This window comes from Megalobrama amblycephala, linkage group LG18, assembly GCF_018812025.1.
Source record: "Megalobrama amblycephala isolate DHTTF-2021 linkage group LG18, ASM1881202v1, whole genome shotgun sequence".
NCBI lineage: Eukaryota > Metazoa > Chordata > Actinopteri > Cypriniformes > Xenocyprididae > Megalobrama > Megalobrama amblycephala.
This window is the reverse complement of record NC_063061.1, coordinates 25,836,072-25,980,250: the sequence shown is the minus strand read 5'-3', so window position 1 is coordinate 25,980,250 and position 144,179 is coordinate 25,836,072. Positions and strand designations below refer to the sequence as shown.

The 144,179-nt window shown below is 37.3% G+C and overlaps 6 protein-coding genes and 2 long non-coding RNA genes across 12 annotated transcripts in view; 3 read left to right on the top strand and 5 right to left on the bottom strand.

Moving 5' to 3' along the window:
* srsf1b (serine and arginine rich splicing factor 1b) overlaps positions 1-1,975 on the bottom strand; it is an 11,759-nt gene extending 9,784 nt beyond the window's left edge. For both annotated transcript variants that reach the window (XR_007181434.1, XM_048167345.1), the window contains exons 1-2: positions 1,537-1,975; positions 929-1,107 (exon numbers count right to left, since the gene is read on the bottom strand). Coding sequence is in view for 1 of the 2 variants with exons in the window: in XM_048167345.1 (XP_048023302.1) it covers positions 929-1,107; positions 1,537-1,727 (370 nt within the window). In the remaining variant the exon portion in view is untranslated. The remainder of the gene's footprint in view (positions 1-928; positions 1,108-1,536) is intronic.
* A 772-nt stretch (positions 1,976-2,747) lies between these two features.
* pigs (phosphatidylinositol glycan anchor biosynthesis, class S) lies at positions 2,748-9,287 on the bottom strand. Its single transcript, XM_048167344.1, has 12 exons — positions 8,988-9,287; positions 8,580-8,719; positions 8,384-8,495; positions 8,180-8,269; positions 7,327-7,418; positions 7,004-7,241; positions 6,776-6,918; positions 5,905-6,019; positions 5,663-5,808; positions 4,143-4,243; positions 3,814-4,024; positions 2,748-3,688 (listed from the first exon to the last, which is right to left on the bottom strand). The coding sequence occupies exons 1-12, from the start codon at positions 9,004-9,006 to the stop codon at positions 3,410-3,412; spliced, it is 1,686 nt and encodes a 561-aa protein (XP_048023301.1). The 5' UTR covers positions 9,007-9,287; the 3' UTR covers positions 2,748-3,409.
* Positions 9,288-10,715: 1,428 nt separating this feature from the next.
* Positions 10,716-15,110, bottom strand: LOC125253395. Of its 4 annotated transcripts, none has more exons than XR_007181437.1 (7): positions 14,828-15,110; positions 14,278-14,354; positions 13,882-13,962; positions 13,473-13,548; positions 13,047-13,127; positions 12,482-12,805; positions 10,716-12,061 (listed from the first exon to the last, which is right to left on the bottom strand). It is a non-coding gene; the product is annotated as an uncharacterized LOC125253395 (long non-coding RNA). The 4 variants fall into 4 exon arrangements; XR_007181435.1 differs by having other exon boundaries at positions 12,482-12,757; positions 14,828-15,104; XR_007181438.1 differs by lacking the exon at positions 14,278-14,354 and having other exon boundaries at positions 12,482-12,757; positions 14,828-15,104.
* Positions 15,111-17,572: 2,462 nt separating this feature from the next.
* On the bottom strand, positions 17,573-29,165 carry aldocb (aldolase C, fructose-bisphosphate, b). Its single transcript, XM_048165437.1, has 9 exons — positions 29,020-29,165; positions 23,063-23,196; positions 22,668-22,879; positions 21,730-21,784; positions 21,482-21,642; positions 20,139-20,222; positions 19,850-20,024; positions 19,437-19,636; positions 17,573-18,557 (listed from the first exon to the last, which is right to left on the bottom strand). The coding sequence occupies exons 2-9, from the start codon at positions 23,172-23,174 to the stop codon at positions 18,465-18,467; spliced, it is 1,092 nt and encodes a 363-aa protein (XP_048021394.1). The 5' UTR covers positions 23,175-23,196; positions 29,020-29,165; the 3' UTR covers positions 17,573-18,464.
* Positions 29,166-29,593: 428 nt separating this feature from the next.
* On the bottom strand, positions 29,594-46,560 carry rskrb (ribosomal protein S6 kinase related b). The gene is made up of 12 exons (XM_048165436.1): positions 46,140-46,560; positions 44,713-44,991; positions 44,506-44,589; positions 40,726-40,794; positions 40,360-40,429; positions 34,893-35,000; positions 33,684-33,724; positions 33,552-33,579; positions 33,070-33,159; positions 32,820-32,908; positions 32,568-32,678; positions 29,594-30,968 (listed from the first exon to the last, which is right to left on the bottom strand). The coding sequence occupies exons 1-12, from the start codon at positions 46,167-46,169 to the stop codon at positions 30,630-30,632; spliced, it is 1,338 nt and encodes a 445-aa protein (XP_048021393.1). The 5' UTR covers positions 46,170-46,560; the 3' UTR covers positions 29,594-30,629.
* Positions 46,561-49,265: 2,705 nt separating this feature from the next.
* mrm3b (mitochondrial rRNA methyltransferase 3b) lies at positions 49,266-53,111 on the top strand. The gene is made up of 4 exons (XM_048167231.1): positions 49,266-49,717; positions 50,398-50,642; positions 50,761-50,928; positions 52,427-53,111. Exons 1-4 carry the CDS (start codon positions 49,296-49,298, stop codon positions 52,963-52,965), a joined length of 1,374 nt encoding a protein of 457 aa, XP_048023188.1. The 5' UTR covers positions 49,266-49,295; the 3' UTR covers positions 52,966-53,111.
* Positions 53,112-63,543: 10,432 nt separating this feature from the next.
* On the top strand, positions 63,544-140,588 carry LOC125252292 (membrane-associated phosphatidylinositol transfer protein 3-like). The gene is made up of 10 exons (XM_048165478.1): positions 63,544-64,053; positions 94,706-94,801; positions 115,139-115,243; positions 123,716-123,786; positions 123,868-124,088; positions 128,013-128,202; positions 131,038-131,160; positions 135,275-135,462; positions 140,100-140,242; positions 140,401-140,588. Exons 1-10 carry the CDS (start codon positions 64,035-64,037, stop codon positions 140,586-140,588), a joined length of 1,344 nt encoding a protein of 447 aa, XP_048021435.1. The 5' UTR covers positions 63,544-64,034.
* On the top strand, positions 77,513-80,991 carry LOC125253139. The gene is made up of 4 exons (XR_007181369.1): positions 77,513-78,034; positions 78,215-78,908; positions 79,273-79,315; positions 79,439-80,991. It is a non-coding gene; the product is annotated as an uncharacterized LOC125253139 (long non-coding RNA).
* Positions 140,589-144,179: the final 3,591 nt, after the last annotated feature.

Genomic DNA, 144,179 nt, shown 5'->3' with positions numbered 1-144,179 from the left:
CCTTTAAAGGTTTTCAAAGATTTTTTTAAAATGCATGTTTGCTGAATGCCCACAGTATATGAAAAAGCATTTGTTTTTCACTTATTACACAGAACTGTTAAACTAAGACAGTAAACTAATGAAGATGGGGAATGGGAGTTCACGTAAATCTGAATGCAGTAACAATGCTTACTCATTTTAACCCAGCTTCCAAATAAATATGTACTTGTTTTGTAATTAATTAATTTGCTAATTCAACCAAATTAATCAAGAGTTATATTTTGTAGAAAGAGAATTTGTTTTAAAGAGAATCAGTTTGAACTTTATTCTCTATTAATTATTATTAATCTGGGCTGTCATAATAAAAGTCTGTCACTTAATAGGCAAACAGAAAGAAAAAAAAGGATCTTGGCAATATTTCAATTGAACACTAGCACTGTTTTCTGAACTGTACCAGAGTCAGCTTTTAAAAGGTGGTCTGGAACAGTTCATGTGAACTCCTGTACGATTTGCTGCTGTTATGAACATAATCATACTAAACCGTGGAAGTAAACCACTATCAATGACTTGAAATATGATTTTGTAAACCTGTGTGTTCTCTCATTCAACTTTCCTAACAAGTGGGACTGACGCACTGCAAGCAAAGAGAATTTATATCTAATTTTTGTTCTTTATAACATTTGCAAGTGCCATTATGTGTTGTTGAAGCTTTGGAAACAAAATATGTAGTTTAAAAACACAAGTATAAAAGTTATGCGAGCATATTGCCACCTTTTCCTTCATCATTACCTACTAACAAGGGTAAAACTGCCACTGACATACCATGGTTTGAAAAAAAAAAAATACAATGTGAAGTCCAGAGAGTGCGAACAATTAAACTCAAATTCGGACCAAGTGTGAAAGCACCCTATGTTGCATGACAAAGATGTGATACTGCCCATTCCCTCACCTGACACTATGACCCTGTACTCCGAACGCCTGGATGGAGGGCCATATCTGCCTCTGGGAGCTCCAACACCACCACCTCCACCTCTCCCACCTCCCCTGCCACTTCTTGGGAACTCCACTCGAAGACGATAGCCGTCATAGTCATAGCCATCTCGTCCATATACAGCGTCCTCTGCATCTCTACAGACATAAAAAATAATCAGTGACCAGAAAAGTTATAATCCTCATGGTTCACACGCAAAAAGATCGTCTGAGCCTGCACAGAAATACTTGCAGGATCAAAACATGTTGGCAAAGTTGAAAATGGTATTTCAAGCAAAATTCTGACCATTTATATTAAAATACACTGCATACTTGAGAGTTTTGCATACTTCTAGAATTCTAGTTTTGCTGATATAGATGTTACTTAAACTTATCTACTTCCGTGTTATGACCTGACTGACAAGTTCGCGCGCTTTATTTAGTTTTTAAGTACTTAATTTAGAAGTCCAGTATTTGCATATAAATACGTATTTAAACCATTAAATGTGTTATAGATAGCACCGTCCTGTAAAGGTGTTGACAAATTCATAGACGTAGATTCAGGCCAAGCTGGGTTTCCGTGTTTACCTTGGGTCCTCGAACTCCACGAAAGCAAACGGTGGACCTCCTCTTCTGTTTTTAAGGTCGATATCCCGAATGGCTCCGTATTTATAAAACACATCCTCTACGTCCTTGGTGCGAATATCGGGGGGTAAATTACCCACGTAAATCCGACAGTCGTTGTTCCCTGCAGGCCCTCGAATTACACCGCCAGACATTTTTAGGCAGAAGTTACGCTAACGACGTTGATAATTTGTCCGTTAGGTGATATAAAAGAGATCCGTCAGCGCTGCTGAATCTATATGCGTTCTCTAACTAAGGCTACAAATTAGCTTCAAAACAATTATTTTTCAAATTAAAAAAAACAATAAGATCCCTCACAATATGGCGCCGTCCTTTCCTCCCTCAGCACACGCTCGCGACTGCGCTGATGGGCGACGCCGCGCGGAAGGATACGCGCTTGGCAGTACTGCGGCAGCTTTAAGAAATAGTGCAGATTATTTTCACAATTTCAATTCAAGATTAATTCACAATTTGTATACCAGTATCAATGTTATCCGAGTTTATAAACCTGTCTTTTAGATGCCACAGACCCCCAAATGGGATTGTCCTTAAGCGAGGGACCCTAATCCTAAAATTTAAAAGGCAGATATATATATTTTCATATAAAAAGACCCAATTTAGCCTCATTTAAATTGTGTACTTAATTATATAGTAACAATTTAACGGAAAATATTTAGTTTCTATTAAGTTTATTTTTTTTTTCTACTCACTATAGTATTGTCCTGTTCGATCAATTATTTTAATGTAATTTTCATTAATTTATTCTTTTAAAAGTTAATTATGTATTTAGTTTGAAGGGGGTGGATTTACAATCACACTTTTTTGTATTATACAATGAATTGGAAATCATAGTTTTCTTAAAACCAGTGTATATATTCTGGTATTTGTTACAGGCGATGTCTGTATTTGGAATCTGAGAGGTGACTGAGGGTTTGACCCATATCAAGAATGCAGTAACAATGCTTACTCATTTAGCCCAGCTTCCAGAAAATAAATACGTACTTGTTTTGTAATTAATTAATTTGCTAGTTCAACCAAATTAATCAAGAGTTATATTTTGTAGAAAGATAATTTGTTTTTAAAGAGAATCCGTTTGAACTTTATTCTGCTCTTCTTATTAACACACCCATCAACTCAATCATTCTTACTCTGAACAATTCTTATATGTCATTAAATAAAAGCATAAACAAATATAATTTATTTTTGTTATGACCATTGCCCCAAAGAAGATGAACCCCTTGAAAAACAAACCAGAATATGCCAAATAAACCCTCACAAACTGAGATCATGACCCAGTGTTACAATGTTAAAACAAGATATGGATTGCGAACACATAATGTGCATAGAAACATAAAAACAAATTCCACTCAGACAGCAACAATCACGTCATCCATTCATTGTTCAGTACAGCTACCTTTGTAAATTTAAGCAGAAATGAACATATAATCCAGATTTCATTTTTTTTTTTTCAGTTGATGACTGCTAGACAGTTGGTCTAATAAATAAGAATTAAATATGAAAAGTTCCATCGCAAAAACCTCTAAGTGCCATCTGAAATTTTCTTCTAAAATGATCATTTTTAATCAACCTCCTATGTTTATGTTCAGTTATTTCACTTTAATGGCAATGAAAAGGACTTACTAATTGTCATTAAAGTGAAATTACTGGAACTAAAATAAAAACGGAAATTTCAGATGGCACTTGGCGGTTTTTGCATCTGAAGTCTTCATATACACCACACACACACACACAATCTTTTAATGACTCAGTGTGTTTTTAAACATGCTACACAAGTGCAGCCGTTAATATATGTATATATCAAACAAGCCATGGTTTCTCAGTCACTTTTGGCTTGTTTATCTGCTCGCCTTTGCTTAGCTTCACTCACAATTTTCAGTAGTGAGAGTACAATAGGTACACACATGGGTAGAAAAAGAGGAATGTAAATGGCGAATTTCTGATCGTCTGGAAAATAGAGAAGATGCAAAAGAGAGGGGTCAAAAAAGGCCCTCTCTGAAGCCAAAATTGCCTCTCTGCTGTACTGGAGCGCAAAAGCCAAGTTCCCAGCCTCTAACTCAGCGACAGCAGACTGGAGCGACGACACGGCACTGGAAACCTGTGCAGAAATAACAGCAAAATTGTATATTTTACAATTCATACTGTACAGGACAAAACTTTACAGCGAATGGCAAAACAAATGATTTCACTATGTGAAGAACTATGAACATCTGGACCTCCCACCTGCTGTGCAATGTTGTCATTGATGACGATGTTTCCAATCTGGTCGAGGAGCTGAGCCAGCGAAGTGATGGTGGTGCTGGCAGTGGCGATGTTCTCCACACTGCGGCTCCACAGGAGTCGGTCCAGCTCCCAATCAGCCAGTCCAGCGCTGCCTGGACTCTGAAGCACAAAGCCTGTGGGAGGACGAGAATGCTGCACTCCCAGCATGAGCCTGAAAACACGGCAAGGGACAAAGAGAAAATGATAAAGAAGGTGAAATGAAATAGTTTCACCTGGCAAACCGGGCATTTTAACTTCAATTTGTGAAAGTCAAATGGTCAAGTACTAACCGTAACTGTGCTAAGAACACACCCATCACTTTAGCCATATTAATGGTAATATCGACAGGACGTTCAGCTTCAGGTCCGTACATTTCATTTACATTGTATACCTGGGGACGGAGATGACAGATAGCAGATCAACCCTGAAATATAGGCCTGGTTTGCAAAATCCAGCACAATTGCAACAATGCAAAAAGAACACAATGTTTAAAGTCACCATGAAATCAAAATTGACTATTTGTTTTTTTAATGAAATATTGCAGTGTTTATTATAAGATTTATCTGTACAAATCTTTTTTTTCAAAATCATGTGCTCTAATAATCTTTAATCAAAATAGCTTCCCCTCCCTTTTGCAATAACGTCTCTTCTCTGTTGATGTGTTTATTGGCATGAGGGCAGGCAACCTGTCTCTCACATCGAAATCGACCAATAGCACAACCATCCAATCAATTCTCCATGGACAAAATAAAGTCCCGCTCTAAATTTTTCTTGTTCGAGAAGCCGTTTCACTCGTATATTCACCCATTCACTTGTCACATTAGGGAAGAAAAGACTATTGCAACTTACGTTTCATGCAACTTTAAATGGTTTGTGAAATGGAAAATCAAAATGTCTTTGATATTTACACATATAAGAGGTTTCTCTACAGTTAAAACATACTACAAGCTTCATACCTCAAAGACTTCCCATTTTTTGTTTTCTACACTGTAAAAAAAGAGTGCAATTTTAACTAAAAAATATTGAAAAAAAAAAAAAAAACTTAATAGGTTAACAGTAAGTTCCTGTACTTTATACAGAGAAAAACTGTAAAAGCTCTAACCAAACATTTTATGTAATTTTACAGTAAAATTGTTAATTTTTTCAGTTTTTAGAAAAAAAAAACCCACAAAAAAACAAACAAACAAATCAATGTATAATTTAGTCAAAAACTATAAACTGACATTCCCAGAATTCCCTGGGTGACACTCCAAATTTGAAAGTATTTTCTTTAAATAATCATGTACATGTAACATAAAACCCTAATGTACATGAGAGTTACATCTTCTGCTGTTTAATGAATGTTTATTGGATTATTTAAGTGTTGTGGGTTTTTACTCTGTACCCTTCTGAAATTTGAAATGGCCTAATTCACGACATTACAATTTTCCTCTACACGGCGCTTAATATGCCTATGTAAACCAAGGAGACATGCTCTAAACAACTAAAGTCTTTTCATCAATCACGAGAGTGATACTGCTGTGAATTGGGAATCAATGTGGTTGCATTGGTTCATTTTAATCTGACTCTATACAGCTCTATTACAACAACAACGGGCTATCACAAGAATAAAGACACATGTCTCACATGTACCCTTGAAATACAGTGTTTGTGACAGTTTTGTTGACAGTAAAGTTGTGTTGACAGTTTTTTTAAACAAATATTTGAACTATTTTGATGCAAAAAAATAGCTAACTTCATAAGCTAACCTCCAGAAACATAAATATATAAAAATGCATTTCATGGCCCCTTGAATACATCTGGACAGTACCATGATGCCACCCCAACGAGGGCTGTGGAAGGCGTTAGAGGGGACCTTCCGTTTGCTATGGTCTCTAATGAAGAGAGGAGAGTGGTGGGCATCTGGCACATACAGCAGGAAGTTCAAGACAGGGTTAGAGGAAGCAGCATTGGAACCTGCGTGAAAAAAAACAAACAATTTGTGTAAATGTAAACAAGCATAAAAACTGTTCAGTAAAAAACATTTCTCATTAGTTAAAGGTCAAATCTCACCTAGTCTGGCCTCAACGGGGTTGATAACATGTGACAGACTGTCTGCATTGAGTGTATAGGCTGACACACTGTTGTCAAAACGAGGGTTCACACCCAGAACCGCATAATACAGAATCTGAAAAGAATAAACATAGCAGCTGAGAGTTTGTGCAAGGCAGTATTTCACAAATTACAATAAATGATTGAGATAATATACAAGGTATATATCATGACAATTATTTTTGCTGGAAATTTTTTTATGTATTATATAACCACAGGTAACAGCTTTTTTTATTAAATGCAATCCATTTTTTTTAATTATTTTGTTCTTTTTATTTTATTGCATTTCATTTTCTTTACCTTATTTTTCTACTATTATAATTATAAATCTGTTATTTATTTCATATTGTTGAAAGAAGTCTCTTCCGCTCACCAAGGCTGCATTTATTTGATCAAAAAAAAACATTCTGAAATATTATTACAATTTCAAATACTGGTAACGGTTTTCCATTTAATTTTAAAATGTAATTTATTCCTGTGATGGTAAAGCTGAACTTTCAGCATCATGACTCCAGTCTTCAGTGTCACATGATCCTTCAGAAATCATTCTAATATGATTTCTGACTCTAAATGATGACTGGATGAGTCTTGAGGCTGTTGTAAACATCCTCTGCTCTATATATTTTGCATTACTCCATGTTTATTCATTGTTCTCATGCATAAAAAACACAAGGCAGCTCTAATAGCTGCACAAATAAATCCGTTGTAATATAAACAGTACAGCAAATTCTCTATGGGTTGGAGGGTACACTGTCCCTAACCCTAACAGTCATATCACCCAGTTCCATTTGTTAGGGTCCAACCAAACTACAATCTACTTGCTCTTAGGTACCTGAGAGTCCACTGAAAAGTTGGCTACAGGGGCAAGTTTGTCCAATAAAGGCTGAATGTAGCTATGAAGGGCACCCTCAATATCCCAGTGAAGACTGTGCGACTTTGGGTCTGGGTTGAGCAGACTGAATGTGATCTCGTAACCTAAGAGAAGGCGAAATGAGATTACAAAGCTTTAAATGAGTAAATGCTATTGAAAATGAGAGCCAAAATGAGAGTGAATACTCACCTGGACTGGATTTGATGGCCCTCATGCTGTCTGCCATACTCTCCTTAGTCACTTTAGTCATGCGGACACGGTCGCTCAGAGCAGCTACAATATCCTGGTGACTGAAGGACATGGTGCTCACTATCTGCTCCACTTGCAGGTCCAGATTTGACAGGACTTCCTTCAGACTCCACGAACTTTTAAAAGGAGCAGTACGTAGCAACGCAGTGCGCCGTTGCCCCACGTACACTTTCACATCCTGAAAGTAAAAGGCCAGAATGAGCTTTGAAGGTGATTCAATTTAGGTATTCTGTGAATAAACATGTAAATGCTCTGAATCTTACCTTTGGTAATAGGGTGGAGGACTCAGGAATCACATACACAACCACAGATCCACAAGAACTCTCAGTGAGCATGTGTAGGGATAGATCTGCCTCTATGAAGGGAGAAGTAAATGGGATAGAAATTTAAGTGATTGTACCAATAGACAAACAAAACAATCAGATCACAAGTAAACGAGGGAGACACATCCTTGTTTACAGCTGGTGTTTTAATCCGTCTCTTTTGTCCACTTTCAACAACTTCTGTCTTGATTTCTTCGATCTATGTGTGGGTAAATGTATGTTTTTTTTTTTCAGATCTTTCAATCTAATGGACAAAATAAGCTTGCGCAATTTAAAAGACTGGAGATGATGGAAAAACACGGAGAGCAGCAGCTTTCCTTTCTGTTCTGACATCTGCATGATCATGCCGAATACGGTGAGTGTGTGTTAGAAATCAGGAATGGTGAGAGAACCTTGTGCTTGGTATGTTTTCAGCCGACAAAGTTGCTGAAACAAAATAAGGGCTCCAACATTTAAAAAAAAAAAAAAAAAAAAAAAATCTATAAAATGTCAATATATCCTAATAAACTACATAATTAAATCAAATAACTGATTTAAAATCCCCCACCCCCTGCGTTACTTCCAGTTCTCTCTCTAACTGTACTGTCTGAATAAAGGCGACAATGCCAAAAATAAATCTTACAATACTAATAATTATAATAATAATAAAGTGCATGCTTTTTTACCTTTATCATTAATATTAAACACTGTAAATTTTCAAAAACAATCTGTCCAAAATGCTGAAGAACCTCCATAAAAAAGTATTTATTTGTATACCCCAGAGAAATTACTAGAAACAATAAATCCACTCAACCTGCAGCAGTGGGCTGATTCAAGGCGTCTTCCTCCATTATAGTGGCAGTGCGATATCTGGTTTCATATTTGTACCGCAAACCTGTTTTAGCTGGAGATGAGCAGGTAAAAAATGTGTTTTGGATATCAGAATCTCAGTTCTATTCAGTTTTATTGCTTGTTTTATGATGAAGCTTTCAAACGGTTTCAGAAATAGGTCACTTGCCATCAATTTGATGCTCCTTTTCATTGACATGACTGAGTGGAACCTTTTTCTGCTGTTCTGGGGTCAGTGTTCCCCGAGAGAAGACCACCTCGATATCAACACTTAGCTGGAGCTGTCAAACACAAGATAATGTTTAATTTCTGAAATTATAGTCACAAAAACATGATTATGACTTGAAGGATGCAGTGCCTGTTACCTGGAGGGTGTCGAGTTCGCTGATCTCAGAGTAAGGCAGCCAGGCGCGGTAGGTCTGTGTGGTCTTCCACCATAGTGGGATGCCCACAACAATGACCACTGCAGCGATGGCAAGAGCAGCATATCGCCCTCGCTGCTTTTCTGGTATAAACAAAAGAAAATATTAGGGAATGATACTAAATAGGGACTACATATTCAAACTGTGTTAAAAACAGGCATGCCATATACATTTGCAAAAACATAGTGTGACCCAACACCGACATTTCAACATTAACCAGAGCTTAACATAACTAAGCAACCGAGACGCTAACATTTGGCTTTAGTGTCATTTACTCGTAAATGCAAACTCGTGAGAAAAATACGTGAAGCAAAATGAGGAAGTCGTTTTGAATTAATGCACAAGACTCACCAAGCTGCAGGGCTGCCATTGCTGTGTGAAATGACTACCGCAAGACCCGCGATTGGTCGATTCTATCCGGAAGGCATAGAGGCCTCCAATCAGAGTTAAAGGGGGCGGGTTTACTTTCACTCGCTTGCCTTCCCTTAAAAAGCATATTTATTTCTTCCGGTCTGCTTCCTATGGAAGGGGTGTTACTCGCAATAAACTGAATTCATTAAATGTACTCAGTTAGCTTAAAGGTGCAATATGTAATATTTTTGCAGTAAAATATCCAAAAACCACTAGGCCAGTGTTATATATTTTGTTCACTTCAGTACTTACAATATCCCAAATGTTTCCAACTACTTGTAAATCGTGAGAAAATTGCAATTTTATCCATGGCTCCGGGACGTGTGAGGAGTCGCCTGTCAATTGCGTCAAACCCACGTTACCCTCGGTTTCCGGTTTTATTTTGTAGAAACCATGGAAACACCAAAGACGCTTTAATATATAACACGTTTTAATAGACAAGGGAACAACTGTTTTGATATATTTATAGACAGAAAATGATGTTGTTATATAGCTCAACACGTTTAATCTTATTGTTTAAATCAATTTTCTTGATTTTTTTTCGAGTAACGTTACCATGCTTTACCATGCCTCAGAGAATAACACTATTTTGTCAAATAGCTAACATAACATAATCAGATGCAGCTTTATTTTTATTAACAGTAATACATAATTTTCTCCATCATACAATACATTTTAAAATTAATTGCATGTCATTTATCAACACAAGCCATCCAGCATTTAATATGATATTCTAAAATCGATCTATCTTACTGCAGTGTGCAACACTGTCTCACAGCAGCCGCCGACCCAGATAGCAAACTGACTCCGCAACGGATCCGCCCCGGCGGTATCACAAGCTCCGGAACGGATCCGCAAAACGGGTCCGGAACGGAGTCCACTTGCACAGCGCAGCGGATCCGGAACAGATAAGGATTGCGGATCCAGTTCAGATCCGGAAGAGACCCGCCCCGTGTCCGCCGATAAAGTAGTTCATCCGCCGCGGATCCGATCTGGACCCGTTTATGAAGCAGCTGATCCGCCGCGGATCCAATACGGACCCGTTTATGAAGCAGCTGATCCGCCGCGGATCCGATCTGGACCCGTTTATGTGGTTCATTTGGTCTGGATACCTTTCAGATCACTCTCGAAATAGTATTCTGGCCAAAACTGGCTACACAGAAATATTTAAAATCTAATGGACCAACATCAGACAGACTGGATTGCTCTATAAAAGCTTGAATATTTAATGTTTACCTTTATTATTATTAATAAAACATGATGAAATCATTCAAAACTTTAGCCAGTTACAATAAAACTATAAAAATAGTTTGTAAAATATATTTACAGTATGTAATTACTATTACTATTTTTATAGTTTTATTATTTATGTACATTAATAGGTATTGAATAGAATTACAGAAAATGAAATGCAACCATAAATTGTACCAAAAACATTTTTTATTTAATGAAAAATAACACTTAAGAGTAAATATTCAAGCAACATTTTTGTTATTAATGTTGTAAACAGTTGTACTGCTTCATTTTTTTAGAAAAAAATAGATTTTTTTTAAGATTCTTTGAATAGAAATAAAAACAATTAAAACATTTATTTAAAAATAAACTTGAACCTTTATTTTATTGTAACTGTTGCGATTTTAAATGAACACTTCAAAACACTGAAGTTAACATTGGCTACGTTTACATGCACCCAAATAATCCATTTGTAATCGGATTGACGGCTCAATCGGATTGAAAAACGTTCATGTAAACACCTTAATCGATCTGAATGAAATTTCGATCGGATTGGAAGGGGTGGTTTATTCCTTTTCTAATCCGATCAAACAGCAAAAAATAACCATGTAAACATTGAATCCGACTACTTTCTCAATAGTATTCAGAAGCCTCTGGGGCACAACAGTGCAATGCTGACACGCATTTAAAGTTAACGTTCACGTCTTTAGTTGTAAAGATGTATGTCAACAGGCAGTGGCGTATGTATCACTTCGTCACAATATTGGAAATCTTCCGTTTTAAGACAAGACGGGGAGCCAGTGGATATCACACAAGAAGCAACGTCCAAACTTTGCGCAAGAGTTATGCTGATGAAAAAGTCTCAAACTCGGTCAGTATTCACCACAAAAAGTAAAAAGTGACGGAGCTGTCTGAGGCTGCTTTAACAAAGCATATTCTCAGAGACGAATTTCAACATAAAATGCTGATAACGGTAGCCTATGTAACTGTCTAAATTTATTCCATTATTTCACTTGTGGCCGTACATATAGGCTAGTGAAACAAATGAGAATAATAGTATTTCGTGTTAAACAGGTGGTTTGTTTTTTAAAGTCAGTGCTTGAAGTAAAGCTGCGCTTAATTTTCATTGACATTCTTAATAACTTTAATTATAGGCCTATAATTCATTGTATCAGACCTAAAAAAAGTTTAAATCATTTTCAAAGATAGCTAATAGCCTAATCTTATAAGTTATATTATCCTCAGAGCACGTCAGTTATGCGGCGATGCGCTATGAAATTGTGGGGCAAATTTATTATAATATTAATTTAATAATAAAAGAAAGAAGCCTAACCTAATAGTAATAATAATAGACTAGAAGTATGTAACAGGCCTACATTAATTGGAAATACCAAATCCTCTTAATATTACCAAGATTTGCTGCATTTGACAATATCTCTGACTCTGTTGACGCAACCTGGGTTACCGCAAGTGTGATTGATATGACATCAAAGTTTTAATCGGAATGTATATAAAACAAATATAAATGGATATTTGAATGAGATTACAATGTTTATAGTACATGTAAACAGATCTGCAATCAGATTCAATTAATTCAGATTGACGAAAATCGGTGCATGTAAACGTAGCCAATGATACTCTGAAACTCTACTGTTGGGCGCTCACAGTGGGACGGTTCCTGGAGCTTCCCCTATCAGCTGCCAGGCTGAACCATCGTATTGTGTGTATTGTAATGTCTTCATCAGTGGCGGTACGTGATACATGGTTCTTTCTCACAGCACCTGTAATACACAAGCAGATTTTCATTTAAAAAATTAATTCACATTGAAGCTACCAGTTTTTTTTTTTTTTTTTTTTTTAAAAGGATACACATAACCACTGCTTTAAAAACAAAAGTGTACTATCTGACATTTATAGGTACACTATGTAACTTTTGGTGCTCTACCGGTTAATAAACAGAACTACATGCATCTTGCGGAAGAACATTATAGCCGGAGCTACTCTCTGTTTATGTCTATGACGAGTCACACAGATACTGTGCTACTCCACAGTGCTGCCGACCAGAACCAGTCTGAAATAGTCCCAGTATGAACTCACTCGTTACATACATTTTGAACAACAACAAAAAAAGTTATGTGTTGGCAAAAAAAATAAATGTACTTAAATTTTTTAGCCAGGCAAAACTTATTACATTTACTTACACAGGAGGAACTTCTTGGACTCCATCTGGTTGAATGCGGGAAAGGATGTTCCTTGTGACACATTTTGTGTCATGGCGCCCAACAGTTGCACGGGATAAAATAGAAAATGTAACAAAAATCTTGTCAATTTCTTATAGTTGAAGGGTTAGTTCACCCAAAAATGAAAATAATGTCATTTATTACTTACCCTCATGTCGTTCTACACCCGTAATGCCTTCGTTCATCTTCAGAACACAAATTAAGATATTTTGATTGAATCTCATGGATCGGTGAGGCCTACATAGGGAGCAATGACATTTCCTCTCTATGACATGAAATAATGATCTGAAACAACATTACATGAGGTGGAGAATTGTCAAATGTAAACAAAAATAGACTCAAACTAGTATACTAGAACTAAAGTTTACTGATACAAGTGGGTTTTTAAACTTTAACCCATCAATTATAGGTATGAATTTTTTCAAATGGCACAATTATTACATGTTAAAAGCTGTAGTTGTGCACCATTATCAGTATTTGACAAAATAGCTGCCTAAATCAAGTTTAAAACAGTTTTTAATCTTACTTTCCTCAGACGTTTGGTAAAGATGAAATACAAAGAAGAATACTCCAAAAACACACTGGCGGCACTTGAATGAGCTGTAAGCTGCAACAGAACACACACACACACACACACACACACACACACACACACACACACACACACACACAGTAACTTATTAATTATGAATTAATATATGAAATAGTGATCTGAAACAACATTACATGAGGTGGAGAATTGTCAAATGTAAACAAAAATAGACTCAAACTAGTATACTACAACTAAAGTTTACTGATACAAGTGGGTTTTTAAACTTTAACCCATCAATTATAGGTATAAATCTTTTAAAACGGCACATTTATTACATGTTAAAAGCTGTAGTTGTGGACCATTATCAGTATTTGACAAAAGAACTAGCTAAATCAAGTTTAAAACAGTTTTTAATCTTACTTTCCTCAGATGAAAGATGAAATAGAAAGAAGAAATACTCCAAAAACACACTGGCGGCACTTGAATGAGCTGTAAGCTGCAACAGAACACACACACACACACACACACACACACACACACACACACACAGTAACTTATTAATTATGAATTAATATATGAAATAATGATCTGAAACAACATTACATGAGGTGGAGAATTGTCAAATGTAAACAAAAATAGACTCAAACTAGTATACTAGAACTAAATTTTACTGATACAAGTGGGTTTTTAAACTTTAACCCATCAATTATAGGTATGAATTTTTTCAAATGGCACAATTATTACATGTTAAAAGCTGTAGTTGTGCACCATTATCAGTATTTGACAAAATAGCTGCCTAAATCAAGTTTAAAACAGTTTTTAATCTTACTTTCCTCAGACGTTTGGTAAAGATGAAATACAAAGAAGAATACTCCAAAAACACACTGGCAGCACTTGAATGAGCTGTAAGCTGCAACAGAACACACACACACACACACACACACAGTAACTTATTAATTATGAATTAATATATTAAATAATGATCTGAAACAACATTACATGAGGTGGAGAATTGTCAAATGTAAACAAAAATAGACTCAAACTAGTATACTACAACTAAATTTTACTGATACAAGTGGGTTTTTAAACTTTAACCCATCAATTATAGGTATGAATTTTTTCAAATGGCACATTTATTACATGTTAAAAGCTGTAGTTGTGCACCATTATCAGTATTTTACAAAAGAACTAGCTAAATCAAGTTTAAAACAGTTTTTAATCTTACTTTCCTCAGATGAAAGATGAAATAGAAAGAATAAGTTACTCCAAAAACACACTGGCGGCACTTGAATGAGCTGTAAGCTGCAACAGAACACACACACACACACACGGCAATTTATTAATCATGAATTAATAGGATATGAAATAATTATCTGAAACAACTTTACATATATTCTCCACCTCATGTAAACAAAAAAATAGACTCAAACAACTAGAAGTTCAGTGAAAAGAACAGGTAACGTTAGGCCTAACATTAGCTTATCTCGCTTGCTATTTTACTGGAAAGGAGTGAAAATTTGCGATTAGGATTGGACTTAAACCCGGACAGCTTATTAAATCACCCCACCTCCCAGAAATATAAAGAAATTCTGTCCAAATAGCGTTTTACTCAAAAGGTTATTAGCCAAATTATTTTTTTACTCAAATCTAAGTAACGCTAATGACACTAAGAGCTAACTTGGCCACAGTCATTTTTAAAAACATCAAACAAAGCAATGAACGGTAATGTTACTGGATACAGCTGAACAAATAAAGCATATTTTAACTTTTCTTACCGTGTTTAGTCTTCACCGACCTGCCGGCTCCAGCTTTTCCACGGTGAGGAGAAGGATTCAGTGACGACGACAGTTGAAAAAAGGCGCGTCCGGTCAGTGAATCCGCCCCGCATCTGTAACGAGTCCGCGAGTTGACAGCGCGCTGTGCGGAGGCGGGGCATATCCTGTGCGCGTTGCCGAATTGAATCTGAGCGTACAGCAGAGCTGGCGACTTGAAGGCGGATCCGCCCCGGAGTCTGTTGCTATCTGGGGAGCGAACGCACAGAGTAATGTTATAACATCATTTTCAACACACTCAAATGTATCTAATATGATAAACAGAGCTGCATTACCTCATACTCATGACAGGAAAAGCGGAAGCGGCGCCGGCGACTGTGTCATAATAAAAGTTCCGCTGCTCGTGAGGCGTGTGTTGCGCAATCGTTCCAGCGGCCTCGTTCAGCTCCCACAACACTCGGTCCTGCTCAGCTTCATACTACAGTAACATTAATAATCACATCCACGAACATGATTTCTTCTCGACTCCAATCCCTATTCTTTTGCACAGTCTGTTGAGGTGGATTCCGCTCTAAAACTTGGCGTCATCAAGCTACGCCTTTGTTTTGAATAGGCTTCTAGCGACCTCTAGCGGACAAAATTATTACATATTGTACCTTTAAGGTTTATGATGAATTAAAGGTACAGTAAGCGATTTCTGAGAAGCACTGTTGATATTTGAAATCAACCCAAATAAACACGCTCCTCCCTTCGTTATATATATTCAAGCAAGAGTTGGTTGTTAGTCGCCAGCTGTTCTGTTACATACACTGCCTAGCCAAAAATAAAAATCACTGTTTTTAAAAGGCAAATACTATGGATGGATCATTATTACAGCGATTATTATGTTTCTAGCATGTTATATGTTTGGCAACGGTTGTGTAGCTTTTAATTTCTTAAACAACCATGTATTAAAAAGTAAGTATCATGGCCATATTCCAAGATGACAATGTCAAGATTCATCAGGCTCAAATTGTGAAAGAATTGTTGGGAGGGAGCATGAAGAATCATGTTCACACATGAAATGGCACTGACCTTAACCTCAGTGTAAGTTTTTGGGATGTGCTGGAGGAGACTTTACAGAGTGCTCACCTCTTGCATTGTCAATACAAGATCTTGACCAAAAAATGATGCACCTCTTGATGGAAATAAATGTTGTGATGTTTTTTCCATTAAGAGGTGCATCAATCTTTGATCAAGATCTTGTATTGACAATGCAAGAGGTGAGCACTCTGTAAAGTCTTCTCCAGCACATCCCAAAGACTTTTAATGAAATTAAGGTCTGGTCTCAGAGGTGCCAATTCATGTGTGAAATATGATTCTTCATGCTCTCTGAACCATTCTTTCACAATTTGAACCCTGGTGAATCTTGACATTGTCATCCTAGAATATGGCCATGATGTGTCTTCCTACATGGTTGTTTAAGAAATGAAAAGCTACACACTCCATCTTTAAGGGTTAAAAGATTGTTGCCAAACATAAAACATGCTAGAAATATAATAATCACTGTAATAATGATCCATAAGTATTTGCCTATTAAAATCCAAACAGCGACTTTTTTTTGGCTGGGCAGTGTATCTTGGAAAACAAATGTTACTCACGTATGGAGCAGAAACAACACAACCTCCGTGTCCATTTTCTAGGGTCTCTACAGCGCTGGAAAGCTTCTCTAATATTAACTAAAGAGTCCTAAAGCTCTTGCCTGATCATAACCCTTCTTTTTAAAGTGATATTCCTCTGACATTTTCTCTTTTGTAATGTCTCTCAGCCATCTCTCTTTCTCCAGTCTTTCTTCAAATCTCCCTCTTGTTCATGAGTGGACACACCCACTACTGCTGATTGGCTACAAGTATGCTGTGGTACTCAGTCCAATCCACTTTCAACAGCATTTCTCAGAAATCACTTACTGCACCTTTAAGGCTTTGAAAATGAACAATTCCACAAATTATAAAAACATGAATTTAAAGGCAAAGGATCCATGTATTTATTCATTTATTAAGAATCTCGGGACTAGCATTATATTGTATTGTAGATATAGTAGATGTAAGAATAAATTACTAATGTAGGTGGGGGGAGTGAATGAACAGCGCTCTCTTCCACTCTGATTACCCAACTGAGGTGCCCTTGAGCAAGGCACCAAACCCCCAATCACTCCCTGAGTGCCGCAGCAAAAATGTCTGCCCACTGCTCCGGGTGTGTAAATGTGTGTTCACTACTGTGTGTGTGCACTTGGATGGGTGAAATGCAGAGCAAAAATTCCAAGTATGGGACACCATACTTGGCTACACATCATTTCCATTCACTTGATTAATTTAAAACGGCTACTTTTCATGCTAGATGAATTTTCTGTTATACATTTTATATAATATTTTAATCAAACACATTTACTAGGTCTCACAACACAAAAACATTGGATTTATGCCTCTAATGCTTAAAAACAATTATGGAACTCCAGAATACACCATATTCATGTAATGTTCCTCCATTAAAGCAATTAAACAGATGTTTTACCCACCATTTATTATGAAAACTACTTTCTATAAAATTATGTAACTCTCTCTATATGAGAATTACCCATCTACTTCGAACTAAACAAGCTTAATTCTGCGAATTGCTGGAGGTATGGTGAGTAAAGCTGTAAAATGGAATGAATGTGTAAATGTAAGCTATGGTGTATGAAATACCTGCATAATAATGACAAACAGGATCTAGGGTTTTGCAGTATTTTTATTTTAGATTTTACTACCTGACACAGAAAGTGCTTAGAGAACAACATCAAATCACAATATCACATTTTGTCAACAGAGCAGTGAGTGTTCCCCTCCCCAGAAGCTCCAGTTTGGTCCGCTCCGCCGTTTACAACCAATAGGTTATTATTCATGTAGCACTGTCACAAATTTGGGGAGGAGAGGGAGAGCATGATACACTCAAGCACACAACACAACAGAGCACAATTTTAAAATAACCGTTCTTGTTTTCAAACCAATATTGTTAGGATTTTATTAACTTTCTTGAAAAGTCACACAGCCCAGACAACGCATTAATATTATATGTGAACACAACACAAAATAATATTCCTCAGAGTCTGGAGTTAATCATGTTAACTAGCAATTATATATTACACGGTTTCATTTCCTATAGGATAAGCTGCCCCTGCTGGGATACAATGATCTGAACTCCAGTACTCACATCATCCATACATCATTATGAGGACCGATGAGGCCATACTGCACTGAAAGGAATGTGACAAGTCAACTCGAGTGGCTGGTGCCTGAATTGGAATGACTTAAATTGGAATAATAAAAACAAACAGCTGACATACATGTACATCCATTTGCTAACGGGCCACAAAAAAATACTGTTTCCTTTTTTAGCATGAAACCATGCCTAGAACTCTTCAAAAATAAAAATAAATCTCCTGCGTACCATTCTGTTTCTAAAGTTTAATACATTTTAAATAGATACATTATAAGACATTGCAATGACAACCCCAAAGTACAGAAGACAGCGACAGGCCTGTGATTGGTTGGTGACAGGAAGTGTAGCAGCTGTGCACTATACTATAGGCTGGCGGAAGCTGGAACGTTGGGGTGCAGGATGTTCAGTAGGCATGATTGGCCACAAAAAGGGACTGTCCTGCTGCTCCACCAGTTCCACTGGAGACGTACTTGCCCTGAGCAGCCAATCCATTAGCCTGAGGAAAGTTCACAAAAGTCAGTTTATGCTGCCTGAATCAGCAATTTATATAGAAATCAGCAAATAATATATAGAAATAATGTTTTAAAAAGTGGGTGGTACAGGAGTATATGTGTGTTCGGGGGGGGTGGGGGGCATAATTCCTTTGCCTTTAAATTAACATTTTTATAAATTGTGGAATTGTTCATTTTCTAAGCCTTAATTATTCATCAACCATGATTGCAAACAATATGGCTGAGATTCATGTTTGAATTTATTACAGTTCGCCAGCAAATTGCACACGCGGTGAAGGAACGTAGACTGGAAGCATGACACTTTAACTCGAGCTGAATTTCACAATGGACTACCGCTAAACTTCGAAAATACATATTTGTTGACGTGGTTAGATCATCAAATGTTTTGCGTTCCCCTGAGAAACTTTGCATTAGCTTGCATAGAACGCGAAAGTTTTGCGAGAGAACACGAAAGCATTGAAATATTTTTCCTCCCATCTCATATTTTGTTTCCTTCTGCAGAGATTAATCTCTTTAAATATCAAAAAACATCTTAATTAAATAGAAATATTCATATTATTTTATAGAATTGAGAATAAAATTTCAGAATTCATAAAATGCTTTGCATTTAGGAAAAATCAAAATTTGCATAAAAGTGTGACCATATTTACTAAAGCAAAATCCAGTTATTTCAATAGGAATCCACGCAATCAGGAATTTTGTATGCGAGTGAAATATTTCCCCACAGATTCAAGTTGGTCATGCACATTTGCCACAATGACCAACAGAAAACTGCTACTGACAATAGACAATGGATCTTATTTGCCTGTGAAATTTTGCTAATGTAACCGCACATTAATGAGGAAATTATTTGAATAACTGACCTCAGCACGCTGGATGAACGCCTCTGTGGCGGCCTTCTCATTGTCCTTGACTCCGCGCCAGGCGTTCAGGGCAGAGGCCTGCAGGGCACGTCCATAAGAGAAGGTGAGGGCCCAGGGTTTTGTCAGAGGGCAGTTGTTGATGGCATTCAGGTTGACGGATGCCTCCTCCTCACTCTGACCTCCAGAGAGGAAAGTCACACCTGCCAGAGGAATTTCAAAACGGATTATGCAAATTTTCAGAAATGGGACTGTGATCTCGTCACATACGGTTTACTTATCACACTTTTTTAAAACCGATGTTTCGAGAAATAACTACATTATTGCGCTCTTCACATTCTTAAATAACCAGCCACCTCATTCTTTAGGCCTCAAACCAGTGAATCAAACAGCTGACAGTTTCTCTATAGACTCACCTGTTACTGCAGGGGGAACGGTACGGCGCAAAGCTGTCACTGTTGCCATGGCAATTTCCTGACTGTTATATTTGGTGGGGCAGGCATGACCAGCTGTCACCATGTTGGGTTTCAGAAGAGTTCCCTCCAGATAGACATGATGGTCAGACAGGGCCTTGTAGCAGGCAGCAAGGACCTGGAGATACATGGGAAACAAGAAAAGTTAAGTAATTGTAGCCATACGACATGTATTAACCCATTAATACAAGTCTAGTTTGAATGATATAATTTGATATCACTTTTTCTGTACCTTCTCTGTAACATACTGGCAGCGCTTCAAGTCGTGGTCACCATCAGGTAAAATCTCTGGCTCCACAATGGGCACAATACCATTCTGAAAAAAAAAAAAAAAAAAAAAACCCTTTACACTCCATTGAATATCTCCCATGTCCATTCATTAAATTCAACAAAATATTAAATATACATCAAGAATTTTGTGACTTGTATTTCTTGCCTTCAGTGTTATTTGAGTTTTATTTATATATTATAGTATTTATTAAATGTTTTTATTTATTAACTTATTTTTATATTTTCAGTTTTATATTTTCATTTTAATTTTAGTTTAACTTTTAGTAATAATATAAGTTTTTGGTTTTTCGGATTTCTCTATTTAGCTTTAATTTATTTTTATTTCAGTTTTAGTCATTATTGTACTTCAGCTTATTTTGTTTCAGTTAATTACCAAGGAAACATTTTTTAGTTTAGGTTTATTTTTATATAAAAACATATATATTTTAATGTTTAGCTATATTTCAATTAACAATTCAGATAATATATTTTGAACTAAGCCTGTAAAAATTATTTTAATGAAATCTGAGAGCTTTCTGTCCCTCCACTGACAGTCTACACAACTACCACTTTGACACTTGAAAAAGTTCATAAAGAGATCGCAAAACTAATCCATATGAATTGAGCAGTTTAGCACAAATTTTCTGAAGAGTCATGACCGCTTTGTATGATGAACGGATTGAATTTAGGCTTTTATTCACAAACATTCATCAATACACACATCAGTTATGGTTAAAGGGTTAGTTCATTATTGTTGAATAAATTTGTTATTTTGTTAAAAAGTATTGTCTTCACTTCATAACATTCAGGTTGAACCACTATAGTCACATGAACTGTTTTAAATATGTCTTTAGTAGCTTTCTGGGCAGCTGATAGTGTTGATTATCTTGCTGCCAATGTATGCCTCACTGAGCCATCGGATTTCAACTAAAATATCTTAATTTGCGAGCTTCTGTTTATGTGAATAAAAGCCTAAATTCAAACTTTTCATCATATAAAGTGATTGTGTCTCTTCAGAAAATTTGGACTAAACCACTTAATCCATATGAACTTTGACACATCAAAGTGGTGGTTGCGTAGACTGTCAGTGAAACAAAGAAACCTCTCCGATTTCATTAAAAATACCTTCATTTGTGTTCCGAAGATGAACGAACGTCTTACAGGTTTGGAACGACATGAGTGAGAAAATGTTGACAGAATTTAAATTTTTGGGTGCACTAACCCTTTAATAGTTATAAGTTTAGTTAACAATAACAACACTGCTTTAAGATCAACACAAAGCTGGCCAAGACTTAAGGAGCTCACCTGCTGGCAGATGCTGGCATAGCGAGCCAGGACGTTAGCGTTCTCCATGATTGCCAACTCTGAGGGAGTGGTCTCACTGATCTTCAGCACGCAACGCCACTTGGCAAAGTCCGCTCCGTCTTTCTTATACTGAGCACAGCGTTCTGACAGGCCATCAAGCCCTTAACAGACAAACAGGTATCCCATTAACAAAACATCATAACTGCCACCCTTTTTAACAAATATAATAGCAGTGACTGTAAGCTTACCCTGTGTTGTGGTCTCTCCATTTGTTCCTGCCAGAGGGACGACACCTTTGTCAACCTGAAAAAGAGGACAACCTGCTTTAGGATCAAATTGTCATGGCAGCATTGCTAATAATCAAATCCTAAATTTATTTTCTAATAACTATTAAAACGTCAGAACTATGCTTTATTCACCAATAGACTATACACACAAAGCAATGATACAAGTATAATTTGGAAGAATATTTCAAATGCATTTCACAGAAACCTTTCAAACACCTAAAAATGTCTTTGCAAATTAAAGCACTTGGTTGTGGCAAACATAAATGACTTCCATTGACGATAATCTTCCCCTCATACGCGTGTATCATTATATAAAGTTTAATAGAACAGAATTTATTTTAAATGAAATCAAAAGGAAAATAAAATTCCTAACATTTTAAATGTTACTAACCCTTTCAGGCACAAGTTTACAATACTCTAGCTAGGCCCCCAGCGTGAGTTAAGGTGAACATTATGTTAGAATGCATCATCATAGTAGCGCTGTATGACAGATCTATCACTTATTTCATTTTTCCTTTTTTATTCTAAATATTCAAACTTGTTAACTATATCAACTATATCATCTGATATTGCGATTGTCAAATATGTGTAAGTGCGTGCGTTTTGTTGTTTAAACATATAATGATCATGTTATTTGATCTATAATGCTCGATGGGTGCTGCGATTGTATTTACATCACGTAAATTCATCCAGTATTTTTTTTGCTAGTACTTGTGTATCTAAATGTCTGAAACCTAAAATAAACATTATGTGGTTGAAATCACTGAATAGTTGTGATATATGAGTGTGTCCATCTCTGGCTCAGCACCAGCCAAAGCAAGAAAGCACTTCTGAATTTAGCAGCTGATCATGTGACGCACTGAACATTCTAAATCACACTGGTGTGATCGTTCTTGTACCTTGATTCCCACAACGATGCCCCTGTCCTTGATCATTTTGGCAAAGCATGTGCCATCATCAGCGTTCTGGTAGAGGGTCTCGTGGAAGAAGATAACACCACCAATGCACTTGTCAATGCGCTCGTCAGCAGAGAAAAGGATCTGACGATAAAGACGGCGGTTCTCCTCTGTGTTCTCGACGCCGATTGGGTTCAGGCGCTTTGCCATACTACCTGTAGAGATGTAAACGTATATTGTGTTAGAGGGACTGGCAGAAAGCAGATGTAGGCGTTTCAGTCACTGTTTGCAGCAGGTTTCATTTTCCAAAGAATGACAATGTCAAATGTCAACATGACAGGGGAGTAAATGATCATACTGAATGTGTTATATTCATCTACGGTGCAAACCTCACTGACCTGTGGACTCATCTGCAGCAAGGATGCCCTTCCCAGGAGCTACGATACGCTGAGCAATGTCCTGCAGCTCCTTCTTCTGCTCAGTTGTGAGTGCGGGGTACTGGTGCGTCATGATGTCTGCGGCTCAAAGTGACCTGCAACAGAGGAGACACGACTGTCATTTCATCCATGCCACCAGCAACTTCACAACTTCTGTTGTGCTTGGAGTCAATTCTTTTATTTGTGATAACACAATAAAACTTGCCAAATTGTGTGGACATAATTTTTGGCCAGGAACAAGAATACAAGATATAAGAATACAAGAATTCATGAATTTATGAACACGCAAAAGCAAGAGTCAACCAACAAAATATTAGTAACTGTTGTAGTCAATATATGCAAATATTTCCTCTCATATTTAATCAAACTTGTAGGGTTATTAAAAACAAATATCAGTTAAAACAGTAATATTGTGAAATATTATTGTGATTTAAAATTTAGTTAATAGTTAATATTAATAAATTTAATTTTTAGTTAATAGTTAAAGTTAATAATTTTATAATAATTTATTCCTGTGATGCAAAGCTGAGTTTCCAGCATCATTACTCCAGTCTTCAATGTCACATGATCCTTCAGAAATCAATCTAATATGCTGATTTGCTGCTCAAGAAACATTTATTATAGATGTTCAAAACAGTTGTGCTGCTTAATTTATTATTTTTTTTGGAACTGTGATACATTAAGGGTTTTTAATGAATAGAAGGTTCAAAAGAACAGCATTTATTTGCAATGGAATTATTTTGTAACATTATACATGTTAGTATGCATGGTTATATGTAGCTATAGACAGAGTCAGACCATGATTCGAATGTGAAACAGGCTGGCAGTGCCTGGCAGCTTAGAAACAGTCTTTTTACCCAAAGAGTCACACAAGGAACAACAATCCGTCTCCTGGAAACACCTAACTGCTGGCTATGAATAAACAAAACTGTGTCCCAGCATTCATGATATTTAAAAGGGTTTGGTTAATATTCCTAGCCACTCTCCCACACAGCTCTTCAGATAGGCTGAATTGCATAATGCAGGCTAAAGCCAGCAGAGTGTTTTCTACTGCTGTTATGCAATCACACTGCTCTAATCTCTGCTGTCAATCCCCATTAGACATGCCCCGCTGTCTGCGACAGTGTCTATCTGTTACTACACATTTTTAGAGAGCTGGATTGACACAGCATTTCATTTAAAGGGCACTGTTTATTTCCTTTGTGGAAAAGAAGTGCACTTTAGCATAATTTTTTAAAAGAATACTTATTACAGAAAAATTATATTTTAAAACAATATACTTAAGTGTGGCTTGAATGTTTTCGGACACTCAAATATATGAAATAAAAAAAAATTGCATACTGTATTAGTTTAAAATTTATATTAAGTGAAAATGGTTGAACTTAGAGTGCTTTTTTGACCCACTTAAGAACATCTTTATATTTAATTTCATAATTGCTTCCATTGTCATTGAAAGTGTACTACATTCAGACAGAGGGTCAAAATGAGGGTTGAAAATAATTGTTTTTGTGCAAAAAAAAAAAAATTAACATTATAAGTGAAGGAACATTAAAATAATAATATAAAAAAATGACCCGTTTAAAGCATGACAAACGATTATTAAAACAAAGGATTATAATGGACTATACAATGCATGTTAAGAAATGGTGATAAGTGGACTTGTTAAATTAATATACTATCTACAAGTACAGTTTTTAAAAATATACTTATGATTCAATGTACACTACATGCACAGATTCAATAAAATTATGTGCCCTTCTTTTTCACAAGGGTTCTTTTCTTACTCTCAGCCACTCAGACAGATTTTACCATATTTATGACTCATATTTCATATTGACTGTGCAGTTTATTGCTTGTCTAAATGTCTTTATGTCTGTATAGATTTCCTGGTTGAGTGCTCCCCCATCTCTGTGCTGAATGGAACGAGCCAAAACCGGCACAAACTGGCTGGTCTGTGTAGATATAAATCACAGTTGGATGCGCTGTGGCCCTAAACACACCAGTACATGCACAAATCCCATGGAAACTGAGAAACCTTACACATATTATCCTTAATTGAGAGGTTACTGAAATGAATGAATGTGGGTTTTAATGAGAGACTAAAATCAGTTATTGGTTTCAAGACGGTTGTTGTTCCTCTACATCTAGCATCTCAGCTACTGCTGTATTATACTACTGTGCTAGCAGATGATTTCTCACAGTATTACTGAAATGACAGCGAAATCACATGTCCCTGAAGCTGTGAATTAATCCATCAAATTGGTTTTGTTGAACATTGGAAGTTTCCACTGGAAAACACAGCCTACGGCTGCCGTTCACCTCATTCATCACACAATGTCAAATCTTTTGAGTTTTGCGAGGGATGTGTTATGACTCGCTTTTGCCATTCCACTTCTTCACTCTGTAAAATGGGAGTCTTTACCGACTAGCTTTAGTTTGAGCAATGCTAATGCTAAAGGCCAGACTGTCATTGACATTGTGTTGTGAGAAAAGGGCAAACAGAGGTCATTTTGATGTATGACCAGTCAGTGACCCATGATGAAGAGGTGTCCACTGGTCCTAATTTAAAGTGACCTTCATTTGCCCTTTGCTTGCAACACTATTGCTGTCACATAAAGCATGGGATAATCTTTGTGTACTAAACCTTATGGTTCCAAGTCACAAACTATACTTCAATAGAAGTCAATATTTCAATTATATTTTTAAATATCAATTAAATTTTATATATTAATTCGTTTTTTTATTTATTGTTATATTTAAAATGATCAGAGTCCTACATAAACTAATGTGAACAAGATAGAGTTAGATCTATATTAAATCTTTTACTGTTTTTAAATCTTCTCCTAAAAACTAACTTTTTCAAGGGTAGCTTTTATGCAATTACTTTGTAATTGTTATTCTATATTGTATTTTTATATGTATTCTTATTGTTTTTATTATTTTTGTAAAGTGCTTTGAGATAAAAGTGCTATAGAATTTATTATTATTATTATTATATGATTTTAAGACTGCTTACTAATGTCACAGTTTATTATGTGAAATATTTTGCAGATGACCTCCATTTAAACAACAGCTTCTACAGAAATCCACATTAGCTTGCCATCATAAGGGTTTCTAATGCAAGTGAATATATTTGATGAGTCACAATGACACTGTTTATTAGACACTGTGCTTCTAAATCATTTAGTTAAGAGTATTCATTTTTAACTGTTTTTAAACAAATCACAAAGTGGATCAAATTACCATCTACAAGGCACCAATCTGCTATAATGCTTGAGTATACAAGCTAAGAATAGCAGGATGGAGGAGATAACCGGTCTATAATCAGTAATGGCTGTAAAGAACAGCCCCTTTCGACTGTTGCTGACCCCTTTTACCAGTGCACATACAAAGCTAAACATTTCTGGTGCTTCAGATCTAACTAGAATTTTTTTTTTTTTTTTTCAAACAAATGTTTATAGGGACTGTGGGTGGCCTTGCAGAAGATGCTTCTCAAAGAAATGCTCGAGCATAAGTGACAGCTGATCGTTTCAGTCTATATCCCTTTGACAAGATCAGTTTCTCTGCACTGCATCATGCGCAACAGTGACCACTCATTTTTCGAGACAGGGATATCTGCAGGCCGGAGTAACGGGCGTGCCAAAAGGTGAAATGCTACAACAGAAACTAACCCCTAACTCTACCCCACAACAGAAAGCCTTTGCGACCAACTGAAAAGACCTTTCGTCATGCCCATTGCTCCAAGCTGCAGATACCCACACTTGCATTTTTCAGCTACCTTGGTTCTGGAAGTATCTTTTCTATTAGTTTTCTCAATTGAGGTTTAAATGAAACAAACCAGCTAACTCTGAGATGAATCATGACATTACAAACTTTGAACTAAAGCAAAAAAAAAAAAAAAAAAATTTATATGCATGTTTGGCGGAAGAAAATCTATTGACAATATGTATAAAAACTATATATTTTAAAGTCAGCATGAAATGGAAGTTGCAGTAGTTTTTTCTTCACTATTGTGATGTAAACTAATTTTGGGAAAAAAAAAAAAAAAAAAAAGGGCAGGACTTGATTTTGTCCATGTGGAATTGATTGAGTATGAGGTCTCTGCGGAACAAAAGTGGGCGTTTCTGTATTTGTGGGTGTTTTCATATCATGCAATGAAAATTATCCCCTTCACCCGACCCCACACCTAAACCCTACCTCCACTCTGATGTGGGCAAATCGGGTAACGCCCTCAAAATCGCCCCTCTGTTTATGGCCTCGCCCATCAATCATTAATGTCCTGCAGAGACCTGTACTCGAATTTATTGGTTGGTTTTGGTTTCTATTGGCCAAACTCATGTGAGTGACAGGTTGTCTTGCCCTTGTGCGAGGAAGATATTTTGATGAAACAATACGAGGGCACATGAATTTAAATTAAAATGATGTGCAAGAAAAAAAATTATAATACCACAATATTCCATTAAAAAATAGGAATTCTCAATTCTGATTTTGTGACTTGTTACAAATAGCAGTTTGAAAGTGTCTGCAGAGTTCTTTTGCAACTATTTCCGTTTCCATGGTAGCACTGACTTCTCTGACTGGTAGATCTCACTTCAGGATTATGGGTAGTGTAGTTCTTTACATTAATTTGACTACCCAAGTATTTGTTATAAAACAAAAAAAACAAAAAAAAAACACTGATGTCAAAACCACTTTCTTAATGGAGAAAATAAATTATATGATGTGCTTGTGTCAACTGGCCTAGAAACATATCACATGCACGAGGTACTTCAAACTTATCTTAAAAGATGAATTATGTATGGAGAAATTCAATAGTCATGCAAAAGAAATTACATAAAAAGGGAGTCAAAGGCCACCGTTTAGAGAACCGTAGCTTAGTCTTCATCATCAGCTTAATTTGTTTAACCTTGAGCCACATGTACCTGATGTGTCCTCTGAGAGGAGAGACACCATCTTCAGCACGTATACACGACACGCGACAGGATGAGAATACAGATCGCGTGATTCATCACAAAACTTCTGCACCATGACGCAACGCGATGCGAGCGTTCTACTTGCGTCGGAAGCAGCGTAGATAGGATGTTAAAGCGACCGAGGGGAACATTTTGAGTGAAAGATATCTTTGACAGAATCTAAATTAGATGTACATTAATAGCGCTTTCGAGATCATGGGATGTTGTGAGGATGCGTGTTAAATCTGAAGGACACTAGGAAACGCAATTTTCATCACGTTAGCTCATCTCCGCTAGGCTAAGCTACACTGATGTAGGAAATGCCTACGTGCAGATCTGCCACACTCCCTTCAGAAGACATCAGCCGCATCCGTGATGCTGTATAAACCTACACACGAATATGATGCTTTTATTTGCGTATTATGTGAAATAAGAACTGTTAAAATGGATTCGGTTTCTCAATTAGCTCCACTACTAAATATACGGAAGAGAGATGATGATGGTGTCATCACTCGTGCTCAGGGTGACTTTGAATGTCAGGAATGTCGACATGACGATGTTTGTCTCTTTATATAGTTGCTTTTTGAATCAAAAATGATCATTTCACACCAAAATTAATGAGACGGGTTTTATATGTTGGACGTATCTGCTATAAACACTGCTTAACGAATTGGTCATTGTACCATGATGGAGAAGGCCTTTGATAACTAAATGAGAACCACCTGCCGGATGATACGCATTTACTTCTGAAATCAAAGCAAATAAACGCTGCACTTTTTAAAAAATAGCTCATTTAAACACACATATGACGTATACGTTTTAAATACAATTTAGAAAGAATGAACAAAATTATATTCAACAACAAAAATCTGATATACAAAACGAATAACGTTAAACGTCATTTAAGAAAGTTACAATGTCATTAAATTATATGTATATTTTTAAATAAAGAATTTAATCACTTACCTGCTTAGGAGAGTGATGCAAAAGATACCTTGCTGTCGGCAACCTCTAGTTTCAATGCCGCAACGCAACGTGACCGCTTAGAAAAAGCAACCCACATAGAGGCGTGGCATTGGTCAAGACCTTATTTTAATAATAGTTAATATTCATGACCCTTTAAAGTGACCTCGCACGTCACCATTAGCGTCAACATCACATCGGTTTACCTCTTTGCTTGAGGTGTGTTGTACGAGCACGTAGGCTTTTAAAAAAACAAATGAAAAATGTCATAGAATAACTCGCTATCAATGTAAAAAGAAAGAAAGAAAATGAGAATATTTGCATACAACAATTTTTTTCTTACAGAAAATTTGTCCAGTAATTATATATGCAATATCCACTGTAGATATTAGATACAAACCAATAAATCACTGGCATGGATTTTTTTTTTTACAAAGATCTTATGGTAGCTCAATAATAGCAGTAGCAGACACTGCAGGACTGTGTCCCCCAATGAGCGGAGCTTCAAAAATGACCACATACACCATCAATTACAATATTGCATGGAAAAAAAAAACAAAAACATTTTACTACATTATTTCCCTTTTTCTTTGCTTAGTATTTAATAAAGGATCACTGGTGTCAGGCATTCTGGGCGTAAAACAAGAACTGTCATCTCAGGAACACAAGGTTATTCATGCATACATGGGCATTGATCTAACCAGGCCCACAGCAGTGGTTAAAATAACAATAGGAACAATAAAGCCAATGCGAAAATTAGTATAACACATAACCAAAGTTCCTTTCCCATTCAGTCCCAAGTGCATTATGCAAATAAAATGAACAGTGCTAAACATATTATTTCATATAAAAGTATAGATGGCCACTTTTGGGGTTTTACTATTTTCCCATGAACAATGATTTTTCACAAGGCTTAGGTTTAATAGTTAGGAAATGAGTGATGATTTGGTCCTTTAAGCATTAAAGCATATCCCTGAGGGTTTGCATAGCTTTCAAAACATCAGAAGAAGTGAATTTATGGTATGTTTGTTGAAAGAAAATGCAGTGCTGGCTTATTAATAAGGACAAAATAGTCAAATAATGTCAAAGGATATGAGGAACTATGAACCACATTTCACTAAATGTCTCAACAAAAGGTAAGGAATTCAATGTAAGAGCTAGAGTGTTTCAATAAAAATGAAATACACTTAACCATAATCCTTCATGGAAGAACAACCAACTATTAAGGTTTTCACCTTCCCCCACATGCTTCTATGGGTGTGTTCACACTTGTAGTTCGGTTCTCTAGGTTCTTTTGGTCAGAAACCCAAAAAAAAGAAAATGTCCTAGTTTGCTTAGCGCTCACACTGTCATTTTTAATGCTAAACCTAAAGATACAAAAAAAAAAAAGCTTTAATGATGTGTATTTTGTGATGAAACTTACCAAACATCCATAACAATGCAGTGTGCTGGGCTAAATGCACTTGTTGTATGTACATATATATGATGGTATTTTTAACGCACTAACAGAGTAATCGCACCAGAGGTCGTTTTAATTTAACCAAACCTGTCAAGAGTGAACACACCCTAAAGTGTGTGATTTTTGAACCTCCAGACAAAACTGGCTTAAAAAGTTAAACAAACACTTCTCTTTGTGAAGCATCGTCCTGAGGTACATGGCTTTGCATGAGCGCTTCGACCCGCTCCATGTTAGCCAGAGTTGGGGAGAGGTCTGGAACTGTGGGTGCGCATGGTGAGGTTAAGAGAAAGTCGCAGTCAAAGTTTGAGAAGGGCTCCAGGGTCAGGCCTCGACGGGCTTTGGCAAGGCGGTCAGGCCGGTTCTTCAGCTCCAGGATCAGCTCCATGGGGGTCTTTTGGAGGAGATGGGAATCAAATGACGTGCCGTGGAAAAAGGTTTGACGCTTGAAGCGTTCCAGTGTCCGGAGGCGACGTGCTGGAGTCTTACAAAGAAGCTAAGGAGAGTAAAATGGGTTCAGATGATATTTTTGATGAAATCCGAGAGCTCTCTGACTCCTCCATAGACAGCAATTTAATTTTACCACTTTCAAGGCCCAGAAAGGTAAAAAAGACATTGTTAAAATAGTCCACATGACTACAGAGGTTCAACCTTAATGTTATGAAGCAACAAGAATATTTTTGAGCGCAAAAACAAAAAAATTACAACTTTATTCAAGGTGCCCTAGAATCAAAAATTGAATTTACCTTGGCATAGTTGAATAACAAGAGTTCAGTACATGGAAAAGACATACATTGAGCTTCAAACTCCATTGCTTCCTCCTTCTTATGTAAATCTCATTTGTTTAAAAGACCTCTGAAGAACAGGCGAATCTCAACATAACACCGACTGTTATGTAACAGTCGGGATCATTAATATGTACGCCCCCAATATTTGCATATGCCAGCCCATGTTCAAGGCATTAGACAAGGGCAGCCAGTATTAACATCTGGATCTGTGCACAGCTGAATCATGATTACATGATATTTTTAGTGATATTTGTAAATTGTCTTTCTAATCGTTTCGTTAGCATGTTGCTAATGTACTGTTAAATGTGGTTAGAGTTACCATCGTTTCTTACTGTATTCACTGAGACAAGAGAGCCGTCGCTATTTTCATTTTTAAAATGAAGCGAGCGCACGATTTAAAGGGGCCGCGCGCTGAATCAGTGCATAGTTAATGATGCCCCAAAATAGGCAGTTAAAAAAATTAAGTAAACAAATCTATGGGGTATTTTGAGCTGAAACTTCACAGACACATTCAGGAGACACCTTAGACTTATATTACATCTTGTAAAAACTGGTTCTAGGGCACCTTTCAACAAATTTGTATCTTCCCTGTCAGTCTCCTATGCTGTTTATGTTGTATAGATAGTGCAGAGCTTCTGTGTTCTACGTCAAAACGCGACTCAGTATTGACCGACGCTGTTTATGTGAGCAACACGATGCATGCGTGTGATGCTGAGGCAGGAGCTGGCCAATACTGAGCCGGTGTTGTGACGTAGAACACAGAAGCACAAGAAGTATTCTCATTGCTTCATAAAATTAAGGTTGAACCACTGCAGTCACGTGTAAAATTTACTCCAATTTATTCTAACTTTTCAGAACTTTTTAAATGTCTCAAACTGTGTTCAGAATCGCAATAATAAAAAAAAAATATCACAGCTTTTAGTATGAACTCTCATCAAATTCTCTGAATTAAATGACCAAAATGATCTAAAGCTCTCCATTTTATATGGATGGTTGACTCAAAAAGGAAATGTCTATCATCATTTACTCAACCTCATGTTGTTCCAAATCTGTATGATCTTGTGCGGAACATAAAAGAAGATAATTTGAGAAATGTCTCTGTGTTTTTGGTCTGTACAATGGAAGTCAATTGGCTTTAATGTTATTTGTTGCTGCAGAAGAAAAAAGTCATACAGGTCTGGAACGAGACAGAATATTCAGAATATTATGAGTGAAGTATCCTTTTATTTTTTAAACTATTTTTGATCTAATTTGTGTCTTTGAACATTTTGCTGGATAAAGCACCCCATCAGGTGTCCAGGTCTCACCTCTGTAAGCAGAAGAGCAAATGGAGGAGAGAAATTTCTTGGCATCTCATAAGGGAAGCTGCGTACCTTCCTTAGCATGCTACAGTGATCCGGTTCTGGAGATACAGGAAACTGAGACAAGCATGGAGGGGGAGGGGGAGTTTAGAATGACTTGGCAGAAAAGACACATCAGACACACGCAAACGTATCATTACCCCCACAATGAGCAGAAAAACACAAGATGTTTGTGCAAATATATGTGCTTTACCACACCTTTCCAGTGGCCAGTGCAAAGAGAAGGATGCCGAGAGACCACCAATCAGCAGTGTGGTTGTAGGGCCCACCGCTAAGGACTTCAGGAGCTGAAGAGACATTCCACACATAGCTAGACATAAACATCTTTTCATTTGCTCAGCCGTAAATATAATTTAATGACTCATTTAGCATTTTCAAGTGACTATTTATGTATATTATTCCACATATAATTCAAAGTAATTCTTTGTTTTCATTTCTTTAGATTTACCCATGTATTGAATTGTTCCACAAATAGTGAATGCCCTCCCTCCACGCTCAAGCCGCCGGGACAAACCGAAGTCAGCCAGTCGTAGGTGGCCTGTAATAAGTAATAAGACCTCACATTTACATAATAACACTAGAAGTTTATTATTGATAATTTCATTTAAGATTATTTTTGTAGAATTACAATTATTATTACGATCATATTTTTAGTATCACATATTATATATGTTTGTTCTTTGATGTCATATTTAACTTTAGCATTTTAACAAACAAATATTGAAATAATTGAAATATTACAATAGAAATGTTGTGAACTGGATTATTTGTTAATATTGTATTGCTATCACAATGTCATATTTGTGTAAATACTCTAGGCCTATTTGGAAGCCTGAAGCCTGGATGTTCTGGAACATTCATTGTTTACATGAAAAAAGCTGACACACACTGCCCTCCACTGGAGGGACTAAAGAACACCGACTGCCTTACCCTGATCTGTTAGAAGGACATTTTCCATCTGTTAAAAATATAACAGTGAATGTTTTTAAGACATTTTTGGGGTTCAGACATTTTAGGGATCATATTTATTATCATTTTATAATTACATAAAACATTGTATACCTTCACATCACGGTGGATGATTGCACAGTCATGAAGGAACCCTATAAAATGGAGATACAACAATTATTGTGATAAGCATTTATTATTACTGTACTAAATTGATATAATATGCAGGTGTTCTGCAGGTTTTATGGAGGTAAATGTAAGGCATTTTAAAGATCTTTTCAAGACCAAGTAAAGAAATTTTGAGGAATAAATTGAAGATTTGGATGTTCTCCAAATGTAATTGCCTAGGGAGAAACAGATATCCGTTACTTACTAACTGATTTTACAAATAAAAGTTGAATCGCTTTTCTTCCAACCACTAGAATATGGAAATATCTTTTACTGTACCTTCTGATCACACTGCACAAAAGTGATGTTCTTCCTCTGTATTTTTGTATAGTTTTCCAGTACAAATGTCTCAAGATCATTAAATCTTGAGACATTTGTACTGTTAAATCATGATGCATTTTTGCATAGAGATGCAAAATGATACAAAATATATATATAAGTCTTGTTTTCTGTGAAACTGATCAAAATGAAGCAAGTTTATGATTAAAACAAGAACAATTATCTGCCAATGGTCTCAGAAAAATCAACTTCACTTATAGGAAAGTTTTGTTACCTCATTGAAATATTTTTCTTGTTTTAATCATAAATTTACGTAATTTTGTTACATTTTTCATTACTTCATTTTACATTTGCATCTCTAGTAAATGTATCAAAGATGTTTCGATATCTGTATTAGAGAACAGGACAAAAATACTGAGGAAGATATATATTTTTATATATAAGATAACTAGTAACTAACCTGTATGAATTTCTCTCTCTTGCTGAACACAAAAGAAGATATTTTGAAGAATGTGGGTAAACAAACAGTTGACGGGCCCCAGAAAAAACACTGTCAATAAAAGTCAATGGTTTGGTTACCCACATTCTTCAAAATATCTTTTTTTGTGTTCAGCAGGAGAAAGAAATTCATAACAGTAAAGACATTTATAATGTTACAAAAGATTTCTATTTCAAATACATGTGGTTTCAAAGAATCCTGAACAAAAACGTATCACCATTTCCACACATATATTAAGGAACCAGCACAACTGCTTTCAACATTGATAAAAATAAATGTTTCTTGAGCACCAAATCAGCATATTAGAATAATTTCTAAAAGATCATGTTACACTAAGCAGCCTAGATGAGCGTAAGAGATACATCCTCAGTGCTTACCTAAGGCAGAACCCAATTCAGCAGCAAACACTTTTACTACATCCTCTCCGAACTGTCCAATCATCACCCAGTATGTGTACAAGTCTCCCGTGCTGCAGTAATCACACACTAGAGAGGGAATAAACAGAATCAAATCATATAAACAGTGCCCGAATGTACAAATCCCAAATAGAGATAAACGTAAACACAAACATCCAACAAATCCATGGAAATGGCAAGTGAACGCAGAGAAAACATCTGTCACTTTGGGAGATGACCAGATTCATAATACATCAGTCTGTTTCTAACAGTTATGCCCTCATCCAGACCACTGGTAAAACATCATGGTTTAGATGAAGAACAGAACATTCTGGCCTGGATTCACAGACAGGGCTTAGATTAAGTCAGGATTAGGCCTTAGTTAAATGAAGACATTTAAGTAGCTTTTATAAACGTGTCTTAGGAAAAAAAAAACATTACTGGTGTTTACTTGAGACAAAACAATGGCACTGACATTGATGATTTGTCAGCACAAGCTGCTTTCAGTTAAGACAGCTCAAACATGCATTTTAGTCTAGGACTAGGCTTAAACCTTGTCTGTGAAACCAGCATCTGTGTCAGGATCTTAAACTTAAAGATCCCGGTAACATAAACAAATCCCAATAGTGATCTAGACTTAATAAAGTGTCAATAAAAAAAGAAGCAAAACAGTGCAGGCTGTAAATGAAGGAATCAGGTGGTAATCAAGTGGTGGTAAGGAAGTGACACGTTCATCATAGCTTTAGCTAGGAGAAAGCATTAAAGGGGTGAACTGAACATCAAAGTAGAAGAAGGAAATTCACTTTCACAAATGCAGTCAGGATCACTGGGTAATCAAACACTGGGGAAACAGGACTTGAGGTTTGGATTGAGGTATTCTAAAACATAGGAGTGTGACTTATGCTGCCTTCACATGCTATCGGAATTACCGTAAATACGAGTTTCCAAGTTAAAAATTGGACATGAATGCCCCCTCAAGTCTATTTACTACGGAGCCCCTAAAGGGACATGGTGGTGGGAAAAAAATTGGGAAGGGAGGAAATTTGACGTGCTGGTGGAAAAAAAAAATTGGGATGGGAGTATTTTTCATAATATAAAATAAGCAAAAGGGTTTTGGGTTTTGCGCTTTTCAGACGGTCCCTTCCAACTTGTCTCTCCGCTGCCTGCTCATAGAGACCAATTTATATATTATAAAGCACATTTGAGGAAACTTGGGTTGTTGTAGCTCGTTGTCTAGGTTACTATGATTGGAAGTAGCTGCATTTGTGTTTTAACAATGTTAAGCTCACGAGTTGTTGATCCGGGAAGCTCGAATCTGTGAATATATTGCCAACTTTACTGAACTCCTTGACTTAAGCACTGCATTTCTTTATATTCGAGTCCAACAAGTTCAAACTCTAAGAGCTGCGCATTATTTGTGTGCATTATTAACGTATGGAACTAACTGAAACACTACTGCCAGCCAGCGGGACATTAAAGAGGAAGTGTTTGTCCGAGCTCACAGCAAGGGAACGCAAATATCTTTGCGAGGGAACGCAAAGTTTCTGAGAGGAAACGCAAAGTTTCTCGGGGGAACGCAAAAGTTTTGCGAGGGAACGCAAAAGATTCGAAAAAAAAATTTCCTCCCATCCCAAATTTTTTTTCCACCAGCACATCAAATTTCCTCCCTTCCCAATTTTTTTCCCACCACCACGTCCCTTTAGGGGCTCCGTAATTTACCAATAGGAAGCTTGGGGATAATTTTGATACCAAAGTTCCCGACCATTAAAGGGGCTCTATGTAGGAATGACACCCAGTGGTCGAAATAGGTACTGCAGTCAAAATTCAAAATGTTGTTTGCTCCGCCCCCCCTACAAAGACGCGGGTGGCCAGCTTGAGGACGCGCAACACTAAACATGGTGGAGGGAAGAACGAATGCTGCTGAGACTGGTATTCTTTATTAGATTTTCCCACAACAGCTACATTACCTCGTCTTGTCATTAAAGTAGTGTATATTTACATATATGAATAACCATTTGAAGCAAATTGTATGTTTTATACACAGCGAAAATAGGCTGTATTTGACAGAAATTCCAGAATCATCAGGAAGCTGACCAGTGAATGTTTATATGGTTGCCAATGAATGGGAAGCTACATTTTCTTCAAAATTAAATATCTTTAATACATCCCAGTTAAGGGCGATAATATGTTTCATTTTCCGGCAACTGCTCCTCCTAAATGGATAGAAATAGAAAATAAATTTGTAAAATCTAAGATTATCTTTATTCAGCCAATACAAAAAATTAAGTGCAATATCATTTAATCCAATAGTATTGAACATGATAAATGTCTGGGGGAAAGTACAAATTTATTTAAAGGAAAAAGAGTCTCTATCTGTATTTAGCCCAATATGGGGGAATGATCATTCTATACCTGGTCAAAAGGATTTAGGCTTTCGACTTTGGGCTGAGAACGGTGTGTGGAAAGTTAAAGACCTATACAAAGATGGTGTTCTTATGTAATTTGCTGATATTACTGGCAATTTCAAAAACATTAAATCAAAAAAACATTATTATAAATATTTGCAAATTAGGAATTTCATACGTACTGCCAGGGGACAAGGACTTGATGAACCAGAACTAACTAATCTGGAGAAATGTATATCTAAATCAAGCCAAGGTGGAGGACACATATCTCTTTTATACAATATGCTATTATTAGGTTCTCAGGAGTCATCTGCATCCAGATTAACCATGTGGGAACAAGACCTTGGATTGAAGATAGATAAGGAAAAATGGGAGCAAAAATGTGTAAAGGCCCAAACACAGACCGTTAACAACAGACTAAAACTGTTACAGTATACAATTGGCTTATGCGTACTTATATAACTCTGGTAAAATTAAATAAAATTTATAATAACATACCAGATACTTGTTTTAAATGTAACAGTGAAAAAGGCACATTAATTCATATGGGAATGTGATAGAATTAAAGAGTTTTGGAAAGAAATTAATGATATGGCATATAGTCTCAGTGAGATAACCACTGCATCCTGGATTTTTTATTCTTGGTATTCATCCAGCTTATTGGAATATTAAGAAGGATACTCAAGTATTGATAGACATGTGTATACTATATGCCAAAAAGCTCATCACCATTTACAGGAAAAAGACAGAAAGGCCTACTATAATCCAATGGTTAAGAGAAATATGTTCATGCATTGCAATGGAAAAGATAACCTATATTATTAAGGGTAAAGAAAAGAAAAATTTAAGAGGGTCTGGGGTCCCTTTTTATTATTTATTGAACACAGGGATATTAACGATATAATGGAGGAGGAACAAAATGCTGAATAATTAGGTATTATATTCATATGAAAATATACTTTAATGGGCAACTACATTAATTATTGCTTATATTTGTGGTTATTATATGCAATGTATTGTTAACTCTGACTCCCAAATATATATATATATATATATATATATATATATATATATATATATATATATATATATATATATATATATATATATATATATATATATAAAATTTTCCTATTCCTTCAAACAACAAAACAATTGAACATGACAAGCTTGTAATCATGATTTCAGAAGTGGGAAGTTGGAAAATTCTGATAGCATGTAAAGGCAGAATTAAAACATTCCAACTTCTAGAACAGGTTTTCTCAACTCTGGCCCTCCAGGTCCACTTTCCTGCAGAGTTGAGCTCCAACCTTGATCAAACACACCTGAACAAATTAATCAGGGTTTTCAGAATTACTAGAAAGTTACATGCTGGTGAGGCTGGAGCTAAACTCTGCAGGAAAGTGGATCTCGAGGGCCAGGTTTGAGAACCTCTCTTCTAGAATTCAAGCATTCTGGCCAGGCTTATGGCCTGTCTAAACAAACTTATCTAATTCAGAAATAACAGTCTGACTTTCTTTACAGTCTTTATGTGCTAGCACTATATAAGAACTACTTGGGACTATTTGAACTAGAACTAGTTAGAACAGGTTAAAACTAGTAAGACAGTGGGTCTCCAGAACAGGATTATAAACCTATGGATGATTGTACAGTATATCTAAACATTAGAACCATCATGAAATGGATAGGACCCATATTCTATACAACATGAACTGCATTCACTCTACTAGGTTTGGGTAGTTCTCAGTCTCATACTTTGTAGACAGTGTGCCAGACAAAATCAGAGTAAGAAATGTAATTGAAATGTGAAGTGTGTAGGCTTTATTTTACACATTCTCCTCCAGCTTAGTATGTTGAGACAACTATAGGTCAGCTAAATGTTGAAATAAAGTTGCTCTGGGCGCTTCCAAAACGTTGTGGGGTGCGTTTCCCAAAAGCATTGTTAGCCAACAATGGTTGCAAGTTCCACGTTATCAGCACAGTTCCACAAGTCAGTGCTTGCCGAAACCATAGTTCCAACGAACATTCGCAAACAACATCGCAAAGTTGTGTGGTTGGAACGACAGTTCTTGAGTTGTGTTTAGAAGCACAGTTTCTTGTTTGCATGACATGTGGACTTAATAAATCCTTATCTTGAGCAAAATAAGCAAGCTTACATTCGGTACAATCTTAATCTTGCCAAGAGATTTAAAAAAGAGCCATGTTTGAAGAGTGTGCATGTGCTTATGTGCTCTAGTATGTAAGAATCAATGAGCCTATCATTGAACCTGGAATTAAAGCATAAAAACTGAGAAAAAAATAATTAGTCTTCATATGCCATGTCTGTAATTTATAAAAAAAAAAACTGACATGAATTCAGTCTCAAACAAATTAATTAAAAGAAGTTATTATCCCCACCACCTGCGTGACATCATTAACCAGCGTGGTTGAACGACAATTTTGCAACAATACGGTTTTGGGAAACAGTCGTGACTAGATAGTTGATTTCTTCAATGATGCATCGTACTACAGTTAAACAGCAAATTACGTCGTTATACAGGAAACGCAGCCCAGTTTGGTTTTTGAGCATCCCGACACAGCAACATTTGCTTAACCAATTGCATGAGTTTGGGGCGGAACTACCCGTTTAGCCAAATTATGGCGGGCGGGAGGTGGTGTTTGGGAAACCTGTTTGACAACAAGCATTTTACACGCTTCACCTTTAGTTAATTTAATATTAATAATTATTAGGCACATCAATTCTACAATATAATGCCTGTAAACTTTTTAACACAGACCATTCACTAATGTTCAAAAGATTGAAGTCATTTTTTTGGAAAGAAATTAATACTTTTAATCATCAAATATGTATAATTTCAGATTATATATCCTCTTCACAGCTACTCACAGATTTGAAGTGGAATGATAGTTTGTGGGAGTTCCAGGGAGATTTTCGTGTTTTGGTGGGTACAGGGCCACATGGCACTTTGTGTGAGGGAAGACTGATTTAGTGGTGGGAAAGGCAGGAGGACAGTTGGGGCAGGGGTGTGTTCTGATTCACTCACTAATGTAGATGTGCCGCTGGGTCTGCCAGCAGTCCTGCAGGTCGTGGACAAAAGGGTGGCGGACCTGACGCTGCAAGGCAACAGTTTGACAACAAGAGCACAGGCACAGTGAGTCACAAACCTCTGTGGGTTTTGAACTCGACCTCTTCATGTACCAGGGTGATAAAGAAACCTGCTAATGTTCATCCTAGCTTTCTTTTAGAGAATTTGCATGTGTTCCCTATCTGTTGCTAATAAAACACAAACCACCTCAATCTCCATAGTTCTTATAACATAAACTAGAAGTCAGTGCCTGTAAAAGATGACACAGACCATTAGACCTGATAAAAATGTAGACATCATAGAAAAGTGAGGACTTGGGCTCACCTGGACTATTACTTCCTCCTTAGACTGCTCCAAAACTCCCAAGCGCAAAATCTCAGATTTTGGAATGACCTATATTAGACAAAAAAATAAAAAATTAAATAAAATTAATTCACAATGGTAAATTAACATTACTGTGTTACTATGACAGGCTATTTTTTCTTCCTCATGAAGACGAGGACCAGTTCACATACAAAAGTTCAAAAGTCTGAGTTCAGTACGTTTTTTTAAATACATAAATGTATACTTTTATTCCACAAGGACACATTAAATTGATCAAGACATTTATAATGTTGCAACCGATTTCTATTTCAAATATATGCTGTTCTTTTTAACATTCTTATCATCAAAGAATCCTGAAAAAGTGGATATTGGTTTCCACAAAATATTGAAAAGAAAGTAGTATGCGCACATCCAAAACAACTTAGAGCAGGGGCTTGATCATCAGAAACACTTTAATGTCAAAAAACAAAAATCGGCACACTGCCACTGCTGCTCACAAAATTTATTAAAAAGACAACGTTTCGACCACAAAGAGTCTTCGTCAGGTCAGACAAACAGTAAATAATCAAAAGATGATTTCTTATTTTATCAACATGGTCAATCACACCTGATACAATTCATTAAACTAATAATCAAATCAACACGAGTAACAAATAGAATCAAATACATACAAAAAACTCAAATCACAAAAAAGGTTTCAAATCAAATTCCAAAATTATATTTTAAATATTCCACATAATGGCGGCATACAAGCTATTGATTTTTTTCTATGTGATTATTTTAGTAACAAAAGTCCTAGTATTACGTGTTTAAAGACGTTGACTAAAAACATTTTTATTTGTAAAGATGATTATTTTTTACAAATTAAGGGAATTGCAATGGGTAGTACAATGAATGTGTATTTAATCCTATGGTCATCTCTTTCTTACCCAACATTTTTCTGTGGCGTCGATACATTGATGATATTTTTCTTTTATGGTGTGGCTCGGAGAATTAATTACTTGATTTTCAACAATTTCTAAATCGTAGTAGTGAACATTTTAAATTCACCATTGATTACAATGCTTCTCAGGTTAGCTTTCTTGATTTATTTAAAATAAAAGATGATAATCAATTGGTAACAGATTTGTATAGAAAGCCTACAGATAAAAATACTATTTTACATGGTCAGAGCTTTCATCCTACCAATTTAAAGAAGAGTCTTTCGATTCGTAGGATTTGTATGTATAATGAAATATATGAAATGCAATGTAAAGATTTATGTCAGAGGTTTTATGAGAGAGGTTATGAAAATACTTGGATTAAAGAAGCTGCGGCACGATTTGAAAATACTGATCAGAAAGAGTGCCTTGCTCGAACAGTGTCAAAATCGACCAACAATAGGTTGTCTTGTATTATCCAGTATTCAGCTTTAAGTAATGAGTTTGCAGACATAGTACGTAAACACTGGCATATTTTAAGCTCTGACCCTTTATTGAGTAAGTGTTGTAAAGATCCTCCACGAATTGTCTATAAACGAGCCCCCAATATACAGCAAATGGTGGTGAGAGATGACCAAGGGTCGGAATGATTTAGTAATCCCTTTTCAGTCCCTGAGGGCAGTTATAGGTGTGGACAATGTAATTTTACAACAAAATGTCACACTTTTAGTCATCCTCACTCAGGGAAACAGTTTAAGATTAAGGGAATAATTTCGTGTAACACCAAAAATGTAATCAATATGATCAAATGTCCCTGTGGTTTGGCTTATATAGGTAAAATAAAGCGTTGTTTAAAAACGCGTACAGCCGAAGGAACAGAAGAAATATACGGTTGAAGGACCAAAAAAATCCCATTGCCATGGATTTTGACGCTTTCAAACATAATTTGTCGACTCTTCGCTATTTAGGCATTGAACAAATAAAAGGGTGGTGATATTAATAAAATCTTATTACAGTGGGAAGCTTTTTATATTTACACATTAAATACTCTCTCCAACAGGTTTAAATTTGGAATTTGATTTGAAACCTTTTTTGTGATTTGTGAGATTTTTGTATATATTTGATTCTATTTGTTACTCGTGTTGATTGGGTTATTAGTTTAAAGGTGCCGTAGAATGTCTTTTTAAAAGATGTAATATAAGTCTAAGGTGTCCCCTGAATGTGTCTGTGAAGTTTCAGCTCAAAATACCCCATAGATTTTTTTGTATTCATTTTTTTAATTGCCTATTTTGGGGCATCATTAAATATGCGCCGATTCAGGCTGCTGCCCCTTTAAATCTCGTGCTTCCCTCCCACGGAGCTCGAGCTTGCCTTAACCAGCATAAACAAAGTTCACACAGCTAATATAACCCTCAAAATGGATCTTTACAAAGTGTTCGTCATGCAACATGTCTAATCGCGTAAGTATGGTAATTATTTGGATGTTTACATTTGATTCTGAATGAGTTTGATAGTATGCTCCGTGGCTAAAGCTAACATTACACACTGTTGGAGAGATTTATAAAGAATGAAGATGTGTTTATGAATTATACAGACTGCAAGTGTTTAAAAAATGAAAATAACGACAGTCTTGTTTCCGTGAATATAGTAATAAACGATGGTAACTTTAACCACATTTAACAGTACATTAGCAACATGGTAACAAAACATTTAGAAAGGCAATTTACAAATATCACTAAAAATATCATGATATCATGGATCATGTCAGTTATTATTGCTCCATCTACCATTTTTCGCTATTGTTCTTGCTTGCTTACCTAGTCTGATGATTCAGCTGTGCACAGATCCAGACGTTAATACTGGCTGCCCTTGTGTAATGCCTCGATCATGAGCTGGCATATGCAAATATTGGAGGCGTACAAATTAATGATCCCGACTGTTACGTAACAGTCGGTGTTATGTTGAGATTCGCCTGTTCTTCAGAGGTCTTTGAGAGATTTATATAAGAAGGAGGAAACAATGGTGTTTGAGACTCACTGTATGTCATTTCCATGTACTGAACTCTTGTTATTTAACTATGCCAAGATAAATTCAATTTTTAATTCTAGGGCACCTTTAATGAATTGTATCAGGTGTGATTGATTATGTTGATAAAATGAATTGTATCAGGTGTGATTGACCATGATGATAAAATGATAAGAAATTGTCATCTTTTGATTATTTAATGTTTGTTTGACCTGACGAAGACCTTTGTGGTCGAAACATCTTTTTAATAAATTTTGAGCAGCAGTGGCAGTGTGACGATTTTTGTTTTTTGACTTCCACAAAATATTAAGTAGCAAAAACTGTTTTCAACATTGATAATAATATTAAAAATGTTGATGAAATTTTAGAAATATTTCTTGAGCATCAAATCATCATATTAGAATGATTCTGAAGGATCACGTGACACTGAAGACTGGAGTAATGATCCTGAAAATTCAGCTTTGCCATCAGAAATAAATTACATTTTACATATTAAAATAAATAAAAAGTTTTAAATTGTAATAATATTTTACAATATTACTGTATTTTTTAATCAAATAATGTAGTCTTGATGCAGCATAAGATACTTCTTTCAAAAAGACATTTTAAAAAATGTTATAGACCCCAAAGTTTTTGAACGGTCATTACATTTTAATAAACCAAAAGGCAACTGGAAATAATCTCAAATATAAGATAGTTTTGATTTGTTTAACATTTTTTTTGTGTGTAATTGTCTGTTATATTTATAATTATATTTTTTTTAAATGTGTGATGTAATTATAAAAATGAGTAGGTGTGTGCAAATATTTGATTGGCTTATAGACAAAGTTTTTACCTTAACTGCGTAGGTCTTTTGCTTCGACTTATCCTTAACCTTTAAAATGGGACCAAAAGATCCTTTCGCTATGTAACCCAGGACCTAGAGGTTGGACAATGAGATATAATACTGTGAAAAACATATAAAGAAAAACATTCTTATAAATAAGAAACTGTTAACTAATGAGTGAGCTTATTTTTACCTTTTGCCCTTGACATCTCTCACCTGAAAATGTTCATGTCCTGGGACATTGCGATGAGGGAATTCAGGTAGAAACATGTTGATAAAGCTTGGCAAACTCCATTCCATACGGAGTTTCTCAGGGCCCGGTAATGAGGAGACCAGGTGCTCAGGAATGGATGGCTCTTTGTCACAAATCATTCTATGTGATCCGATTCGTAATGGGTTGATTCTGCAGAGCCCAGCTGGGATAGAAATACCCAAAGCAGAGAGAAATCCCCTCCATCTGGATATTTGTGATTGCTCCTCCGACCCTGTGTACTGCTGTGAATGAATGTCATTAAATAATCATTACATGGTTACTCATATTCCAGCGATGACCTATTTTTTTTAACATGCTCATGGGTGTTTCTGTATCTATGGACACTTTGCAATCCCGGCCTTCATTATAGATCAACGTCTTTTATTTTAAATAATAACCAAAAAAAAAGCACTAGGAGATAAATGTACTAGGAGAAAATAATGGGTTATTTTATGAATATTTCTTGGTTAAAATGAACTGGTTTGCCATGTCCCCACACCAGTCAAATATAGATGAATAAATACGGAAAAAATTCTTACATTTTCAATTAACAAGTGTCAAAATGATTTCAGTGTGTGTGTGTGTGTGTGTGTGTGTGTGTGTGTGTGTGAAAGAATAAAATACCCTTGTGTAAATATCCTCCTCCTTGTGGGACGTTTTATTCTGTCATTATTAAAATGAATTCAAACTCATGCTCATAGGAAAACATTAAACAATACAATTATAATGCAGTCTGTGGCAACAGCAAATAGTCAGTATTACCCCAAAAGACTTCAATTTAAAATGTTTTCATACATACATATATACACACACACACATATATATATATATATATATATATATATATATATATATATATATATATATATATATATATATATATATATATATATACACACATACATACATACATACATATACATATATATATATATATATATATATATATATATATATATATATGTATATATATTGGCTTTGCTTTCAGTCCAAATCCACAGAAATGTGAAATGGCTCATGGAATTATTGTGCTTGCAGAAAACAGTTCAAACATTAACACAATTCACTGGTCATTATTACAGTAGGTAAATAAATGTTTCAAACTGTTCTGCAGCTTCATATAAGACCTTATAGTTGCATAAAAAATAAATATAATACATAAAATACTTTTATATAACATACTTATCAGTATAATGTTTCTTTCCAATTAAAAGTGACTTAAATTGCCCTATTAGCTTTTAAAATAAACATATGCACGGTTTATTACTTTTACAACTGGAGATCAAACATAAAAGTAATACATGCACAGTGAGCAGCCATCCTAAACACATGGTTTCTCCAAAGTAACTTTTTTCACCCCACATACTAAGAAAATAATATAACTACTAACCTTGCTGTTTTTGCTAGCATCGGCACCCATCACATTTGTGGCTCTGCGTGAAACATTAGTTGAATCTTACATAGTGTTCATCCATGTTGTCGCCTGTAGTTTTAGTGACAATGAGTGACAGAGCACTACCTATGTGCGGCTCTAATCGCTCAAGTATGGACAGGACAAACGCTTTTACATTGTGTCTCACACTGAACTATGAAGTCGAACTAATTTTCAATTAAAGCGTTATCGGTCTGACATATATGGCGACAAAAACAAGATAATCTCCGATAGCGTCGACGAATACTGCACATCCTCCCACGTTGCGGTCACCCAATCAGATTTCTTGCTGAGTTGTTAGACCACGCCCACTCGAGCACCCTCTCAAAATAGCATCAGGAGCTGTCCGGGCTGAATTATTGACGCCTAGTTACAACCAATGATGAAACATGACGCTATTAAACATGAAGCACTATAGGATCATGCTTCCAGTTAATTTATAGTTATATGACTGTGTTATTGAATTACCTCATAGGCTACTAGTTGATTTTTTTTTTTTTTTATCTTGTTTCTGGGGAGCCACAGCACTGCATATTTTTATGTCTCTCTTATTTTACAAATTGTCAATACAAATGTTGAAATGTGTTTCCTCGTGCTTGGGGAGTATTATGGACATGGTTATTTTAGTATAATTGAAATTTTATGATTTTATTAATATTTTGAATAAATATATTTTCTAAAATAAATACATTTTATTTCAAGAAAAACAGTTTTTTTTTTTTTTTTTTAGGTTCTAATCTTCTAATCTAACCCTAACTATAATAAACCCCATGGTTCTGAATTATTGTATTTTCATTATTATTGGCAGTTTTTTTATTTAGTGTTTGACTGTGACAGCTGATCTGTTCTGTGCAGCATCAGTGGATTGCATAACACAAGGAATTGGATTATCTCACAGTGTTGTTGGTATGCCTGGACAGTTGGTATGAGTTTATGAAAACATGTTGTCTATGAACCTTCGATATTTTTTAACATTATTTCTAATTCATTGATTAGACTATCTTTTGACTATATATTTTGTCCTAAATATATTGAAGTTATACAAAAAGTAGAGCAGTACACTACAATAAAAAGACAATACAATTTACAAAAAAACAAAACAAAAAAAGTGTACATATATCACATAATATTCTATAAAAGTACAGATCAGTGACCACATAATTTATTTGTTCTAGACTTTGATAAATAATAAACATGCTTCTCAATACATTTTAGCTTTAATTCATCTCTCTGTCTTTGTTTTTCTTGTTCATAAATACGCACACATGCACATATACACATTAAATGTCTTCAGAATAATAGATTATAACAGTAGCTGCACAATTGCCCATAATGCATGAATGATGATGCTGAAAGCAATGGTGAAATCATTCTTCTACAAAGGGCAACCACATGTGGCCCATTTTAGACCTCAGACCAGGTGAGGCTTTTCATAGAGAAAAACAGAGAAAAAATATTAAATAGTTTTCACAGTTTTGCCCTCAATGCCCTGTATATGTTATGTTAATCTAAAATAGTAATTAAGGCCCATATATATATAGCATGTTGTTTTAACTTTGATTTACTCTTGATATTTTATTTCAGTCTTTCTTTAAATGATACCCACTAAAACATGAGTATTTGAATATTTTAGATAAAAATGTTCTATTATAATTTGTGATACAAATAAAGCATTTAATTTATTATTATTTGCATTTTTCACTGCATGGAATTAAAGGGTTAGTTCACCCAAAAATGAAAATTCTGTCATTTATTACTCACTTTCATGCCGTTCCACACCCGTAAGACCTTGGTTAATCTTCGGAACACAAATTAAGATATTTTAGTTGAAATCCGATGGCTCAGTGAGGCCTCCATAGCCAGCAATGACATTTCCTCTCTCAAGATCCATTAATGTACTAAAAACATATTTAAATCAGTTCATGTGAGTACAGTGGTTCAATATCAATATTATAAAGTGACGAGAATATTTTTGGTGCGCCAAAAAAACAAAATAACGACTTATTTAGTGATGGCCGATTTCAAAACACTGCTTCAGGAAGCTTCGGAGCATTATGAATCAGCGTATCGAATCATGATTCGGATCACGTGTGAAACTGCCAGCGGCTGAAATCACGTAACTTTAACGCTCCGAACAGCTGATTTGACACGCTGATTCATTATGCTCCGAAGCTTCCTGAAGCAGTGTTTTGAAATCGGCCATCATGTAAGTCGTTATTTTGTTTTTTTGGCGCACCAAAAATATTCTCGTCGCTTTATAATATTAATATTGAACCACTGAACTCACATGAACTGATTTAAATACGTTTTTAGTACCTTTATGGATCTTGAGAGAGGAAATGTCATTGCTGGCTATGCAGGCCTCACTGAGCCATCGGATTTCAACAAAAATATCTTAATTTGTTCCGAAGGACTTACGGGTGTGGAATGATATGAGGGTGAGTAATAAATGACAGAATTTTAATTTTCAACCCTTAAAGGTTAAGGTTGAAACCTTTAAGTTGAAAATTAAACTAAAATTAAAGTTTTGTAGCAATGTCATGAAGCAAAACATATTAGAAGATATTTCAGAATATTTTATTAAAGGAAATTTTGCCAACTAGTCAAAATTTTATGAATATTAATTAGACCTGGCTAATTCATGGATCATGAATATTAATTAGGTAAATGCTGAAACTGGCTGGCAGTCTTTCTAGGACAAATGCTGACTCATTAATATTAAAGGAAAAGTTCACCCAAAAATGAAAATTCTGTCATAATTTTCTCCCCCTCAAGTTGTTCCAAACCTGTATGAATTTCTTTTTTTCTGCTGAACACAAAAGAAGATATTTTAAAGAATGTTTGTAACCAAGCAGATATCACCCCCACTGACTACCACAGGAAAATAAATACTATGGTAGTCAATGGGGTGTGAGATCTGCTTGGTTACAAACACTCTTCCTAATATCTTCCTTTGTATACAGCAGAACAAAGAAATTTATACAGGTTTGGAAATACTTGAGGGTGAGTAAATGATGACAGAATTTTCATTTTTGGGTGAACTATCCCTTTAAGAGTCCACTCTTCGCCATAGTAGGATTTGCAAAGTCGCATCCCGGAAATTCAGTTGTCAAAATGGCGACGCGCATCACAAGCATGAGATTATTGTGCCCTATATTTCAAACAGCGTTGACATTGCGATGTAATGCCGTAAATATCAAAAGATATGTGCGTAGACGCAGATGCGTATCTGGTTTAATCTCAGTGAATGAGCCGATAGAAAATTCGAAACAAGTCGTCAGTCAAACCAATGAACGTTCATTAAAAGACACCATTTTCAAAATCCCTGAAAAAGCAAGCATTCAACGACCCGACATTGCTACAAATGTCAGCCAAAGTGATATCAGCTCGCATTCAGTTCAGTTCTCACAATTACGTCGGGAAAAGGTAATTAACGTAGACCGCCATGTCTCTGCTCAATCCACCACAGTCTCCCGTTTCGGAGATGTTGATGGTTTGCTGTATGAGAAATCTCAGCCTGGCGACAAATGTTTGACGTGAGTGATGCTCTTTATCAGACTTTACTGATATTTGTTACTAGCAATGCCTGAGAGTACAAAGAAAATCAGTCTAATATTAAGTGCACTCATTATGTTTTTAGCTAATTAAAAGTTTAAGACAGAAAAGAATGGGCAACAATTTTGAGAAATATCATTAGCCTACAATGATATAGGCCTATATTCACATTAAATGAAGACATTTGTCATGCATGAGGATTCTTTATATTACTTGTTTTGTAAATGTTAATTTGTGCAGACATTTTGGATAAATGTTGTTTTTTACTTTTTCTGCAAAATATAATTTAAAGATAACATATTAAATAAATTATTAGTTATTATGAGCATGAAGACAAAAGTATTGACAATTTTGTAAACTTTATCATTCTGAATGGCAAATTCTTTATTCATAAATGTCACTTATGAAAAATGAAAAAAATCTATGGTAAAGTACTTTGAATCTGTATTTGGCATCTTCCTTGTTGTTTAATCACATCTTTGGAGTCACCGATATTGGTGCCTGTTTTATGTTATAATGTTACTAATTTTCGATAATAAAAAAAGACTCTATACTAATACTAGTAGTAACTGTAGTTTTTATGCAACAAATGTGCTGTAAGTGCTATAGTTCCCCAAGTTACTACAAATAATGTTGCATTTAATCTCCATTTCATATGCAGGAAGTTGGTCAACATAGCTCGATCTAAGAAGATTCGTGAGCAGCAAGGTAAAGTTGTTTTGGAGGGAAAGCGTCTCGTATGCAGTGCTCTGGATGCAGGGGCTATAGCACAAACTGTTTATTTCAGTTCTGTGGATGCACTGCGGGAGCTTCCCTCGGATAAACTCAGAAGTACCAGCATTGTGAAACTTAGGATGGAAGATCCTAAAGTCTGGTCTGATCTTGACACCTCACAAGACGTAATTGGTAAGCAGATGTGATTACATTATCAATACAAATGAAATTGTCTTGCTCATACAGCAGCACCTTCATTTAGAGGATGTTTTGCAGAAGCCATGCGTAACATGACATTCTCTAATTGCAGCCATATTCAAACGGCCTGAGGCTTCCCATTTAACATTCTCAGAAGAAAAGTATGGCAAGCCTGTGCCTCTGACATTGATTTGTGACAACGTGAGGGACCCAGGAAACCTCGGTGCAGTGTTACGCTCTGCCGCTGCTGCAGGGTGCCATAGTGTACTGCTAACCAAAGGTACCAGCAAAGCTTTTTCTCTGTCTCAATTTGAATTTGACACTTTTCTCTTCCAAAGAATGAAAGGATTAGACTTGGAGTGATTCCTTTAATGGGCAGTTAACATAAAGTATTCCTTTATATATATTTATTTATGTTTATATAATATAAATCGCTCGCCCAAGAGGAAAAATTAGCTGCTGCTAGATCTCGATCACCGAAAGTCACATTGTATTTGAGGCAAATCTAACTAGTCTAAAGTTTTACAGGAAGGTTTCTTCAAGCGTCTTGGAGACACGGCCACAGTTCTTCTGGATTTAGTTTCATCTGTTTCTTCATGTAATCACAAACCGATTTGATGATGGTATAATCAGTTTTCCGTTTGGAGCACCAGCTGTTGTCAGACTCCTTGTGTATTCAAAAATCTCACTGGATTATTACAATTAATGGCAAAATGAATGTTTGGAAATGTAAACTGATATTTCCTACTGACATACTACAGCAAAAAAAATCTAAATAACTGACGTGCATAAGACATTTGCAAAGTAGTGTATATTGAAAATATATATATATATATACACACACACACAAGCTTTCTATTTCAGATACATAAAAAATTGTACACAACTGTGTTCAGCATTGATAATAATAATAAATGATTCTTGTGCAGCAAATCAGCATATTAGAATGATTGCTGATGGATCATGTGACACTGAAGACTGGAGTAATGATCTTTCAGCTTTGTCATCACAGGAATAAATTAAATTTTAAAATATATTCAAATAGAAAGTTATTTTAAATTGTAACAATATTTCACAATATTACTGTTTTTACTGTATTTAAAAAAAAAAAATCTTACTGATCCCAAACTTTTAACTGTGTGTGTGTGTGTGTATGTATATATATATATATATATATATATATATATATATATATATATATATATATATATATATATATATATATACACACACACTGTTACATACTATATACTGTCAAACCAAAATTTATTCAGACACCTTGAACATTTCATTCATTAATACAGTTTATTCACTATAGTTTAAAAAATGGCATTAAAATATGACAAGATTTCAGAGTTAAGCTGTGTCAGAAAAAAAAATCATCTTAATTATGTCAGATAACACTTAAGCAAAACATGGTCAGGTCAATGTGTCTGAATATTTTTTGTTTCCAAATTTTTATCAATTTTACTGGTAGTCCACTGTATGAAGAATTTTTGGGTATAATATGTCACAGTTTACTTTATTTTGCGATCCTCACTAACACAAATGAACTATTGTGTCCTGCACCCACTAGTAAAAATATATAAAAAATGTCTGAATAATTTTTGGTTTGTTTGTGTGTGTATATATATATATATATATATATATATATATATATATATATATATATATATATATACTTTTTCATATTACATATTATATATTATATTGTATTTTCCAGTGATAACATCAAAATTTGGAACTTGATATTGATTTTTTTTTTTTTTGTAATTCAGGATGTGTGGATGTTTGGGAGCCCAAAGTTCTTAGGGCAGCCATGGGCGCTCATTTCCGTCTCCCCATAATCCCAAGCCTAACATGGAATGAGATTCCAAGTCACCTGCCCAAAACAGCAACCATTCACGTAGCCGACAACTGCAGCACCACCATGACTGAAGATGACCATACTGTAACCCCTCAAAGACTAAAAAAGCCGTCTGATTACGGTTGGGTCAGAGGCCATCAGCACCCAAGGAAGGTGGAATATGAGGATGGGGATTTGTGTGGTTTTGAGGATTATGATAGTTGCAAATCCTTAGAGACTCAGTATTATTACATTGACTGGGTTGCTAGGCACACATGCCTCATAATTGGTGGAGAAACACACGGTCTGAGCCGGGAGGCTTTGCGATTGGCTGAGAGGACTGGAGGACGGAGATTACTGATCCCCATGGTACATGGTGTGGACAGCCTGAACTCTGCCATGGCTGCAAGTATTTTGCTCTTTGAAGGAAGGAAGCAGCTTCTGTCTCTGGCTGAGAAGATAAGAGTTTGACAGAGACCACAGTGTCATGAAATAAAGATGTCGATGCCAATGACGTGCAATTCTTACATAATCGTTATGTAATATGAACGCATCCATTATGCTTTTCTGTGTGTGATATTTAAATATTTGTATGAAAATTAAAGTCTTTATTCTGATTAGGATTTCATTCATTCATTTAAAAAAAGTTTTTTTGAAAGATTTTCTTGATTTATCAGATATGTAAATAAATATAGCATAACTAACAAAAATACTATTAAGAATAAAACAAGTAATATTAAATATAAATATAATGTAATATAATTAACACAAATCCACTTTAATGCTTGTACCACAGGCATTCTTCCTCAGCCAGATATTTAACTGAGCTGCATTCGGCTCAAAATTGTATATATGCTTTATAAAAATTTACCATTTGAACTTTCTCAGAAACTTTCTTTATATTGAGTGCACATTCTGCATTCTCTCAGTGAGAAGTTACACTTTAGCATGCTCTCTGTGTCTTCATGTATTATTTATGCAGACATGCTGCATTTTAATCAGCAGAGTCCGCCTTTCCCTGTGCTTCTCCAAACAGCAGACGCAATTCTCGGCAACCGTTGCATTATTTACGTTCCTGCTAAACTTTGTAATCTCAGGACATCTTATGGAATTGTATCTTACAGTGAAATTTTTTTAGCGAAATATAAACTGTAATTTTACATGACATTTGACAACTGAAATACTTCAGGTTATTAAATTTATAAGACTGTTCTCTATATCTTTATAAAGGTGAGAAATACTGAGGTCTTTCTGAGTACTTGCAGAATAAAGCCACTAGAGGCCGCAAGTGTACTGTATTTTGAGTCGGAATCATGGTGCGTACTTAACTGTGTTCACTATTCTGCATACAAACTTTGATTTGATTTCATGTGATGTGATGTGTCGTGATACATTTTAGTGCTTTTATATAAAGGAAACTATGTGTCTTTGGTCATCAAGCTGGCTCTTTAATGTACATAAAACAAAGCAGACTGAGAGCAATGATTGCCCATTCATGATCAAGTGTCAATGTGCATGTGAGAATATGATGATCAGTGCTGCCTGATGAAGTGGAATGAGGACCCAGCTGTTGATTAGAAGGGAAAGTGGAATTCATTACAAGGTAATTATGTGTCATCTAAGCTGTAATTGTGGCTGATCCATCCATAAATGAGTAAGTAGTACTGTTCTGTCCATTACACATGGTTTTCCACTCTCATTTTCCATAAAGGATGCCAGCTTTGCCAGGACAGAGAAAATATGAACGCATTACATGTGAATGATCTCAATCAACAATGGAAACTAGGCACAGTGATCAATAGAGGAATTGATTACATAATTTAGGCTCAGCTGCACTGCCTGTTTCAGCTCTATTCATAGTACTGTTCTATATGACTACTAAAACTTAAGCTTTACCCAATCTTTTGAGTCACAATACTGCTGAATGCTTATTATAGTTTAATAACTACACCATTCAACACTTTTAAAGGTAGGGTAGGCAAACAGCAGCCACTTTTTACAGTTCCTTCTGAACCAAAACAAGGAGCTTATACTGAGTTCACCCATGTCATAACCATAATTACAAGATGGCAACCAGTGACATTGTATAACCGGAGCTATTCACATCCTCAGACTCGGATTTATGAGTTTCTATGTCAACACTATCAATGCCGAAATGAATCTGCAGCAGTCAGGTGGTACAAGAGCTCTGTAAGTTTTTTACCCTCATTATTATTGTAATGTTATGTGCTTTGAGAGCACTCTCCAAAGCTACACCTTTTTTAAATCACGAATGCACAGCAGATTCTGCAAAGCGTCACAAGAGACCGTTTTAAATTACCTCACATCTCAAAGCACATAACAACTTACAGAGCTCTTGTACTATACCTGACTCATGCTTTCAAAGCTAACCTGCTATTCTCTCTCTGCAATTGCCTAACCTACCTTTAATGTACAAAAAATATATCTAAAAAAATATATACTTGTACAAGCTTCTGCAAAGGAAAAAAAAAATAGTCAAATACAATGTACAAAACAATCAGCAACAAGATTACACATTATCGTTGCTCTGTGAAATTTTGCAGGCGAAATCCAGACGTTTCTGTAGGAATCTGCAGTTTTGCAGGAGAGCAAAAAAGTTCCCCATGTAGATTTCACTAGGTCATTGCTACTTGGTTTGAAAGTACGGCTGTAGGATTAATCGAAATTAATCAAAATGAAATTATCCAGCGATTTGGAAAATGGCTCAGCGATTTTTGGCACGGCTCTGTGATCAGTAGAAAATGCTGCTCCATCTGAAAGCCAGAGGGCGCTCTCGTGCAGAAACTCCAAATATGCCCTGCAAAAGTAAGATAAAACATGTAATTCCAGGAAATCTATGTACATCATTCTATCGCTGTAGTTGAAAAACAGAAGATTGAAACACTTTGAGTAAACATGACTAATAACAATATACTACAATATACTATACTTTACAATATAACAAGTCTATGACAATATATGGTTTATCTGAGTTCTTCAAGCCTTTTCGGGTGTTTTCATGATAAGTATATTTATAGTGCAATGCTGATCGACATAGCCTTTATCACTGTATAGAATACTATGAAATATGTTGTGTGTCTCACAGAAGCATGTTATTTCAAACACTCAACTGATGTTATGAAGTGAGTTTGGAGTAAAAACATACTATTAAAGGCACAGTATGTAGAATTTTTGCTGCTAGACGCCGAGTTTGAGTGATGAATCTTGGGAGATGTCGTCTTTACCTCACAGCTGGTGGAAAAGAATCGGGACAGGACTTGGATATAAATCATGTTCATGGATGAGATTATTAACGTTATGAGCGGGGCCGAGTGATGTTGGAGCTGAATGAGGCCGCTGGAGTGATTGCTAATGGGAGACGATCGTGACACATGGCTCGAGACAGCGGAACTTGTATTATACCACAGTCACAGCTGTCATGTGCCATGGTGGATAAACACTCACGATGAGGAGGAATGCAGAAAGGAAGACTTTAATTAACAATCCAGGAAACAAGGGAAACACCATCAACACAAATGTAAAATACTGACTTATACTACAGACGAGAACTGACCAAGACTGAGGGAGAACACAGGGAATATATACAGGGCAAACGAGGCTAAGTAACAAGACACAGCTGGGACTAATGAAGTCAAATCAGGGTAACCAAGGGAAGAAACTAGTGGCAGGAAAACTAAGGACAAAGGACATGTGACAAAGAATATAAACAGAACCCTGACAGCAGCTTCTTCTGGGCAAGCGTATGAGGTAACGCAGCGCTGTTTTATCATATTAGTTACATATGAGTGTGTTTCTGCCAAGCAAATGCTGTGAGACATTTGTTGCACACAAGCTAAATCGATTATAGAATATATTAATAAATGCTGGATGGCTTGTGCTGATAAATGGCATGCAATTAAATACAAACGTATTGTATGATAGAGAAAATACTGTGTTATACTGTTACTAAAAATAAAGCTGTATCTGATTATTAGCTACTTGACAAAATATTGTTTTTTTCTGAGGCATGGTAAAAGCATGGTACTTGTGGAAAATCAAGAAAACTAGATTTAAACAATAAGACTAACCGTGTTGAGCTATATAACAATAATTCGTTTTCCATCTATAAATGTAACCAAACAGGTGTTCCCTTGTCTAATAAAACGTAATATATTAAAGCATCTTTTGTGTTTCCATGGTTTCTTCAAAATAAAATCGGAAATCGAGGGTAACGTGGGTATGACGTCACTGATAGGTGACGCACAGATAGTCGGTCAATCCATGTCCTGGTTAAAAATAGCTTATTTTAAACATTCTTGGAAACACTTGGGATAATGTATGTACACAAGTCAACAAAATATATAACACTGTTATAGTGGTTTTTGGATATTTTCATCCAAAAATCCTACATATTGTACCTTTAAATGTTGTCTTTTGTTGGACAAGAGGTTCATAAATGCTTCTCATATTTGGAAAGATGTTTGACGTTGCTTTTTCAAATGCGCGTTATAAGCAACTCAAACTCACGGTGCTTTCAGATGGAGCAACATTTACTACTAATCACAGAGCCGTGCTTCACTGAAGCCGTGCAGCCCTATTTGTGTGAGTTGTACATTATTACGTTATTGACAAAAGGCAACTGACCACTTTTAGCCTGCAAAACTTGACTTAAAATTCATTAATGTGACCAAACCTGAACACTGTAAGCCTGTTATATTCATTTTAATACTTAGGTTCTTTTGGTAAACGTGGTGAATCCAGGCATCCAACTTGAACCCATTGCGAAAACTGCTTAGAGATTATAGGGTAATCTTTCAATCTCACAAGAAAATTTACTTAGGGTTACGTATGTAAACCCCAAACCCCAAAACTGCATCAGTTACTGATGCTATGGGGATGTTAATACCCCTACACCATGCTGACCAATACCTGTTTGTGCGCTGTGAAAGTCACCAAGCACAATCTTGTCTGGCTTAAGCACTCAATGGGCCTCTACCCAGAGTAACCTAAATGCATCAGCAACAAATTATGCTTGCTCCCTAGAAAGCTCCTGAAGCCTTTTATGTTTATGAACCAATGACGCTTGCATTAGACCAGTGTGAACAGGGCTACCAGGGGAGACTATAGGCATAGCCTCAGCTAAGTCCATAGCAATACACCTAGCAGCTGAACCAAGCAAGAAAAAAGCCAAGTGAGAGCAGAGTGGATTCAGCTCCCTTTAGCCGAATGCGCTCGCTCTACTCCCAATGGCAAGGCGGATGCCTTCAAAGAGGATGCAGCGCCAGGGGAGAGATAGCTCACAATCAACTCATCAACCTGGGGCATCCTCGCGTATCGCTGCTCACATAGCCCCTCCACATGAGAATAGTTCTACTGCGTGGGAGACACTATTCGAATACAGATTCCTCCATTATCTTAACACCTCAATGTGGAGATCTGGGAGGATTGAAAGGCAGCAGAGGAGGTAGATTAATGGAAACATCCACCTCAACTCTCACTGCACATCTAATTCCTCAGAACTAGACTTACCACATGCTCTCACCCTGGTCAGAAGTGGACGCAGAGCAGGCTTTCTGAGCCAACATGAGAGAAATGGTGTGTAATAATCCCCCATTTTGGATTGGAACACTTTGCAGAGCAAGTTTCCAAATCCAAAAATTGGACTTGAGAGCAATGAAGCTATCAGGAGAAGCCCAAAGAAAAAAATACTCTCATCAGACTCCTCCCCACACTCTGCCTACAATCCCCACTATCGATCCCACCTTGCCACAAGGTGCAGATGCATGACTCTTATCCCTTAAGAGAGATTCAAGCAAGGGTGGAGCTACTCACAGTGAACGCATCACAATGAATACATTCAGCTTCCTCGAGAGCCGAATGCACTCTGTGCAAATGCTTGATTCTCATCCTTCGCGGGAGAATCAAGCAAGAACAGAGCTTCCAACTCCCTTGGGAGCTGAACCCACTCCATTCAGATGCTCGATTCTATTCCTCAAGAGAAAATCAAGCAAGAACAGAGCTCTTATCTCCACACACACATAAACAAAGTGTGTGTGGAAAGAGACTATAGTCTCAATATGACTTCCCCTGGTTAAATAAAGGAATAATAATAAAAAAAGCGGCTTCCTGAAGACAACACAGCTGATGACCACCCTCTTGTATGCTTGGGCGCTCAATGTGATGTCATCGGACTGCCGCTGGCCAATAAGACTGCCGTGTACTCACATGCTACAAACTAATTTAACTAAATGAATTAAATGTATCAGAGGTAGAAACAGTTTTTAACCAGAGGCATTAGAAATACTTGCATGCTACAAACTAATTTGACTAAATGACTTAAACATATCAGAGGTTGAAACAGTTTTTAACCAGAGGCATTAGAAATACTCGCGTGCTACAAACTAATTTAACTAAATTAATTAAACATATCAGAGGCTGAAACAGTTTTTAACCAGAGGCATTAGAAATATGTCAGAATTAAAAATTTTGGTTTTCCTTAAATAAACATGAGGTTTATTGTAATATTCTTCTGTAAAGAGAATATTTGAATGCATGTTATGATTGCCTGAAGACATAGTTTGACTAGCCCACATTAACTAGCACATCAGCTACGCCAACCGACAGCCATTCAACCTCTAAAAATTGAATTTCAATGTAACAGAAAATGTGAGGAGCAGAAATGGACTATTCATATGTGGCCATGGAGAGAAAATACTGGGAGGGAAGCAGCCACACTACCTTCCATCCAGTGCTGATGAGAGTCTATAAATAGCAACAGAGCGATAGAGAAAGAGAGAGAGAGCGGTGAAGCTTTTGATGTCATCTTTGTGGCAATTCTCTCGCAGTGGGCTGCGGTTTAATTGTACCTACATACGTGCTGAACCCTATTCACTTAACAGGCCCCTCAGGGACTTTTTTTCTTCTCCCTTCGGGGCTTGATATTGACAAGGGTTTTATCTCTAATCTCTTTCTCATTCATCTTTCTTAATTACTCACACTTCACCTGCAGTGGTGTTTTGCTGTGTCCCGAAACCTGTTGACAATGGGTCACTCAACTGAGACTTGTTTCCATTTTTTTAGCCCTTGCATCAGTCAGCACATTCTCTTGTGAGGACCACAGGGACTGATTAGAACCATTAAGGGACTTGTTAGGTAAAACAAGTGTGTTAGTCCTAAAAAGAGTTTCTCCTGAAATAGGATTGCAAAAAACTACAGACATTTGACCTGCAGATTTATGTGCTTACCTCATGTACATTTACATTTAATCATCTAGCAGACGCCTAAACCAACTTGCAAATGAGCAAATATAGCACTTGACTGGCACTACGGTGCCATTACCACCTGGTGGCTCTAGGAAAACTATAATAATACATTAATAATCAAGTGCCTGCAAACTAGGCATATATTTTACATATTTACACATGTATATATTTTATATAAATTATAAAAATAAATATGTAGAAATAAGCTACATTTAAAAAATTATAATAAAATGATGAAATGTACAATAAAATAATCTAATAATACAAATACTAATCTATATATAATTGTCTTGTGAAAGAGTTTGTTTTAAATTTGTTTTTAAAATTCAGTTGGTTCTGCTGCTTGGCTGAAGGTTGGAAATTTGTTTCAGCAACCAATACCTTCACTGTTGATTTATGATATTTATCTAAATTGGCACTGATAAGTGGTATATGGAGAAACAAACTGGGTGTGAAAATGAGGATGATTAAATGACACTGCAGGTGTCTGTTTCCAGACTATGGCAATAGAGAGGGGCACAACGCCTCCTGAAACCATGAGATGATTCATGTATTAAACTGCCCACAGTCTTCTAAACAATATTGAACTGATTATGTTAGATCAAATTTGATGAATGTCATGTATTAAATAGGATATATTTTTGTGTATGAGAAATGTATATGCATATGCATCTATATAAAAGTCTGCAACCTTGCGAAAGCAGTACTTTAAGCTCTTCAGTTTTAAAGTACATCAATGTGATATAAATGTTAGAGCTTAAATACTAGGCAACACTTCTTTTACAAATAATTCAGGACTGTGTGAGTGTATGGACATGTACTGTGTTTATGGGTGTCTTTCGGAATGAATATTTTAACATTCTTGTTGCCACAAGGAACAGGATGATCCATTTGATTATGCATATTCTCTGAACCATTAACAAGTGGTTAGTGCATGTTGAGAGAAAGAAAACAACTCCCAGTAACATCCTGAGGCTCACAATACTTACACTAGCCCTGCTTTTAGGAGTGTAAAGAAAAAAGAAGATAGAAATAATAAATAAATATTCATCATTCTTGAGTGTCTTTTCCATTGAGGATTAGGCAACTTGATTGCCTTTCTCAACTTCTCTCTTTTCACGCATAGATGTGAGGGAGGGAGACAAGAATCAGGATTCAATTCGCAATCAGTGGTGAAGTATAGGATTTTTGTGCCACTACAAACAGATAGTCCATCTCGTCCAAGCTTATACCATTGGTTGAGCCAGAAGTATCATACTTGATAGCCTCGACATCATTAACATGACCAATAATTTCCTGAAAATTGTATACTATCTATTTATCACATGGCTTCTGCTCCATGTTGGCTCTTTATAGGAAGTAGAAGGACTTTTATTATCATTTCCAAAATGTCTCATTTCAAATGTAATATATGAACAACTTTTGCTGACTTGATATGTCATATGTTAATTGTAGAATTTGCTATATACATTATCATATACATTTGGTACTGGTACTGAATATCTATCTATCTATCTATCTATCTATCTATATATATATATATATATATATATATATACACACACAACCCGAATTCCGGAAATGTTGGGACGTTTTTAAATTTGAATAAAATAAAAACTAAAAGGCTTTCAAATCACATGAGCCAATATTTTATTCACAATAGAACATGGATAACATAACAAATGTTTAAACAGAGAAATTTTACACTTTTATCCACTAAATTAACTCATTTCAAATTTGATGCCTGCTATAGCTCTCAAAAAAGTTGGCATGGGGGCAACAAATGGCTGAAAAAGTATGAAATTTTGAAACAATTCAGCTGGGAGAACATCTAGCAACTAATTAAGTTAATTGATAATTTATATTATAAAAGGGATGTCTTAGAGAGGCAGAGTCTCTCAGAAGTAAAGATGGGCAGAGGCTCTCCAAACTGTGAAAGAGTGCATAAAAAGATTGTGGAATACTTTAAAAACAATGTTCCTCAACGTCGAATTGCAAAAGCTATGCAAATCTCATCATCTACAGTGCATACTTTATCAAAAGATTCAGAGAAACTGGAGAAATCACTGTCCGTAAGGAACAAGGCCGAAGAACTTTATTGGATGTCCGTGGTCTTCGGGCCCTCAGACGACACTGCATCACTCATCGGCATGATTGTGTCAATGACATTAATAAATGGGCCCATGAATACTTCCAGAAACCACTGTCAGTAAACACAATCCGCTGTGCCATCTGCAGATGTCAACTAAAGCTCTATCATGCTAAAAGGAAGCCATATGTGAATATGGTCCAGAAGCCCTGTCGTGTTCTGTGGGCCACGGCTCATATTTTGTCTGAAGTTTCAATAGACAGTTGGTTTCAAGACAATTGAATTTTCGGACTATTATTTCGTACAGTATTTTCTGGCTTTACAGCAATTCAATAGAGTCAATAGACAATCAGAGAGTGGAAAAGCAGGAGCAGGTCAGATGAATTAATGAGACTGTTGAACGTAAGAACACAATTGAAGGTTGGTCACTCTATGTGATAAAAAATCATTTGTGAAATTTCAGCCTGGCTGACTTACAGAAGCAGATGAAACACCATCATCTGACCCGCTGGCTGTTAAAACTCTTTCAGCCAAACCTCTGCATTCAAATTGGCTGTTGCACAGGAGGGAAGATGGCCCAGATACCCACATTTACCCTGACAGCATGAAAAAATTACCCTCTAGAAATAACCATAACAGCAAAGCACAAAGTTATAATCCTTTCTGCAACCCAGCTGTAAAAAGTTTTTGCTTTTATTGCTCATCGATAATACAATACAAGAAGTCAAGACGGCATGCAAGTATATCTGGACGCAATGTTTCATAAGACTTTCAAGGGACTCGATTCAGTGAAAATAATGTTAGTTTACATGGGATTATAAGATTATAGATTTACAGCAACTCACCAATAGAAACTGCAGCTGTGAGCTCGAAACAGATACTCAGTTAGTACTTTAGCTTTAACCTCTTCATCATTTACTTGACCAGGCAGGTGTAACTGCTGCCTTCTTGACCTTTAATAGAAACCTATTGGAACACAAGCATCAATTATTATTCATATCAACGCTTAGCTGGGGTTCATTTAGATTTGTCCTGCATTGACCAAGGACATGCTGCGTATTTCCCCAAAGCACCAAAACTGACCTGTTTATGTCAGTATTTCAATGGCGAGAGGCATTTGTGGAACTACCGTTGCCATGGAGTTTTTTTCTTGCATTTTCTCTCTTGTTGTGCCACTGCTGTCCAGCTATGTGCTGGAAAATAGTACTAAAAGAGCCACTTAGTTCTTCAGAAACCCAAGAACATGGAAAAATATGAAATGTGTTTGAGCAGCTATATTTAAAATGTCTTATCACGTAAACCTAAAAGGGAAAGTTTTAGTTTTTTTTTCATAGTTCTCTCATCCTATTGTTTCAAACTCATATGACTTTCTTAAAGAAATGTTGTGGCAGGTTTGAAATCAATGATGTCAAATGTTTGTCTTGTATGTCTCATTAATATATATATATATATATATATATATATATATATATATATATATATATATATATATATATATATATATATATATATATGCCTATTTATTACAGATTACGAAAACGTTAGTATTTAACATTTAGATAACTATTGTATGGGTCCCTTCTAAAAATCATGGCATAATTGTATAATAGATTATTTTAACAATTCTGTTCATATGTTCCCAGTTAGTCTAATTGGATTCCATACAGCTGGCATGAGACGCTGGGGGTTTCGTGAGATGATTTTAGGGAACTTATGAAACCTTTAACTGATTCATAATTAACTGCCATGGGCATCCAGGAATCCGGGCGGACTGTGTCCCCTGTGTTAATAATAACATGCACAGTGAACATACACGCACATATACGGCAGATACCTTCCCAGACAGCATCATTCATGATGCTCGTCATAGTGCGAGGCTCGTGTACACTCGTCAGAGATGCGTTCGTGTGACAGGATAGGCTACTTTCCGATTGATGCGTCATAGTAGTTCTCAGCCCTATCACTTTTGGCGCGATTCTGGAGATTTAATTCTGACATCGGAGACTGATTGAAGCGTCCAGTTAAGAACAATGGACTGCACTTTATTGGCATCTATTTGGCGTAGCTGGTAACTCATGTTAGGTTACCTGTACGAGCAGGCAGGTGGTCTCAGAGAATATACGTAGACAGTCGGTTTGAGAAAAGCAATTGACTCAAAACTACCACACACGCTTACAAAGAGGGACAGGATGGCAAGAGAGACGCGAGGTAAGTTCGACTCATTCATTCATCTTCTCGTGAGAATGCCTCCACGACGTAAATAGGAAATTACTGTTGAAATGCATGTCATCTCAGACGGTCATCGACGTGCCAGCATGCGCTCTTTGGCTCACTGACACAGCAGGGCATTTATGAGATCTCTGTGAATAAGAGACAAAATTAAGTGTTCAGTCATTGTAAATATGTTACACGTGTGGTTTATTTGTAAATATGATTTAGGTTATTTCTAATTAAAGCTAAATGTATCCAGGTTATTGGCTCTTTATAATGCAATTTATTAGTTTATATGAATATGCTTTCATCATTGTTTTTGATACGTGCATGTTTCCGGTGTATCTGCTCACGCCCACTGTCTAGCTATCATTTGGAGACATAGGCTACCAAATAAGCTTCTCAAAAGTTTATGAGAATCCATTGAAATGTTCATGTATCATGGGTGTATGTGGTTAAGGTTCTGTCTATTATGAGAGTGAGGAGTGAAATCCCATGTTTTTTTTTTTTTATTTAATCTGAATATATTTTATATCATATCATAAATGGCTTTTTTAAATAACACATAACACATAAATAATACACTGTCAAAAATTAATAATTAAACTGTAAAACGAATATAAAAATGGTACAGTGACCATAGTATATATGGTATGGAAAATTATGTTATATTAACAGGATTATATATCCAGGATTATATATTAAATAGATGTAATATTACTTGTTGTAATAGATGTAATATTAAATAGAGTGGTTTATGGAAATACTTAATGGAAAAAATATGAATTATCACACAATTTATGGTGACAAATTATATTCAACAGCAACAAAAATGTAGTTTTACATTGAGGTATTAAAATCACCTTATAATGTACTGTGATAGAAACAGTAATAGGAGGTTCCTGCTTCACATTTGATAATATTTTATTTAAATATTTTTCTTCTTATTGCATTATTTTTGCATTATCTTTGTGCACGATTATGTGCAACTTTATTCATTATGTGCCCTTTTTTATTGCACCATTTGTATTATTATGGTCATCAGTATATTTTAAGCAAAGCAAATTTTAATAGTCCGATATTAATATTTTTGTCATCTGCCTGTTTTTTGTTTACTGTACATTTATACAATGTGCAAATACTTGGAAATGGACATTTTCAAATTCTTCCGCAAAAAAAGTTTCCCAATAGTGAGGCATGTGTGTGTTTTTAAAGATTAACCTTATGTTACATGGACAATGCTTTTTGATCATTGCATGCTGTTTTCATGTATTTTATACTTTTACCCATCCAATGACATAAATAGAACGCTGTTAACATGGTTACCAGGAAAATGCATTCATTAAATTCTACCATGCACAGTAGATGCCATTAAACCCAAATAGCCTTAATTTCTCAAAGAAAAGTGTGTGGCCCCATATACACCAAATTTTATAATCCATCTAATACACTAATGACAGAAAATGAGGAAATCTTGATTTATTTAGGGACAATTATTGCTTCTGACATTATGAGATCATATAATGTTGTTTGATTTGATTGACCACAGAGTGCAAAAGGAAATTTCAGTCCAGTTTCCATCAGCTAACTATGCGATACTTTGTCTCAAGATGCATGTTTCAAGTACATCAAACAGCACTCACTGTCTCATCTGATGTGTTTCAATAGCCTCAATTAACCTGTGTCTCTGTCTTATTGAGCCTTACTCAGTACATGTCTGATCATACATACAGTAATTACAAATACAAAGGCACCGTTGTGCCCTGTGAGTGATGCTCTTGTTTCTCTGGTTATGGTGGCACTGGCTCAGCTACAGACACTGGATTGGACAGCTGTGCGGTCTGATGTTTTTGTTCTGTTTTGTGGGAGAAGCATTGACAGAAATGTGATACAGCAAAACAAAAGCCACCTTTCTGAAAGCAAAACACCTCCACACAGTTTATGTTCAGGTGTTAAAGCAACTTGTCCATCTTTTTCCCTCACTCTCGCTTTACTATCAACACAGTTAAGCCATATCACTTAATACAGAAAAAAATGGTTTATGCATATTTTAGTTGTAATTGTTGGTAAAATTACATGTAAATGACTCTGAGACAAAGATAATGTGATGTGATTGAAAGATAAATGGAGAAAGAGTCAATGAGGGAAAGTCTGGCATTACAGCGACACTGTAATCTTAGTTCTGAGGATTCTGTCAAAGCCTCAGCAAACTTCGGATATTATCCAGGGCTTCAGAATACAATATGAGGATGGTGTCTTGTATCGTTTGGAAGCTTTGAAGCCAAACAAAGGCTTATCTTGTAATTAATGTTCATTAGAACCAAACATATTATTTTCCATAATTAATGGAGTCCAGATTTAAAGCCCTTGATTCTGCTTTGTACTTCTAGGTCAAATAAGCCGATAATTATTTTACGTTGTTATTATTTTTATGACAACCAACAAGTGTCCAATATTACAAAAAAAAAAAATTACTAATTTTAAATGCTTCAAGTGAATTCAGGGATCACAATATTATAATGTACAGTATGAAAATGCTTTGGGATTATTAAATATTTACTGTTTAAAGAATAACCTTTGAGTGTTAGATGACGGTAATGGTAATCTAACTGAAAAATAAGGGAAATAAGCATGCACAATTTAAAACATCTCTTTGCAGATACTGATATGGTACTGAATATAATGATATTTAGTATAAATATACAACATTTCTGCCAAAATAACTTTGTTACTACAGTAAATTTATGGCATGTTTTGTTATGGTGACATATGGACATAAACTATATCATTTTTGCAGTAAATGTCAAGTTTAATATGATTTGAACCATCCTTAAGCACAGAGTCATTTGAGCTTCCAATATAAGCTCATAACACATTTCACACAGCGCTGTTCAAATTGGACTGGGCCATGCGGTCGAAACCGGCCTGCCCTGCTCTGTACAGCGGGTCCTGCAAGTAAATTAGTCATGCTGTTTTGTCTGCTTCTGGAGTCAATGGCTTTTGTTATTTTCCATGTGCAAAAGAAAATGGCAACACATCATGTAAAATTACAATTTTTTTAGTCGCACAGACTGGGAAAATGGTCGTACAAAAGTAGTCGCAGTCAGGTGATTTCTTTCAGGCTTTTGAATAACAGAAAACATTTCTGTCTGTTAAATTCATAACCATAACCACTCAAATTTCTCAATGAAAACACCATAAAAAGTTAATATGACTGACTCTGTCTTTGTGTGAGAAACAGAGTGAAAATTAATGCTGCGTTCATGCCATGTTGTAATTACCGTGATTTCAAGATGTTCCACTCAAAGCTGTTCACATCCTCGGACTGAGAATTATGCCTTTCTGTGCCAACACTATCAATGCCTAAATGAATCTGCTCCAGTCAGGTGGTACAGTGGTCACAAATTGAAATTACGAGTTCTACGAGGACGTGAAAGCTTTTATGACAATCACGGTATTTACAACATGACGCGAACCTACCTTAAATTTAAAATGAAATTCTCAAATAGCCAGTGCCACATTTTAAAAACACAAGACAGCAAGATTCCACAGCAGTGGAATCAAAAATGTAGTGTCTATTTACACTAAAGGCCCCGATATACTTCAAGCGAAGTTCTTTTTTGTTCTTCGTTTAGGGGTAAAACGAAGTTCGAAATACGTGAGCAGCGATATACTATAATCGAACACCTGATGCCACCCACACTGCTGAGAATGCCGTTTAGATGAATATGTAAATATGTGCTGTGCATTTCTTCTCAATAACAAAATATATATAATAATAACACAAAAATGAGAAAACAGCAAGCATTTTTATAGAAAGCATAGGAAAAGCGTCTGATCATAAAAACATTAGTATGTTAACACGAGCTCTGCAAATATAGCACTTTATTCGTTAGATAAAATCAAGCAGCTTTACAGTATCAAACATGAAAAACAGTGTCAGTGCCTCATTTCATCAGAAGCACAACTTCATTTTGCACTATAAAGCGGCTATCCAGTGTGTTCATGTTTTCACCTGCGGAGATCTTACCTCAACAAATTCAACACGGGAAATGAGCCAGAGAAAAGTTCCATGCGAATGAAGGCGGAGCCTCAGTGCACACCTCCTATTACGTTATCATCGCTGACCAATGGTAGTACGAAGGTGTTTTGCAGGTGGAGCGAACGTTTTCTGAAAGTTCGCTTTGGCAAGCCATTTCGAACTTCCAAAAAGAACACAAACCAAACTTCGTTTTGGCCTGATTTTGTTTGAAATGACGTCACATCAGTTCATTCTTCGATTTCGTTTGATGTATATTGGGGCCTTAAGTGCAAATAGCATCCCTTGTTGGCAAAAGCTATTTACACTAGCTCCGCCCACCAATGTCTGTCTGGGCCAAGTTTTAAGAAAGACGCATAGATTTCAATGTCTTCATTGGTGCAGCAGTAGGGTTACAGGGTTACAGACCCAGCTTTTAATGCGATCAACGCGGCTTCGAATCCGCCTTTTGCCGCGCTCGCATTTATTTTCAACAAAAATGAAAATAATGTTCTAAGAGTCTAAATAAACTGCGAAAGAGTGTTTAACAATATTAAACGTGTTTATTGGGTAGGGTTAGGGGAAGGTGTAGGGAGGGTTTTTATTCTCCCAATAAGGCAGCATCCAGCATTAATAATTTTAATAAATATAATAATTTACACTCTATAATATTATTGCATCCTGTTAATGTACAAAAATACTGAGGTGCAAATAGTATCTGCCAATATAAAGGATAGATAGCATCTAATTACCATTTACTTTTATTGCAAAGAACTGATACTTTTACATGGTGTAAATAGAATCTATTGCTATTTTCACCTTGTGTAAATAGCATATCGCTAAGAAAATGCTGCTATTGTCACTTAGTGTAAATAGAATATATTGCACTATTTGCACTTATTGTAAATAGCCGCTGCCAATAAAAAACCCTAGAGACTAGTTAAGGCCCCTTCATACCAAGAATGATAGCGTTCACGATAGAGTCCAGACCAATGCACGACAACATTCTGTTCATCATAAGTATGCACTTTGATGGATCGTTCATCCTTTCCTCTGCCGTTATCATGGTAGTTGTCGTGTGGACTGTTCTTTTGAATTTATTGTCCTTGGTGTGAATGGGCCTTTAAACATGAGCGCCAAGTTTTTAGTAAACTGTTATTCTGCAAAAGACGCAAGATGTGAACGTCTCAATCACCACAGTTTAGCGCCTTCGTACTTATGGAAAGCAACGTATTGGAATGCAAAAATGCATTTTGCGTGAATGACAAGGAAAAAGTTGATAGATTGATGCTTCCTTGTGAGAGTGTTTTGATATGGTTTCTTGCCTTTCCTCTCTTAAAGCCTTAACTCACAAAATTCTGCACACTGCATGGGCTGTTAAAGGTCTATTTTTTTGTAGGATTACTGTTCTTGGTTCTTAGTGCAAGCCTTAGGGCATCAGTTTATGAGAAGCCCTCAGTGGCAGCTGGTTTCTCAGAGCGCCAGCAGGGCTGAGAGTTACTGATATAGTGATATAGATTTAGTCACCCCTGTCCACTGCAGGTTCCAGACAAGCAGTGCATCCACACTTCTATCTGTCTGATCAGAGACTGATCCATTGTGTCAGTACTGCATGTGGCAGACAGCAGGTAGACATAAAAGCAAGGACACATCTGCTAAAAAAAAAGAAGAAGAAGAAGAAAAAAAAAAAGCTAAAGACAACAGTGGCAGAGAAAAACAGAAAGCTTGAATGCAAGAAAGAAACTGACAGATATATAAGACTGAGAGGTCAAACGCAGCAGAGATAAAATGGATGTCTTCTAAATTCATCATTTCTGGTTCAAGTATTCTGCCAGACTACATCTCACTATTATTACAATATTATTTTATGCCAAATATCTCAATTTTTTGCCAGTTGCTGATGTATTGTAGGTGTATATTGAATGTTTTAATGGTATGTCCTCACATCTGAAATACAAATTTCAGTATGCAGTGTTGTTTCAATGTCAAGCACTGCCCTTGTCCAGCTGTGTAAACAAGTCAATATAGTTAAAAAAATGTGAACAGTAGAGGAGAGTTGTTCTCTGTAGTACAAATTCTGCCATTGGCTCTGTAGGATGCATTTTAATGAGGAGATGTCTAGTAAAATGATCTCAGTTTTAGTGTTTCAGCTCAATATGAGATAAAGTTCCATCTTGCAGCCACCATGTGCTGAAAAATAACTTGTATGTATGTATGAATTAAAGAAAAAAAAAAGGGAAAATACTACTTCAAGTCATAGTTCCATGGTTGACAGGTTTTCAAATAATTTAAAGAGTTCTGTCTTGGTTAGAAGCTGTGAGAGAAATAAAAGTATTGACCATCAAAGGAAAAGTAAAAGGGCTCAACAACGAGCCTTGAGGAACTCCTGTAGTACGAACGGCAAAAGATGCTTGAGAGTCATAATCAAAGCTAAACAAAAAGAAACTTGGCAGGAGTATGGAGTCAGCATACAAACACTCTTGGAATCCAGTGACTGAATGAAAACTGCCTGTAAAGAGGAAACAATACAAGCTTGTGACAACCTAATGAGAGTTGTTGATTGTAAGTTGTGGTAATACAATTATCATATATTTTTAGACCTCTGTAGGCAAGAGGTGTCAAAAGGAAAATAGGTAATAGTAGTATTGGTTACAGATGTGACAGTTTAGTAGTGTAGAAATATTTACAACAGTTAGTTCAAATAAATCAAGCAGTGTTCCAAGAGTGATTTTATACAGTCCAACTTAGATTTTTCACTTTTTTGTATCATTCATTTTTAGTGTTGGAGAAAGTTACTTTTAAAAGTAATGCCTTACAATATTGTGTTACTCCCTAAAACAGTAACTAATTATGTTATATTTTGTAATGAGTTACGTTACTTTTGCATTACTTTTTCTCATTTGGACTGGGCTTGCTAAGCCCCAGGCTGAAGGAAATGCAAATACACATCTTAACAGTAGAGGGCGCAGCTCAAACAAACCTTTCACGTGTGCTGCCATTCTGAATTGCAGAAGAAAAGGATGCAGGAGAAGAAAGTTCAACACTCTACACTTCAACACTTCAGCTATAAAAAAAAAGAAAAGAAAAAAAAGAAACAAACAAATGTGATGTTTAGTCTTTTTTGCTTTTTAGTATGGTCAGCAGCAAATACATTGGTTAATAATAAAGTAAGATTAAAAACAAAGCATAATTGTATTTAAAATATATTTAATTATTAAAATAAATGTAATTATTGAGTTTACATTTCTGTGTTTTATTCATTTTTCAATACTGAATCTGTTTTTGTGCAAGTGAGATGATGCATGCTCACATTTAGTGTAGAACTACAACAACCATCATGTTTACACATTACACATTGCACATTTACACATTCCCTGTGCTTTCAGAGCTTCAGTAAGAAGTATGGGAAATGATTTATGTATTTGCCTGCCTAGTTGCCATAGATTTGCGGACACTGCTAACGCATTGGTAATGATGTTAGTTAACACACAAAAAACGTAGTCTATGCCGTGTCTAACTCTGCACTGTTCGTGAGTGTACGTAAGTAAAAATCGGTCTTTACAACTTTTACTTGTAATGGAGTAGTAATATTTGAACAATAGTATCTGTACTTTCACTCAAGTAAGGAAGTTGTGTACTTTGTCCATCTCAGATTACCCCCAACACTACTCCTTCTGTCTGTTTTTGCTTGTTTTAGACAGACTGTGCTTTAGTGATTGGTATTTTTCAGTGACTATTTCCGCAGGTTACATGGTTACACCAGTAGGTGGCAACAAGTGGCTATGTTTAAGGGTGAGTCATTTGACTCACTGAATTGATTCATTTAAAAATGCATTCAGGAACTAAATGGTCTTCATTAATGAGTCATTGTACCATGTTCTCCAATGATTTGTTTAAAAGCGTTATTTAAAAATCATTCAAAAACAAACTGATGTGTGTTGCAACACTTAAACTAAGGCTTTGTTTGGATCTACTTGTGTTGGTGAAGCAAAAACAGACACAGTAGCAGGAAATGTTGTGTCTAAAATGTAATTTTTTTTAATGAACTGCCGAATTAAAGCAAAATCACAGAAGTCACCTTGTTATTCCGCTAACTTCTTATATACAGTTTGAATTGGGCATAACGCTTCTGTTGTATGGCACATTCTTTTTAATCTGATGCCTTTATTATCAAGTGCTAATGTTGGCACATAATTTAATAAACCTTTATTTTATCACTAAGGCAACCAGCACCTCAACTGGGAAAAAGTAGGAACAAAACAATTACGGTGTCTTTTATTAACACCAGAAAAAAATAAAAATAAAAAATAAAAATTGTTAATTAAAACTGGCAGGATGAGTTGTTGTTTTTTATTTATTTATTTCAACACTCATTTATGTAACATCAACACAGAGAGTAAAAAATGTAGGCCTATAGCATGTTTTACAAAATGTTCTCTCTGTCACTTTGCCTTTTTCTGTCTAGTATTTATTTGTGTGGTTTTGCTCTGTTTTTTCCCCCAGAAGTATTGGACTGGCAGACTGTAGATTGTGCTACATGGTCAAAGGGTATCTGATAATGTTTTCCTCAAGTATCTAAAAGCCCTCTGCTGCAGGAGCTCCTGAGAGTCCTTGAGAAAAGAGATTTAAAAGGGAAAAAAAAGTGAATCAGAGTGGTTAAAGGACTGGAAAGAAAGCGGGACAGCACTAGGGAGGTCAGATAAAGATGAAGGTTCAAATATGGCCATCACAGAACTCAGAGTCAAAGGAAGTGTTACTGTATTGAATGTCTGGCTAGATATTTTGTGAGGTGAAGAGGTCTTGCTCACCGATTACAAGCCTCATTTGAAAAGTAGCAAGATACCCTTGCCAGGTGTGAAACCATCTGCTCATATGAACACAGGTATCCATCTAGAGTGGATCCATTAGTGGGCTTAATGATATGAAAAATGTGACACAAAAATTTAGCTTTCTACAAAATAAACATACCAAATTGTCTTTCTAATGAATTTATGTTTTAAAATTGTTATCTGGTTAATTATGGATTCATTCATGCCCACTGTTTTGATTAATTCTTTCAGAGCTGCCCTAAAGTCCATAACAACAACAATAACACACACACATGCAAAGCACAAAAACTTGTAGCTATAGCAGTGCATTATTTGTATATTTAGGGGTTTTGTAACACAATTTGTTCAGGCATCATATTTTAGCCTACATGCTGAAATTAATTACCACATTTTATATCCTGATAAATCATAGATGACATGTTTGTACTCAAAAAAGCAGTGAGGCATATTTTTAGATGCGTCACATGGAGTTGTATTATAAACCTTTCATATATGATTGATATTCATTAAACACACAAAATTAACCTGTTTTCATAAATGACAGTTAGTAATCACACATAATGTATTCCAATCCAGAAATCTCAAAAACAATGATTTTATTTTACCTGATATACTGTGTAGTTATCAGCTTTGTGGCAACATACTCTGTCATCATTTCTTGTAGCTAAATACAAAATAAGGCATTTTGTGTTTGTTTAGGGATTATTTATGGTCTGTCGAAATCTAATCTCCCTTCTCCCCATGGTTCTCTGAATGGTTGTTTTTGAGAATAGATTTTACACTTGTTGTGACCAATTTTTCACCCTTCTCTCCAACATTATCAACCTTAATTCTGCTTGAGTTGGCATGACAGCTTGTTGATGACATCCATGCTTTCCACTTTCTGTCAGTTTTAAATATGGTCAGATGCAGGGGCATCATGCACCTGTTTTGTTAGAGGGGGCACTGGCGGTTCTGTCTCACTTGGTGCCCTAGGCAAATTAAGACATAACAAATATAAACAGAAACATAACACACATATGCTAAAATGAAAAATGATAATAAAATGGAATTGACAGTATGAGAGAGGACAGGCTTTCAAATCCTAATGTACAATTGTAATAAACCAAAATAACTAAATAACTAAATAAAGTTTAGATTTACAGCCAATGATCACAATAAACTTTATATGGAAAAATTTCCTTTGTGTTTCACGACATAAAACATAGTTATTAATTATCGAAAATACAAGTTGTTATTTGAATACCATTCAAAAGTTTAGGGTCAGTTTTTTTTTTAAAGAAATACATACTTTTATTCAGCACAGACACATTTAATTGACCAAAAGTATTATTATTATTTTACTGTATTTGACCATCTGCATGCTCTGCAGAAAAGAAATCATTTTCTTGTCTTCCCTGTAGAAAAAGTGTATATTTTCCTCAAAACCAGAGAAAAGTGGTAGAGAGTTGGTATGTAAATTATGGATTTGATAATGGTAGGTGTGAATGAATAATTTTCCTATTTGCTTCGAAAGGTTATGTTTGATTGCATAGGCTCAGATGTATTCCAATCAATTTTTGAATTCCATTTGTTTTCAGACAAAGCCGGTGAAATAACTATTGATTCTAAAGATCAATTTAGCAGTCACCGTTTTAACTGGCCATGGAATGTAATCCAAATTAATGTATGGAATGATCATTTAGCAGAGGAAATGCATTCCTAACATTCTCTTTCCTCAGTCTAGTTTTTAAAATTGGCTGTGTTCAAAGGCAGTTTAGTTTTCAGCTCGTGTCTGTGCCAAGGAAGATTTCAAAGCAACTGCAAGTATATCAAAGAACCATTAAATGAATCACAGGTGTGTCCGAGATAATCATTAATTAAAGTACGTAATTGTTTTTGATGTTCTCCAATCCAAACAAAATGAAATTCCCTGATAAATGTAAACACTTAATTGAGAGATCAGTTATCAAAGCTCCATGTTTCCATAAACTATTAATATTCTACCAACGTTGAAAGTTGTTGTGATGTTAAGAGTCGCTGTTCTTTTAGTCGCTCTATTCTGCATGATGCCACTACTGCAACCAATGAATGAAGGACATTATGCAATATAACCATCAATACCTATTAAAGTAAACCTATTCAAAGCCCTGTTTGCACCTCTGTAAAGTCGTCTGTCGGCACACAGCTTTGAAGATGTGTCTTTTATACTCTCTCGGCCAAAAGTCTTTGAGGAACTGCTGTTCTTTACTTTAGAAGCCCAGTCTCTGTTGTACTTTTAGATCCAGTGTATGCAAATACATTATTGCTGCAAGCACCGAAACTCCCAGACTTATTAAAATCCAGGCTTTTGTTTATGTTTGCATCTATTCCTGGGTATATTTCCGAGAAACAATCCAGAAGATGAATAGCTTCATTATAACCCCACAGGGGAAGGCGAATGAGTGTTTGTATATGTGAAGGGGCTTAGAGACATCATACTCTACACCTTTTTTAATAAGACACGAGGAAGAGAGCAGATAAGGTAAAATGAGATAATAATGTTTCAGCAGTAGAAGCTCCTATAAAACTGTGCCACTTGTATACCATGAAAAAATACTAATTAAATCTTTAAATCAAAAAAGATGCAATTAGCTGATTTGATTGGTTGACATTGGTAAGATCATGCAAGTAACTGCTCCTCAAGTTAAAGAGCTCAAAATGTTCACTGATTATGTAAAGTACAGTGATAAAGACTGAATTCAGTACTTGTTGTTGGGTATTGTGTATGATCTCAAAACCCTAAAAATGTTTAATTGTATTAAAAAAAGTATACAATGTACATTACATTGAAAGGACTGAAAGTTTTTTAAACTCAAAGACAAATTGCATTTATAAATTACCAGTACTGCTTCAGGTGTGTAACGACTGAGATAAATCAGACACAAATATATATTATATTTAACAAATATTATTAAAACCCCTCACTGAATGCAACCCTAGGTGTCTGACCAACCCCCAAGGTAATAAAACTTGTTGCCATGGTTTTACGAGCTGAAACTATGCAGGCCTTTGCATAGTTTAGTCGTTGTGAGTCAGGCCCACAGGAAAGACACAGATAGTCCACAAAACAGACTTTTCTGCATTAATTTATTGATTAACTGATCTATAAATGAAAATGCATTCCATTATGTTTTGTGCGCGTCTTTTGTATGGTATTTGTTTTATGCATATTTTATGATAAGAACCAATGGTTAACCTAAACTAACCTATACCAAGTTGGTGCCTCTGGGCTTGTATTTTGAAGATTTAAAGGTGCCATCGAACATTTTTTTACAAGATGTAATATAAGTCTAAGGTGTCCCCTGAATGTGTCTGTGAAGTTTCAGCTCAAAATACCCCATAGATTTTTTTTTTTATTCATTTTTTTAACTGCCTATTTTGGGGCATAATTAGAAATGCGCCGATTCATGTTGCGGCCCCTTCAAATGCTCACGCTCCCCACCCACGGAGCTCGCGCTTGCCTTAAACAGTGCATAAACAAAGTTTACACTGCTAATATAACCCTCAAAATGGATCTTTACAAAGTGTTCGTCATGCATACTGCATGCATGCGTAGGATCATGTGAGTATTGTATTTATTTGGATGGTTACATTTGATTCTGAATGAATTTGAGGCTGTGATCCGTGGCTAACGGCTAATTAATTACCATTGTTTACATTAAGAAACAATGGTAACTTTAACCACATTTAACAGTACATTAGCAACATGTTAACGAAACATTTAGAAAGACAGTTTACAAATATCACTAAAAATATCATGTTATCATGGATCATGTCAGTTATTATCACTCCATCTGCCATTTTTCGCTATTGTTCTTGCTTGCTTACCTAGTCTGTTGATTCAGCTGTGCACATCCAGACGTCCTGCCCTTGTCTAATGCTTTGAACATGAGCTGGCATATGCAAATATTGTGGGCGTACAACCCGACTGTTACGTAACATATTTTGAGATTCGCCTGTTCTTCGGAGGTCTTTTAAACAAATGAGATTTATATAAGAATGACGAAACAATGGAGTTTGAGACTCACTGTATGTCATTTCCATGTAGTGAACTCTTGTTATTTAACTATGTCAATATAAATTCAATTTTTAATTCTAGGGCACCTTTAAATGCTTGTGTATAAGATATGTCGATACCTGTGCAACACCTCAGTATTACAAGAATCTTTAATAGTTTCTTCTTCAACAACTCAGCCAGTTTTAATAATCCTCAAAGACAAGAGCCATAAACTCCCCCACAAAAGAAGTTCCCGCTACAGAAATTCCTCTTTCCTCACTGGTCATGTCCACCCTGGGAAGTGTGACTTCTCCCAGACCTTAAAAGCCATGTGCCTGAGGAGGATCCTGGGCATCACCTAGTAGGACCGTGTCCCAAACACTGAAGTGCTCCCAGATAGCATGTAGTAATCGGCCCGAGCTCGGCTGCCCCATGGCACCTGTGGCTCAGAATCGGCATCGGCGTGTGTTAACCAGGGGTGAGTTTCCCGAAAGCATCGTTGGTAAACCATGGTCGTAAGTCCCATTGAACTCTATTGGTAACGACGGAACTTGCGACCATAGTTCGCTTTGGGAAACGCACCCCAGGCCGATTGTAGCCCGCAGCTTGCTCTGGCACATGTATATTTGTTACGGCTGTAAAGCACTGGGCCGATTCCTGTGCCACATCTTGCAATGACTTGGCTTATGTTCACTCACAGATGGTTACATAAGCAATAATTAAAATTGTCTTAAAATTGACTTCGTTTCCTGGTAGTATCTGATATGAATTAACTAATGCTACACATTGAATGTAGCGAATTTGTCAATAACAACATATCTGCGGTAAAAAAAATAAAAGTGCCATATAAGAAAAAACATTCTCTAATATTTATAATATCAAATCTATTTATAAGTAATGTAGTAATTCATTCTTTTACACGCTTTCATGTATTTTAAACGCGCTTCACTGCGCTGTGATTCATTCATGCTCGCGCGCGGCGGTGGGAGGGGTCTCGTACCTGTGGGAGTGGGTGAATCCGCCATGTTTGTGCGGTTTGGAGCGGACACGAGCAAAACAATGGATTATTTACCAAGAGATATTAAAGTTTGAGGTCATTTCGACAACATTCTGGTAAGCATCAACGCACATTTACATTTGTAGCATGTTTACTTAGCAGACACTTATAAAGGAACTTGCTAAAGTTAACTTCACGTAACTGCCGCGAACGCGGCTTTCTTGCCTTGTCTGAAAACTTTCGGTATGCCACTACAGCTAATAAACGGACGAAATCTTTTTCATCTTCGATCTAAGCATTGATTATGTGGATCTCGAGTGTTTACGCTGCACTAAACTTTGACGAGCAACACTCCGATCTGCAAACAGAGCTGAGGAAGAGGAGGATGATGGCGGTCCTGCATTCACGAGAAAGAGCAGGTTTGTTTGTTTTTAGTTTTCACGCTTATATATTTATATAAATGCAATTGTAATAAGCAAAAGTTGTTTTATTCCATGTTTCTTCAAGAAGGTGAGTGAAGAGGATGTTTATACTGTCATAGATCATTGTTTTCAAATAACCTACATACGCTAGTCACATAAGCTAGTTTCACTGTTTTTTTTGTTATGATGAGAATACTGCAATCCGGTGCATTAGTATGTCTTAGATCATCTTCAGATGCTAAATGCAAGCAGATTTTACATTTACAGATGCTCATGACTGCTAAAACATGGACAACACAAACACAATCATAGCTTTTGTTGCTACTAGTTGCTTCTTCACTCAGCATGTTAAGACGCACAAGAATTAGTGATTATTTCTCATAACATGCCATAAATTGCTTTTAATATTGCTGTGTTTTGTAGTAATCAAGAGTGTTATCATCGCTGAAGAAATGGCAGATTTTAATCCTCAGACACCGAGCAGTGCAAGCCCTGAAGAAATAACACCATAGACATCATCTTCTCTGACTGAACTAGCAAGGAGATGTTGGAGCCAATGAGAAAGCTAGTAAGTTCAAGTAAAGTTTTGCACATTCAGTTAGACCATGTTACTTTTATTAATAGATACTTGTATACTATTTGCTCTTTACAGGTGGAATGTAAACCTGAGTAAACGCCGCTACTTTAATGATTATTACTAAGTTTTCTTATTTGATTTTGTAAGGATAACTTAATGAAGAAAATGTAGGGCAACAATGTTAACGTTACCTACCTTTTTTCCCCAGTCATCGCAGTCCTACATTATATAAGTGTGTTGCTGCTTTTTGTTAAGCACACTGATCTGAGTGATTTTATTCCTACATTCATGTGAATAAACTAGCTGTAGCTTTATCTACGATTAGTAAACCTTTACAATATTTCTTTCTTTGCAGGCTGAACTGGATGCTTACTGAAGAGTGAGCTTCAACACTTAAGGTAACATCAGTTGAGTTGAAATGCAAGTTGTGTGATGTCTCCTCAGATAACTGGACACAGACTTAACTTTCTCTTTTCTGCATCCACTGTTGGTTATACACTTGTGTGTTTTTGGTTTTCTAGGTTTGTGCAAAGTTACACCATACACCAACAGACTCTGCGTGACATTTTAAATGTTTATGATCTTCAGGTGAGTTGAAATTTGTCAACACTTACTACCTCCATCACTGTCTTCACTGTATATACAATAAAGTTGGCTTGCTTGTTTAACATGTTAATTTTTGCTTGATTTTGAAGAGTGTGCATGATGTCAACATGAAACACACCGTAGTCCTCCATGCTCCTCAGTGTACCTATGAGGAGGACCCACAATTCTTCAAGAAATGTAAGTGTTCAATGCATTAACAGAATTGCTAGTATCAGTGAATGTAACGGTCTACTTTTAGTCTACTGAGTGAAACTTACAGTTGGACCCTCTATGCTTATTTCAGGAGGAGTTGGGAGAGCCAGATATCACTGATTCTGTCATTGTGGTCAATGAAACGAAAGCACAAGTCCTTCAAGCACTGCAGTTGTGATAGAAGATGATCTTCAGTTTTATAATAAAAAACTTTTCAAAAAAATCTTCAATTGTACAGCTGGAGGTTTATTTTATGTATTTATTTTTTAGGTGTTATTGTTGTTTGTTTTTTGAGTTAGTATTTTTATGTAATGTCCTGCAGAGGTGCCTGATCCTGTTCCTGGAGATCTACCTGCCTGCAGAGTTCAGCTAAGGTCTTCAGCTAATTATTTTGCTAAGTACAACAGCAAAACCTCTGGCACTACACAAACAGGCAGACCAGCGCTCTGGTACAAAGATGTCTGCAAGCGTGACCTGAAAGCCGGAAGCCTGAATCCTACAGACTTAGAAGCTACCACCGCAAACCGTGTCAGCTGGCGGCCTTGTACGTGTGACTTATGTGTATGTATGTGTTTGTTAGTTTAGTTATGTGTTTGTGATTTAGTTAATAAAACTTGTGCACAATACATATTTGGTTCTGACTCTCTGTCTGCAATAGATTGTCTCTTAAATGATCAGATCTTATTACCAGCTCTAAGCACTTTAAATGCTAAGAAAGAATTATTTCTCTGTGGCAGTGACAAATACCATTCTCTTAGAATTAATTAATAATCAATACTGAGTGTTCACAGGAGGAACTGATTAAAATATTCATAATTAATCATAATTAATAATCATAGTTATGAATAATTATTCATATTTCCCCTTTGAGTTAATTCGTTACAGGTGTCACATTATACTCTTATTTTGATGTTCCATTTTGTTTCCCTTTGTTCCTGTTTCCCTGCTCTGTTTAGTTTTGGTTTCCTTGGCTTCTGATTATGTCACTGTTTGTTATCACTGTTATCTCCTTAGTATTTAAGTTCTGATATTGGTTCTGTTCCTCATCTGGTATTAACTTGTGTTTACTCCTGTGATTCCTGGATAACTGAGTTTCATTTGATTAAAGGACTAGACCTATAGCTAATTTAGCTAATCCCGTCTTCTGCTCATTCTTGCTGAGTACATTACAGAATACTGGACCCTCAAAACGAGTATAGTTAAAGGACTAGTTTACTTTCAAATAAATTTTTCCTGATAATTTACTCACCCCCATGTCATCCAAGATGTTCATGTCTTTCTTTCTTCAGCCGAAAAGAAATTAAGGTTTTTGAGAAAAACATTCCAGGATTATTCTCCTTATAGTGGACTTCAATGGTCTCCAAACGGTTGAAGGTCAAAATTACAGTTTCAGTGCAGCTTCAAACGATACCAGACAAGGAATAAGGGACTTATCTAGTGAAACGATCAGTCATTTTCGAAAAAAATTTAAATGTATATGGTTTATATAAACAAATGATTGCCTTCCAAGTGGTTCCGCCAAAAGCACACTTTCGTATTCTTCCGTATTCTTCCACTTTAGTACACTTTAACATGCCTCTCTGTATTAAAAAATGTATTTAGTTACCACTTGTAGTACACTTGAATCTGTGTGTGAAAAGAAAGTGTATGAAAGATAGGTTCAAGTGTACTACAAGTGGGGTGAGGACATGTCTTCTGGGGGAGTACAGTCACAGTTATGGACTCTTATTTTGATCACTTAAATGTTCTTATCTTTCATAGATTATCTTAAGAGGTACTAAAGAAGACTTTTTTCACTTTTTTTCTCCTGGGTGGTGGAGTACTTGAGGGTGGTTATGGCACAGCAGTTCACCTCTCAGCATCTGAGAGCCAGAGGAGGATCCCGTCAGCGCTGTGTGTGCCACATATTATGAGGCTGAGCCTGCCACCTGGGTCATCCTGGAGTTGAACTGCGTTGCCCAGCTCATCCCAAAGCCAGAAGAGGACCATTGCCTCATAGATCTGTGGACCATGGATCCAATTCCCTCCCTAATATCCCCAACCTCGAGGCGATGCCCTCTCTGTTGGTCTCGTTCGGCTGTCTTGATGCTCTGGTTCTGTCCAGAGACCTTCCTCTTCTGATGTTCCCACCCAACTTCCTGGTCACATCTCTTCCACTGGTTATGTCCAGTCCCCTGGATTTATCAGCTCCACTGGTGTCGTCCTTCTCCTATGGCTCTTCGGCTCCATCTGTGGCTTCCCAACCACCAGCTCGGCATGAGGTTGAGTCCCTGGCTTCACTTCAGACCTCCATGCCCATGTCTCCACCATGTCAGCCCGGCTTTGTGTAGGTACAGTGTTTGTCACTGGGGCAGTTCCCTAAGGTACAAAACTGAAAAGGTACTAATATGTACTTTTAAAGTACTAATATGTCAAATGAGTCAACAGCTCCACCTTGTGCTTCTGGGCTGTGGATGTCTCCCTGGTCAAATAGCCTCTCTGCTCCGCCTGTTTCTCCACACACCCTGGTTCCACCTTCATCAGTCAATCCCCGGGTTCTGCCCGGGCATTCAGCCAAAGTTTCACCCTGGTTCCTCCACCGTGGTGTATCTCCTCCTCATCCCTGTCCATCAACAGGTCCACAGCCTCCTCCACAGCACCCCCCTTCCACACTCAAACTATCAGTTGTGGAGTGAGGACACGCCTTCTGGGTGGGGGAGTACAGTCACAGTTATGGACTCTTATTTTGATGTTTTGTTTTGTTTCCTTTGTTCCTGTTTCCCTGCTCTGTTTAATTTCATTTCACTTCGTTTCTGATTATGTCACTGTTTGTTTCTATGGTTACTTACAATGATCAGCTGTGATCTCCTTAGTATTTAAGTCCTGAGTTTTGTTCTGTTTCTCACCTGGTATTGTCTTTTGTTTATTTATACAAGCTGTTACTCTGCCTTATGCTGTTTACTTCTGTGATTCCTGGATAATTGTGTTTCATTTGATTAAAGGACTATAGCTAATACTTTCTTCTGCTCATCCTTGCCGAGTACAATACATCAAATGGGAGCACAGAAAATGACTCCTCATCAGACGGGATGGAGGCCCCATTGGAAATCCACCACTTTAATGAATGTACCTCAATGAGCCTCTCATTAAGGTCTCATAATCTTTATTAAGCCACATCTAGAGCTAACGGCCTGTAGGAAAGGTGTAATGTTATCCACATCAATATCCTGATAGTCTAATTCCCAAAAGGTTAGATAATCGCTTATGTAATTATCACAAATGCAATTGCTGTGGTAAGAATGTGTCAAGAATATAAATTTAGGCTCTAATAATTATTATACTATTCTAGTGCCACAAACTACAGTTTCAGCACACTCTCATGGCAATTCATAACTATTATGTTTTGCCAAATTAGTGGCAAATTCGTATAAGTTCGTACAGTCTCATTCATACATTATCATATGATCTGCGTATGCCCCACTAAGGTATGGACCTTCATGTTAATTTTTTCTTAAAAATCATACACATTTGTTTAAATCAAATTGTATGAATTCATTTGAAATGGCCAACTTGAAAAAAGTTGACTGCTTCAACAACACTTTTAGGGCTGACTAAAAGAATAACGAAGTTGACTATTTTTCCTCTCTTAGTGGATACTTTCTTACCAAAACTTTGTATAATTACTTTGTAAAAAAACTAAAGCTAAATAAAATTGTTAATGTACTTGTATAGCAACAAAAAGGTTATGGGTTCGATTCCCAGGAAATGCATGAACTTGAAGGCCATGTAAATCATTTTGGCTAAAAGTATCTGTCCAATGCATAAATGTAAATGTGGCAGTAAGTAACCCAATGCATAAAATATGATCAAAAGGTTGGGTTTCAGGATCTCAAAGTTTAGAGAAAATTGTGAGAAAACAGAAAAAAATGTTTAGCGAGCGGCAGTTCTTTGGACGTAAATGGCCAAATTAATGAGAGAGGTCAGAGGACAATGACCAGACTTGTTCAAGCAGACAGGAAGGCGACAGTAACTGACATAAACATGCACCACAATAGTGCTATGAATATGAAAACCTTTAAACATTGAACATGTCAAACCTTGAATTGGATGAGCTACAACAGCAAAAGATCATGCTCGGTTCAACTTCTGTCAGCTAAAAACAGGAAACTGAGGGGACACAGACTTACCAAAATGTTGGAAAATGAATTTCATCATTGAAATGCCTCTTATAAAGTACAGGTAACCTCATGATGGTTCTACAAATATGATCCCCAAATATTATGATTTTCTTGTGAGGGACCCCCTTCCAATAATGGAACCTATGTATTTTCATGAAGACCCTTTTATAATTATAATCTGTTCTTTTATAATTAAAACTGGATCTAGGCAACCAGAACCAGTTATGGTCTAGTATATACTGGCAGCCTTCTGGACCAGTGTGCACTGGAGTCCTGATCTGAAGTGTCATGCAAGATAATTCCCACAAGATGAAAACAGGCATAGCGGAACTGCTTGGATGTGCTTGAGGGGATGTATGGCAGATGCTGTAAGGCTGACGAGGAAATAGTCGCTGTTGTCTTGCTATTATTGTTGTTTTGCCAAGCTTGATAGCAGGACAAGACTGCTGTCGTAATGTGGTCTACAGAGAAGAGATGGTCATCTATGATGACAACAGTGTTTTAATTGGGATGAAGGCAGCTTTTGTGACCTTCAAAGAGTAAGAGAGATTTGGCTAGAATCATTTTGGAAGAAGAAAAGCTTAGTCAGTTACCATTAAACTTCATGTGATAAGTAGACATTATTGCATCAGATACAAAAAAGTACCTGATCCAGACGACGATGTGCTGCTATTCAGCACAATTCAGTAGTTCAGGCAGCATGATGTGATGTGTAGAACATTACAAATGATAAATCATCACAAGACCACTGAAGATGAAATGTTTATTATAAATCCATGTAAATGTTAGCCTTGAAAATGCCTTGTGCTCAGCCAATTGTGTACTTGACTGCAGCAGCAAGCACAAGCACACTTAGTGACGTGTCTGATGAGAAACAGTACTTAACAAAAAGTACTTCCAAACAGGTGCAATATAAGATGCAATTTATCCTTGCTGTGTACAAACTTGATTATCTAGTTTTTGAACATGTATGTAAGCCACACAGTGCACATTCAACACAGAGTCCTTATAGGATTTATTGTGGAAAAGTGTCAGTTGGTGTCAAAATTTTATAAATGGGCGAGTAAAGACATTGCTTGTGTTTTTAATAAGATTATTGATAATTAATACAATATTTTATTTTGTCAGTTTGACAGATCCATGCAATGAATTTCATTATTTGGGTCAAGGTACAAGGACTAGGGCCAGTTCTTTCCTGTCTTATTATTATTATGATTATTAATACAAATTGAATTATTTAATTAAATTATTGTGATGAGCAGGGCGGGCGAGAGCCGTGAAGGAACGGCGCGAGGCCGGTGACGCAAGTGATAACGAGCATCACCTGCGAGGTGCGCCGGCCTTGAGTCTCTCATGGAGGAGCTCCAGGAGCATAAAATAAAGTCCAAGCCTGGTCCTCTCTCGTCCTTTACTGTCGTCGCTCCTCCTTTTATGCTCCCGGAGCTCCTCCGTGAGAGACTCAAGGCTGGCGCGCCTCGCAGGTGATGCTCGTTATCACTTGCGTCACCGGCCTCGCGCCGTTCCCTCACGGCTCTCGCCCGCCCTGCTCGTCACAATTATTTAAACATATTTTTATTTATTTATTTATAACTATTGTTTATAATAATATTAATAGATTGTAGGGGTGTAACGATACACAAAACTGACGGTTCGGTTCTTATCTCGGTTTTGAAGTCACGGTTCGGTTTGGTATGGTTCGGTACAGCAGGGGGAGAAAACTAAGCTTGCTTTTTTTAATAAACAGTAGTTTACTGAACAAATTGTGTCTCTGTCTTTAAATTAATTTAATTATAATTAAAAGTTTCTTTAGGATAAAAAAATATCATATAGAGAGAATAAGCATATGTGAATTAGCCTACCTGACTCTGTGCGTCTCTCACGGCAGCAGTGTTAATATAGTACATATATTTACTGAAAGAGTTTATTTCTTTGATGAACTAACAAGCTGTGGATTTGCCTGAGGTATGTTATGTGACACGGTTTACAAGCTGTTTTACTGATGTCTTTCCGCCGTTGAAACACTTGAGCGATTACACGAGATATAAGTTTTAGTAAATTGTACTTTATTTTTCAACATACCTTCAGATGTTCATTCATGTATATTCTATAATCACTTGTGCTCCGTGCTGCCGCTGAAATGAGGCATCTAAAGGCTGGAATACACTACACGATTTTTGCCCCGATTTTCCCCCCGATTTATAGTCTGAACTTGACGCTAGTTGACAAAAGTCAGAGCCAGTCTGCAGATTTGAGCCGACAGATTCCATGGAAAATCGCGTAGTATATCATGGTCATAGACTCCAATTTTTTAGCTTCAGATTTTGATTCCATCCAGTCGGAGGATATCAAACATGTTTGATATTTTGAGCCGATTTTAGAACACACATCAGTGCACTATATGTGTTGTTGTTATATAAATACAGTACACGATACAGTCATACACTGCCCAAACAATGCAAATCAAGGGTGCAAAGTCAAAAAGATCGAGAAAAAAAATGAGACTACTGTACAAAATCGGGTAATAAGGAAAAACTTACCTCATTCAGCGCACGAATCACAAGCTTGGCGCCTGACGAGTAATCATGGTAATCATGTTGAGACACTAAAATATACCGCTTACAGCCGCTAGATGGAGCCGCGCCCGCGAGATCGCACATGACATTCATGAATGAGAAAATGCAGAATCTGCCGTTTTATATTTGTTTGCGGCAGTTTCGTCACACAGTCGGGTCAATACAGCTCACGTCGCTCCCAAGTTGAAAAATACGGAAATTCTTTTTCATAACGCAATAAAAAAATCACTGAAGAATAAGTGGAGCTCCACCATGATAGAAAAATTGCTTCAGTAAGTACTGTACTGTTAGCTTTGTCTTGAGAGAGTTAGCAAACCACATTCTGTGGCAAATCCGGATTTATTCATTATTAAATATGTTAATATTCATCACTATTATACATTTACGCCAGAAGAATTATTAATTATATTACATTAAATGTACATAGCGACTGATTATGATAATTGATTACATTATAGGTAACAACTTGGATATTCATAAAACTACACAATTTACCTCTAACTCCTGTTGTAATCTGTCCATACTGACTGTGTCTACCCACCCCTGTCTATCTCCAAAAGCATTTGCCTCGCATCTTCCACTACTCATCTCTTGCATTTGTTTCGCCTGTCTGTCATGCGTCTCCTAGCAACCAAGCATGTGTTTCTGTTTGTGTTCCGAACGATTTTAAAGTCTGGTAGTGTATGATGCCCGGCTTTTCTCTGTAACCATTTACAAAGTCGGCAAGTGTATGATGCCTAGTGTTTTAAAAATCTGTTCAGATTTTAAAAATCGTGTAGTGTATTCCAGCCTTAAACAGAGATCTGTCACGCCACATCAAAGAGCGTCAACGGCAATTATTGTTTGAATTTCATAATTCAGTTGACAGAATTTGAAAGATGACACTTTGTTTTGTATTGAAAGTAACAAAATGTGGAGCTTATTGAGATTAATGGTGGTTAGGCTACGATGCTGTATTCGTTGTGTAGATCCAATGAGCCAGGGCTGGGCAGGGTAGCAGGGGGCGGGTGTGTTCGGTACACCATGAGAGTATCACGGTTCGTACCATGGGTGGTGAATCGTGGTTTTTCGGTTTGGTTTAAATATTGTTGCACCCCTAATAGATTGATATTAATTCTGATGGGATATCTCCACTAGATGATGTGTACAAAACAAGAAAGGTAAAAAAAAAATTACAAAAAATGTCAGGAGAGTAGATTAAAGGGGCATGCAGTTGCAAACTTTTTCTCCACGTCAAAAGATATATTATGTTTAATAGAATTCTGTGGTGGAAAAGATGGTGATGGAAATTACATTTTGAACATTATTGGAATAAAATAACTGCTCTTCCTACAGTACATTTTTGCAAAACTCCAAAAATGTACAACTCAGTGCAATTTCCAGCTGAATGTCTAAGACGAGAGAGGATTAAGGGGCATGTAGTTGTGCAGTGCTTGGTGAAGAGTTTGAGTATGTTCTCATCGCACACCATTTCAAATGAGGTCAGCAGTGAAGTTCTTAATGAGACTATAGGTGGTGGGTTGTGTCAGGCCTGAATGAGAATGAGCTGCAGATGGCCACTTTGTTTTCAAAGTGGGTCATGAAATACTCAGTGGTAAGTGTAGATGGTGGAGAAGAATAGAGATGGAATGAAAAGTCATAAAACAGTTTGCACAGATTGAAGATGTTGAAAGTGTTGAATGTGTAATGGAAGCCCAATGTCTTCAATTGTCTGGAAAAAAAAAATCACAGCTCAGGATGTAGCACTTTGGGCAAATTGTTTTTTTTCCCACATGTAGTTTTGTCCTGTCACAATAGAGGATGTCAGAAAGCAAAGGCTGGAAGAAACGTGACAGGATTGCTTTGAGACTACAGGGCAGAGGTCCACATCAAGTGTTGATAAGAGAGTGGAATTCAGAGTGGACGGGTCAATATTTGAAGAGATAGAAAGACTGGATGGAGGAAAGTGAGGCCATTTACTCAGCCTAATATCCTAACCTGCATGACATTATTTTTTCTGCAGAACACAAAAGAATGGGTCTGAATAATGAATTTGAATTAGCCCCAATATGGGCTCTAAATGGGTTTGTCTTTACTGGAGCTAATTTAACATTCTCATTCCCAACTCGTCACATATAGAGGCTTGGTTAGGACCCCTTGACGTCACTTTTTAACAAACAGCGTACCCCTTTAGCAAATGTGCAGGGTACTCTATTGCTTTCAGTTGTTTACCTTATACATCAGAGCAAGATACATTTAATTATTTACATGTATTTATAAAAGTAGAAATTTTATAAATATTTGCACTTTCATAGATAATTTTGAGCACCTAACCCCACCCCTATCCTAAACATATCACTTCCCAACAATATAAAACACATAACAGGCTAAAGCCACGCACACACTTAACGATTGTAAGGCTGATTATGAATGTACATTAATACTTATGACTGATCGCGCTCAAACGCGTCCAGTCAGAGCCAGTTGCGTTCAGTCTGTGATTACAGTCGGTGTTCAAATTCCATGTGTGAGTATATAAATCGGCTCCAGTCGAAGGAAACAATCGGTATGTGTGTTCAGTTCAGTCTTAGAATGTTTCAGCTAATTGTTAGGTGTGTCCCCGGCTTAATTTGAGACTACAGTGGGATCTGATTGGGCGGGACCATTTTTAGCAAAACTAAAACCTTATGTTCCACCTTATGTTATTCAAATAACCCTTTTTAATCGAACCAAACATGCCAAGTGTGAACACACCCTAAAATGAACTCTGGTGGGATTGCCCTGTTAGTGCGGTTCATTTGAATATGACGCTACAGTACCATCCGAACCTTGTGTAGTTCGAATGAAATATGAATGCAACATGGACCAAAGAAATGTAAATGAACTAAAAACAGGACATCATGTCACAAGATGCGACCCCAAAAAGGACAGAATGCTTAAGCATGCCCGATTTTTCTTGTCATTGTCGCGATGTTGCCCATTACAGTTCGGTACAGGCATCAGAACCACATCTCCTCACAGCAGTTTGTGTGAAAGGGAGGGTTTCTTGCCACTGTTTTGACTCCTTTACACATTTTATAAGCTCTTCACGAGTTCTTACAGTAGCTGGTCAAAATGCCATCATATGTAGGCTATGCTACGTAGGCTTTGCTATAAGTAGGCTTTAAGTTTGGTGTTAAAAAAGCCAATGTGAATGCTAAGAGGAACAGGGCTAAATGTTTTTTTTTGTTGTTGTTTTTTAGTCCGAACCAAATGAACCAAGTGGTTCACAGTTAAATTTACAGTATTAAAAAAAACACAAAAAAACCAAACAAAAAAACATATTTCATTAACTGATATAATGTTAAAATACCAACCTACTAATATCTGTTTTGTATCTTTGTAATACACTGACAACCACCAATAACAGGTGGTGATGAGAAAGTCACATGATAAATCAAAGCTCATCACAAGCAGCTTTTTCACAAGCTAAGACAGTAAATACTAATACATAAATGGTGCACAGTGTCATTCACACAAACACAAAACACCATCATGGTAACACACATGACAAGTAATGCAATAAACATTAATTTAACAACATTAGATGTACAACCCGAATTCTGGAAATGTTGGGACGTTTTTTAAATTTGAATAAAATGAAAACTAAAAGACTTTCAAATCACATGAGCCAATATTTTATTCACAATAGAACATAGATAACATAACAAATGTTTAAACTGAGAAATGTAACACTTTTATCCACTAAATGAGCTCATTTCAAATTTGATGCCTGCTACAAGTCAAAAAAGTTGGCACGGGGGAAACAAATTGCTGACAAAGCAAGAAATTTTGAAAAGATTCAGCTGGGAGAACATCTAGCAACTAATTAAGTTAATTGATATCAGGTCTAATATCAATTGATTAGCTATAAAAGATCCATGATTAAGAATCATGATTAGCTATAAAAGATCCCCGTCCGTGATTAAGAAACATGATTAGCTATAAAAGATCCTCGTGGTCTTCGGGCCCTCAGACGATACTGCATCACTCATTGGCATGATTGCGACATTACTAAATATTGGACAAAATTGTTTGGACAAAAACATTTGAAATGTTCTTCAATTTGAATTATGTTCTGTCGATCCTGCCCCCGTCTCTCTGCCCAGTGCTCTCCTGTCTGCTCTCTACTGTCCTCTCCAAATAAAGGCACAAAAGCCCATAAATATAACTTAAAAAATTGTCAGAATAGTCAGTTTTGGCTGAACTATCCCTTTAAGTAATGTGTAGAAAAGTGAGCATGACTTTTTTGTTCATTTTCTTGAATTTGCTGCATTTGAAAAGTAAGAAAGAAGTGAAAGTAAGAGTATTTTAGAGAAAATAGTTAAGAGTTCTTTGCTCAGCACTTAAAATAGTAGACAAAGCCCTGGAACCACAACTGGATTGCATATTAATTTGGGTTTTTACATGTATTCCAGGTCTATTAAAATGTTAGACTGGATGCATTTTTATTCAATTAATTGACCCCATAAAAGCCACATAAAGACCTCACAAGTGTTTCCCCCCCAAATTTTAAGGACTGGATTATTCACTCATCCAAAAGTGCCCTGTATGCCTCATATTTACATTCTTTAAATGTTTTGTTGAAGAGAGAGTGCAAGACAGAGTCTCCTGTCATCTCACAGCACTGCTAATGTCTCAAACAGAGACAACCAGATTGAGTTGTAAAGAGAGAAAATGTGCCGAATCTACAAAGCAGTCAGGAACAATGCAAGTTCTTTGCAGTCTTATCAGTGCTCAGCAAAATCCATCCCTTTCTCGCTATTTGCAACTCTAGCAGCGTAGGCATGCTATTCCTTTTTAATTAGTCACACTTGGCTTTAAAGTGGTTCTCCCTGAGGGAGAGGTTTTGTGCAACTGTGTCAGCTACAAGGGGAAACTTTAGCAGAGGGAATATTTTTTTCAGGCTATGCACCAATGTTTCTGAAGTCTTTATTGCTCCTCTTAATTGACAGGAGACACAATTAAATGACAATTTTTTTTGCCGCTGTGCAAAAGCAGAAGTGGGGCAGCATGGATGGGTTAATCAGAAATAACACTTAAAGGATTAGTTCACTAAAGAATTAAAATGTCCTGATAATTTACTCACCCCCATGTCATACAAGATGTTTGTCTTTTTTTCTTCAGTTGAAAAGAAATTATGGTTTTTGAGTAAAACATTCCAAGATTTTTCTCCATAGTGGACTTCAACAGCATACAATGGGTTGAAGGTCCAAATTGCAGTTTCAATGCAGCTTCAAAGGGCTCTACTCAATCCCAGCCAAGGAAAAAAGGTCTTAACTAGCGAAACGATCGGTCATTTTCTAAATTTTTTTTAAAATTATATAGATTTTAACCACAAATTCTCGTCTTGCACTAGCTCAGCGATGCGCCACACATTACGTAATCACATTGGAAAGGTCACGCGTGACATAGGTGGAAGTACTGAGCAAGTGTTTATAAAGTGAATGAGTCAAATGCCCTTTACAAAATAAAAAGTAAAACAACAATGTCGGACAATTTTGAAGATGGAGGAGAAAATGAGATGGAGTTTTTCGCCCTATCGCGGTACTTCTGCCTAAGACCCCGTCCACACGGAGACGCGTTTTTGTGAAAACGCACAAATTTTGTATCGGATAGGCGTTTCGTCCAGGTGAGACCCCTATTTTTTGAAACCGGGTCCCAGAGTGGATAAATCTGAAAACACCGTCTTTGCGTTTTCGTGTGGACAGCCTATCCGTATATTTTCCGAAATGATGATGTCATCTCCCCACGTGTCAACCCTAGTCAGACGCTGCTAACAGCACAAAACAGCAATCTAGATGCTTGTGTTTGTGCTGCAGAAGCTACTAAGCCAAAATAAAGTGTTATTTCTAAGCTTTAGTTTGTATACAGCGCGCAAGGCATGCACCAAGTCTTGTTCGCTGCTTTAAATGCATCTCTGTGGTATAATTACAGCGCCACATAATGGTCTGGCATGTATACTACATCATTTTGAGTCGTTTCAATGGTTTCGTGTGGATGCAGATATTTTTTGAGACGAGGAAAAAAAAAAGAAGATCGGTTTAGGGTAAGCTCCGGCTTCGTGTGGACATAGCCTAAATCACGTGTGACCTTTCCAACGTGATTAGGTAATGCGTAGTGCATCACATCAGTGCAATATGAGCATTCTAAAAAGTATATATTTATTTATTTATTTTTTTTTTATAAAATGACTTATCGTTTCTCTAGATAAGACCTTCATTCCTCGGCTGGGATCATGTAGAGCTCTTTGAAGCTGCACTGAAACTGCAATTTGGACCTTCAACCCATTGTACCCCACTGAAGTCCACTATATGGAGAAAAATCCTATAATGTTTTCCTCCAAAACCTTAATTTCTTTTCGACTGAACAAAAGAAAGACATAAATATCTTGGATGACATGGGGGTGAGTAAATTATCAGGAAATTTTAATTATGAAGTGAACTAATCCTTTAACTTGAAATCATTAATAACAGTAGGCCTGTATTTAATAATATACTGATATTATTAATGAACGGATGTTCATTTAACTGTCGGGACTTTTGCCCTGGGGACAATAAACTCTTAAAACACACTTTTCAAACTCTCACTAGTTTATTTCATGTGTCCATTAACAATGTCCAACAATGGACACACATGCATCACAGAAGAATTTTGTGATTTTATTTCAGTTAACAATATTTTAAACTCTTTTGTCTTGCTATGCCTAATTTCGTGTATTTAGGATACATTTTATGTATCCTAAATACACAATTAATATTTTCACACATAATTTGACAAAATTACAGCTTGATCGGACATTAAGTATACTCATAAGAAATAAAAGTACTTGTTTCACAATTTGTATTTGAAGAGTTTTCTTCACACATCACATGTATCTCAATGTGCTTCATGGGCACTGTGGTCTCCTTGGTAACCAAATACACTCACTTTATTAGGAGCAAAAGTGTTAATATGACTTGGAAATGATGCCCCTACTGTGGTATAGCTTTAATTTTTTTCCCTTTTTTTTAATGGATAGAAATAATTTTCACACAATATGTGTGTGGTAATTTATGTTCGTTTCTGTATTTGTTTTGATGGTCATAGTTTTAGGCATATTGTTTTAAGCATAATAATGTAAAATTTATATTTTTGTAAAAAAATGTCACATTTTAGATTTGAAAGTGTGGATCTGGGACAAGGAATAAACAATAAAATCCATTCATGAAAGGAAATTTTAAAGAAATTAGTAATGATAAAGGTTTGGTGAAAAGTTTCCAAGACTGTTTTAATGTCACCTTTATATAAAAGAAGAATGTTGAAATCTTTTAGTGAAGCTATAATGATAATCAACCAACATCTAAATAAATTGTCACAGTTTTAGTTTCTGTGTCCGGTCACAGTTATGCTAATGGTGTGTACTACTACCCATTTGGATTGCTACCATTAGTAATAGTATAGTAAGGAATTAGTAATATATATAAATATATAAAATGATAAATATATTAAAACACCCAGATAACACATGGAGGTACCACAGCCATCCTTTTATTAAATTTGAATTACACAGGAATAATACAAGTAAACTGAACAGGCTCCAGGATTTTATGGCACAAGAAATCGCATGTGATGTTCTTGTACCCCAAAGGTACTTGTATTGTACTGTATCTTGTATTCATAGCTGCATCCAAAAACTTGAAAATACTGCCTTCAGAGGATGCATTCCAAGGCTGGAAGGCATCAAGGCACGTCCGAATCCAATGTTAGCTTCACTTCCTGTCTCCTGAGATACCTTTATCTGATCGATTTTTGAAGCATAGATGTATCCTTCACTGCCTTTGATATCCCACAATCCTGTGCTTTCCATTCTGTGACAGTTGAGCTAAAAAAATAAAGATGGCATCTTAAAGTTGCGGTTGGTGGTCAGTTAATGTAAGTTAATGTATGTAAATGTAAGTTTTTGACCAATGTTTTCCATTTCCGATGTAATTTCTAGCGAGAAATTACTGTTGTAGTAATTAAATATTTGCTTAGTTATCACCAAAGCTCGCTCTATTTGCTGTAGATCATTAAACGTTATGCTGCTTCAGAAGTCTGTCCAAAATCAGTTTTGTGGTACCTTTGTGCGCAAGTAATGCCTGCAAAATCATTGCCTGATAAGGCAGCGAGGCAACAATTTGTCTGCTTAAGCTTTCAGACGGAGGCCCTATTTGTCACTTTCTTTGATTTGTGGTAAATGTTGCTCTCTTTTGTTTTCTAGTGCCCTCTCGAAAACATAGCGCCTCCCACTGGAGACTCCAGAACATTGCCCAGGAATCTGTTGAAAGCTCTGACGAGGAGTTTTTTGATGCACGGGGTGAGTTGTTCTTGTTCCTGATTGTTATTTATTAGTGGAAAGTGCTGGTCCTTCTAGGACTTGAATTTTAAAAACTTTTAAATTTTAAAGTGTGTTACACCCCTGTGGTGAAAGTCAAGTTTTTAATGTTGTTTATATGTCTATGTGGTGATTTTAATATGCTTTAAGACAAACCATGTGCAAATTCATCAGTCAACACCATTGCTGAGTATTTTCTCCTTACAACTGCAGTGTACCAAAGACAGTCTTGGACAGTCCCCTAATTCCTACTGTCACAAACAAACAACGTGCGGGTCAGGACTTTTGCCTGCAGCAAATGTTTTCTTTCTCTGTAGGCATTTTAATATGGTGAGCAGAAAAACATCTTTAAAAATAGACAAAAAAATGAGTACATATAGCAATTTAGCAGGTGAATTATGTATATTACGATTTTATGATATGATGAACTATATGCCTTTCTCCACTGACTTTCTATGATGTTCAAAGCGTTAAGGATGCTGCAGCTGTCTGACTCTGAGATGGTGAACAGAAACATAGTTTGGGTAACATTAAGCAACAAATTATTAGCAGTTTGATAACATAGTCAAACCAAAGGCTAATCATATCAATTGCCGTTATGTGTCCGACTTTTGCACTTTTGCACTTTTACTAAGGCATTTTGCACTTGTGACTTGATTATGACTTTCATTTTTTTATTATTATTATTTTTATTTTTATTTTTATTTATTAGAATGGTATATTCTGTTCTAATTCAATTCTGTAAATTAATTTGATTGTTTTTCGGTGCATCGATGTTGCGCTGTAGAGTTAAAGCATGCTTGCACAGGCAACTTAGCTGATTTAGTTTGATTTGCCGTTATGTGAAATGCATACCTATCTGCATTGTGGCCTTTCTGCAGTTATTTGTATATATATATATTTTAGGTTTATTAATCCAAAATGGTTTTATTCATTTTCTTCTATATCTTTGTGTGGTGTTCTGTACATCGTGGCGGTGAATGTTTATCCACATTGCCTTTCATTTCAGTTTAAAAAAGATAAAAAGTCATTGTCAGTTTCACTTGACATGCACTTTGGTGCTTTTTATTAGAAAATTTTTATTAGAAAGTTGTTTCTCTGTGCCGTGTGTGAGAGAAAATTAAAGTTGTTTTAAGGCCTGGGTATAGGCCTTACTTCATTTTCCGTGTCCCACTCCTGCACAGTTGAGCGCCCCAGTCTTTCAAAGTAGCCTATACTCCTTTGGCCTTGAGGGCTGAAAGAGTTTGTGTGCACTATCTAGTGGACTGCTGTTTTTCAAGCATCCCCCCCAAACTGATTCGAATCTAATTCGACTATGTAAATCCGTAGTCGGGGACACCCCTAGTTGACCGAGTGGATCAGGCAGTCCGAACTGGTGTGATTGAGTGGATGCGGGGATAAATTTGCATAATCATAGTTCCGTGTATACTAAATGAAGCAAGGGTGTAGAGTTACATACAAGCTATTTTAAGGCATGAAGAAATTATTTTTACTGGATAAAATGTTTAAATATGCAATTTTAATGATCAAAGATTAAGAGATAAAATTATTGACTACATGGGGACTTTAAGTTGCTGGAGGACACAAGACTCAAATCACCTGTCAAGTCAGTTGAATTACAGGGATTTTCATTCAGACTCAAAGCTTTTGGTGTATTTGAATTATATGTCTGCAAATCATAAATTGTTTGTGAAGTGCAAACAGAATTTGGAGCTTTCAGCAGGGTTTGTTTGATGTGTGCATTGTACACAAAATACCCTTAAAAAGCACACAGCTCAAACAAAACTAGACTGAAGAGACTATCAAGCTATTTTTTTGAAGGCTGTGTGTCTTACAAACATTGAACAGAGGGGATATTTTGGAGGAGCCACTTATCTACAGACTTCAAATGAAAACTGTATACAGACACCATAAGTCAAACATAAATCGAGAAAGAGCCACTCAAATTGCATTTTTAATGCATTAAATTCCATGTCCTTTTTTTATAAGATGGATATGACATCACCATGTGGAAGTACCTGAGGTTTTAGAAACTGAATTTCATTTACAAAGAAATTAGGGACATTTGATTCATAGCCATCTTTCTTTGACTTGACAGCCAGTCGCAACACAGGTTAAAGAAAAGGCTAAAGTAATACATCACAAACTGTTAAAATATGTTCATTATGTCCTCAGTTGTATATTGATGTAATGCTGTACTATTCTGTATTATATATGTGTGTAAGCCACAAGGGGGCACTAAAGCATAAGCTACAGAAGACGCGTTTGCATTATTATGTTTGTCCCAGTTGATTTACGGTAATCACTTACTGAAGGCTGTCTGACCGTGAGACTGATGTGTCGGCAGCTAGAAAAAAAATAAATATGCCAATAACGGCTAAAGATATCTCATCTCCCATCCACTTTTTCCTCCGAATGCAACGTTAGCTGCAACAATAGTGTAGTGCAACTCAACAGGTTATGGGCCCAGGAGTTGTTCGGAGGATAAGTTTGTTGTTTTCCACCATTTAAAAAGTCGCAACGGACCGCGTGCTAACATGGCGGAACAACGGAGGACGTACAGTTTGCCTCGACTGACGTTCGACGGAGATGAGAATAAGTATGAGATTTGGGAGACCAAAATGTTGGGACATTTTCATTTATCAGGGTTAAAGGACACGGTGCTAAAAGAACCGCAGTCGGAAGCTGAGATAGCAGCGGATGTAAAGAAAAATGCTGACGCATATGCTGAATTGATTTTACTGTTAGATGACAAAAGCCTTTCATTAGTTATGAGAGATGCGCCCAACAATGGAAGAAAAGCTCTGGAAATATTGAGAGAGTATTATGCAGGGAGGGGAAAGCCCCGCATAATCAGTTTGTACACCACGTTGACATCGCTTCAAAAGGCAAACGATGAAAGTGTAATGGACTATATCATCAGAGCAGAGACCGCCATCACTGCACTGCGAAACGCAGGTGAAACGTTAGGTGACGGACTGCTAGTGGCTATGGTCTTAAAGGGACTGCCTGAGAGTTTTAAGCCATTTGCAATACATGTGGCGCATACAGATGATAAAATCACGTTTGCGGAGTTCAAGACTAAACTACGTAGTTTTGAAGAAACAGAAAAGATAAAAGCAGCTGAATCGAGCGACAGTGTGATGAAGACTCAAGGGAAGGCCGGACGGCGGCCCGCAAAGATGAGCACACGTGGCTGGATCAAAGATGACACAGAGATAGTGTGCTTCAAGTGCGGTACCAAAGGCCACCGAGCTAGAGGATGTCGACAGAAAGTATGGTGTAGTATCTGCAGAAGCGACACACATAAAGACGCAACGTGTAGGCGTAAGGACAAGGACGTTAAAGACAAAAAGGATGGTGCAAGTAAAGCCTCAGAAGATGTTGAGGACTACGTGTTCAAGATGAGAGATGGAGGGACCGGTGTCCAGTGGCAGCCGACATGCAGCATCCAGGAGAAGGGTCTAATGGTGGACACAGGGGCTACATCTCATATCATCACGGACATAACCATGTTCAAGAGTTTCGACAGCACATTCAGGCCAGAAACGCACAGTGTCGAGCTGGCAGACGGCACTCGGTGCAATGGTATCGCTCAGCGGAGGGGGAATGCTGTGGTTTCTCTCATTGACAACAGAGGACGGCAACGCAAAGCGGTGCTAAAAGACGCATTGTTTGTACCATCGTACCCCCAAAGCATTTTTTCAGTGAAGGCAGCGACCACAAGTGGGGCTACGGTTGTCTTTAAAGAAGATGAAGACACCCTGATAACCAGAGACGGTACCAGATTTAACATGCACGTATATGGAAAGTTGTATTATTTGCATACCGGAGCTGAATCTAATGATAAGTGTAATGCATGTTACGACATACAAACATGGCACGAGATTTTAGGACACTGTAACTATGATGATGTCCTTAAGTTGCAGGGTGTTGTTGAAGGTATGCAGATCAAGGGTAAAATGGGCAGACCCGAACAAGAGTGTGAGGTGTGTATTCAGGGAAAATTTGCCCAAACCAGAAATAGGGACCCTGATACCAGGGCAAAGGCTCCCTTACAGATGGTACACACAGACCTTGCAGGTCCAGTAGCCACAGAGTCGATAGACGGTTACAAATATGTGCAGTCATTCACTGACGATTACTCCAGCGCAGTGTTCGTATATTTCCTAAAGAGGAAAAGTGACACCGTACAAGCTACTGAGAAGTTCCTAGCAGATATATCCCCTTACGGGAAAGTGAGGTGCATAAGATCCGACAACGGAACAGAGTTTACGTGCAGTGATTTTCAGGCGCTGTTGAGGAAAAACAAAATCAGACATGAAACGTCAGCTCCGTATTCCCCACACCAGAACGGAACTGCAGAGAGGAGTTGGCGTACTCTTTTTGAGATGGGTAGGTGCATGATAGTTGAAAGTGCACTACCAAAGCAGCTATGGCACTACGCAATACAAACAGCAGCAATGATACGCAACAGGTGTTTTAACAGGCGTACAGGACATACTCCTTATGAGTTGATGACAGACAAGAAGCCTAATGTGTCAAAAATGCAAAAATTCGGATCTGTATGCTACACGTACAAACAGGACAAGGGAAAATTTGATTCCAGGTGCGACCAGGGTCGCTTTGTAGGTTATGACAAGAACAGCCCGGCGTATTTGGTGTATCATCCTGATACAAACAAGGTACAAAAACACAGGCTAGTGAAGTTTGTGAGCAGAGCAGCTGTGGAAAAACAGACACAGACTGGTGAGCCGGATCTAAGCGATGGCTATGGTAGTGTGAAACCCAAGACTGGTGGGACCACACAGAGTAGGAGTACGGAAAATGCTCCAGAGCCAAGTGTACAGAGTAGAAGTACACATAGTGATAGTCTAGGTGAAGTAACGAGGTCTAGTGACCACAATCAAACACAACAGAGTGTGACAAGTGGTGAACCCGAGAGTAGGAGGTATCCGACTAGAGAAAGAAAAACACCAAGTTACTTAGATGACTATGTAACTGAAGACGGTGGTAGTGATGGGATTAATATCACGGTAGACTATTGCTGCAGAGCGGTGTGTGGCATTCCACAGACTTTTGAGGGAGCAATGAGGTCAACTAACTCAAAAGAATGGGTAAAAGCCATGGATGAGGAAATCCAGTCTCTAAACGAGAACAAAACGTTTACCCCGACGACACTGCCAGTAGGCAAGAAAACAGTGGGGGGTAGATGCGGTTTACTCTATCAAGACTGATGTAGATGGAAAAGATAAATACAAAGCGCGGTTTGTGGCCAAGGGTTACAACCAGAGAATGGGAATAGACTATGGAGAGACATTTTCACCCACGGCAGACTTGACGAGTGTAAGGGTGGTGCTTCAGAAAGCAGCACAGGAAAATTTACTCCTGCATCAAATGGACGTGAAAACAGCGTACTTGCACGCTCCCATAGACTATGAGATCTACATCAACCCACCAGATGGTTACCAAGAGAAAGATGGTATAGTTTACAAGCTAGAGAAATCACTTTACGGCTTGAAACAATCTGGGCGAAATTGGAATAAGGTTTTACATGACTGTCTAACTGAAAATGGATTTACACAAAACCCAGCCGACCACTGTGTTTATGCCAAAGAGTCAAAAGAAGAGAAAGTGATCATAATTACATGGGTCGATGATTTAATTATTGCCGCAAGCAATCTAGAGAGACTGAAAGAAGTGAAAGAAATGCTTGCAGAAAAGTTTAAAATGAAAGATCTGGGCGAACTCAAACATTTTCTGGGTATTGATTTCAATCAGTCAGATGGCTGTGTAAAAATGACACAGGAAAAGTACACTAACAAGATACTACATCGTTTTAATATGCAAGACTGTAGGACCAGAGAAACACCCTGTGAGCAAAAGTTAGTGTATACTGAGAATGCAGTAAAGATGAAAGATGTCAGAATGTACAGAGAAGCTGTGGGAAGTCTTATATACCTGACTACTTGCACCAGACCAGATTTGAGTTTCGTAGTGAGCAGGTTATCACAGTATTTTGCTGAACCTACAGAGGAACAATGGGTCACTGTGAAGCATGTACTTAGGTATCTCAAAGGTACAGCAGAGAAAGGGTTAAGTTTTAGGAGAAATGACTGTGAGAAACTAGGTATACAAGCCTACAGTGATGCTGACTGGGCAGCTGATACCAGTGACAGACGCAGTACTACGGGGTACTGTGTGAGCCTCAGCCAAAACAGCTCTCTAGTCTCGTGGAAGACTAGAAAGCAGCCAACTGTGGCACTATCCACATGCGAAGCGGAATACATGGCACTGGCTTCAGCCATACAAGAGTGTTTATACCTAGAACAGTTACTGGGAGGTATAGATAACTACAAGTACACACAAACTGTAGTACATGAGGACAATCAGGGAACAATTGCTCTCGCCAAAAACCCTGTAAACAGACGGAGATGCAAACACATAGACATAAAGTATCACTTTATCAGGTCTGTTGTGAAAGAAGGAAGAGTGACCTTGATGTATTGTTCTACTGATAACATGATTGCTGATGTAATGACCAAACCAGTAAATAAGTTGAAACTGGATAGGTTTGCAGGTGCTCTTTTTGGAGATTGATATGTGTATGACAGGGGTCCACATTCATTCTACCTTCTGTTTTTTTTGTTTTTTTTGTTTGTTTTGTATACTTTGTATAGCAACCTGAGTACAAGTGGGGGTGTTAAAATATGTTCATTATGTCCTCAGTTGTATATTGATGTAATGCTGTACTATTCTGTATTATATATGTGTGTAAGCCACAAGGGGGCACTAAAGCATAAGCTACAGAAGACGCGTTTGCATTATTATGTTTGTCCCAGTTGATTTACGGTAATCACTTACTGAAGGCTGTCTGACCGTGAGACTGATGTTTCGGCAGCTAGAAAAAAAATAAATATGTCAATAACGGCTAAAGATATCTCATCTCCCGTCCACTTTTTCCTCCGAATGCAACGTTAGCTGCAACAATAGTGTAGTGCAACTCAACACAAACAACACACATGCAGACTGGTGTTTTATGGTCCTCAGGGGCAAACAAATGTGAAACACATTTAAATCAGTTGTACTTATGCAAAAATCTGAGCATGATATTCAGGCTCAGATTTCCATTCGCAAAAATAAGAGTTATTCCCTCAGGTTCTTTAAAACCATTTCACAACGAAATGCTGAAGTAATGCCGGACAACTTATTAATGACTCGCTTGCATATGTTGATGTCATTTGTTGTGTCTGTTGGGTAGCAACCAGCAGGATTATAATTGGTTCAATTCAGTTATTCATGAGGTGCAAATTGCCCAGTGGTATTTTTCAAGCATAGAGCACTCTCAAGTAGCGTTTGTGTGAATTTTTATGGGCAAATGGTTCTTTTGTTAATCCCAATAGTAATATGTCTGGAAGTGCACTAAAGGCACTGCAATATTTTGTTTGCTTCGCTGTCTTATCTTGCATGTGTTAGGCTAGATTGCTGTTGGCGGTAAAGTACCTGTGAGTGATTATGGCTGTAGTCTCTCTACAGAATCAGTTGGGGAGTTCAGAATTGTAGCATATGTAAAATGTTTGTGGATTTGAAGCATTTGGAGCCTTGGATAGCTTTCCACATTCCACATTCATTTTGATTTTAGCAACTTGAAAATTGTGAATGGAAATAATACATGACAAGGTCATGTACAGGGTACCCATTTTAATATTTCATGTGCACGGTATTGTCTTGAGAGCAACAGAATGTAATACATTACATTTTTACATCTGTACAGAGTAGAAGGTTATACATATTTTTTTTCTGCTTTTGATATCACATCCTACAGCATTCCGGTGCTAATTTGGCAGTTGGCCCAAATATTTAATGAACCCATCAGTTAAGGGCTGCATCATACTGTTATCTAGATAGGCTCCTATGGGCACACAGCCCTTGAAGCTGTGCCCATTTATTACTGCAACACTTGTCAGACTGTGCTGCACACTGCCAGCAGGTATTAAGTTAAATAAGGATGATATCGCATGCTAATTAGCTTCCGCTCCCCGGTCAGTAATCAAGTTGCATCTCTGTATGATCATGATTTGGGCCCAATTTGCTGAGAGAACAGTGATTGTAGTGTTTGATAGGAACATTGAAGGATTAGATTACTCACAAAGGAATATATTTACTCACCAACATCATGTCGTTACAAACTGTCTGAAATGACGTAATTTCTTCTGTGGAATATAAAAGAAGATGTTTTGAGGACTGTACTGGTTGACATTTTCCATACTCTTACAATGAATGGGGACTATCAGCTTCAAAACGTATAAAAAAGAATCATAAAAGTGATCCACATGAATTGTACACTACTTTAAAAAGACCTCTGAAGATGATAGCTTTGTGTAAGAAACAGAAGAAAATTTAAGTTTGATTGGTAACCAAATTATTATTTTGAGTTAGATCTTTACGATGAAATGGTTGATCTGCTTCATAAAACCAGTTTGAATGATTTGTTTACAAATTGTAATGATTAATTTCAATGAGCTGGTTCAAACTCACTAACTAAATGATTTGGTTGTGGTTAACCAGTCAGAATCAAATTTTTACAATGAATTGGTCGATTCACTTCACAAAACCTGTTTGAACAAAATGGGCTTGCCCCAATACCCACACTTGTGGGCACACTAAATCAACGTGATCTCTAATACTGCATCAGAGTGGTATTTGAGGCTAAAGGCCAGAACACACCAAGCCGATGCCGACGAACTAGTGGTAACAAAAGCAGACTGTGGGGTTGGCTCACGTCGGCAGCGTCTGTGTCCAAAGTTGTCCTGACACACCAAACCAACGCTAAACAGCCAAAGGCCAAGTAGCACGTCAGTTCTGCGTCTGCGTGAGATGAAATGCCAGCAGGTGGCAGTAGCTGAACAGCTAATCAGAATGATCAGATGGCCCGACGGACCGACGAGCTCCGATTTCGATTCAGCGGCCGAAAAAAAGCAGACGAGGACCAACTTCAGCCGACGGTGCGGAACACACTGAGAAAACTTAATCAGCCGATGAAGAAAAACTGCCCGACGGCCGACCGTCGGCTTGGTGTGTTCATGCCTTAAGAGGTTCCCATCATTCATGTTCAGGAACTCGTGTGCCTGAGATGTTGGAAAAAATTTTACACTTTAAGGTAAATTATTAGATTTTATATATATTTTGTTAGTAAAACAAAGTGTTGCACATTTTATTGATGTAAAGATAAGTATGTGGATTTTTGGATTTGCAACTTTTATCATTTTATCATTTTAGAAACATCACAATTACTAAATAAATTGTCATCTTTTACACAGGACTACTGAACAGACATTTTTAAGTTAATTTTGAAGTGCAAAGTATTGAAAATCAAAGGGCCCTATCATACACCTGGTGCAATGTGGCGCCAGGCGCAACCCAAGTGTTTTTTGCTAGTTTCAGCCTGACGCAGTTATCATTTTCACGTCCTACGCCACGTTGTTTAAATAGCAAATGTGCGAGTGGCTTTTAAAGGGAATGGGAGATGAGACTCTGATTGGTTTATTACACGTTAAGGCCAAAACGAACCCATTACTCGGACATGCCTTAAGTGCACCTGCACCATGTGCTTTAGACCATGCGCTTAGATCTTTAAAATAGGGCCCAAAGTGAGTAAAAAGCATGCAATTTTACACTACTGTGTTGTAGGTGTTTTCTATCATGTAATCACAAGTTCTACATACAGTTGTGGTCTTCATGCCCACTTGAACTCTTGGGCCAAATACAGGAATTCCATCATGTGAGTAGATAAGTGGTCAAATGCAAAGGTCCCTATCCACTTTTGCTAGTTTAATGACAGGAAAAATGGTCGGCGCGTCCGGCGCAAAGGGTTGTCCTATTCTCTTAATAAGTAATCGGTGTGTTTTGGGTGTAACGTGCAATAAACCAATCAGAGTATCATCTCCCATTCCATTTAAAAGCCAATTGCACTCACGCCATGGCGGATTCACTATTTACAAGGTGGAATTTTCAAACAGATCTGCTCGTGCACAAGGTTAAAGTACGCGTAAATGGGCACAAATGCATTTTCTATTTAAACAATGTGGTGGCGCAGGGTGTGAAAATGATAACTGCGTTGGGCTGAAACTAGCAAAAAACACTTTGTCGTGGTCGTGATTGCCACCGCATTGTGCCGGGTGTATGATAGGGCCCAAAGACTGCATGTGTTGTTTTTTTATTGCAAATTGGAATGGTTTAGTTCAATGATCCATTTTGTAGTGATTTTGGACTAGCCTCACTCGAGGGCACCACAAATGTACTGATTTTGGATTAGCCTCACACAAGGGCACCACAAATGTAGTTATTTATGGTCTTAAATATTAATATTAATTTTTTATATTAATATTAATATTGAGTCAGATGATTCCTTCCAATATTCCGGGGCACTAGCAAGGAATCTCACCTTGACAATAAAGAACAATCATGGAAGATTGTTGACTGAATTACAATTATATACATTGGAGGAAGTTTATCATCTGACCAACTTGAAGGGTTTGTGAGATATCGATAACATGTAGAGCCTCTTACTGTATTATCAACACAAGGAAGACACAAGTGTAATAAATGGATTTTATTAACTGAAGGATAGACACGAGTAACTAACAACTACTGAATGGATAAAGTGCAAAAAGATTGATAAATGCAAGTGAATGAGTAGGATGTTACTATGGCAGTTACAAGTTAATCTTATGGAAATATAAACTGTAGTTTCTCTAGAAGAAATAAGGTAAACCTTATTCTGATTTCAACAAATAAACCAAGAGATTATTTGTTATTAACTGATATCAGCTATGCAAAATCTAATGCAAATTAGATAATCATATACTGACAATATACATTAATGCCAAAGTCTCTGGAAAGAGGTGTGGTAAGTGATATTTATGTCTGCCTGGTTGTGCTGAATCCGAGGGTGATGTCTTCCACTTGTTGAGCTGGGCAGCGTTGCAGTGGGAAGAAAGGAGTTGGAATCCGTTTCACAGCCTTGAACACAAAGTACTTGTGAACGTTGAACTCCTGGAGCACAGAGAAGGTCCTTTACCTGGAACACACAGAAGAAGAAGCCTTGAAGTTTCTGATGTCTATGCAGACGATCCTTATTCTCTGGAACACGCAGATGGAAGGATCTTTAGATTCTGAAGTTGGTGCAGTTCCGGGCAGTCTGGAACACGCAGATCTGGAGGATCTCTTATGAGAGGATTTTGAAGTTGATGCAGATGATATTTTGAAGATGGGGGGCTAAGCTTGTCGTCGTTGTCTCAGTTGCAGTTTTCAAAGCATATTTCCCCAAATTCACTTCTTGCAGAACTTTCTTGTTTCTCTCTTTAGAGCTTCAGAGTCTTGAAAGAGCAACTTCACAACTCTGTGGAGTTGGACTTAGCTTAGCACATCTTGGGACCGGAACCTTGAACCAGGACTGGAACAGGAACTGGAGCCTGGAACCAGCAGCAACCTGGAAACTGGGACATTTCTCTGCCTCAGAGAAAAGCCTTTTAATCTGTCCCAAAAAGGAGGGAAATGCAAATTGGCACCTTTCAGATCCAGTGTTTTCATTGGCTGATGCTGTCAGAGGTGGCCACTGGATGGCCCCTCTCTTGCATGAGGTTCATTTGCATAGCTTAATGTTCATATTTAGAACAGTGTCCTTAAGGATTTTCCTATGCATAATTCACTTTCCAAACCAATTTCAGATTAACCTAGGCATTGTGCTGAAAACATAAAGTCCAAACATCACTGGGTTATGTTGAGCTACCTATGCATTCATGTATACCTTAATAGGTAAGTTTGTATATTTTGCATGTACACAAACAAAACTCATTAATATATACAGTTCTGATAATAGAAATGGAGAAGATTTGCTCCATTTTGTCCATTGTGTGTCCATTTTTATATAGAAAATATGTCTTTTGTTGCTTCAAGCCAAAAGGAAAAACCTGTCTGGTGAGTCAGTTCACACCTCATGTCCTAGGACTGAGGAACTGGGGTGAACAATAGGGTCAATGGTGATAGGATTAAGGCCCCGGTATACTTCAAACGAAATCGAAGAACGAACTGATATGACGTCATTTTGAACAAAATCAGGCCAAAACGAAGTTCGTTTTGTGTTCTTTTTGGAAATTCGAAACGGCTTGCCAAAGAGAACTTTCAGGAAAAGTTCGCTCCAGCTGCAAAACACCTTCGTACTACCATTGGTCATTGACGATAACGTAATAGGAGGTGTGCGCTGAGGCTCTGCCTTCACTCGCGTGGGACTCTGACTCATTTCGAGTCTCTGACTCATTTCGTGTGTTTGAGTTCGTCGAGGTAAGATCTCCATGGGTGAAAACATGAACACACTGGATAGCCACTTTATAGTACAAAATGAAGTTGTGCTTGTAAAAAAATGAGGCACTAACACTGTTTTTCATGTTTGATACTGTAAAGCTGCTTGATTTTAAGCAATCTATTGAATAAAGTGCTATATGAAGACGTGACGTGACTGGAGTGCTAATTTGCAGAGCTTGTGCTAACATACCCATTTTGTTATGATCAGACGCTTTTCTGATGCTTTCTGTAATAAATGCTTGCTGTTTTCTCATTTTTGTTGTTTATTTTGTTATTGAGAAGAAAGTGTACAGCACATATTTACATATTCATCTAAACACTGCTCTCAGCAGCGTGGGCGGCGTCAGATGTTCATTTACAGTATATCGCTGGTCACGCATTTCGAACTTCGTTTTACCCCTAAACGAAGAACGAAAAAGAACTTCATTTGAAGTATACCGGGGCTTTTAGTCTGCTCAATGACATGCTAATGTCATCATTCTTCCCTTGCACAAATGGTCAGGGTGATTGTCTTTGCAGGCTTATCTGCTAGCCTATCTATTTCCTTGTTTGCTTCTCTTGAAGGTGTGAGTTTTGGAGTCCTGTACTTTTCACCATGGCAGATGAGGTGATTAGTGATGTAATGGGGGGTGTCTGCCCTCATGTCTGCCTGCTGATCAGTAGAATTTCAAACTCTCTGACTCAATGATTCAGTTGTAGTGGTTAACTGCTCACTGAAGGGGAAGATTATCAAAGACTAATAACTTAAATTTGGTCTGTTCCTCACAAGAAGCAGATGTTAGAAAGCATGGAATATATGTAACTTATTTCTGTTAAGAAACAGAGTCATTTAGCTTTTACATGCCTGAGACTATATTATGACAGAATATTTAGGTGAACTGTTTCTTTAAGAAAAAATCATCTAATGATACTTCACATTATTCATTTTATATTTGTCAAATACATAATTAATGATTTGGCACTCACTGAATGACAAAATCATGCCAAAAGTCATCCTGATATCATTATGTTTTCACATTAGTATGCTGCTTCAGTGTGTGTCTGTCCAGAGGTTTGTTTTGCTTTCTCAGATTCTTGCCAGAGCTTGTCTCATTTCCTTTTCTTGTTTTGCTTTCTGTCTCATCCCTTCATTTGACGTTCTTGCCTGTAGTTTTAAATGTCATTTTTCTCAAAATATTTATTCTTTGAATAAGTTGAAAATGTTCTTGAGCTACCCTTCAAGTTGTCAAGACTAAATCTGTAGAAAAGACTTGACATGATAACAGAGCTTCTCTATTTTATGCTGCAGGTTTGTGATGCTCTTGCAAATATTCTTATGGCCTTTCTGTATAATTTTCTCCTTGTGCCCACAAGTCATCACTTCTTCTTTTTTTCTGTCTATCCATCTGTATCTATCTGTATCTATTTCTTTCCACATCCCTCCCTTGTCCTTTATTAAGATGCAAACACATGCACTGTAAAAAAAAATATCATAGCAATGTGATGCAGGAGATTTTTGACCTCACACGAATACAGTGTTTAGCTTCACACTAAATTCAAGACAACAGTTTAAATTTAACACTGTAGCCAACATGGATTTGTTTGTTCAATGAATGTTAAAAAATATCTTGTCATAGCAACTACAGATTTTCATTTAGCAACTGAGGAATCTTTAATTTTCTTTTTTTTTTTTTTTACCTGTTAAAATGACTGTTTGTTAAAAAAGGGTTTTGGGTCTAGAGAAGATAATAAAAATATTTCATTGCAACAAAATGATATTTAAGCTCTTTTTTCTTTTTCAAGGACACAAAAAGGGGAAAAAATAATCCTGTAACATATCATTTATTCATATTGTTCAGTATGAAACTGGTAGCAACATACAAAGCCTTGTTTCGTAGATATTGCAATGCCTGTTAGTCTAAATGTATGGGTGACTGTACGTTGTTGTCCATAATTGCATGGTTTTGAATAAAACTAATGGCACAAATCATGATGTAGGCTCAATAATTTATTGCATTTTAAACACAGACTTCAGCCATATGCATGTTGTATCTGACTCGAGTAGGCTTGCCTTCTTCGAAATGGCTTTTTCCACACACTCAAGCACACAATCAGCCCCATGGACACAATCACTCACCATCTTCAAACAGTAAGATAGTCACTTCTGGAGGGAAGAGCATTCCCACTGATGCTGTTCGGGTTAAATAGCCTTCTTCCCACAGCCACAGTGCATTACAGCTCAGTCTTTCTTAATTAACTGTACATCAAACATTGAAACGATACATAACATTGGTTCTGGTCCTCGAATTTGATTGGCTGAGCTACTGCTGACAGAGTCCAACAGCATTGGGATGCTCCACTGTTCAGAAATTGCTATTACTTCACTTTACTCTATTCCAGATGTTGTGCTGATGCTTTGGATTCTGTGGTTGTTTTCATTAGCAGAGAAAAAACATGAATCAGTGGCCAAATTTGTCTGAAATGTAAGTTGCTTGATATTAACTGTTCATTTAATATCAAACTTAAAGCTGCTGTCCGCGATTTTTGGCCCTCTAGCAGTTAATAAACAGACCTGCACGCGTCTTGCGGAGGAACCGGAGCCGGAGCTACTTTTCTCTGTGTATGTCTATGGCGAGTCACGCAGTTACTGTGATACTCTGTGGCGAATCCTACCAGTCTGGTCTGAAATAGTCCGAATATAAACACTTATTATAAGTGTACCATAATGATTCAGGATAAGACAAAAACACGGTTTGAAAAATGGATTCATGTTGTATATTGTCATTATATAATTTTTGTAAATTTTAACACAAAAAAAGTTGCGGACTGCAGCTTTAATATCAATTGTGTGTAGTAAATTTTAGTGCTGCAACAACTGATAATCGAAAATAATCAACAATGAATTTGATTATTTATTACTTGCGTCTAGCACCGTGCACTGAAAGCATTCACCAGTCACGTAGCTTTACAGTAGTGTGTAGAATTTTTAGTAGCATTTTTGGGGACAAAACACTTCTGGAAAAAAGCTGAGTACACATAGTGAGCTGGTGTGGGAAGTTATCCTAAATATAAGGAATATAAGGAATGCTTCAAACAAACATTAAGCCCTTCAAACCAAAACATATATTTTAACGCGGCTGGCCCTTTCAGGTGCTTTGACAGATACCTGTGCTGTAAATGCATTTCCTCAGCACATAACTCACATTTTATGGTTGTATCCTTATCTGTAAATGTTTGACAGTCACGCGATTATTCCATTTTGCGTACAAGCCTTGTCCTGAAAGTAAGTATTCTCCACTAAACTTCACAGACTTCAGTGAACAAGTGCTGGCACGTATGTGCACAATAATTCTGACTGAAATATTTGCTAAATACTTCTTTTAAGACATTACATGTAGAGTGTAAGTGTAAAGGCACTATTGTAATGGAGTAGGCCTATAAATGTAATATAACTAAGAGTGTTTGGATGACAACATTGGGCAGAATGTGTGGATTAAAAGTGATGGATTTTTAAATGAAAATGAAAATTTTGTAATAATTGTGGATAATGGAATAATTTGTGGATAACTGATTTTTCATCGATTAATTGATTATCAAAATAATCATTATTTGAATATAAGCATGGTCATATTGCTTCATATTGCAGTTAGTTATCAGTGGGATTTTATTCCATATACTCCACATATTCCCCTTTTTTCAGCGCATTTTGGTGCCTTGGAAGCAAAATCTTATATTCATTCAAACATGAATAATCCTCTAATTGGCTGTTATGAAATTGGCTAATGCTGTAGTCGCAGATGGTAAGAGAACGACCCCATTGCCATTAGCAGCATACTAATGACTGACTGATATTAGCAAAATAAAGTTTGTAGACTTATTTTTTTTCCAGATTATTATAAGAGGCAGAGTTCATCCTCAAAAACTGGCTAATTTACAACCGGAGGAAAACACGGAGAGAGTGATCCATCTTCATTAGTTTCTTATCATCTTATTCCACAGCCTCTTCTTCTTCTCTGCCTGCTCCTCGCTATCTCAGTAGTCTATTTTTGGCTCCATGAGGATTTTTTGCCCTTTTGTCTCTGTGTGTTGTACCAAACCTCTTTTAAATTATTCCCCAAGAGCATTTTTCTTTTACCTCCATGTTAAGGGCACTTCATGAAGACATGACCTAGAAATAGTCCTTATTTAATAAAAGAAGACCCTATTTTGTATAGAGGATGATTTTAAACAAAATTGTGGTCTTTTTTAGACCTATACACTTCTAAAAATGGCTACAGAAAGCAAAATCCTATAGTGAAGTCTGTGTGTGTGAATGGCTGTTGTCAAATGTGAAGCTTAAAGTACTTAACACAAAATAGGGTCGCAAACTCACACATGTGTATATCAATGGCGTGCAGAAATGAAGCCAAGTCCTCACAGTTTTTTAATGTGTGTGTGTGTGTGTGTATATATATATATATACACACACACACAAAATTGATTCAGACACCTTGAACATTTCATTCATTAATACAGTTTATTCACTATAGTTTAAAGAAACAGTAATAAAATATGTCAAGATCTCAGAGTTAAACTATGTCAAAAAAATATCACTTAAGCAAAACATGGTCAGGTCAAGAATTTTCGGGTATAATATGTCACAGTTTACTTTATTTTGCTATCCTCACTAACATAATATAGTGTCCTGCACCCACTAGTAAAATACATATATATATATATATATATATATATATATATATAATTAAAAAAGGGGGAGAGAGAAAGGTAGTAACTATTTATTTGTGAACTGATGTTTAGCTGTTCTTTTTAATCATAAACTTATTTTCAGGTGGTCACACTGGTCAAAGACATGAAGATGTTCCTTTAATTTCATCAATCTGGCTGCTCACTTAAAAAACCCATAGTCATCATGTTTTCAGGCCATTTCAATTTTGATTTTGATGTAAAATAAAGTGGTGAAGTGGCTGAGTTGTATACTTTGTAATTAGTTTTCCCATTAATGCCATAATGTTGTTCATTCAGACTGATTCATGAATGTTAATGAAAACAAGAGGTGGGATTTACTGCACAAACTAATCATATCCAATCATAACCAATCACATCCAATCATAGCACGTTAGAGGCATTGCCTCCTCTCACGTGACTTTCCCCCATTCATTCTCAATTACCCCCTCACCAAAACCACATGCTTTAGGGGGTCGCAATGAAAAAAACGCAATGAGCTCACTTTAGAAAAAACAGTGATTTATACACTTTTTAATGACACATTTTGTAATATTTTTTGTTTTATTTTTGTATTATTTTCTTACAATTTTTTGAGGAGTTACTGCCTTCCTTGCCTCTGGTATAGGTTTACATATACACACAGTATATAAGAGTTTTTTCATATCACATATGTAATGTATGTAACATATCAACATATATAATGTGTGTGTATATATATATATATATATATATATATATATATATATATATATATACTGTATGTACACTATATTGCCAAAAATTTTGGGACGCCTGCCTTTACATGCACATGAACTATAATGACATCCCATACTTAATCCGTAGGGTTTAATATGGAGTTAGCCCACCCTTTGCAGCTATAACAGCCTAAACTCTTCTGGGAAGGCTTTCCACAAAGTTTAGGAGTGTGTTTATGGGAATTTTTGACCATTCTTCTAGAAGCGCATTTGTGAGGTCAGACAGTGATGTTGGCGAGAAGGCCTGGCTCGCAGTCTCCACTCTAATTCATCCCAAAGGTGTTCTATCGGGTTGAGGTTAGTATCCGATGCTTTGCATTGCACTTGGTGATGTAAGGCTTGGATGCAGCTGCTTGGCCATGGAAACCCATTCCATGAAGCTCTCTATGCACTGTTCTTGAGATAATCTGAAGGCCACACAAAGTTTGGAGGTCTGTAGCTATTGACTCTGCAGAAAGTTGACGACTTCTGCGCACTGTGGCCTCAGCATGTGCTGACCCCGCTCTGTGATTTTACGTGGCCTACCACTTTGTGGCTAAGTTGCTGTTGTTCCCAATTGCTTCCACTTTGTTATGATACCACTAACAGTTGACCGTGGAATATTTAATAGTGAGGAAATTTCACTTATTGCTCATATGGCAACCTATCACAGTACCACGCTTGAATTCACTGAGCTCCTGAGAGCGACCCATTCTTTCCAAATGTTTGTAGAAGCAGTCTGCATGCCTAGGTGCTTGATTTTATACACCTGTGACCATGGAAGTGATTGGAACACTTGAATTCAATTATTTGGAGGGGTGTCCCAATACTTTTGGCAATATAGTGTATATACAGGTGCTGGTCATATAATTAGAATATCGTGAAAAAGTTCATTTTTTTATTGTAAATTATTTTAAAAAATGGAACTTTCATTTATACTAGATTCCCTACATGTAAAGTAAAACATTTCAAAAGTTTTTTTTTTTTTTTAATTTGTTTTTTAGAGCGTACAGCTAATGAAAGTCCAAAATCCAGTATCTCAAAATATTAGAATATTTACATTTGAGTTTCATTAAATGACCATCCCTACAGTATAAATTCCGGGTATCTCTTGTTCTTTGAAACCACACTAATGGGAAAGACTGCTGACTTGGCAATGGTCCAGGAGACAATCATTGACACCCTCCACAAAGAGAGTAAGTCACAGATGGTCATTACTGAATGTGGTGGCTGTTTACAGAGTGATGTATCAAAGCATATTAAATGCAAAGTTGACTAGAAGGAAGAAATTGGGTAGGCAAAGGTGCACAAGCAACAGGGATGACCACAAGCTTGAGAATACTGTCAAGTAAAGCCAATTCAAACACTTGGGAGAGCTTTACAATGAGTCAAATGAAGCCGGAGTCAGCGCATCAAGAGTCACCACACTCAGACATCTTCAGGAAAAGGACTACCAAGCCACTTCTGAAACAGAAACAACGTCAGAAGCTTCTTACCTGGGCTAAGGAGAAAAAGAACTGGACAGTGAACAGTGGTCGAAAGTCTTCTTTTCAGATAAAAGTAAATTTTGCATTTCATGTTGAAATCATGTTCCCAGAGTCTAAAGGAAGACTGGAGAGGCACAGAATCCAAGCTGCTTGAAGTCTAGTGTGAAGTTTCTGAAGTTAGTAATGATTTGGGGGGCTGTGACATCTGCTGGTGTTGGTCCATTGTGTTTTATCAAGTGCAAAGTCAATGCAGCCATCTTCCAGGAGATTTTGGAGCACTTTATGCTTCCATCTGCTGACAAGCTTTATGGAGATGCTGATTTCCTTTTCCAACAGGACTTTAGCACCTGCCCACAGTGCAAAAACCACTTCCAAGTGGTTTGCTGACCATGATATTACTATGCTTTATTGGCCAGCCAACATGCCTGACCCCTGAATCTATGGGATATTTTCAAGAGAAAGATGAGAAACAGTCGATCCAACAATATACAGATGATCTGAAGGCTCAATAGTGCCTCAGCAGTGCCACAGGCTGATCACTTCCATGCCACATTTCACTGATGCTGTAATTTGTGCTAGGAGCAAGTCATTTGCTGTAATATGTGCTGCCGACCAAGTATTGAGTGTACAAATGAACATACTTTAAAGAACTTGAACTTTTCTGTTTTGAAAATCCATTTTTTGATTGATCTTAGGAAATATTCTAACATTTTGAGATACTGGATTTTGGACTTTCATGAGCTGTACGCTCTAATCATCAAAATTTAAAAAAAAAAAAAAACTTTTGAAATGTTTTACTTTACATGTAGGGAATCTAGAATATATGAAAGTTTCATTTTTAAAAATAATTTACAATAAAAAAATGAACTTTTTCATGATATTCTAATTATATGACCAGCACCTGTATATATGTCACATCAGATTTATGACTTATACTTTAATAAAAAACCAATTCGGAAAAAAAGCTATCAGCTTTAGACCTAATTTCCTTCATTGTAATGAATGGCTTCTCATGTCCTGCTGATCCGCAGATGTTATGGAGGGGAAGACGGCCTTACTCCTGGAAATGAGCCAGTGGAACTCCAATGACCTGGTGGAGCAGATTGAAACACTGGGACACCTGGAGCACTCCAGAGGTAAAAGCACCAGAGTCTCCTGAAGACATTTCTCCTACATGTTTTTGTATCATGAATACATTATATTCATCCTTTAAGGTTAGTATAATAATCACTTTAATCAACAAAGTAAAGCTGACTTTACCAGGACTTGCTTGATGATGTGATTTAACAGCACATTAATTTTAATAAATTTCAGCTGACAAGCAAAATTGCTGTGAAAACCATGGATAATCTCAATGCTGCACATCCCTAATTAGTTTACTTTACCCTAAACAGCAGTTTTCTATGGCACTCAGCTTGTTTGGCATCTATCTTAAAGTGGGGAAGTTCAGTGAAAGGGGAATCAACAGTGACTAATACTACAGATGCAGCGTAATCACTGTTTTGCTTCTCTAAGCCGTATTAATACTTCATGACACAGAGTGACTCTACAGCACTATATAACTCTCACACACATTTAACTCCCTTTAGAGAGGCACTCTAATGCTGCATGGGAGAATTAGAGTTTCTGTAATGCCGCACGACAGCTACTTTTAAATGAGGAGAAATATAGGCAGCTCACTTTTTGACACTCATTTAAGAAAAATGTATTTCATCAGTCTGCGAAGTTCTACTGAAAGAGCTATAAGACCTCATAAATGTGACAGCATGATCAAGCGACCGTCCAAGGTTTCTCAGCCACAAACGACGAGTCCATCAGCAGTGTTTGCTTTAGTTTTGTTGAGATGTATGTTTTTTGAAACCCTTTTTTTTATAATTTGGCTCTTGAGAGATTCATCTTTATTTTCGCTTGTGGAAGAAGGTCTACATCCATACAGGTCTGTTATTTGTGCAGGGATTTATGGATGGCTTAGAGCAGTGCAGAAATTCAATATCATGTGGATTTGTTATTTTGGTTTTCATGATGGTAAGGTCACAGATTATAAAAGTGAAAGAGAAAGGATGGAGACAGACAGAGCGAGACAGGATTACCGCTAACAATTATCTGTTTTCATTTCACAGTTAAGAAATCTGGAACATATTTCAGATTTAAAGAGAGCAGGGATGAATCCCACCACTTAACTACACCTTTTATTTATTTATTTATTTATTTATTTATTTATTTCCACACCAGAGGATTTAAGCATGACCCAATTTATGAATTTCCAATTTAAAAAAAAATGTAAATAGATAGGATACATGCTGAGTCTTCTGGCATGACAAACCCACATTTCCATTCAATTAAACTTTGAATTCAAACACACCCGAGCACAGTAGGCTTAAGAAAACACTGGTGACCTCTCACTAATGACGAGAAGTGCAAGATATAAAAAAGTGAGAGCTGTGAATCACTGTGAAAATTAAACAGAATGAGACTTGATTATGTCAACAACTACCCAATTGTTTGGGGTTTTGTGAAACAAACTTTAGCCCCATTAAACCCACAGACACAATACAGTAACATGGACAAAATTTTGGTACACCTCTTTGGCCCATGCATTGGATATGTTGCAAACCCCCTCTTCATGGGCGAAATTAGGGGTGGTGGTTAGGGGTTAGCGGGGGGCAGGGGGGGCAAAATTGTGTGGGGCAAGACTCCTCATTAAACAATGCAAGTAAACAAGGAGCTGTGGCTTTTCTGGACAAAAAGTGCAAATAAAGTTTACATTTCTCAACTGATTTTAACCGATTTCAATGGTTTATGATCTGTGTGGAGTATGAAATAGGATTTGTCTCCAATTACTCATTGTCATAAGGATTTGTGAAAACTCACGCTTCTCAAGCATAGATTTGGTTTATTTTTCAAGGTTAATATTTGTGGAGATGTTCCTAATGTAATATAATTTAAACCAGTTTAAATTATAATATAATAACTAGAACCAGTTTTTACAAGATGTAATATTTATATTACATCTTGTGTGAGGTGTCCCCTGAATGTGTCTGTGAAGTTTCACCTCAAAATACCACATAGATTTTTTTTTAATTAATTTTTTTAACTGCCTATTTTGGGGCATCATTAACTATGCACCGATTCAGGCTGCGGCCCCTTTAAATCGCGCGCTCCCTGCCCCCCGATCTCTCGACTATAATACAGTGCATTTACAAAGTTCACACAGCTAATATAACCCTCAAATGGATCTTTACAAGATGTTCATCATGCATACTGCATGCATGCGTCGGATCATGTGAGTATAGTATTTATTTGGATGTTTACATTTGATTCTGAATGAGTTTGAGGCTGTGCTCCGTGGCTAAAGCTAACATTACACAGTGTTGGAGAGATTTATAAAGAATGAAGTTGTGTTTATGCATTATACAGGCTGCAAGTGTTTAAAAATGAAAATAATGACAGCTCTCTTGTCTCCATGAATACAGTAATAAATGATGGTAACTTTAACCACATTTAACAGTACATTAGCAACATGCTAATGAAACATTTATAAAGACAATTTACAAATATCACTAAAAATATCATGATATCATGGATCATGTCAGTTATTACCGCTCCATCTGCCATTTTTCGCTATTGTTCTTGCTTGCTTACCTAGTCTGATGATTCTGCTGTGCACATCCAGACGTTAATACTGGCTGCTCTTGTCTAATGCCTTGAACATGGGCTGGCATATACAAATATTGGGGTCATACATATAAATGATCCCGACTGTTACGTAACAGTCGGTGTTTTGTTGAGATTCGCCTGTTCTTCGGAGGTCTTTTAAACAAATGAGATTTACACAAGAAGGAGAAAACAATGGTGTTTGAGACTCACTGTATGTCATTTCCATGTACTGAACTCTTGTTATTCAACTATGCCAAGGTAAATTCAATTTTTGATTCTAGGGCACCTTTAATGTACATGAAATGTGCACATTGATTTTAATTGTGGAAATGGCTTTTTCTGTCTTCAACAATGGCATTTTAGCTTTTTCCCTCATGAAATGAAATGATGCTTTGTGAAAAATTAAGTGAAGATGACGAATGAACGACAAGGACGAACAAAATATGAACATATAGTACACAAGAGAATACAAGCAAGAGTTTGTTAATAGTCACCAGCGACACGCTAGCTCCAGGCAAACAATGACACTCAAAACTGTCCTGTTACTATAGCTAACAATACAGCAACAGCATATCTTGGTTTTATGAAATATAACAAAACCAATGTTACTTGTGTATGGAGCAGAAACAGCGCTACCTCAGCGTCCATTTTCAGGACTTCTGCTTAGGTCTCTCCATATTAACGTGGGTCCTAAAACTCTTGCCTGATCATAACCTTTCTTTTTCCAGTGATATTGTTCTTAACTTTTCTCTTTTGTAATGTCTCTCAGTCATCTCTCTTTCTACAGTCTTTCTTCAAATCTCCCTCTCGCTCACTCTCTCTCCTCCCCCATCATGAGTGTGTTGTGGTGCTCGATTCGATCCACGTTTCTCAGAAATTGCTTACTGCACCTTTAACTTGCATGACTAGAAATAGATGCCCAGTTTCGTAAATACAAATATGTGAACTGAGCTTAGGGACTTTGACAGCACTCTTGAAAGTAGGATATAGCTTAAATAGATACAAATATTAGAAATTGACTTTATGTTTGTCCACATAAAAAAAAACAAAAAAAACTTATTTGCATTTGTCAGGGGTTTGTTCAGTTTGGTCTTTGTTTTCATTACGTTCACCTTCTGTTTGCTCATCTTTAGTTGACCCAGTTTTCCTGTGTGTTTGATTAGTCATTTAGTTCACCTGGTGTTCATCAATTATCTCATTAGTAAGCACTCCTTGATTTGTTCACTCTTTGTCTTGTCACTCTTATGTTTGGATGTGTTTTCCTACCTTTTGAATTGTTTTTAAACCTTTAGAGTTCTTTGAAAACCTGATTCTCCTGCTTTCTTCAGCTTTTGTGCACATATCATTACAGCAGTGAGCTGACATGACTTTTTAATAGTGTTATTCAGTGAAATGATGGAGTTGGAGCTTAAGGAAATACTTCACATTAACAGCTTGTTTACAAGCAAAGGAAAGACCTATAAAGAAATGGCAAACAACTCCCAGTTCTGTGGATATAAACTCTAATTTAAATCAGAACAAGATTTGATAATGTAAATTGCTGAACTGTTTTGAGTGCCATTCAGATTTTAAATGGAAATGCTCTCTAACTCCCTCTATTTGTCACTTTCTATTCTCCCTCTCCTGTTTGTCTGGAGGTTTGCATTATTCATTAATACCCATTTTTCCTAGCCTCACACAGAGCCACAAACAGATGCATACTGTCTTTCTGTTAAAATTCTGCAGCTGTTAGGGCACAGCCTCTTGCAGTGATTCCTTGTGAGGTAGACATTGACTGGCAAAGAGCAGTTGAGTTCTGACAGAAAACCTTTAGTGCTCTTTTAAAAGGCTAAATAATGGGCCAATCACAATATTAGTTAAAAGGATTATAAAAGGCCATTTACCTGCAGTTGTGCACCAGTTCAAATGAATAAATTCAATTCAATATTTAACAAGACAAGCATTATTATGAACATGCCCAGATATAATGCACATTTGTGCTGATTTTCAGTTAAAATCAAAACAATTTTAATTAATCAAAATACACAGATATATTTGAATGGCTGTCAGTGGAGAAAGATGCCTTTTGCCAGCAGAGTGTAGTTATGGCATTTACCAGCAAGGACTAGTGGGAAACAAATTGAGAGAACTTATATTGCAAACTTTAGTATGGTGACGTAGTGTATTTTCATGAAATGCTGGATGTTTTTAAATGCACACACTTGCTTTTTTTATTCCAATTTTATGCAACATTATCTAACTGTCACCATTATGTTCAGTTTGATTGGACTTTTAGTTTGTATGTATCTGTCACATGTTCATTTGTTCTATTTTCTAACACTCGTCTGTCTCCCCAGTTACCGTCGTTATTAGTTCATATGTGGCAGCTGTGTCTTGTCATTATTATCATGCACTAGTTGTACCCTCACGTTCAGTCTCTGTTCGGTCTCATCTATGTTATAATCACTGTTCTGTTGTATCTTTATATATTAAACTACATTTTGGATTGTACTCATCTTCTTCGTCTGCCTTTCTTGCAACCAAACGTGACAGTAACAATGTACAATATAGCTTTATGCATGTGTAAAAAGTGGGACTGTACAATTAAGATTTTTTGTATTTTTGTTACAAATTAAAATTTTATATGAATATTTATATTGCAAATTATTAATATTTGATACAAAAGGTCAATTTAATGTAAAATAAGAATAAAATTAAATTTTACACAATATTTCAATTCATAAATTAAAATATATGTAATCTGCATATTTCATTATGATAGCACATCATCATTAGCCCCTTTCACAAAGTAATTCCAGTAACTTCTGTGAATTTACCAGTAAAGACTGAATGTGTAAAAGAGGTTATTCTTATTTCATACCAACTTTTATGAATCTATGAAATAATGTGTCATACCTGTTTAAAACTTTTATTTGGAAAGCTATTTCTATTTCTTTGCTTCTGTTTTCTCTACCTGTATTTGAGTTTGTTGAGATACTAATTGTTTTCAGTTAAATCAGCTCTGCTTAGAGTACATATGGTCCCTCTCTATATAGTGTTAAAGTAACAATGAAGCCGAGTTAAAGTTAATGAGATAATTAAGTGATTAAGTGATGATTGAGCATTAGTGATGAACACCTGCTGTTAAGAAGCAGCATCACTGAAGAGAAACACAAGAACTACAATTGACTTCCAGCCACAGCCTAAGTTGAACTCAACTGAAGATAAAAGACATTAAAGTGGTCATGAACTGCGTTGGTTTATTGTTTTATAATGTTTCCTGGGGTGCACTTATAATGTTAGTATTCTTTTTACATCCAAAATTGTCATAATTTATAAATAAAAGGCATTTTTCCTACCCTGATTTTAGCCTCTGGTTTGAACGCTCCTTTTAAGGGGCGTGTCTGCTGTAAGACATCAGTGTAAACGCCCACTGCTGTGATTGGCTGACATCTTTGCATATGAAATGGCCAAGTATTACTCTCTCTTTTAGCGCGTTTTTACTATTACAGCTCTCAAGGTTAACTAATCGCATTTCATTTAGATCTATGCCGTTATATTTAGATTGTGGCATGAAAGGCTGCAGAGGTGAACACTCTGTAGCCGATCACAGACATGTTGAGTGAATGAAAGCAGTGATCTCGTCATTGAAACTCAATTTCTGCACACTAACAAATGACACACAGACAAAGATCATCTGACTGTACATGAATCATTAATATCAGATCAGGCATTAGAATTAACACAGTTACTGACATGTTGTCGCATTACTGTCGAGTCCAGGTCCTGCACAATATCCTCAACGGCATGTTTGCTTGGTAGCTCGATCTGGTTTAGCACCACGTAGGCCTATGTTACTTAGGCCAAAGAATATACACTAACAAGAAGCGACACTCAATAGAAAGTTCCATTGAAACACTGGCGCCCAGCAGCAGCCCTGCGTTTCTGCCATTTTGTGGTGAAAGCGAGTCGGCAGTCCACTAGTTTCTATCAGCTGCTTTATTTAAAAAACAAACAAAAAAAAACGTACAAGCTGAAATCCAACCTGAATGATGACAACACAGAATAAAATACTATCACTAGTGATCATCAGATCCTTTTTACAGTTTATTTTACACACTTTGTGTTTAAGTCTTCAACTTTTTTCACAAAACCTTTGCTCTCTAGTCAGTTTGGGTTGAAAATCTTCAAGTTCAAGTGTTAGCATTATAAAAACTAAATTAATAACATATGAAATTAAATTAAGAAGATGCATTAGAAAAATTGGGAATGTTGGACAATAAACAACTTGATTTTGCAGTGTTGTCTAATGTCCGTTAAATCTCTTGTATTTGACCAGAAAGAACACACATGAATGACTGTAACTATATGTTACTGCCTCTGAAATAAAGCAACATGCAGCATAACATTGACGTTTTCTGGCTCATCCTGGACTGAAGCACAGGCTCTACTCTTCAGCATGATGGTGACCCACAAAACACACGATAGAAACCCTCTAAATCTCAACAGAACATGAAACACTAACAGATCTCTCAAGATCTCAGCATCTTCACTACAATCCAGACTTTATTTCATATTAAAGTTCTTATTGAGAATTAACAGAGGTTTAGATGTTGATGTTTTATTGAATAAAATAATAAAGTTTGAAGTCACCATTCTGGTGGTCAGTGCTTGCTTTAGTTGAGCTCTTGACCCTTGACACTTTAACATTAGTATTTCTCTGACTGAACCTGCTTTTTCTGTCAAGGTCATGCAGGCTCACACAGACATCAAGAATCAGCATATGAATCTCAACAAAAAACAAACAAAAACAACAAGAAACTCAGATCAACTCACAACGTCACAAAACAAGCTACTAAAGTCACAAAAAAGCTTTGTTGATTGACCTTTTTTTTTTAACACTTTTTAAAGTGAAGGTATTTGATTGTAATAATTCAGGAAATACCTGTCAAATAACAGCGTTTTTCGGTTTATTTAAATTAGGATATTTTACTTTAATTCTACAGGGTTTTTTGGCTGCCATTCATTTGACCGTTTTACCATTTAACTGTTTTGTTACTGTTTAATTACTGATTATCTTTTGTAATTTTATATTTGTTTGTAATTTAAGAAAACAGAAAAAATACGGTATAAAAAATACAGTAATGAATGTGAATGAGAATGTGAATTACTGTAATTTTTCATTAATGTCATAACACATAAAATAACAGCTGAGTTGTTAATTTACATACATTGTAATTTTTTAGAGTTTTGAGTATAATTTAAAAGAAAAGAAAATGACCGTAAAAAATCAAATTAGGATTTTTTTTTTTTTACAGTGTAGGAGCCATACAATTTACTGATGACTTAATTTAAAAAACTGTGCTATTGCGCTTCTGATTTGGCAGTTAAATTGAGAAGATGTGAAGGATTCTATGGTCCAGTTAGTATTTTCACCCCATAATGGCAGCCGCGCTACCGGAACGCCATCTAGTGGTTGTTACCCAAAAAGTATCAAAGTGTCGCCGCTTGGGTTCTAAGCTCTTTGCTTAGGCTACCTATTCTATTGCATGTCATGCGTGAATCGGTGGGCAGGGCTAAACAGGCAGAAATGAAGTAGGCTTTGATCTTCTTCTGCAGAGGCGGTGCTTGCTGCCCTTTGACGTCATAGATCCCCACTTTGTAAATCCTGTCGTTTTCTGGGTGTCAATTAAAACAAGTACTTCTTTAAAGAAAACAAGTACTTCTTTATTTCTTTATACACAATATTGTATGTAGCTTTGCGTGTAAGTAAATAGTGTTAGAGTGCAATAACTAGTAGACCTTTGCCAATTTGGGGAAGAGAGAACAAGGTTCTTCTTAGCGAAATATGACTGTCCCATCAGTCATCAATTAGATGGATGGTTTGAGGTGGAAACTGCTGCCTCACTGCAGAGCACCATTAAGTCAGTTCTATCTCTCGCTATTTCTGTCTGTCTCTCGTTGACCACTAGAGAGCCTGTACAGGCTGCGGCACCCTCGATGCGCGCCACAGAGCAGTGTGGATGGCTTGGAAGACATGGAGGTTAGTCCTTATCATCCCACTTCTAATCACATTGAATTATTCTTTCAGTTTTTACTCATTTCATCTTTCACCCTCCTGCAGAGGAAGTGCAGGACGCAATTACTCATCCTGGTGATTCATGGAGGTCATATCTTGGATTCTGGAGGTGGTGACCCTGGAGGGAAGGAGGGTGATACTGCCACTCTGGCGTCCGTGTTGGAGCGTGTGGCTCGGGCGCACTTCCAAGCAGCAGCAGACAGCATGTTGGTCAGACTGGTGCCCTGCCCGTCCGTGTGTGCTGATGCCTTCTCCCTGGTTTCAAAGTAAGATGTTGAAACAAAAATGTAAAGCCTAATATGCTAATTCTTTGTAATGATTATGTTCATGCTGAAACACTCATGCTAGCTCAGTAACTATTATCTCAGTTAATGTTTAGCCTTGTATGGGTTTTCAGTGTCAGAATTGCAAACTTTCACCTGACATTTTATAGGGTCCACTTTTAATTTTTACTCATTTAAAGTGTCATAAAACCCCCTGTTTTAGCACTGGTCATTCACACCTCAGATTTGAAAAAGACTCAAGAAATGGGTGTATAAAGCTGTGGAAAAGTGGGAGTGTAGAAGGTGGGAAGAGAGGAGAGGGCTTCTGCCAAAACCGCACTTTCATATTCTTCAAAAAGCTTACGCTGTATGTCCTACGCCTTCCTTATTCTACTTACGGAAAAAATGGAACTGGCACTGCGTTCATTCCGTAAGAATACAAGGCCAAATCCATGGATACTGAAATATATCCTGTTTTCACCCAAATGTTTACGTCCACTTTAGCCATAACAGACTGTATTTACATGAGATACTCCACACGATGGACATTTTGGCAACTATGTGTGCATTTGACCATTCAGGCGCGAGGAGAACTGATCGCTCGCTGTCTGTGAGAACTGGGATCACAGGCAAGAAAGAAAGACGCGCATGCGAGAGAGAGAGAGCACTTCTGGTCTGTGTCATTCAGCGCGATTCTGCCTATCCCGCCTTCACTAATCGATAACAAATTGGGATTGAAAGCATGCAGTTCACAATGTGTGTATTGTCATTAATTTTGAAGTATTTCCACACCTCTGAGGCTTCTGCTGCTGCTGTCGGTGTCTCTGTGCACGGAAAATTTGGTGTTATGTCAAGTTAGGTATTGGTCTTTGGTATCGAGGGTATTTTTACGAGTACGAGTACAAGTACATGAGCTTGGTATCGGGCCAATACCGATACTGGTACATCCCTAGTTACACGCTGTCTTGCATGTTGGCTTTAGATGATTCTTGTGTGCATATTCCCTCATCTTCTTCTTCTTTGTCATTTAACCTGAGCATTACACTAATGAGCCAGCTCTTTTTAGTGGATCAATCTCATACAGCATGACCAGTGTTGTCGACCACTTCCAAAACAAATGACTCAAATGAGACGGTTCATCTTCTTGAATCAAAACCATTCAGCATGACCAGTGTAGTCCAACCCGATTCACAAACAAAGAGCTGGTAGTTTTTTAGTGAATTAACCATGTAGCATGACCAGTGTAGTCCAACTGATTCCAGAACAAATTACTTTAATGAACCAATTCTTTTTTAGTGAATCAATCTTATGCAGCATGAACAGTTTAGTCCAGCCAATTACCAAATAAATTACTGTAATGAGCTGGTTCTTTTTAGTGAATCTATCTCATACAGCACAGCCAGTGTAGTCCTACCAAATCACATACAAATTACTCTAATGAGCTTGTTCTTTTTAGTGTATCAAATCCATGCTGCATGACCACTGTAGTCCAATCGATTCTTGAACAAAAGACTCTCATGAGTTGGTTCTTTTTAGTCAGTCAAAACCTGTAGTACTGTACTGTAGATTCCTAAACAAATAGTGGTTGTGAAGCAAACATTTACAGCTTAAGACTAATATTTTTACAATCTGGCTTTTCATATGATACTTTGCAGAAAGATACACATTATTCATTTTGTCATATTATACAGCTAAAAAGAATTTGTAAGAATTTTCTATTAAAAATGTTTGGCAATGGAATTGCATTTCTTTTTTTCCAAATTTTTCTTACTCAAAATTACAAAATAGAATTTAATGGAACCATGTTTGTTAAATTCCTTTAAATGCCCATCCCAATCCATGAACCAATTAACAGATGCCAGATGACAAATAATCAGATGCCAATATTTTAGAATCGCAAGCTCTTACCTGACCATTTCAGTTCTCACATTATATTCTCAACTCTAACTGACAGTTAAATGAACATATTGATCTGCCCTTTGGAGTCATGCTAAGCTGCCAGCATGAACATTTTAGATCAGAGAGACTTGAAAATGAAATGTATTTTAAAGACTTTAAAACACCTAGGGGAAAATGACCATTTCTATGTAAAACGTTCAGTTGTTCCCAGAAAACAACAAAGGTTAATTTACTTCCATTAAATGATAAAATAAAGCAGGTCCACTCCAGGCAATACCCAGAGCTCCTTATTAAACATCATACAGAGAGGTTGAAATGTGTCAGAATCGCGTGTCTCTGTCAGAAACACTGGAGCAGGAGCACATAAGGCCACATGCCCAGTCAAAGCACTATTAATTTTACATGATGACATTTGGACATTTTCTTTGTAGCCTCTTGCTATTTTCAATTCTGTGCTGAAGGGAACATCCAGACAAGAATTATAATGATTTTGGTCATCAAATACAGAGAATAAGCCTCATTGCTCATATAAAGGGCATAATTATCATGCGCAAGTCATTCAACATTTTCCCATGATTTTTTCTACTTTATTCAAATAATTGTTCCCTCTATTTTGAAGGAATCACCTGTTTAGCAATCACTTTGTGTCTGATTACAGACACAACTTCCATCATTGTCTCATAGGAATAACTGTCGCTGTTGATGCAGGCAAAAAGGAAAACATTAAAAGTATTTTAACAGCTCCAAGCTATTAATCAAACCGCCACATTCTGTGACAGGAAACTGGCCTGATTAAAGTTAGAGGAGCTTTAGTATGCTAATTAGACATTCAGCTCTTTCAGATAAAGAGACTCCTGTTTCCTAAGGGATGACCTGATCTCCACCTCTGAACTATCCTTTAAAGCACATTTAGCTAAAAAATACATCTAAATCAATCTGCATATCAAATGTGCATATCATATTAATAGGCAACATTCGGTATCTGAATATGATATTTACATCAATGTACAAGATATAGACTTTTGAAGACTGTATAGACTTTGAACATCAGTAGAACTATATACATCAGCCCCAAATAGTAGCCTATATATAATATTCACCTAAACCACTGTTGAATAGTATGAATCGTATTGCATTAGATAAGAAAATATCAAATCAAGTGGCATCTGCAAACAAATTATGCTACAAATTATAACAAATTAAGACCAACAAGTTATAGCTTTTCTGAATTTTTTTTGCAATTACTTGTACCAAAGTGTTTTTTAGTCAGTTACAAGATATAAAGTGTTAACCATCACAAATATACAATCAATCAATTCCCGAACAAACGAGCCAGTTCTTTTTAGTGAATCAAACTCCACTCTATACACTCTAGTGTAGTGTAACCGATTTCTGAGCATATGACTATAATGAGATGTTAGTGAATCAAAACCATACATCATGACCAGTGTAGTCCAACCAATTCCTAAATGAATGACAGTTGTTTGTTTTTTGAAGTTTCTTTGTAAAATTTGATTGTGAACTTTGTAAAGTGTGTTTGTAAAATTTGTTTGTGAAGTTTGATTGCAAGTTTGTTTATAATGTTTGTTTGTGAACTTTGTTTGTAAAGTATGCAATCTAAAACAATCAGATTTGACCTGGCAGTTTTCTCTAGCTCTTGTTATTCTTGGGTGGAAATTGCATAAGACAGTCTGAGAAAGCTGCTAGACAAATAGATTAAACAGACTCTCAACAGCAATAGTTACATAACAATATCGTTGCTGCATCATAACATGGGGCAGGTGAGCAAAATTAACATGAAAGGAAACAGTAACTCTAAACAAACAAACAAAAAAGCACAAAACCTAGAAAAGCCCCCCAAAAAACAACGACAGAAAAACACCCACAATCAAAAGGGTCGCTAAAAGACGCCCTTAGTGACACAATACAAAAAATGGGAACTTCATGTAAAATGTCCACAGTGCAAGAGGTTAGCTATTCAAACATAATTTTGCCATATTACAAATTTTGCCTTTTGTCTTCCTGTAGCTTGAATCCATACAGCTACGATGAAACCTGTGTGTCCAGCAGTGTGGATCATTTGCCGCTGGCCGCTCTTCCCATCCTTGCTATCGCTGCCCCTCTTTACCAGAATGCTGTAGCAGCAGTCATTGCTCAGGCCAATCAGGTTTACCGAAACTTTCTTCAGTCCCCAGAGGGTGTGGGCTTCACAGGACAGGTAAACATATTGGTTATTGGCCAATATTATTATTTTGTATGTATTATTGGTATTGGTGTGCATTGTTCAACATGTGATTGGACTCATGTAGGTGAATGCTCATGTAAGACCAAAATTCCGGATAAGACTGAACATAAATACATTTGCCTAATCTTCTCTGCTCACCCATGCTGAACTCCCCTCTCCTCACTCCTTTTCCATTCACCCTGAAAGGCTGAAAGTTCAATAAGGCTACATTCAGACTGTCAGTCCAAATCCGAGTTTTGTACATATCTGATTGAAATCAGATTTAGCAAGTGTGAATGGCAAAAAATCACATGAAACCCGTTTCGAGCTACATATGTGGTTTTAAATCCTATTCAAACTGCATTTCTGGAAATCTGTTTCAGTCTGACTGCTCTGATAGGATTTTGCATGGTTTTTGTGATTTTCTCACGTTACGTAAAACGTAAATGTCAGACATTGTTATAGAAAACATGCTGAAAGTCACTGCGGAAACAAAGTTATGTTGTTGTAAAGTGCTGGACGAGCAGAAAATGACAATATAACGGAGACATGTTTTGAAACCAACGGAGGCGACAGCATAGAATAAAGCCACACATAACAGCCACCTTCATTTATGCTGCTGCCTCATAAAACGCAGTAGTCCATCACGACGGCTGCACATTGGCATGTTGTAGATTTGTATCGCTACGTCATTGCCATAGAAACCAATGCAGATATTTCAGAAAACGAAGAAACAGCATGGGACACACAAATTGAATCTGAACAGTTGCGATACACAATGTGGACAGTCAATAATTTAGATCAGATTCCAATCGGATACACAAATAATCGGATTTGGACTGACAATGTGAACGTAGCCTAAGAATGTCTATATACCACATATGATGCATCTTGTGAATCTATTGCTTTTTCCCTTTCATATTTGGTCTCATTTAAATGTCTCAGTGCGATTGGTAAAATGGTCTCAATTTCACAGCAATCACTTATACTATAGGAAAGATTGCTGTTAAAGGGATGTGCCTCTCACAAGGTTCTCTTGTGAGAATGTTTTCCTATCCCTGGCAAGGTGTGACCCTTGGGTCACAAGATCCTGTCCAACCAAAAGTTCATCTGTGTTTTACAACTTAGAGTTGAAGATTTCTTTGTTCTGGTCTGGGTATTGAAGGGAAAGTGACAAAAGAGTCATTGGTATTCTGTAGCCAGAAAACCCCTATGCAGTGTTGAGTCTCCTGAGTCCTGCACTCAGAACTTTCACACAAGAACCATCTTTGAGCAATTGATGTTATGTATTTATAATTTCTGAATTGGCTTCTTGTTGTTTAATTATGTAATTGGGGTCACACTTTAGATTAGGGTCCAATTCCCACTATTACCTAACTATTAACTACGACTTTTGCCTCAAACTCTTAATTACTGCTTAATAATAGTTATTAAGGTAGATGTTAAATTTAGGTATTGGGTAGGATTAAGGGATGTAGAATATTGTCATACAGAATAAGGCATTAATATGTGCCAATATCTTAGTAATATGCATATGCATGCTAATAGGCAGTTAGTTAAAGGATTAGTTCACTTTCGAATGAAATTTTCCTGATAATTTACTCACCCCCATGTCATCCAAGATGTCCATGTCCCTTCTTTCTTCAGTCGAAAAGAAATTAAGGTTTTTGAGGAAAACATTCCAGGATTATTCTCCTTATAGTGGGCTGTGGTCCACTTTTATAGAATTTTAATGTCAGCTATTTATAGGTTAAATAGCTGACATTAACTTATCAAACATATGGCGTTAATTCTGGCAGGTCACGTTAGTCAAGCTTGCATCAGCTGACACTCAGCTGATTCACATTGACCTATAGGAATATGATGCCTATCACCAAATTCGTATATATATGGTCCATTCAGTATTATCAGCAGCTTTATCGCATTGTTCAAGAGCTAATTACCCTCCTCCGTCCCCAGCTCCTCCTTCGTCCAGTCAGGACTTGACCTTCTGATATTTCTTTTTCAGAAATTGGTTTATCAATAGACATATAAACATATTTACCAGTTTTATCTTTAGGATGACTTCACCAGCCTGATAATGTGTAGCAGAAGCTGAAGCTTTCCTAAAAGTTCGAAGAATTCAACTCCCCTAAACTCTACATAAAATAGCGTTTCAGTATGCTATTAAAGTATCTTTAAGTTTTTCTTGTTTTAAAATTGGAAATGTAGTGAACATCATAAACATTGTTTACACATTTTGAGTTGAAATGTCAATGAGCAAAATTAAATTGATAGTTGATCCACAATAAAAATTCTGTCATCGTTTACTCACCCTCATGTCATTCCAAACCCACAAGACTTTTGTTCGTCTTTGAAACATAAATGAAGATATTTTTAATGAAATCTGAGAGATTTCATTGAAAAGCCTATTCACCCAAACCTCTGACAGTTTAAAAAAGTATAGTGAATGTAGTAGTTATATGTGAATAAAATCCTAAATTAAACCTGTTCATCATATAAAGTAATTGTGTCTCTTCAGAAGACTTGGATGAAGCTGTTCGATTCATATGGATTTATTTTACGATCTCTTTATGAGCGTTTTGCATTTTGGGTGAATAAACCTCAAATGGAGGGACAGAAATCTCTCAGATTTCTTTTGTTTTCTGAAGATGAATGAAAGTCTTATGGATTTGGAACAACATGAGGGTGAGTAAATTATGACAGAATTTTCATTTTGAGGTGAACTAACCCTTTAAGAGCTCTGTATAATAAATAACTCAAATAATCTTCAAATGGGAAAACAAGTTTTCTGTCTCTTGCACATACTGTGTTGTATGCTTGTTTCAGGTGTGCCTGGTTGCAGACTGTGTTGGTGGTGTCCTTTGTTTTGACGCCTTGTGTTTCAGCGGTGACGAGCAACACAGAAGCCCTGAGGGTGGCAGCACGAACAACAGTACAGAGAGTCTAAAGGTACAGATGAACATTCACACACACAAAACCGCCCTGAACTCCTGTTTTTCACTTCTGTTTGAAGTTGACTGTCATTCTGTCTTTGTCAGACATAAATCCATGTCTGCTCAACTGAATCCTTCACATTTCTGCCCTTCAAAGCTTTTTTTGTCTGTTCTCATATCTAAATGCCATAGGACACCTGTTCCTATTTGTCTCCTCCTCAGCTCTCTCCCTGTCTTTAAGGATTAGTTCACCCAGAAATATAAATGTGTCATCCTTCATGTTCTTGTGACACCATATTTTTACATTCTGTCCAGACCCCAAAAAAATTCAAAATATTGAATTGGGGTGGGGGTTTATATGAATGTATCTCTGAGGGGAACTTCACAAAAGTTTAGATGGTATTTTCTTTCAATCTTGTCTCTGTATAATGCTATAAATGTAGTATCTGCCTTGTGCACAGGAAATCCCATATCATATATCAATTTGGGAGTGAGGGAAGTTATGGACTGCATGACTGACAGATTGGGATATGGGTTGGTGGTACTAGTGAGGAAAGAGATCACTTTTGGCAGACTTTGTGAGCAATTTCTGCCTTGACATAACGGTCCCGGCAGTTTTGTCAAAACCAACATATGGGATTCGCTCTTGAAAGCCCCAGTCACCTCTGAGAGTATCAGAAAAGGCCAATGAAACTGGCGTGCAGAATTTGCATGCCAGGCCATGCCCGTTCATACTGGTATATAAAGCCGGCAGCATGCAAGCTGCATTTCAGTTTTGTTCTGAGGAGCCGAGGTAGCGTCTCGGCCACTTCAGTGGTCATTACAGAGTTGTGTTCCTTCCATCAGGGAATGAGGGTTACCATACGTAACCATGACGTTCCCTTTCTGTCATTCATTTGACGTATGTCGAAACCGACATATGGGGTCCCTATAATAAACGACACAACTGTACCGTGTCACAAGATAGTGTGGTGCAAATGTGGGCAGGCTTAAGCCTGACAACGACAAGTGCAGCAATGCTCACTCGTAACATTCCAGCGCCCAGGGTAAATGACCTCAGGCCTCCTGCAAGGAGCACTACTCACCTCACAAGAGGTCACTACAGATGTAGGGCCTCTTCTGATTCTTTTAAGGCAGTAAGCATGAGCTTAGAGATGCACAGCTGTGTATGCCTGGTTGTTAATTTTGGAAAGCATTCTCTTTCCCAGGGGATAGGAATGCTACGGAGGCCACATCCTACCTAAAGGGTAGGTACCCATGTGGAAATACATCCTAAGGACACACAGGAGGGGAGTGCTATGTAGGGAAAAGCCTCTGTGGTGTGCTCCACCAAGGGGGGAGGCTAACCCACAGTGACTAGAGAAAGAGCTAGCTCTGTCGAGGGAAACACACTGGGTTCGCCGAGAGGGAAACTGAACAGTGGAAAACATTGTATGAGATCACTAAAGGGAACCACTACATATGGAGCACCAGCCACACTACAAGGGCTCACCTAAAAAGGGCAGCTTCATGAGTAATGGGACTGGTAACGAGTTCCTCCACCAAACTCATCTACCAGAAGGTGCTAAAATGATGGAGAGAGATGGCCTAGGGTTCACCATCAATGGGGGAACTGAAATAGACCTAAGAGCACATGTTATCACCTTACGGAGTGGAAAGTGCTAATGCAAGCTCTACACCCAGCCAGTTTGTCAAGATTTACCCGATATCACTGAAAACTTGAGATGAAACTGGCTTCATTTGGAGATTATACAGGTGCTGTTCATGTAATTAGAATATCATCAAAAAGTTGATTTATTTCACTAATTCCATTCAAAGTGAAACTTGTATATTATATTCATTCATTACACACAGACTGATATATTTCAAATGTTTATTTCTTTTAAATTTATAACTGACAACTAAGGAAAATCCCAAATTCAGTATCTCAGAAAATTAGAATATTACTTAAGACCAATACAAAAGAAAGGATTTTTAGAAATCTTGGCCAACTGAAAAGTATGAACATGTACAGCACTCAATACTTAGTTGGGGCTCCTTTTGCCTGAATTACTGCAGCAATGCGGCGTGGCATGGAGTCGATCAGTCTGTGGCACTGCTCAGGTGTTATGAGAGCCCAGGTTGCTCTGATAGTGGCCTTCAGCTCTTCTGCATTGTTGGGTCTGGCATATCGCATCTTCCTCTTCACACTAACCCCTTAGATTTTCTATGGGGTTAAGGTCAGGCGGGTTTGCTGGCCAATTAAGAACAGGGATACCATGGTCCTTAAACCAGGTACTGGTAGCTTTGGCACTGTGTGCAGGTGCCAAGTTCTGTTGGAAAATGAAATCTGCATCTCCATAAAGTTGGTCAGCAGCAGGAAGCATGAAGTGCTCTATAACTTCCTGGTATATGGCTGCGTTGACCTTGGACCTCAGAAAACACAGTGGACCAACACCAGCAGATGACATGGCACCCCAAACCATCACTGACTGTGGAAACCTTACACTGGACCTCAAGCAACATGGATTGTGTGCCTCTCCTCTCTTCCTCCAGACTCTGGGACCCTGATTTCCCAAAGGAAATGCAAAATTTACTTTCATCAGAGAACGTAACTTTGGACCACTCGGCAGCAGTCCAGTCCTTTTTGTCTTTAGCCTAGGCGAGTTGCTTCTGATGCTGTCTGTTGTTCAAGAGTAGCTTGACACAAGGAATGCGACAGCTGAAACCCATGTCTTGCATACGTCTGTGCGTAGTGGTTCTTGAAGCACTGACTCTAGCTGCAGTCCACTCTTTGTGAATCTCCCCCACATTTTTTAATGGGTTTTGTTTCACAATCCTCTCCAGGGTGCGGTTATCCCTATTGCTTGTACGCTTTTTTTCTACCACATCTTTTCCTTCCCTTTGCCTCTCTATTAATGTGCTTGATAACGCTTGGCCTGATAACAACATGCCTGGACACTTGGCCTAGCGCACTTGCAACATCCAGAGAGAGCTGCACAGTCATGGTGGCTGAGTCCAACTCCACACCAAGAAAAGAGATGCTCTGCACAGAGGAGAGCTTGCTCTTCTCCCATTTGACCCAAAGTCCCAGTCGGGATAGGTGTCGAAGGACCTGGTCCCTGTGTTTGCAGACCAACTCCTGCGACTGAGCTAAAATAAGCCAGTCGTTGAGGAAGTTGAGAATGCAAATGCCCTGCTCCCTTAAAGGAGCAAGGGCAGCCTCCACAACCTTCGTGAAGACATTAGGAGACAGGAACTGCCCAAAAGGGATCAAAACATGAAAGTTTCCTTCAGGTCTATCGCCACAAACAAATCATGATATTCACTACTTACAGTTCTAGGATTTGTCTCAAACCACCACCCTTCTTTGGTACAGTGAAGTAAGGGCTATAAAAACCCTTCTTCATCTTGGCCAGTGGGACAGACCGTATCACATCCTTCGTTAAAATGTTCATGATCTCCTGCCACAGGACAACAGCGTCTTTGCCTCACACAGAGGTGAAGAGAACACAGTGTCTGGGCGGGTGCCTGGCAAATTGAATTATGTAGCCAAGCCGGAATGACCTGACCAGCCAACATGACAGACTGGGAAGTGTTAGCCACATGCCCAGACTACCCATTGCGGAGAGCCTGCGGCAAGGCCTGTCACGTTGGAAGGCTTCGTGTCCCTGAGAACCCATGACAAAAGTTTTAAATGAACACTGACCATTGTCTGAAGGTCTGCAGTGGCAGAGATGTCGTTCAGACCACTTACCTGAGTGCAAGCCTGGTACAGCAGAACGTGGGAAGGCGAAAGTGTTGCACCACTGAGGTTCTGATGCTGTGTATTGGTGTGTGACCACTGAGAAAACGAGAGCCACAAACACCATAAGTGAATGTATGACCCAGGGAAAGAGGAAACTGCTCATTTTGTGAAGGTATAAAATTGACCCCCACCCTACAGAAGCATATATCCTCACTTAATGAACTCAGAGGATTTAGTTAAAATCAGTTTCAATTTGGAGAAAATTAATGGGCTTTATACTGCTGCTGCACTGTATTTCATTTACAATTTATCATAACTTTGTGTTTGGCAGTGTTGTTTGACTCTATAGTGATTCTAGAGGTCTTCATTTGTAAACTTGGTTACGGTTGTTTTTATGTTCCAGGAGAAGCCATGTGCGGTGAACTCCCTGAGCCCCACTCTCAGAGGCAGCAAGCGCCTGAGTAAGAGCAACATTGATGTGTCAACCCCGTGTGATGCCCTGTCTGGAGTCCGCCATCCACTCATCCGTAAGCAAAGTGACTCGTGTGATGCAGACGTGGCCAGTGGTCAGCGTGAGGTCTTTATCAGCAGGTGAGATTTAGGTTTTATCATTGCTTCACAGACATGTGTAGTCATTTTATAGAATAGTCACTGCTTACTGAAAAGTAACCCACCCCCATCATATGTCTATGAGTAAACATGGATGAACTTAATAATAATTTCACAAATTTAGCTGGTGCAAATGTGTTCATGTTTGTCATATCCTGAAGCGCAAATAAGGAACATTTCTATATTTTAAAAACTGGCAATTATATTACAGAAAAATTATAGATATTTTTTTCAGGTCTCATTAAATGGTTGAAGCAAAACATTTACAAGAATATTCCTGATGAATTTGAATATAATTAATTTATAGTTCCCTATCAGTCAGTCACGTTTAACGTTACGTCAGTACAACTGATGAATTGGGATCTCACATGAGAGCCCAATCACCTTTGAGTGTAAACAAATCAAGCCAATGGACATTGGCTGGTGAGATTTGCATCGCGAACCACACCCCACGAAGTGGGTATGAATGAAAATGTGCTTAACTCACCCATTCAAGCTTTCATTTAGGAGATAAGCATTTCTCACAATTTTGCTCTGCAATCATTGTTTGAGTGTGTACAACAACCAGGAAGAAGCTCTCCAGAGAGTGCTGGTGTGACGGCGCGTCAGTGGTGGATGCTACTGAAAAAGCTTTCCTCTGCATTTATTGCAGTTCATCTAAAAGAGCACTTGTGCTGCAGGCTTATCAAAACAGTCTTGCACGCTGTACAGCAGCCGTTCCCCTGGGCACCTCAGCGTTAAAAGAGCTTTTTCACTTAAAGAGCAAGCAGACGGCAAGCGTCTTTTTAAAGACACCTCTCTGTCCATGCATTTCTGAATGTGGTCGTTTCCTGTTCTCATCTCATGGTCATGGCTGCTGTCTAACATGCCTGGGCATAAGCATGCTGAGCCAGAATTATTCGGTGGTCAGGGGGTTCATGGCAGGTTCAATCCCCAGGAGGAGTGTGCATTTGCGGTGCATGCCAGTAAAATGCAGCCACCTGGTGGGGTCATCCCATCCAGGACCAACTCCCGCCCAGCACCTTTGACGTACCTTACAGTGCTGATGGACAGTCCTCTTGGGACTTCTCCTTGGACTTGTCAGCCTTGTAGAGAGCGCCCTTTGAGCTGCTGCAGTTGGTGGAGCTTAAGTTCCTGTCTCTCTAGACAACGCTTCTAACTGCGCTAACTTCTGTTAAGAGGGTAGAAGACCTGCAGGCTTTTTTGTTCAACGAATCATGCTTGGAATTCATGCCAGCCAACTCTCACATGATCCTGGATATGTGCCCGAGGTTCCCTTCAGGGATCAGGTGGTGAACCTGCAAGCGCTGCCCCCGTAGGAGGCAGACCCAGCCCTTGCTCTGCTCTGTCCCATTTGCACTTTGTGTTTGTACGTGGACCGCACCCAGAGCTTCAGGACCTCAGACCAGCTCTTTGTCTGTTACGGAAACCAGCAAAAGGAAAAGGCTGTCTCCAAGAAGAGGTTTGGATAGTTGATGGCATAGACTTGGCATATCAGGCTCAAGACCAGCCATGCCCCCTTGGGGTGAGGGCTCACTCCACTCAGAGCGTTGCATCCTGGGCATTGGTGCATGGTGCCTTGTTGACAGACAGGGTTGGGAGACACCCAACATATTTGCTAGGTTTTACAATCTCTGTATAGAGCTTGTGTCCTCCTGTGTACTGGCTCCAAGTAGCTAGTATGTTGGGGGACCCACTTGGTGTCTCACTTGCTGCGCCACTCCCCTCCTAGGATGGGATACGAGCGCTTATCTGCTAAAAAGTTAAGTTCCCCACCTAGCGCACACTGCATGGAGTCTGACAGGGAACGTCTGGGTTACAGATGTAACCCCCGTTCCCTGAAAGAGGGAAAGGAGATGTTACGTCTCGTCGCCACAATTGCTGTACCACCGCTGAAATGGACAGGACTCAGTCTCGTCTCCTCAGCGCAAAACTTGAATAGGTGAATTTAGTACACTTCCATTCAAACCCACTTTGCGGGGTGTGGTTTGCGATGCTAATTTCACCTGCCAATGTCCATTGGCTTGTTTTATTTATACTCAAAGGTGATTGGGCTCTCAGGCGAGATCCCAATTTGTCAGTTGTCATGACATAACGTCTCAATTCCCTCCTTCAGGGAACAGAGGTTACATTAGTAAGCAAGACATTTCCTTTGTGTTCACTTTCACTTACCACCCTGTTAGTCTTTTGAAATATACTTTAAAGGTGGTGTATGTATTTTTTCAGCAATGCTGTTGGACATTGTTGATATTTGAAATCAACCCAAACAAACCCACCGCTCTCTTTATTGCTCTGCCTCCAAAACTCACTCTCCAATTCTAACAACCCTGCTCCGAGTCGATCTCGAACCCTGGCCTTTCCACTGCTGGCAGGCAAGGCGAGTGCACTAACAATGATGCCAAACACTGCATTCTCTAGCGGTCGTCAGTGCGCAGTGGTTTACCTTCTCAACTCTTACTATCTGGCCACTGTTACATGCGCAATGCGAGAGTGGATGTCTGTTTATTACAGCTGATGCGCAACAAAATGCTTCATGAAAAATAAAGCGCAGATGAACGAATGACAAGGAAGCACAAAAAATGTATGTACAGTACACAAGAGTAAGTACAAACAAGTGTTTGTTGTTAGTCGCCAACAGCACAGCAGACCCAGACAATCAATGACACTCAAACTCAGTTTTACTCACATGGAAAATCAAAGCGGAATCAAAGCAGCATCTGCGTCTGTTTTCAGGCCTTCCCGCTTAGCTCTCTCTGTCAGAGAAAAAATGCTGATTCAGTTGTAGGTAACAGAAAAGTTTATGTAGCTCTCACTGAGCACAGGGAAAAACAAAGGAACACAAAAGCCCAAATCAAAGTCCACAGGACCACGAAAGAGCCTCTCATCAGGGACAGATCCTAGCATCATCACTGACGGAAGTCCTCAATCAGAGTCTGGTCCAGAATATCCCAAGTCGGAATCGAACTCCTTTCCTCAGGACCGTAGCCCTCCTAGTCCAACAGATACTGGAAACCCCGACCACGGCGTCTAACGTCCAAAAGATTTCCAAAGTGTAAACTGGAGAACCATCCACTAGATGAGGGGGCGGGTGTATTTATCAACAGGATTAAGAGGGGACCTAAACACAGGCTTGACCCTGGACACATGAAAGACAGGGTGAACCCGACCAAGAGTGGGAGGAAGCTTGAGCTGCACTGCCACCGGATTCAGGACCTTGGTGATGCGACATGGCCCAATGAACCTGGGTGCCAGCTTACGAGAAGGTGCCCAGAGAGGCACACAGCAAAATCCCCAGAGTTAAATCAACTCTGCTCAGAGTACATATGGTCCCTCTCTAAATAGTGTTAAAATAACACTGAAGCAGAGTTAAATATAATGAGATAATTAAGCAATTAATTAAATAATGATTGTGCATTAGTGATGAACACCTGCTGTTAACAAGCAGAATCACTGAAGAAATAAGAAAAAAACAAGAACTACAACTGACTTCAGTCACAGCCTTATTAATTGCTTAATTATCTCATTAACTTTAACTCTGCTTCAGTGTTACTTTAACATTATTTAGAGAGGGACCATATATACTCTGAGCAGAGTTGATTTAACTATGGGGATTTTGCTGTGCAGGTCCTTGTTGGATAGCCATATCTTCTGACTGCAAACATACTGGGGAGCAGGAGTCCGGTGATGGACATCCGCCACTTTGGTCCATCTGGAAGCCCGGGCCAAGGCCTCCTCAGCCCTCCTCCAGGTGCATTGACACCGACGGACAAAGGCAGACGGGACCACAGCTTCAGGAAAAGAGGCGATTGAGACTTTTGAAAAATAAATACCCTTTAACCTTTAACTAGCAAATACCAAGGTTTTAATTATTTTAATAATTCTGCAGAAATTGATGTATGGAAAAACTGATGAATTCTGATTTTCTGATTTTTTAGTTGGTTTGTCTCACTTTAAAACCTTCCATCCTGTTTAATAAAATCACAGAAATAATTTCAAAGACTGGTGTCAAAAGTCTCATTTACATTTTTATAGAACCACTTCATTATATTATATATTTCTTTTTTAAAAGTTACAAAGTTCAAAAATGAATAAGCCAGAAATAAGCATAAGACAGAATAAACATTGAAACATTGAGTTTTATGCAGATCATACATTTTTTTACAGCATTATATAAATACACTTAGATAGTGTATCAAAGCATGCTTGGAATATTATGAATGCTAATGACTCATTCAGTTGCATTGTTCAGTTTACAGATAAACAGTCTGAAATAATAAGAATGCAGAAAAAAAAATCACTGTAGTATATCACAGTCATGAGCAGTTGGGAGCTGTTGTTTTGAACTTAATCGATTTGTAATTGATAAGATTCAGATAAATTGGTTTGGATATTTAGGTTCTAAAGAAAGCCTCCATGTTAAAGAAATTATCCTGAAATGGATGTTTGCAATGGAATGTGTCAAGGATAAAGATCTTGCTTGCTTCTAAAGTCTTAACAGACCTGTCATGGGAGCACATGATGACATCAGCATAAAATTAAAGCATTAATTCAGATTAATCATTAATTAAGTGTTAATAATAAATGAAGATAACTTGCTTTCCATGCCTGCTACTTCACAGTTTGTCTCAGGATGATCAGTGTGGCTCCAGGCAGGCCCTCAATCCAGGCTGCTTTGAGTTTGAAGTGTCAGACTGCTTTCTGCTGGGATGCCCACTGGGGCTGGTGCTAGCCATGAGAAGAACTGTGTTACCTGCCATTGATGGTAAAAACAGCTTCCCTTTCACATGCAAACACTCAAATGATTTTTAAAATGTTTAAAGAATTCAATTTTACCTAAATAATAAATGTGATTTATAGCGATTTTTATATATTTTGAAAGTAATTACCTGATGAATTGTTGCTCTCTTCCATCTCTATTAGTGGCTCAGCTCCGGCCAGCTTGTTCTCAGATTTTTAATCTGTTCTACCCATCGGACCCCTCTGCCTCACGTCTGGAACCTTTGCTGCACCCAGTTCTCACCCACCTGCCCCCTTTTCCTGTTTCCCGTTACCAGCGGTACCCTCTGGGTGATGGGCGCTCGACTCTCATTGGTAAGAGCTTTCTCTGAGGTTCCCCTGTTCACATCACTGAATTAATGAAAAAAAAAAAAAAATGAACCTTAGATAAAGAAAATAGGTCTGTAAAAAATTGTTAAACATGTAAATAAAGAGAACAATGGCAAAAACATAAGATCCCACCCTCCGTTCAGAGTGCTCTCCAAAGCCACGTCTCCTCCAAAATACATGAACTCACACAGCAGATTCTGCAAAGCGTCATTAGAGACAAAACAGCTTTAAATGCAATGATTGGATGAACATTTTCCACAGACTTCCACAGAAGATATGTACATGTTTTAATATTTAGACCACTTCTGTTATTGATTGCTATCAGGATGTGAAGAGAGTTTCACACAAAGCGCTGCCTAACCCTATAACAAAAAGTGTTTATAAAACAAATTGCCTACCCTACTTTTAAGACTTATTTGAATAAAGTAATTCAACCAAATAAATAAAATCAACCAAATGTTTCCCTTATTTTTGTTAAAACTATGAACAGTTTTTTGTTTGTTTGTTTGTTTGTTTGTTTGTTTTTTTTACAGTGCAAGAACATTGTTTTCATAGCACAGCATCATAGTATGACTAAAACTTTTTGTATAAATTATGCATGCATTATCTAACAGGTAAAAATTATGTCTTATGCAGATACCTTATGAATATATATAGCTCTGGAAAAAAATTAAGAGGCCCCTACAAATTAGATATTCCCCTACAGTACGCACACCTGACTTAAGTTAAACTAGGCGTCTCCCATAACGACACATACAATTGGTGGGATGACTTTTCACTACCTATGAACACTATCACTTGGGAATAAGGTCTCTAGTGTTCCATTTAAACACTATCACTTGGGAATTGAATAAAGAACTATAGTGTTTTGCACAGCAGTAACCAGTCTCCAGGCAATGCCTTTGAAATGCTTTAATCATGGCCGGGAGGATCTCAGACCAATCTCAGAGAGAATACCAGCAGCAAAAAGATTACAGCATCCTTGAGCCCTGGAAAGGCACTATATAAATAAAACATGTTAGTTTTCTTATTATTAGGGGCCAAGCACCGAAGGTGCTTAGGCACCTATTGTTATTGTTAGTTTTTAGGGGCCAAGCACCGAAGGTGCGGAGGCACCTATTGTTTCCGTTAGTTTTCTTATTAGGGGCCAAGCACCGAAGGTGCGGAGGCACCTATTGTTTCCGTTAGTTTTCTTATTATTAGGGGCCAAGCACCGAAGGTGCGGAGGCACCTATTGTTTCCGTTAGTTTTCTTATTAGGGGCCAAGCACCGAAGGTGCGGAGGCACCTATTGTTTCCGTTAGTTTTCTTATTATTATTATTATTATTAGGGGCCAAGCACCGAAGGTGCTTAGGCACCTATTGTTATTGTTGGCGTTCCGTACGCTTATTAGGGGCCAAGCACCGAAGGTGCTTAGGCACCTATTGTATCTGTTGGCGTTCCGTACGCTTATTATTATTCTTCTTCCGTTTCTTCTTCCGCTCTTGAAGTCTATGGCAGCCCATAGAACCGCTTGCGGGAAAGTTGTGAAATTTGGCACACAGTTAGAGGACAGTCTGAACTATGCCCATAGCAAATTTGGAGTCTCTAACTCAATCCCTCTAGCGCCACCAGCTGTCCAAAGTTGCACTTATGTTTATGTTAATAACTTTTGAACCGTAAGGGCTAGAAACAAAATTCTTTTTTCCTCTGATTCCTTGGGTCAAGACGAATCGATTGGACCCTATGTCGTCATTTTCCGTCATGAAAATTTTTCCGCCATTTTGAATTTTCTGAAAAACGTACTTTTTCGAACTCCTCCTAGGCCGCTACTCCGATTTTCCGGTTTTCGAAAAACACACAAACAAATTGTATGTAGTGCTTGCGAAAATAGACATAAGGCTGTATCTCCGCAACGCTTTATCGTATTCAGACCAAACTTGGTACATGGCATCACAAGCATGACCTGAGGCAACATGCAGTGTTTCGGCGCAGCGCCACCTAGTGATGCGGAGATATGATAAATGGCTATTTTTGCTTATAACTTCTGATGGGTTTGGCCAAAAATCATGAATTTGGTCTCGTTAGATTTGGGGCATCATCTTGAGTCGAACGATATCCAATTTTCCCATATTGGCCATTTCAGCTGTCAGCCATTTTGAATTTTGTGCTAAAATGCTGTATTTTACGAACGCATTAGCGTATCATTATAAAACTCGGTATGGGTCATCAGCATAATGTCCTGAATGAGCTTAAGAAGTTTCGGACCAGCGCCACCTTGTGGTCAAAAGTTATAACAAAATTTACAAAAATGCTAATAACTTTTGACTATATTAACCGATTGTAATGAAACTGATCTCAGTAGATTCTGTGGGTCATGCTGAGAACATAGATATCAAGTTTGCCATAGTAAGCTGAACTTCCTGTCCGCCATATTGTTTTTCTTTAAAAACCTACTTTTTCGAACTCCTCCTAGACCGTTGCTCCGATTTTCACCAAAATTGAACCGTGTCATCTTCAGACCATGTCGACAAAAAGTTATGGATTTCAAGTCGATATGTCAAACCGTTTTCGTATACCAGAGCAAACAATTTGAGATATGATGCAAAAATGACTCTTGAAGCTGTATCTCTGCAATGCTTTATCATATTCAGATCAAACTTGGTACGTGTCATCACAAGCATGACCTGAGGCATCATAGAGTGTTTCGGCGTAGCGCCACCTACTGGAGTGGAGATATGAAAAATAGCTATTTTTGCTTATAACTTCTGATGGGTTTGACCAAAATTCATAAATTTGGTATGGGTCATCAGGACAATGCACTGAAGGAGCCTGAGAAGTTTCGGACCAGCGCCACCTTGTGGTCAAAAGTTATAACAAAATTGACAAAAATGTTAATAACTTTTTTTTCTAATTGCTCACTGCTGCTGTTGGTCTGATGCTCCCAGCCATGTTGGCTGGCTTCTTGTGCCGTTTTTGTGCTTGGCCCCGTAATTGCTGCTTGCAGCTATATTTAGGGGCCAAGCACCGAAGGTGCTTAGGCACCTATTGTTATTGTTGGCGTTCCGTACGCTTATTATTATTCTTCTTCTTCTTCCGCTCTTGAAGTCTATGGCAGCCCATAGAACCGCTTGCGGGAAAGTTGTGAAATTTGGCACACAGTTAGAGGACAGAATGACCTTTGTCCACAGCAAATTTGGAGTCTCTAACTCAATCCCTCTAGCGCCACCAGCTGTCCAAAGTTGCACTTATGTTTATGCTAATAACTTTTGAACCATAAGGGCTAGAAACAAAATTCTTTTTTCCTATGATTCCTTGGGTCAAGACGAATCGATTGCATCATATGACGTCATTTTCCGTCATGAAAATTTTTCCGCCATTTTGAATTTTCTGAAAAACCTACTTTTTCGAACTCCTCCTAGGCCGTTAGTCCGATTTTCATGAAAATTAAACCAGATCATCTTCAGACCATGGTGACAAAAAGTTATGGAATTCAAGTCGATTGCTCAAACCGTTTTCGAAAAACACACGAACGAATTGTACGTAGCGCTTGCGAAAATAGAAGTAAGGCTGTATCTCTGCAACACTTTATCATATTCAGACCAAACTTGATA

What these genes read in the sequence shown, in the direction of transcription:
- pigs (XM_048167344.1), bottom strand. An exon ending in GCGAACTCGACACCCTCCAG is followed by an intron (nt 8,496 to 8,579) that starts GTAACAGGCACT and finishes TGTGTTTGACAG; the next exon opens with CTCCAGCTAAGTGTTGATAT. An exon ending in ACTTTTCAGTGGACTCTCAG is followed by an intron (nt 6,020 to 6,775) that starts GTACCTAAGAGC and finishes TATTCTTTTCAG; the next exon opens with ATTCTGTATTATGCGGTTCT.
- aldocb (XM_048165437.1), bottom strand. Translation starts at nt 23,174, where the DNA reads ATGACGCACCAGTACCCCGCACTCACAACTGAGCAGAAGAAGGAGCTG. An exon ending in TGCTGCAGATGAGTCCACAG is followed by an intron (nt 22,880 to 23,062) that starts GTCAGTGAGGTT and finishes ACATCTCTACAG; the next exon opens with GTAGTATGGCAAAGCGCCTG. An exon ending in GCCAGTATGTTACAGAGAAG is followed by an intron (nt 20,025 to 20,138) that starts GTACAGAAAAAG and finishes ATGTATCTCCAG; the next exon opens with GTCCTTGCTGCCTGCTACAA.
- rskrb (XM_048165436.1), bottom strand. Translation starts at nt 46,169, where the DNA reads ATGGGTGCCGATGCTAGCAAAAACAGCAAG. An exon ending in ATGCTAGCAAAAACAGCAAG is followed by an intron (nt 44,992 to 46,139) that starts GTTAGTAGTTAT and finishes ATTCATTCACAG; the next exon opens with CAGTACACAGGGTCGGAGGA. An exon ending in TGAATTGGGTTCTGCCTTAG is followed by an intron (nt 33,725 to 34,892) that starts GTAAGCACTGAG and finishes TCCATTTTATAG; the next exon opens with GGTTCCTTCATGACTGTGCA.
- mrm3b (XM_048167231.1), top strand. Translation starts at nt 49,296, where the DNA reads ATGGCGACGCGCATCACAAGCATGAGATTATTGTGCCCTATATTTCAA. An exon ending in CCTGGCGACAAATGTTTGAC is followed by an intron (nt 49,718 to 50,397) that starts GTGAGTGATGCT and finishes TTTCATATGCAG; the next exon opens with GAAGTTGGTCAACATAGCTC. An exon ending in CACCTCACAAGACGTAATTG is followed by an intron (nt 50,643 to 50,760) that starts GTAAGCAGATGT and finishes CTCTAATTGCAG; the next exon opens with CCATATTCAAACGGCCTGAG.
- LOC125252292 (XM_048165478.1), top strand. An exon ending in GGAGTTTTTTGATGCACGGG is followed by an intron (nt 94,802 to 115,138) that starts GTGAGTTGTTCT and finishes GCTGATCCGCAG; the next exon opens with ATGTTATGGAGGGGAAGACG. An exon ending in CGTGAGGTCTTTATCAGCAG is followed by an intron (nt 135,463 to 140,099) that starts GTGAGATTTAGG and finishes GCTACTTCACAG; the next exon opens with TTTGTCTCAGGATGATCAGT.